The 144,179-nt window shown below is 43.0% G+C and overlaps 3 protein-coding genes and 2 long non-coding RNA genes across 7 annotated transcripts; 2 read left to right on the top strand and 3 right to left on the bottom strand.

The window, feature by feature from the left end:
• The first annotated feature begins 1,477 nt into the window (after positions 1–1,477).
• meox2b (mesenchyme homeobox 2b) lies at positions 1,478–13,530 on the top strand. The gene is made up of 3 exons (XM_014142507.3): positions 1,478–2,528; positions 7,171–7,343; positions 12,534–13,530. Exons 1-3 carry the CDS (start codon positions 1,994–1,996, stop codon positions 12,753–12,755), a joined length of 930 nt encoding a protein of 309 aa, XP_013997982.1. The 5' UTR covers positions 1,478–1,993; the 3' UTR covers positions 12,756–13,530.
• A 51,214-nt stretch (positions 13,531–64,744) lies between these two features.
• Positions 64,745–75,467, bottom strand: LOC106570317 (uncharacterized). Of its 2 annotated transcripts, none has more exons than XR_001320647.3 (3): positions 75,391–75,467; positions 67,666–67,755; positions 64,745–66,236 (listed from the first exon to the last, which is right to left on the bottom strand). It is a non-coding gene; the product is annotated as an uncharacterized LOC106570317 (long non-coding RNA). The 2 variants fall into 2 exon arrangements; XR_006758941.2 differs by lacking the exon at positions 75,391–75,467 and adding an exon at positions 69,621–70,991.
• On the top strand, positions 71,492–111,195 carry LOC106570316 (uncharacterized). The gene is made up of 6 exons (XR_006758939.2): positions 71,492–71,622; positions 90,136–90,214; positions 106,450–106,471; positions 106,643–106,695; positions 107,626–107,715; positions 110,686–111,195. It is a non-coding gene; the product is annotated as an uncharacterized LOC106570316 (long non-coding RNA).
• A 7,790-nt stretch (positions 111,196–118,985) lies between these two features.
• On the bottom strand, positions 118,986–122,230 carry arl4a (ADP-ribosylation factor-like 4a). Its single transcript, NM_001173771.1, is given in 2 exon segments — positions 118,986–121,330; positions 122,135–122,230. A coding segment is annotated over 1 exon segment (609 nt). The 5' UTR covers positions 121,222–121,330; positions 122,135–122,230; the 3' UTR covers positions 118,986–120,612.
• Positions 122,231–122,592: 362 nt separating this feature from the next.
• On the bottom strand, positions 122,593–140,207 carry LOC106570315 (scinderin). 2 transcript variants are annotated; one of them, XM_014142504.3, is made up of 16 exons: positions 139,893–140,207; positions 135,213–135,367; positions 134,381–134,542; positions 133,595–133,744; positions 133,303–133,395; positions 133,022–133,154; positions 132,806–132,894; positions 132,414–132,629; positions 132,036–132,157; positions 131,841–131,931; positions 128,791–128,961; positions 128,354–128,531; positions 127,896–128,014; positions 127,714–127,791; positions 127,558–127,618; positions 122,593–126,013 (listed from the first exon to the last, which is right to left on the bottom strand). In XM_014142504.3, exons 1-16 carry the CDS (start codon positions 140,083–140,085, stop codon positions 125,844–125,846), a joined length of 2,181 nt encoding a protein of 726 aa, XP_013997979.3. In that variant the 5' UTR covers positions 140,086–140,207; the 3' UTR covers positions 122,593–125,843. The 2 variants fall into 2 exon arrangements, with proteins under 2 accessions (XP_013997979.3, XP_082817356.1); XM_082961230.1 differs by lacking the exons at positions 127,558–127,618; positions 127,714–127,791.
• Between the last annotated feature and the right edge of the window lie 3,972 nt (positions 140,208–144,179).

Here is a 144,179-nt window from a genome sequence, read left to right as displayed (position 1 = left end):
CTAAGTCACTGTGTGTTAGATAGGCAATGACTTGAAAAGACTACAAGCATCAGATTTCCCACTTCCTGGTTGGATTTTTCTCAGGTTTTTGCCTGCCATATGAGTTCTGTTATACTCACAGACATCATTCAAACAGTTTTAGAAATGTCACAGTGTTTTCTATCCAAATCTACTAATAATATGCAAATATTTGTATTAGGCAGTTTACTCTGGGCATGCTTTTCATCCAAAATCCAAAATACTGCCCCCTATATCTTAAAAAGTTAATTGAAATGCATTGCAGGTGACTACCACATGAAGCTGGTTGAGAGAATGCCAAGAGAGTGTTTACGCTGTCACGAAGGCAAAGGGTGGCTACTTTGAACAATCTCAAATATAAAATATACTTGGATTTGCTTAACATTTTTGTTGGTTACTACATGATTCCATATGTGTTATTTCATAGTTTTGATGTCTTCACTATTATTCTACATTATAGAAAATAGTAAAAATAAAGAAAACCCTGGAATGAGTCGCTGTGTCCAAACTTTTGACTGTTACTGTAATTGTAAATGAAAGCTGGTAAAAACAACTGCCAAATGAATCACTTTGACAAACAATAACTCATTTCATTGCGCTAAATTAGTTTTTCTCACTCTATTGCGTTTATACAACCCCCCTATAATTTTCCATAATGAATTTTTGTTACTGTGTTGCAGTGCAATGAAAACATGTGAATGCGAGTCTTTTCTAATGGCTGAAAAAACTAAGGTCAAAGAGATACTTTGACAGTTAAAACACACAGTGAAAAAGGGAAAAACTTAATGAAGACTTGAAACATGAAAATACATTTAAAGAATGACAAAGTGATGTTGAAAGCTACTAGGGCTTAAATACTTAGGAGTGTGTGTGTGTGTGTGTGTGTGTGTGTGTGTGTGTGTGTGTGTGTGTGTGTGTGTGTGTGTGTGTGTGTGTGTGTGGTGTGTGTGTGTGTGTGTGTGTGCGGGTGAGGGGAGTAGAGTGGAGGGGTTAGGGGGTAATATTAACACACATACAATATTTGTAGATTTGGATAAAAAGTTGATCAAATCAATCAGATGCTGAATGGAGTCCAATATTGGGCCACATACATACAGTAAACATATTTTCAAACGACCTATACACCTAAATGCAACGCATCAGCATCTATATGCAGTAAACACACAAACAGCAGATAATGTTGGGGTGTTGAACCCCCAAACCCCCATATCCAACCCCCTAAAGTCTGACGCAACACTGCACTTCTCAGAAATCGTGTCGAGGGGGTTGGGTGGGTCCAAAATAAATTGCCCACTTTTCTGGAGGCCAGGCCATTGGAATGGTTTAGATTTATTGTGCGTTGCGTTTTGGAGGAAGATCGTATGCATGTGGTCAGAAGCCTAGCAGTGAGTCAGTGCACCAGTGACCCGGCCTCCCTCTCACGTTACATCCTATATATAACATCCCCGCTCCTGGCCTCCTCCCACCCTCCCTCCCTCTCACTCTCTCTCCCAACTTCCCTGGAACCACCTTCTCCCTGGAACCACTCTGGCCTCAGCCGTCTCTCCTCTCCTCCGTCTCTCTTCTCCGTCTACCGTCTCCCTGTGTCCTGACACCCGAGCTCCAGCTCAGCAGAGTCAGTGTTTACCCGCGCTGTGCCTGGCAACAGGCTGCATGCTCGGGATTACCGGAGGCCCTACCTTTCAACGCTGCGATCTCTGCCTTCCTTCAGCCTCCTCCGATCGCTTTCCCTGGGAACTAACGGGGAGCGCACGGAGGTGAGAGGTGAGAGAGCCGTGGAGGAGAGCCCTGATTTGAGGCTCTGCGTCCGCCCACCTCCCTCAACTGGCTTCAGTCTGCTCTACTCTCTGTCCTGCAACATCTCTGTCTTGTGGTCTCAATTAGTCACTCTGGTCGTTCCTGGAAGTTTTTGTGGTTGTGTGTGTGGTGGACTTAGGGGGGTTTGTCTTTTGGGTGGATCTTGTGGAGCACTGTGATGGATCACTCCCTGTTTGGGTGCCTCCGTAGCCCCCACGCCCCGGCCCAGGGTCTGCATCCCCACCCTGCCTTTAGCCAGTCCCCGCTGGCGCTGCATGGACGCTCTGACCACATATCCTACCCTGACCTGCCCGGCTCCTCACCCCCCTGCGGGGGGTACCCTGGACCTGGGGAGGAGGGCATGTACGGAGGGCAGCCACACCACCATCGTGGAGGACACCCGCATCAGCACCAGCAGCACCCCCACCACCCACAGCACCAGACCCACCAGACCCCTTGGCACGTCCCCCAGATGCCCTCAACCAACACTAGGCATGGCCTCTGCCTGCCTCCCCCAGACAGTCAAGTCTCAGAACGGTGTGGTGGGGGGACCCCAAATCTGTGTGGCTCCAACACCAACCCCAGTCTGGGAGGTAGTAGTGACCCCACAGGTGTATCCTGTGTCCCTGGGGACTTTGGACGACAGACGATGTCCCCGGACGAGACTGAACAGAGACGGAACAGTAAAGGGAAAGATGATTTGCAAAGCTCAGGTAAGATGAGGACAACGAGGACATTATTCTCTCCTCTATGCTTTTCTTAGCTTTGACTTCAGTCTCAAAGTTTTGGTTGTTTCTTTCTAAACTCACTGAGGAGTTTTCATCACATAACGATTTGAAGTTTTTGGTTTGTCTATTCTCATATTGGGGATTTCACCATCTGTGTGTAAGCAAACACAGTCCACAGATGTTGAAACAGGAGAGAACAGTTTGTGATACAGTAATAAAACACACAAATGAATGGTTTGCATTTGAACTAATTGGCTAATGTTTTCATGATCACTGAAAGCGCTGTAGTCTTCTGCGTCAATGCTCCTAAATTCGAGAACCTCATGAGAAGTTGTGCAATGACAAAATAGTTCAGTGCATACTTTTTAGTTTCAAAGTCAGTTAAAAGTTTGAACCCTACTGACTAGTAGATAGGCTTGTTGTTTTAGCATTTGGGCCTTGTTTTTACAGTGGTTGTCCAGATAAAATTGAGGGCCATATGTCATTTGCATTTTTATTCAGGTTTATTTGAAACTGACTTAGTTCTGATGATTGAAACTGATGTCATGGTTCAATGTTGGATATGATTTTGTTTTCTTAATTGTCTACTTGCAAATGTAATTCATTAATTTCAATTACTAGCTATTGCACTACAGTTAGCTGTAATTGAACATTTAACTGTACTAACAGCTCTTAATGGGAAGATATGCATACCCACATTTCAGTAAGACCTTGTTATAGGATCTTACTTGATCTTATTTGATCTTGATTATGTCTTATCTCTACTGTTTTCCATGCTGTATTGACATTCATTCATATCTGGAATTACTGTCTAGAATTTAACGAGGTAGGATTAGGCTAACTTTATTGATATTTAAAATAAATGCAGGCAAGTGCTTTTTAGAAACAGCACCTTAATGTGTGAAACACTAGGCGGCAAGGCCGCACACTTAAATATGATCTTGTACTTCATTTCACCTGAATTCAATTAATCAAATTATTCTCACACCATCATTTAGTTATCTTTTCAGTAAAACAAGAGATAATTAATGAATTCATGTTTTTATAAATATATCTATTATGGAAAAGTTTTTATGGAAACAAAATGATAATCACAATTCAATTAAACCATTTGACTTGATAAAAAAGGTTAAATTGTATTTCTAAATACTAAGGTCAATAGTCATACTATTCTATTGACAATCTTATATGAAGAAATGAGCAAGTGTGATACATTACAGATTTGCAGTCATCTTCTGTTATTTGAAGCATTAGATCCATTACCTTTCCGTCTACATTTGATTTAACAGATATTAAGATACTTTGGTTTCCTCTCTCAGTGTTAAGCAATAGGGAATTGATTTACTTCTGTCATTTACGGCAATATTGACATAGATTGAACCGGTAGAATGTAACTGAGACAATCTTCCATTTTCATTACAATCAAAGTTCTCTTTAACATTCCTCAATCTCAACCCCCTCAACCCCATTTTATAGGTTATAGCCTGGCACAGCCAAGGTTTTATTTGTCCCTCTCTTCAGGCTCCCAGGGATAATCAACAGTGACATTTTCCTCCAGGGTATTAATGGCCTACAGGTGTGATTTCTGTGAAGCCTCCTTTTAAACTGTTACAATGGGCACACCTGGGCTTTTTCATAGGCCTAAACCTACATAGTATTTATGGCTGTAGAACGTACGTACCTATAGCATTAGCCGCAACAGCTGTGTGAAAAAGCAGCCTCTTAATAATAATAATAATGTGGGTGGAGAATTAATCCATAACACTTCTGGAAATCACTGTTGGTCATCTACAGTATGGATGATAGAATGAAATGGAATGGAAGAAAATAGAATAGAATATAACTGTATTAGTCCATTAGCGACGGAACAAAAAGCTGTATATTTAGGTCCAATTTACACATTTGTTAAACAACTGTTTTCAGATGAGCACATTCAGTGGCACGTGGGAATGTGTACCTAATTCAGTGATATTATAGATAATTTTACACACTGTCCTCCCAACGACTATGTTGCCTTTGAGAGCACTGAGGTTGTAAGGACAAACTGATCTGTACCCCGGGTGGAGTCTCAAAATGGCCGATGGCTAAATGCGTTGGACACGTCATGCAGGGCACCGCACTAGACCTAATATGGCTGTATATAGCTGTAGCCCTCATTATCAGCAGTCACCATAATAATGCAAGCTCCATCCATATCAGGGCTGAGGACTAGACAAGTCAGGCCCTTAATAAGTTACTAGCACAGTGGCTGGACTTCCTGGCGGCTACACAAGGGCTGATTCAGGTCATCAGTGCAGTGTCACAACAAGAGCACTGCTCTCTGTATCCAGAAGCCATTTCACTGACACCAGCTTCCAGTGGTGTCGTGCACCAACACATTTTATTGGGGGCACTGATAGGATGGCCAAATTCTCGTTGCATTCATTCTGTAGCTTATACTGTATTGTGCCTTTTTTCATCCTAAAAATGTTTCAAATTGAAGGGGCCCCGTTTGAATGAGCAGGACGGCTCTGCCAGGTCCTGCTGTCTGTATCTCTATCGTTCTCCCTGCAGGGAAACCCACCAGGTAGAAGTGCTGTTGTGCCCAGTAGTTAACTTTCCACTTCCACTTGCCATCTTTCAGGTTAGTTTTACCCCAGGGTGCAATTGTAATTGACAGCCGGTAGAACTGTGAAGCACTACCCAGAAGCTGCACCTCTAACACCAATCACGTTTCCTAATTTTAACCTCCATTGCACGTTACAAAAGGCAACATGGGCTTTATTTTAGGTCCTATTTCTGATGAGGTAACGGTCTTATGAGGTAACATGCTGTGGCAATGGTGAAATAAATGGTAAAATAATGGTAAAATACACCTTCTTGATACATAACAAAGAATGCTAAATAAAAGTTAAAGATGTAATGTAGATTAATGTTGTAGGAATATTAAAGGAGAATTGCAAGACACTGTACGGTATAAACCATTAAACAATTGTTTCAAATAAAATAAAATACCTAAACCACGTGAAAGATCTTTTGTTTGAAGATTTTATTTCCAGAAATGTCTTAGTCCCATATTCAGTTTTTATAAATCGAGTGTCATGAAGATAGCGGACTGGATGTGCCTGTGTGATGTGGCAGAGAGAAAGACTCTTTCCTGGCACTATTTGATTTGTCAGCACATCCAACACGTCCAACAATTACCGTTGAACTAAGAGAATATTAGCTGGTTTTATTTGGCGTGGACTAGAGAACAACATGTAAATTACAGAGCAACTCTTTTGATGAAGTGTAGTGTTAAGAGATATTTGAATGAGGTTCACCCAATTTGAAGCCACATCTATATGAAAAAACATTTGAAAAGGATTTGATTAATGTACGCTTTTCACAATCCAATTGAGCAATCTGGATTAAATACAGACAATTAGACCAAAATGAATTACAATCTGGAAAGTCTTTCTGAAGTCTCCTTAACTTCAATCAAATATACGATGAATCGCACCACACACTCTTACCCGTGGTATCTGCTGAAACGCTTCAGCCTGAATGTAGAGTGGGCCGGTGTAAGATTTCCGATCATGCTCCATTTGATGTCTAGGCCCGTGGGTAGTGCTTAGCTGATCTATGTATCTATTGGTCTATTGTTCAGTCTGCCAGGTGATAGGTGGGAGGTTCACACCCTACATTACCGTCCCACATTACCACATCCCATTATCACGCTACCACACCCCACATAGCAGAGGCAGCATGCACCTCATTTTTGGGGCACGAGTAGGATGGCCAAATTCAATAGCTTTACTTACATTTTTCATAAAAGAAAGAATACCTTCCATCTCATCAGTGTATGGATAAAATGAGGGGGCTTATTTCCCCCTTAGTTACAAGGGTCATTAGCTACACATTATCACATGCATTATTACATCAGATATTACCACACGCATTACAGCTTCACATTACCCCACACCTGACTGACCTCAGCTTCACCTTCCCTCCGGTCCACCAGAGATGAACTCTTGGAATCACTTTTGTCTTAGAACAATAGAGCTACAGTGTTGAGTTGGCTAGCCTCAAATATTAGCCCTCTTTTTGGATGAAACTTCTATTTAGAACAGGTGATAAAGTACTGGAGAGAGGCAGAGACAATTCCACCAACTTTCCAGTTAAACAAATGATTTTTATAGGGCCTACAGTATTCTCTGTGTTGCCTAGGTTTAAGAGAAATGAGGATATAGAAAATGGATTTGTGGAATTTTCACATACGGTAAGAAAGTGTTACAACTTAATAATATTTGAGAGATATCAGTCTGTTTCTTTCTATTCTCCAAGGAGCGGGTGAAGATGAGTGAGTTTGTTTCAGAGAAAGAACACAGGGTAGTTGTCGGAGGGAGCTGGGCTCTGAGACTGTAGAGAACTCCTTGCCTGCCACCTCTCATGCAGCTTCCCCCTCCTCCAGTAAGACACTATAAAGTGTGCATGAACAATATCCCCATAATAAAAGGTGATTGGCACCCCTAATTGTTTTGCTTTCATTTTGCATTTCAGCCCTGCAGTTTATCACACAATCCCTTCTTTTTTTCACCCCTTTTTCCTCTTCTTTATTTTTTGGCAACTCAACAGTGTCTGGAAAAAGTTCTGTTTTTCATTTCAGATTCCCAGGACGGGAGCTATAAGTCTGACGTGAACAGCAAGCCCAGGAAGGAGAGGACAGCGTTCACCAAGGAACAGATCCGGGAACTGGAGTCAGAGTTTGCGCACCACAACTACCTGACGAGACTGAGGCGATACGAGATAGCAGTCAACCTCGACCTCACAGAAAGACAAGTACGTTACCTGTTGTTGTGTGGAAGCAATAAAGTCTATAAACATTTGCATATAAAAAAAAGTGAAAAGTGATAAAGAAAATAAAAAGTATATTACCTGTTGGGTGTTGATAAAACAAAACAAGTTAATTAGTCATAATATTGGCTTATCATCTAATGACAAAGCATTATGCAGTTAATTTCTCCCTTTGATGATCAGATAAATCAGAACATTTTGTTTGAACAAAATATCTGAAGAATTCACGGTTAGAGGACTGATTCTGTAATTACCCTAAGAACTCACAGACTCATGTATTCAAAGACTCACACGGAAATGTCAGCTAACAGCAGCTGCTAGGGATTCTATTAAAAACTGCACAGGCCTCAGGATGAAAACCCTGTATGTTTTGACATTACCAAACGCTTGTCATGCTAATGTTCTGAATCTAATCGCTTCCAAACCAAAACCACTGAGGCTTTTTGATATATCTGTGCTGCATGTGTGTGTGTGTGTGTGTGTGTGTGTGTGTGTGTGTGTGTGTGTGTGTGTGTGTGTGTGTGTGTGTGTGTGTGTGTGTGTGTGTGTGTGTGTGTGTGTGTGTGTGTGTGTGTGTGTGTGTGTGTGTTGCCAGCACCGCTGGTCTGTCTGTGTGTGTGCAGGGACTGTCTCATGGCATGTGTCAGACTCCAGATGTTTCTGTAATTCCCTTCAGACACTAATAGGAAGTACACTGACATTAAGGGATGGATTCCCGCACAGTATGCAGAAGGGAGAATCTCTATTGAAAGTGTTGTTTAGTCCAGTATGTAGGATTAAACTGGGGCCAGGATGAAAAGAACTTCATCTAAATATATATTTTTTATGTCTAATCTGCCTTGATCTAAAAAGTTGGCCTGCATAAATCTGTTGGTAGTGATGTGTTTAACCAAACCAACCTACACACTCACCACACCCATAAGTGCTTTTGGAAATCATAATCTGTTGTATAAGTCCAATCAGACTTTCAAGGCCAGGCCCAGGCAGCCAGGCAACAACCCACTGAGGACTTAGGCCTTCCAGCTAGGAGCCCTGTCCCTTACAATCACTCCCACTCACATTGGCTGCCTCTCCTCTCTTCCTCTCTCCTCTCCTGTCCTCTCTTCTCCACACATTCCCAATGCAAGGCCTATAAATCTGGATGTGCGTGGGGGTTGTGTGTCTGTGTCTGTCTCTGTGTGTGTGTGTGTGTGTGTGTGTGTGTGTCTGTGTGTGTACGTGTTGTGTGTGTGTGTGTGTGTGTGTGTGTGTGTGTGTGTGTGTGTGTGTGTGTGTGTGTGTGTGTGTGTGTGTGTGTGTGTGTGTGCGCGTGGGTGGGGGTTGATCTTGGATGTTAAACCCACTCTAACATCCTCCTGACAATTATCTTACAGTGCAGCTTCTACCTCCCTGATCTTGCTATTAACTACTATATAGCTTTACTAATAATGATTGTACATTCTGGCCTCAGCCCAAGGGCATATACAGTGGCAGAGGTTTATACAACTTGTGGACACCAATCCTCATCTCGTCTCGCCACTGAACCCTGTGTGTGTGTGTGTGTGTGTGTGTGTGTGTGTGTGTGTGTGTGTGTGTGTGTGTGTGTGTGTGTGTGTGTGTGTGTGTGTGTGTGTGTGTGTGTGTGTGTGTGTGTGTGTGTGTGTGTGTGTGTGTGTGTGTGTGTGGGTGTGTGTGTGTGTGTGTGTGTCTGTGTGTGTGCAACAACTTAGGTAGGACTTACTGATTGCCCAATTAGAGTTGCACCCAAGGCTGGCGGAAGATTTTGTACGGCTCGTAGATATGTGTGTCTGTGTGCATTTGTGTGTTTGTGTGTATGTAAAACAAAAACATACGAAGGACTTCGTTTTATGATGCAGTCGATGCTAAACATGTTTATTCGAAAATGAGCCACACATGCGTGTTTACTCTGTAAACTTAACTCCTGTCTTGGGCCTGTGAGTGGCAGGCCACAATGCCTAAAATAAATCCAGGAGAGCATTGGGCTCCTGTGAGAAAGCAGGTCGCTCAGGGGGGTGGATAAGAGAGGGGTGGGGATGAAGGGAGTATAGGAGGGGGGTGGAGTTTGTGGAGTTTGCGGCCAACAGGAGGGGTAGGGCTGTGAAGGGTCGTCAGTGGGGGATGGGGAAGGGAGCTTCGCTCGTTCCCGATCCGATCGGGCCGTTTTAGGCAGCAGCTTAATCATCACGAAGAAGAGACGCAAATACTGAAGGATCTGTGGAGTCAGGAACAGGATCCGAGGCAGGGCCCCCCGCCAGTGTGCGGACGTGACCCATGCATCAGCACATACCTGGCCATGTCGAAATAAGACGCCACAACAGCCAACACTAACCACGACAGCCAACACTAACCACGACAGCCATAACACTAACCACGACAGCCAACACTAACCACGACAGCCAACACTAACCACGACAGCCAACACTAACACTAACCACGACAGCCAACACTAACCACGACAGCCATAACACTAACCACGACAGCCATAACACTAACCACGACAGCCATAACACTAACCACGACAGCCATAACACTAACCACGACAGCCAACACTAACCACGACAGCCAACACTAACCACGACAGCCAACAATAACCACGACAGCCATAACACTAACCACGACAGCCATAACACTAACCACGACAGCCATAACACTAACCACGACAGCCATAACACTAACCACGACAGCCAACACTAACACTAACCACGACAGCCATAACACTAACCATGGCAGCCATAACACTAACCACGACAGCCAACACTAACCACGACAGCCATAACACTAACCACGACAGCCAACACTAACACTAACCACGACAGCCATAACACTAACCACGACAGCCAACACTAACACTAACCACAACAGCCAACACTAACCACGACAGCCAACACTAACCACGACAGCCAACACTAACCACGACAGCCAACACTAACCACGACAGCCATAACACTAACCACGACAGCCAACACTAACCACGACAGCCATAACACTAACCACGACAGCCAACACTAACACTAACCACGACAGCCATAACACTAACCACGACAGCCAACACTAACCACGACAGCCATAACACTAACCACGACAGCCAACACTAACACTAACCACGACAGCCAACACTAACCACAACAGCCAACACTAACCACGACAGCCAACACTAACCACGACAGCCAACACTAACCACGACAGCCAACACTAACCACGACAGCCAACAATAACTAGCCTCACTGTCATCGAGTGCTACCTAAACCCTACACCCAGGGTTCAGTGTCACCCTGTGCAACCTACATCGTACACAGCAGGGTCAAAACGACCCAAAGTACCCCGTCGTCTACAATGGGGGAACCAAGACTCAAGTGGCGTGCGACTGTAATAATCTTGTAGATAATGATTTAGCACTCGGCTGCCAGCTCTGGTAGACGAGGTGTCTCTCAGGGTTTACATAAGATCATACCGTGTGAAGAGGGAGGTGGGGGAGCTAGAGAGTGTGTGCAGGAGGGGATGGTGTGTCGGGAGGAGTGTGTGTGTGTGTTGGGTGTGTGTGTGTGTGTGTGTGTGTGTGTGTGTGTGTGTGTGTGTGTGGTGTGTGTGTGTGTGTGTGTGTGTTGGGTGTGTGTGTGTGTGTGTGTGTGTGTGTGTGTGTGTGTGTGTTTTTGTGTGTGTGTGTGTGTGTGTGTGTGTGTGTGTGTGTGTGTGTGTGTGTGTGTGTGCGCATGCTCTGCTCAGACAGAGGTCTGTTTCACTGAGGCTGTAAATCTCTGTCACACACACTGATAGAGAAGGGTTCACACCAACAGATTCAGGACATTGGGTTTCCTGACGCACAGGGGGACGCTAGGGTTTTACTGAGGGGGAACGGGAGGGAAGAGGTGGGGGGACGCTAGGGTTTTACTGAGGGGGAACGGGAGGGAAGAGGTGGGGGGGACGCTAGGGTTTTACTGAGGGGGAACGGGAGGGAAGAGGTGGGGGGACGCTAGGGTTTTACTGAGGGGGAACGGGAGGGAAGAGGTGGGGGGGACGCTAGGGTTTTACTGAGGGGGAACGGGAGGGAAGAGGTGGGGGGAAGCTAGGGTTTTACTGAGGGGGAACGGGAGGGAAGAGGTGGGGGGACGCTAGGGTTTTACTGAGGGGGAACGGGAGGGAAGAGGTGGGGGGAAGCTAGGGTTTTACTGAGGGGGAACGGGAGGGAAGAGGTGGGGGGACGCTAGGGTTTTACTGAGGGGGAACGGGAGGGAAGAGGTGGGGGGACGCCAGGGTTTTACTGAGGGGGAACGGGAGGGAAGAGGTGGGTGGACGCTAGGGTTTTACTGAGGGGGAACGGGAGGGAAGAGGTTGGGGGACGCTAGGGTTTTCTTGAGGGGGAAAGGGAGGGAAGAGGTGGGGGGACGCTAGGGTTTTACTGAGGGGGAACGGGAGGGAAGAGGTGGGGGGAAGCTAGGGTTTTACTGAGGGGGAACGGGAGGGAAGAGGTGGGGGGAAGCTAGGGTTTTACTGAGGGGGAACGGGAGGGAAGAGGTGGGGGGACGCTAGGGTTTTACTGAGGGGGAACGGGAGGGAAGAGGTGGGGGGAAGCTAGGGTTTTACTGAGGGGGAACGGGAGGGAAGAGGTGGGGGGACGCTAGGGTTTTACTGAGGGGGAACGGGAGGGAAGAGGTGGGGGGACGCTAGGGTTTTACTGAGGGGGAACGGGAGGGAAGCGATGGGGGGACGCTAGGGTTTTACTGATGGGTCTACATACCAAGAACTCAGTCTCCAGAACGCCACGAACCAACAATGGCATCGAGTTACCTCAGAACCTCACACACAATATACACCCCATCTCCACTCGCTCACAACAATGGCTGAACACTTTGTGCACTTCAAAGTTATTGAAATGTTCTTCATGTGGTTATTATTACACTAAATACAATTTCTAAAACCTTGGCTAATATTGCCCTTGTTACTGAGAAGGGCTATGATCCCCCAGCCCTCCTGAAAACAACCCAAGTGTCAAACTCCAGTTCTTGAGGGCCACAGCATCTGCAGGTTTTCATTCCTCCTAGGAGTGTCTAAATCAGACACCAAAGGAAATAGACGAAATTAGCAGTCACTGTCGCCCTCCAGGTATTGAGGTGGACCCCCCCGCCGTATAACTTTCACGCTATTTTCCTGTAAACTAATTGTTCTCTTCTCCTCCAGGTAAAGGTGTGGTTCCAGAACAGAAGGATGAAGTGGAAGCGTGTTAAAGGAGGTCAACAGGGGGCAGCGGCCCGAGAGAAAGAACTGGTCAACGTGAAGAAGGGAACTCTGTTACCCTCAGAGTACTCTGGCATGGTGGGAGGACTACACCACTCCACTGGTTCCCCTGGTAACGAGGACAGTCACGACAGTGACCAGAGCTCAGAGCACGCTCACTTATGACCCTGACCTGCCACATATGCCACGCAGAGGTCAAAGGTTAAGTTTGTGGCCATTTGAACAAACGTCTAAAAATGCAGTGAGTTGATGAGATCATGTTGCATTTCCAGGTACAGCATTACATACAGTATGTTGAGATTAGACTCAGAACTCAGAAAGAACACCTAGGCCTACGTACTCAATATGCTCTTAGGAGCGGAAAGAACACCTAGGCCTTTTCTCTCAGGAACCAACAACAAACAGGTTTTCTGACTGAAGGTGTTTGTTGATTGGCAAAGGAGTGAAGGAAGAAAGAAGTCAAGGTAAGCAAGAAGAAGAAGGAATGGAAGGAGCATGGAATTAACAACTGGATGTGTGAAATAAAACAACAAATGATATGCTTGTGAGCAAAGCCTCAAGCTCATGAGACTGTAAATTGGGAATAAAATTGTGTATTATTGTGAACATTCCACACGTGCCTTGATAGAATGGCTTGGATTTTTGAACTGTCAAAGATAAAATTCTACTGTATTTACTCAGTTTGGAATACAAAAATCATGCAATTAGCTTTAAGTAAAAATGTGGAATTGAATTGAATAGTAGGCTATTACCGTGAGTTCTACTATGCTGATTTACTTACAACATAACTGAATGATGCATATTAGTAAACATCTCCATTGGTTTTACATTTTGCTTCCACTAAGAGTCTTAAAAGTTAAATTTTTTTGTGAAAAATGTATACTTTTATTACATATAAATCTGGGACATAATGGTTTCTTAAGTGAATAAAACGGATCAATCAAAAACATTTTTGTCATTGTCCGGTTCTTGAACATTCTCACAATATTGCACAATTGGTATGTTACTAGATCTGTAAAACACAACATGTTGATGTAATTTAAAACCATATGTAGACCTAGTGTTTCTTTGCCTTCTGTATAAGTGTGCATTCTAATGTGTGTTTTAAAGTGCTGATTTGGCCGTGGCAGAGCCGTATCCTCCTAAACTACAGGACCAGCTGGTTTTGGCCATGGCAGAGCCGTATCCTCCTAAACTACAGGACCAGCTGGTTTTGGCCATGGCAGAGCCGTATCCTCCTAAACTACAGGACCAGCTGGTTTTGGCTGTGGCAGAGCCGTAGCCTCTTACAGTACAGGACCAGCTGGTTTTGGCCATGGCAGAGCCGTATCCTCCTAAAGTACAGGACCAGCTGGTTTTGGCCATGGCAGAGCCGTATCCTCCTAAAGTACAGGACCAGCTGGTTTTGGCTGTGGCAGAGCCGTAGCCTCTTACAGTACAGGACCAGCTGGTTTTGGCCGTGGCAGAGCCGTAGCCTCTTACAGTACAGGACCAGCTGATTTTGGCCGTGGCAGAACCGTATCCTCCTAAAGTACAGGACCAGCTGGTTTTGGCCATGGCAGAGCCGTAGCCTCCTAAAGTACAGGACCAGCTGGTTATGCAATAACTGCAAGTTTGGATTTAACTGATTTGTGGCTTTCCAGCTCCCTCAGAATCACAGACAAAGTGGATTTGTGTTCAGTTGTGGTCAGATTTCATCAGACTCCAGAACCCTGCTTTCTCTCTCTGTTTCTTTTATTAGCTGACTGTCTGATTTAGCTGTTTGTATATGACATCGCATGATCAAAGTAGAACACATTGACGGTTCTCATCAGGAATGTCGGTCAGAGCTGTTGGAGAATAAATTAGAATGAGGAATGTATTCATGAGGATTTATAGTGAAGCTTAGCCAAATGTCCAGCTGGAGTGATCAGAGACCTGTCTAAACAGTGTGATGGATTTGACCCTGCAGAGGCAACAATTACAAGACAAATGAATTCCTACATGAGTGAATAAACACACGAAGTACACGAAGGACATGAACATAGACAACCCAAGAACATGATCTAAAAGAAACTCACAATTAAAAAACAACATTTTTAAAGCTTTCTTTGACAGAGTAGATCACACACTTAACATGTATTACATTTTGTATACCCATTGATATGACATGTAATCAAATGTAGACAGCTAACGTAATCGTGTCTAATTCCATTTCAATGATGCTCCAGTGTTCTGCATTACAGTGTGAAGGGAAGGTACGGTAAAGGCAAAAACCTGTTGTTGTGGAATACCTCTGCACCGTGTAACTTCTGATCTTCAATGAACCTTCTACCTTGATCCCTTCGGGAGCAGCTTTCGTTCTGCAGGAAGGGTAATGTTGTCATTACAACCCTCCATGCCAAGAACAACACACGCCAACTAAAGTCTTTTCCACATTGAATCTGAGCATCTCCTTTGCTTTTCCAACTGAAAGGATTTAGTATTATTCTCAGTATAGCGTAGGTGTTGAAAGATGATGTACACTGTAGTTCGATACCCAAAACTATAGTGAATATTGTGATTTCTGTTTCTCTCTGGTAGCAGAATATGTTTAAACACACCGCGATCCAGACTCTGAGTGCCAGATTCCTTGTCTTGAATCTAGAATCGCTTTCCAGCAACACAATGTAAGCAGATACTGAAATTTTGGTGTTTACAAAGCGAGTTTGAACTTTTTTTACTTTTTCTCAGTGACTGAATTGCTTTGAGAATAACATTGACCATGAATATGCCTGTATTGAATTTCTCACCGTTTTTACAGACAGTTTGGGACATGTCCAAGACATGGTACATCTGGGATACATTAAAAAGGCCAACTGTGAAAAAATCTACAACTACATGTTTATTTAAATAATTAGGCATAACTCACAAATCAGGTCACATCACATGCTTCATGGCTGGTTAGCATTCCAGGGTGTTTAAGGCCAACAGTGTATCTTCTTTACCTGGGTTTTATATCATAATGATCTGAACCAAACAACACTCTGCCCAAAAAATGATCTAGGCCTACTCAAGGCTCAAACTGACCCACACCATGAAGTTCTTCAGCATCACAAAATTCCTCAGACATTGGCAAATTGGCAAATTTCTGGTTACGTCATTGTTTAATACAATAATGATGGAATTTGTGTAATAACATAATAACACGGTTAAGTCTAATATCATAATGTAGTTATAGTTGTGACAGTGCAGAGAGCAGAATATGAGACACTAAGGGATTGAACTCGTGCTCAGGAAATTGTTCCGAATCACAAGATTATGGCCGGATGATATTGGATGACGAAATGCAGGAAACCACAAGTCCTCCAATAAACTGGCAGGGGACCATGAGTGACAGCTGTTTTAGCCATTTAGAACCTTATTTATTGGCATAAGAGACACTTTTACAATAGCTGGTATGAAGAAATGGTTCTGGTCTGGGCCAGGAACTGAAGGTAAGGGTGCAGATAGTGACTTCACACCTGGAGCGATAAAGAACTCAGTCACGCATATTAATACTACAGCCAAACTAGATGCTATCATAAACAATACAGACATCACAGCAAAATATGTATGTATATTACAGTGCCCTCCTGAATTATTGACACCCTAGGTAAATATGAACAAAAAAAGGTTGTGGAAAAAATTACATTCTTGTTTATCAGCTTGATCTTACACTCAAAATATCACATGAATCTAACCATTAATTTAGTTAAAATTGTTCAAGGAAAAAAAATGATCAAGAAAAAAAAGTATTCAAAAACATGTGTCACAATTATTGACATCCCTAGAAATTCTTATGAACAAAATCAAATTGATGTATATTCTGATTAAGATTTAACTTTTTACCCCTTTTTCGTGATATCCAATTGGCAGTTACAGTCTTGTCCCATCGCTGCAACTCCCCTACGGACTCAGGACAGGCGAAGATTGAGAGACATGCGTCCTCCAAAACACGACCCTGCCAAGCCGCACTGCTTCTTGACACACTGCTCGCTTAACCAAGAAGCCAGCCACACCAATGTGTTGGAGGAAACACCGTCCAGCTGGCGACCGAAGTCAGCTTGCAGGCGCCCAGCCCACACAAGGAGTCGCTAGAGCACGATGGGACAAGGAAATCCCAGCCGGCCAAACCCTCCCCTAACCCAGGAGCGACGCTGGGACAATTGTGAGCGGCCTCATGGGTCTCCCGGTCACAACCTAGGACCGAACCAGGGTCTGTAGTGACGGCCTTAGATCGCTGCGCCACTTGGGAGGCCCAAGATTTTTTTAAGTTAATCTGAGTCTTTGGAAACTCTTAAGTGATAATCCATGACTTCCTGTTTCACTAGGGTATAAATGTGAGGTGACACACAGGCTAAACTCCATTAATCATCCATCAACATGGAAAGGCCAGAGAACACACAAATGAAATGCAACAAAAGGTTGTTGACCTTCACAAATCAAGCAATGGATATAAAAAGATAGCTACACGCCTGAAAATACTCATCTTCAATATTAGGGAAACCATTTTAAACAACTGGAGCTGTGATGAACCTGCCAAGAAGAGGATGCAAGTGTATTTTTCCCCCACGCACAGTGGCAAAAAAATCTCTAAGGATCACAGTTGGAGAATTGCAGAATTTGGTTACATTTTGAGGTCACCAAGTCTCCAAAACTACAATTAAACCCCACCTCCATGCCAACAAGTTATTTGGAATGGTTGCCAGAAGAAAGCCTGTGCTGTCACCAAACCACAAACCTACACTCCTCGAGTTTTCTAAATGTCATTGAAACTTTGATTGGAACCAGATTCTATGGTCTGATGATACTAAAATAGAGCTTTTTGGCAACAAACACCAGAGGTGGGTTTGGCGTAAAAAGAGCCATGGTCATGCAGAAAATGAAAATAACCTAATCCCCACTGTGAAGTATGGTGGTGGATCTGTGATGTTGTGAGGCTGTTTTACTTCCAAAGGCCCTGGGAACCTTGTTAGGATACATGGTATCATGGTCTCCATCAAGGACTGTACCAGGAGATTTTAGGCCAAAACCCGTCTGCCTCTGCCAGGAGGCTGAAACTGGGTCGTCGTTGGATCTTCCAGCAGGACAACGATCCAAAGCAAACCTCCAAATCCACATGAAAATGGTTCACTGACCTTAGAATAAAGCTTTGACAATGGCCATCCCAGTCCCCTGACCTATACCCCATTGAAAACCTGTGGGTTGAGCTGAAGAGGAGAGTCCACAAGCGAGGACCAAGGATTTGGAGAGTTTCCGTATGGAGAAATGGTCTCAAATCCCTTCCTATGTGTTCTCCCACCTCATCAAACATCCCTGTAGCTCAGTTGGTAGAGCATGGTGTTTGCAACACATGGTGTTTGCAACGCCAGGGTTTTGGGTTCGATTACCATGGGGGGCCAGCACAGAAAAAAATGTATGCATTCACTACTGTAAGTCGCTCTGGATAAGAGCGTCTGCTAAATGACTAAAATATAACTGTAAAATGTAATAGGAGACAACTCAGAGCTGTTATCTTGGCAGAGTAAGGGAAGACCCCCATGAAATGGACAATAATGAATGGCAACTTATTGGCATTGTGCGAACCATATACTCAATTGCAAATACCACTCAAATGGACGGCAGTTCATCAAAACCATATTGCAACCGAAACATTACAAATGCCAAGTGTAATAAACCAAAAATCCCATAGGGGGTGAGCGCACTCCACTGAAGATTTTCATATGGGAAATGGTCGCAAAGTCAGGTCAATTATACAAATGTAGTAAGTGTATGGACATACATTTATCTTATTTTATTGAGTTTGTCCATAAGGCCTATGTTTTGTCCATTTGCCATATATGATCATAGGAAGTTGGCTTCTGAACCCAAAAAGTCAGTGAACCATGTCCAAATGGCATAAGAAATGTCCAAATAAAATATATAAGTATTTAAAGTACCAAAGCAGGATGTTATGTCCATTTGCCATATATGATCATAGGAAGTCGGCTTCCGAACCAAAAAGTCAGTGAACCATGTCCAAATGGCATAGGAAATGTCCAAATGGCATATATACTGACCAAATGATATATATCACTATGTAAAGCCCTGAATCAACCTAGAAGGTCTATTTGTCATGTCTGATCATTGGAAGTCATAGGAAGTAAGAATTTCTCATTGATGTTGATTCAGCATGTCCATTTTGTAATGGGAAGTCCTTATGGACATACATTGGCAATGGACACTGTCAACTTGCAGAAGAGCATGTTCACACTGACAATATAGCACATGTGTAATGGACAATGTCCAATCTCTTGTTGGTGTTGATTTTAGCCTGTCCAGTTGGTGATGGAAAATCCCTCATTAAATACATTTGAATTGGACAAATGTAAACTGTCCATTTGCAACATCTTACAATGGGCATTTACCATCACGAATTGGACATGCTCTAATATACTGCAGAAATGCCCAATTGACTGGCTCGTTGAACTCAGGATGGCCGAGCAGTGATAGTTGTTAGTCTCTCCATCGCTCATTGGTGTTGATTTAAGCCTGTCCATTACGTGATGGTAAATCCCTTATTAAATACATTGGAAATGTACACTGTCCATTTGCAATATAAAATGTACAATATATTATACTGCCATCAAGTCAGCCATCAGTCAATAAGATATCATACTGACAACAACTTATACATACTGACACCATACTCACTTTGTCCAACTCTTTTAGAAGCCAACTCTCACATATTTCAGAGCCAGCCCACAATTCATAGCGCCTTCTGTTAACCTGTTAGGGCTAGGGGGCAGCATTTGCACGTCTGGATAAAAAAAATGTACCCGATTTAATCTGGTTACTAATCCTACCCAGTAACTAGAATATGCATATACTTATTATATATGGATAGAAAACACTCTAAAGTTTCTAAAACTGTTTGAATGGTGTCTGTGAGTATAACAGAACTCATTTGGCAGGCAAAACCCTGAGACATTTTCTGACAGGAAGTGGATACCTGATGTGTTGTATTGACTTTAAACCTATCCCATTGAAAAACACAGGGGCTGAGGAATATTTTGGCACTTCCTATTGCTTCCACTAGATGTCACCAGCCTTTACAAAGTGTTTTGAGTCTTCTGGAGGGAGATCTGACCGAACAAGAGCCATGGAACGATGATGTCCCATTAGACACCTGGCGCGCGAGTTCATGTTGGGTACCCTCGTTCCAATACGTTATAAAAGAGTATGCATTCGTCCACCTTGAATATTATTCATGTTCTGGTTAAAAAAGGCCCTAATGATTTATGCTATACAACGTTTGACATGTTTGAACGAACGTAAATATATTTTTTCCCCTCGTTCATGACGAGAAGTCCGGCTGGCTTAGATCATGTGCTAACAAGACGGAGATTTTTGGACATAAATGATGAGCTTTTTTGAACAAAACTACATTCGTTATAGACCTGTGATACCTGGAAGTGACATCTGATGAAGAGAATCAAAGGTAATGGATTATTTACATAGTATTTTCGATTTTAGATCTCCCCAACATGACGTCTAGTCTGTATCGCAACGCGTATTTTTCTGGGCGCAGTGCTCAGATTATTGCAAAGTGTGATTTCCCAGTAAGGTTATTTTTAAATCTGGCAAGTTGATTGCGTTCAAGAGATGTAAATCTATAATTCTTTAAATGACAATATAATATTTTACCAATGTTTTCTAATTTTAATTATTTAATTTGTGACGCTGACTTGACTGCCGGTTATTGGAGGGAAACGATTTCCTCAACATCAATGCCATAGTAAAACGCTGTTTTTGGATATAAATATGAACTTGATAGAACTAAAAATGCATGCATTGTCTAACATAATGTCCTAGGAGTGTCATCTGATGGAGATTGTAAAAGGTTAGTGCATCATTTTAGCTGGTTTTATGGTTTTGGTGACCCTGTCTTTGACTTGACAAAACATTACACACAACTCTTGTAAATGTACTGTCCTAACATACTCTAAATTTATGCTTTCGCCGTAAAACCTTTTTGAAATCGTAAAACGTGGTTAGATTAAGGAGATGTTTATCTTTCAAAGGGTGTAAAATAGTTGTATGTTTGAAAAATTTGAATTTTGACATTTATTTGGATTCAAATTTGCCGCTCTTGAAATGCACCTGCTGTTGATGGAGTGCACCACGGGTGGCACGCTAGCGTCCCACCTAGCCCATAGAGGTTAAAGCCATAAAAAAACCTTCAAAAACATTGTTACATTCGAGCTGCAGGTCCAGTTCTGACGTTATGTGTAGGCCTAGCTGAGGCGACCCCGAATCCCGAGTTTCGGGTCAATAGGTCATTCGGAGCCCAGCAGCGACCTTAATTAGTGCTGAAAATCCACTTATTCAGGGGTTGCTTCGGGGTCCCTGGACAAGCTATCGGCCAGAAACGTGTCGGGTCAGTCTCTATGAGCTGATGCAGTTTCAATGCACCTAGTCTTGTGATTCTGGGACTTTTCTAAATGTTGTCATTTTCGCGAAGTTAAAAATTAATTGAAGTTATTGCAAATGGACGTGGCTGTTTCTTGGCCTGAGAACATTCTAGAGCCACATAACTCACCGTGCACTACCGACTTAACTTGTTATGGGCGGTAGCGTCCCACCTGGCCAACATCCTGTGAAATTGCAGAGCGCGAAATTCAAACTACAGAATTATTAATATTTAACTTTCATAAAATCACAAGTGTAATACATCAAAATAAAGCTTAACTTAAAAAATGCCTTACCTTTGATGATCTTCTTCTGTTGGCACTCCAAAAGGTCCCAGTTACATCACAAATGGTCCTTTTGTTCGATAATGTCCTTCTTTATATCCATAAAAACTAAATTTAGCTGGTGCACTTCAGTCAATAATCCACCCAGTTTCCCTCCATCCAAAATGCATACAAAATTAATCCCAAACGTTACTAATAAACTTTTCCAAACAAGTCAAACAACGTTTATAATCAAACCTTAGGTACTGTAATACGTAAATAAACAATACAATTTAAGATGGAGAATCGTTATTGTCTTTACCGGAGAGAAATACCAAAGAACGCGCTCTCATTCACGCGCTTGGAAACACTACAGCCAAAATGGGTGCCACCTAGAAAAACGACAATTTCTGGCTCATTTTTCCAAAAACCAGCCTGAAACTCTTTCTAAAGACTGTTGACATCTAGTGGAAGGCCTAGGAACTGCAATCTGGGAGGACTTCGCCTTATAATAAAAGTGACAGCCATTGAAAATAGTGGTAGGCTGAATTTATTTGTTTTTGGGATGGTTTGTCCTCTGGGTTTCACCTGCCATATCAGTTCTGTTATACACACAGACATTATTTTAACAGCTTTAGAAACCTTAGAGTGTTTTCTATCCACATCCAATTATATGCATATCCTAGCTTCTGGGCCTGAGTAACAGGCAGTTTACTTTAGGCACGCTTTTCATCCGGATGTGAAAATACTGCCCCCTACCCAAGAGAGGTTAAGCTCTAGAACAAGTTTATAACGTTTTAGAGCTCTAGGTCTGACGTTTCTTTGATGGTGCGAACGCCGGTAACTATTGCAGGCTCTCTGTGTCTTTAAGCCCCACACTGTGTCACCCCATCCAGGCTGTGTGTGTCTGTGTGTTTTTTCTTGGACATCTGATGGCAGAAATTACTGATTTACAGTTCATGAGGTTTGCCTAATCACACATCCGAAATATTAGAACGATGTGACCTTTTTTAACCCTTCGAAACAGCCCATGTGACACCAATTTAAGGCACTTCCGGTTGCCACAGGAAGCTGAAAGTAAACGCATATCTTCAGTGGGGCAGGCTTTTACAGAATCCTGAGTTTAAAGTCTTTACGTTAAGAACTGATTGATTTACAGAGGGTTGAATCTCGTGTTTTTCACTAACTGTAGGTTGTGAAATCAAAACCACTTTTAGGGTTAATTTAACCCCTTCCGGTTGCTCCAGGAAGCTTAGAATCAACACAGGTAATCCTCATAGTGGCGTGACATATTGTAATTGAAGACAGTTTGATATGGCAATCATAACCCACATAGGCATCAGGTTGAAGTTAGGGCAGCAGGCAATGTATTCCTATGGGAAGAGATGTCAATGTAAACTGACCGGGAGGACCTTAGGAAGGTTCCTGTGGTTGAATTATGCTTCTAGCCTGAATGGGTCTGCCACTGTCACCCAAAAGCCCCACACATTTAGGTCAGGCTTTATTTTGGGCCTTGAGCTAAGACCTTTCCTTGATGTCAGTATTTTACCACAAAAACGTCAGAGACAGAATTAGCTCTTCACAAATGTGGCTCTTTGTATGCCCCCAACCATAATCTGGAAATATATTAAATTCAGACTTCACATGGATACATAGCACTACCTAGATGGAATTTGTAAGTCTTCCAAAAAGGGCAAAAAAAACAAACAGATAAAAACCTGGTTTTGTAATATGTACCAGTTCATGAGGTTTGCCTAATCACACATTTGACATTTTAGAAAGATGTGACCTTTTATGGTTAGAATGCAGGTAACTATTGCAGGCTCTGTGTGTCTGTAAGCCCCACACTGTGTCACTCCACATTGACTGTGTGTGTGTGTGAGTACAGAAAATCACAGAAAATCACAGAAATTACATAGAGCTCTAAAACCCGCCTTAACAGATTCGCCTTAACATGCCGCTGCTGGATCTATATTAACCATCATCAAACGGACGTTGTACGATTTCCCGTGAATTACGATAAATAAATGGCTGGTTCTATTTTTCCTTACACCGTAGGTTTATGTACTTTGACGTGAAGCTGTGAAATTAGCGCTGTATTACCGTTTTTGACCTTTAATCCAAGAAAATGGGCATTAACTCAAAGAGCGTTGAGGCCTCAACACCATCTTGTTTCTGGGCTAAAAGTACATTTGGCCAAACCTGTGCTCACCAAGTTTTGTCTTCAAAGTCTTTTCCATTTACGAGAAATGGCCATGTCCATTTGGTGATGTTTTGTACATTTGCAATATACAGCCAGTCGCCATCTGGTGGAATTGTCTGGTACAGCAGAAAAATTTCAAAAAATGTAACATTTTATTCCGTGGAAACCAAATGTCCGAGAGACTTTATTTGATGACATCCCGGGAAGACCGGGCCCTGGGGGACGACCTGAGGCCTATTTAATAACACCCGCGGACGTCTAGTAAGGGACCGTACACTTGCAATATGGAGATACTCATCAATCATATGGGAAATGCCACTCGCATCCCTTATGTAGGAAAGGGTGCACAAAGTCCTAAGGCATTTCTGTTTTTAACTTTTTATTAGCAAAAATGTCTAAAAGCCTGTTTTTGCTTTGTCATTATGGGGTATTATGTGTAGATTGATGAGGAAAATAATTAATTTAATCCATTTTAGAATAAGGCTGTAACGTAACAAAATGTGGAAAAAAGGAAGGGGTCTGAATACTTTCTGAATACACTGTATATAAATTATACAGTTAAAGATAATTAGCTAAAAAGGACTTAGCTATCACAATCATGTTCATCTATCATCAGAAAAATATACATTTTTCATATACAGAATTTTTAATTGAGAGTTGTGCAATTGATTATGGTAATAAACAAAAGTGAAATAGGAACACTAAGGTCTGGATTCAATCCGTAACACGTTATAGCTCGATTGAAATTTAAAGGCAATGTTTCTGCGTTCGTGGAGACTGCATTCACGGTAATCACATTTTACCGTTAGTCTTAAATGTAACCTAGTACAACTTACATACATAAATTATGTTACAGCCTGAATGCTTCTATCCAAGCATGTCATTGTTATTTTAAATAAAAGTGGCCATAAACAATACGAATTAAATGTTTTAATAAAAAGCAGGGCTATAAAGGAAAATATCTTCATTCCAAACTATTAAACAACATTTATTGTGTGTTTGTATTTTCATTCTTCTAAGAATTTATTTAATTTTTCTTCAGGACAGAAATATAAAGCTTTCAATGCATTACTGGACCTAACAAAATGAATATACTAATCGATTGAAGTTGATTGATTGAAGGCTAAAAGGAATGATTATTATTATTACATTTATTTCCTCACTGATTTTCTCACTGAAAACCACTCTTCACACACAGCACAGCAGCCATCCTTAGACCTGCCAGATCGTTCACTTTGAACACAACACAAACATCTGTTCAACAAATGCTGTCATTTTCTTTCCATGCAAGACCTGAGCCCAGAACTTGTTGACTTAATGTGAAACTGCATCAGTCTTAACATTTGGCTACTTCACATAAAGGCCAATATTTGAGGGTTGACTTACTTTGTTTTAAAGTATAATGTTTTCTTTTTCTGAGAGACAAATTACACCGCTTTTATCTTTGTATTATTTCAAGATTATATTGCATACATGTAGTTACATGCTTGACAGTCAGCTAAAAACACAATAAAATTATTCTTTGCACACCCTCTCCATATTCATGGGTAGTCCCTAAATGAGATCGGAAAATCAATCTAAAACTCAATTTATAAAGAGAGAAAAAGTAATATGGCTTCCAGAAGCTTCCATGGTTCTGCCACTGGTCTCAGCCCAGGATTAGCAAGTGGGACATTAGTTAGATCTTTCTGCCACACGCAGTCTGGTCCCATGTGACTGGGATTTCCCCAGGGACTGACACTGACGGACACACCTGCCAGCGCCCCCACACACACCCCACGTTATCTTAGAGTTATACAGGGCATTTCCAGGCCTTCTGTCTGCCTTAGGTAAAGTATATTTGAGTGTCCTGAAAAGCACACACTGTATGTATTATTGTATTAATATAAATAAAATGTATGTGTTATTATTAATCTCTCACTTTCTATAATGTGTCTTCTTTAGAATGAATATTTGTGGCTGTGTGAGTTTCCTGCACTGAGGACTTGATACATCTTCCCAGACAGTGAGTATTCATTCTAACCCCCTATTTGACTCCAAGGCATACAGCTGTGGCTACTGTGAACGTTACAGTAAATAATAAGTCACCATGCAATGAGAAACAGCAGCACGGTCAGCTCCCTCTTCTCAGCAGGCTAGGAGAAGAAAATACTACTGGTTATGGAAGATATGTCTCAATTGTTGCATGGTTGGCTGTAGAAAATCACTGTGAATGAGATTGAGAGTACATCTAAGAAATCATTTAGGTGGGCTTGCTGTCTTTTTCCATAATGGTTGGCCGTAGCCAAGGTGTTGAGGTGTGCTGTTGACTGTTTCATATCGGTCATTAGGTTTGGAACAATAGCGCTGTTCTAGGACTTTCGCATAATGGACGTTTGTTCCTAGAATGTTCTAATATTCTAGTGACAGATAATGTGCAGAACTAAGAGTGTTTGTGTATAGCTTTTGTGATAAAAAAACTTTGTAAAAAGATACACTTATGAAAAGCTCTCAATGTCACGCTCGTCTCAATGAATGGACCAAGGCGCAGCGTACTTAGAGTTCCACATGTTTAATAAATATGAAACTCTCCAAAAACAATACAGAAGAAAATGAAACGTGACGTTCTGGGCTGCTCACAGGCAGCTACACAAAAACAAGATCCCACAACTCAAGGAGGGAAAAAGGGCTGCCTAAATATGGTTCCCAATCAGAGACAACGATGGACAGCTGCCTCTGATTGGAAACCACACTCAGCCAAAACAAAAAAATAGAAAACTAGATTGCCCACCCCACATCACACCCTGACCTAACCAAACCAGAGGAAAATGAACGTCTCTAAGGTCAGGGCGTGACAGTACCCCCCCCCCCCCCAAAGATGCTGACTCCCGGCCGCAAACCTGAACCTATAGGGGAGGGTCCGGGTGGGCATCTATTCTTGGCGGCGGCTCTGGTTCAGGGCATAGCCCCCACTCCGCCTGCTGATCCCCCCTCTTCTGTGTCGCCGGAGGAACCAGACCGTGGATCATCGCCGGAGGCTCTGAACTGCCGACTGCCGCTGAAGACTCTGGACTGCAGGCCGCCGCTGAAGCCTCTGGACTGCAGGCCTCCGCTGAAGACTCTGGACTGCAGGCCGCCGCTGAAGACTCTGGACTGCAGGCCTCCACTGAAGACTCTGGACTGCAGGCCGCCGCTGAAGACTCTGGACTGCAGGCCGCCGCTGAAGACTCTGGACTGCAGGCCTCCGCTGAAGACTCTGGACTGCAGGCTGCCGCTGAAGACTCTGGACTGCAGGCCGCCGCTGAAGACTCTGGGCTGCAGACCACCTCAGGAGGTTCCGGACTGTAGGCCGTCTCATGAGGTTCCGGACTGGGGACCGTCGCTACAGGCTCCATGCCATGGATCATCACTACAGGCTCCGCGCCATGGATTATCACTGGAGGCTTCGTGCCATGGATCATCCCTACAGGCTCCGGGCCATGGATTATCATTGGAGGCCTCCTACGTGGAGTCGGAACAGGTCTCACCGGACTGGGGAGACGCACTAGAGACTGGGTGCGCAGAGCAGGCACAAGGTATACTGGGCCATGGAGGCGCACTGGAGGTCTGGAGCTTAGGGCTAGCACAACCCGTCCTGGCTGTACGCTTACTTTAGCCCGGCAAGGGCGGAGCGCTGGCACAGGACGAACTGGGCTGTGCAGGCGCACTGGCGACACAGTGCGTAGAAGTGCCGCAGGATATACTGGGCCGTGGAGGCGCACTGGAGGTCTGGAGAGTATGGCAGGCACAACCCGTCCTGGCCGGACGCTTACTTTAGCCCAGCAAGGGCGGAGCGCTGGCACAGGACGAACTGGGCTGTGCAGGCACACTGGCAACACCGTGCGAATCACCGCATAACACCTGACCAGTCCTACTTTCCCCACGGTAAGCACAGGGAGTTGGCTCAGGTCTGAACCCTGACTTAGCCAATCTCCCCGTGTGCCCCGCCCCCCGTGTGCCCCCCCCCCCCATTTTTTTTGGGGGGGGGGGATGCCTCTCGGGCTTCTGTCGTTGGGCTAGCTCCTCGTAATGTCGCCGTTCCACTTGCGCCGTCTCCACCTGCTTCCATGGCAGGGTCTTGTCCCCTGCCATTACCTCCTCCCAGGTCCAGGACGTCCTCCACTCTCTCTTCTCCCTAGCCCAGGATCCCTGCTCCTCCTGAGCACACTGCTTGGTCCGTTTTTGTGGTGGGATCTTCTGTCACGCTCGTCTGAATGAATGGACCAAGGCACAGCATACTTAGAGTTCCACATGTTTAATAAATATGAAACTCACCAAAACAATACAGAAGAAACGTCTCTAAGGTCAGGGCGTGACACTCCAAGTCTCCATTAAAGCTGAAAACATCTGCTCAATGATGACTGATTTCTGGGGAAGTATCATCTGAAAGGGCCGTCAGAACGTTTCTAACCCAGTTGGTCATTTGAGTGGACAGTAATATCTTCCATGCTGTTACACAACATCAGAGTAATGTTGAGACAACATTGCATACCGTATACAGATGTAGGATCTTCATTTGATCACCCTGTTGCAGGAGAACTTTCCTGGGTATTTCCAGTGTATTTAGGTTTAAAAAGGCTCTGAAACTTGTAATTTCCACTGACATTTTTGACTTGATTGTCCCTTTTCGAAAAATACATCAACTCCTACAAACATGTCCATTAATTATAATCCACATATAATTCACATTTCCTGTTGCTGCAGGATTATTTTCCTGCTGTAGCAAACTGCAAATTAAGATCCTACCTATGTAGACTGTTGTCAGATCTGACCCGTACTGTACCATGTGCTCTCTCCCTGTCTCCCTCTCCCTACCTCTCTCTCCTTCCCTCTTTCTCTCCTCCCTCCCTCCCTCCATGGCTCTCTCCCTGCCTCTGTCTCCCTCTCCCTACCTCTCTCTCCTTCCCTCTTTCTCTCCTCCCTCCCTCCATGGCTCTCTCCCTGCCTCTGTCTCCCTCTCCCTACCTCTCTCTCCTTCCCTCTTTCTCTCCTCCCTCCCTCCATGTGCTCTCTCCCTGCCTCTGTCTCCCTCTCCCTACCTCTCTCTCCTTCCCTCTTTCTCTCCTCCCTCCCTCCATGGGCTCTCTCCCTGCCTCTGTCTCCCTCTCCCTACCTCTCTCTCCTTCCCTCTTTCTCTCCTCCCTCCCTCCATGGGCTCTCTCCCTGCCTCTGTCTCCCTCTCCCTACCTCTCTCTCCTTCCCTCTTTCTCTCCTCCCTCCCTCCATGGGCTCTCTCCCTGCCTCTGTCTCCCTCTCCCTACCTCTCTCTCCTTCCCTCTTTCTCTCCTCCCTCCCTCCATGGGCTCTCTCTCTGTCTCCCTCTCCCTACCTCTCTCTCCTTCCCTCTTTCTCTCCTCCCTCCCTCCATGGGCTCTCTCCCTGCCTCTGTCTCCCTCTCCCTACCTCTCTCTCCTTCCCTCTTTCTCTCCTCCCTCCCTCCATGGCTCTCTCTCTGTCTCCCTCTCCCTACCTCTCTCTCCTTCCCTCTTTCTCTCCTCCCTCCCTCCATGTGCTCTCTCCCTGTCTCCCTCTCCCTACCTCTCTCTCGTTCCCTCTTTCTCTCCTCCCTCCCTCCATGTGCTCTCTCCTTGTCTCCCTCTCCCTACCTCTCTCTCCTACCCTCTTTCTCTCCTCCCTCCCTCCATGGGCTCTCTCCCTGCCTATGTCTCCCTCTCCCTACCTCTCTCTCCTTCCCTCTTTCTCTCCTCCCTCCCTCCATGGGCTCTCTCCCTGCCTATGTCTCCCTCTCCCTACCTCTCTCTCCTTCCCTCTTTCTCTCCTCCCTCCCTCCATGGGCTCTCTCCCTGTCTCCCTCTCCCTACCTCTCTCTCCTTCCCTCTTTCTCTCCTCCCTCCCTCCATGGGCTCTCTGCCAGAGATGTGCACCTGCATTAGATGCCTAGTCTATCCCGTGGACTCTGTTTAGTGAAAGTGTTTTTAATAAGGACTTTGTGTAAGTACTATCCCCCTCTTGTCTTCACACACATAGACTACAGCAGCTGGCTGCAACTCCTGGAGACACGTGGCGACAGTTTCCCTTTTTACTCTATTATTCTGAGTGTGGTTGTATCTGTTATGTACAGTACAGCTTGGTCTCATGCCCTGCAATGGATGATTCAGATTCAGTTCTGACCAATCAATCGCTCCGACAATCAACATGTAAGACATTCATAAAGTTATAAACAAAACAGAGTGCTAACATAATGTATTGCCATTGCATTCCAAAATGCTGAATGAATAATTAGGTTAGGTTGAATGGACACAGTTTAAGGATAAATTAGAGAAATATACTCAAATCCCTCTATCGTTTGTGGTAATGTCTGTAGTAAATGCCTCCTGCATTGACCCGATGCCAAAAGGAATGACTGAACAGCATGCTACCAAGTTTACATTTGCTCTCATCCATGGTGTTTCAGGAGATTATTGGCCAACAGAAACACAGAAATGACGGGTGTTTGTGTCTTGGGGTCGTAGATCTTGGTCCTGTAGACATATGCAGCTTAGCCATAACATTCTGGCAAAGCCATTTGGGATGGAAAGAAAAGCAAGAGGCTTGTAATTGCTATCATCAGTAGGATGATGAGTAAGGATTAATAGTAATGGTATGGAAGAGTGGAATTGCTTTTCTTGAGGGTGTTGACTTGTAAATCTACTGTAGTTCGGTCTTGCCTAAACAACTCCACTATATCATATGTAGTGTTCGTGAATATGAAATTTGTTGGTATTTCCAGATGTTTGTTATTGATGCGTGTGCTAGAAATATGCTGTGAAGAAATTAAGTTATAGAAACCTGTTCCAATCTTAAATCAGATCTTTCGAGGTGGCATTCTTTTTCATGGTCCTTCGAGACAGATAGGAACAATAGTCTTGGATCCTCACCAGAGACAGAGTGCAGTTCACCCTTCCTCCAGGGGTGCTCGCCTCAGTCCGGACCAGGGGCAGCTGGAGAGGGGATTTGCACAGCTCTTCTCCCCTTGCGGTTGTCAGAGAATTTTCAAATGCATGTTCTTGAAGATTGTGTTAGAAATCTAAATATCTTGTGAACAATTGAACTTGTATCTCTAGCTAAATGTATGGAATAGGCTGCTCAGATCTTAGAGATGCTGTGTTCTCCTGGATGTTCTTTCTGGTCAGATCTTGCATTGGTTATTTCTATTCCGCTCCCCTGTGGTTGTCTCTTCTCCTCTTGGTGGTTACACAAGCTAAAATAGGAGGCTGGTGACAAATTAGTGCATGGTCAGTGAAGCCAAGTCTAAAGGGGGAAACTCCTGAGATGAAAAAGACACACAAACGTTTTAGTGGATTTACAAAAGGAAGCTGTGATTTACTGCTGCTCTCCAGATGGTTTAGAACGTCCAGATGTTGAAGTGAGAGGGTTTTAAACCAGGCAGGTTGTCTGACCTGCACTTTCGCACAAAGACAACATAAATACATGTCGTTGAGATGTTAACGATGTCACGGTAGGGGGTGAGTCTGGAAGAATGCAGACTCAGTCCTTGGTTACTAGAAGCTCTCTGAAACCCAGATCAGAGCAGAAAGAGCAGAAAGGGTTTGGAATTTATGTTTGCAGAAGAAAGCAGATTTTCTGGGTAATCAAAAGGATGAGACAGATCTGTTGTCTCTCATTTATCTCGACAGCTGACAGCCAACAGTTTTTACATCACAGAATTCTTCAAAGACACTATTCCTTCCAGGGTTTGGTTTCCAAGAGGTAAAAGCGGTAGCTTGGTTCCAGATCTAATTGTCTTGTCTTGTCACGCCCTGACCTGAGAGAGAGGGTTTGTTTCTCTACGTGGTTAGGTCAGGGTGTGGGGTGGGCATTCTATGTTTTGTATTTCTTTGTGTTGGGCCGAGTATGGTTCCTAACCAGAGTCAGCTGTCTATCGTTGTCTCTGATTAGGAACCATACTTAGGCAGCCTGTTTTTCCTTTGGGTTTTGTAGGTAGTTGCTTTCTGTTTAGTTGTAAGTACCTGACAGAAATGTCCGCTGTCATTTTTGTTTCATTTGTAAAGTGTTCATTTTTGCATTAAACGACAAGATGAACATATTCCACGCTGCACCTTGGTCTACTCATTTTGACGCCTGTGACATGTCTTGTACAATTTGGTGTGACAATGACCATAGGAGCTGGCAAGACAGCACAAACAGATCTGGGTCTAGGCTTTTGCGGTGGCAGTTAGGACAGTGTCCAGGGCCGTAACCAGGGTCTGAGTTTTAGTGAGGCCCGGAGGAATTTTTAACAAAGTTGAAGCTCATTTACTACATTTCTATAAAATGTTAAAACTCTAAAAAGCTATTTGGAAAACAAACAAAAACAAGCAAAAATGACCCCAGCCATTATCACATTGGCTGCTGTAGCTTCATTCACCTCAGTCAATCTACAAACACATAGCCTATTAGCTATACAATTAGCCGCTACACAATAACTCACATTAACTCAGCACTGGGATTAAAAATAATTGTAATTTAATATGCACATAGGGAGATCATTGCAGACAGTCTGAGCACTGGTGGAGGGATTGTGCGTTCCTGGTGTAACTCGGGCAGTTGTTGTTGCCATTCTGTACCTGTCCCGCAGGTGTGATGTTCGGATGTACCGATCCGGTGCAGGTGTTGTTACACGTGGTCTGCCACTGCAAGGACGATCAGCTGTCCATCCTGTCTCCCTGTAGTGCTGTCTTAGGCAGTACAGTACGGACATTGCAATTTATTGCCCTGGCCACATCTGCAGTCCTCATGCCTCCTTGCAGCATGCCTGAGGCACGTTCACGCAGATGAATAGGGATCCTGGGCATCTTTCTTTTGGTGTTTTTCAGAGTCAGTAGAAAGGCCTCTTTAGTGTCCTAAGGTTTCATAACTGACCTTAATTGCCTACCGTCTGTAAGCTATTAGTGTCTTAATGACCGTTCCGCAGGTGCATGTTCAGTAATCGTTTATGGTTCATTGAACATGCATGGGAAACAGTGTTTAAACCCTCTACAATGAAGATCTGTGAAGTTATTTGGATTTTTACGAATTATCTTTGAAAGACAGGGTCCTGAAAAATTGACGTTTCTTTTTTTGCTAAGTTTACAAGTTTAGATAGATGGAAATACTAATTAGATTAATTTACCAATCTAAAATGTTTTAATTGACATGGGCTTATTAAGTGGCTGTCAGTGAGTAACATATAACTGCTGACGCACAACCAAAACTGCTGACACACAACCAAAACTGCTGACACACAACCAAGTTTCGAAATTGCACCTTGTGTATTCTATTGTCTAACTCTCAACAGTAAGTTGAGACCCGGACAGTTCCTAAATGTTATATTTTATTTTGTATTATTAACAGGGCTCAGACCTCAGTGTCCTCATATGTAGCTATGGCCCTGCCAGTGTCATCTCTAGTAATATATTTGTTATTTTATTCAATACCAAAAATGGTTTGCAGGTTGTTTTTATTCTCTTTAAGTGGAAACTCACCCAGTTTGGTATGACATAAGTATAATTTCCTTGACCCATGGCATAGTCGAAGACAGATATGTCACCCACATTGCACTTTTGATCTACAGTAAGTCAATGTTTTTTCTTCTTCTGGGGATTTCCAAGGTCTTCCCTAGCTCTTCCAAGGCTATTTTCTTGCTATTTCTCCACTATACTTCATTCAGCCCAGCAAGTATTTTCCCTGTCCCAGTCGCTGAGCAATTTTCCAACATTTTTTATTTTTCCCAGCAGTCATCAGGACATTTTAGTTCACCACCACCAATCTTCTCTTCTCTGCTGCCAAAGTGCTACATGCTGTTGCTGCCCCGCTGGCTTTTCCAACCGCTAGATCCCTGACTCCACACCAATACTGGGCAGACCTGGGCCCTGTTCATTAGGCACTAAACGGAAGAAAACAGACTGAATCAAGAAGGGACTATCCGCACTTGTCCAATAAGAACTACACATTTTTGTTTTCCATTGTAAAACATTTATTTTATTTTATTCTGTTGTATGGCCTAATGAATAGGACCCTGGCATGGTGCTAAGGCTTCTGGAGAAACTACTAAACATTCAGACTGCTGGGAAGTGACCGCTTCCTTTTCCTCTTGCAGCTGAGGAAACAGAGACGTCATGCCTATTGCAAATGTTCCCTCGTATCCATTTGTAGGATATAAATGTACAAGATGCAGTTTCCTTTACACATACTTAATTCACTGATATTGAATTTGACCGTCAATGCCCCTTCAAAATAGGAACACGCTTCTGTGAGGAACAGCGCTGATGGTTCGTTGTCATGCCACTAACTGTCCAGGTGTTTATTAAAAAGCCAGATCAAAAAAGAGAGGCACACGCAGGCAGAAGGAAGGAGGGAGAGAAAGAAAGAAAGGAAGAGAGTCTCCATGAAGGTGTTTTGCTCAGGTGGTATTGTGGCGAGGCAGTGGTTGGTCCTTGGGACTAAATAAAGCAGGAGACCAGAGCGAGGGGAGTGGAGGAGAAGTGAGGAAAAGAGAGGAAGACAACCCCTGTACTCTGTCTGGGCCTCTCCATCCTAGGAAGTCTGTCTGTTTCAGTCCTGTCTGAAATTCCTGTCTGAAAATGAATGAATGAATCTTGAAAAATCATCATAGATTATTTAAATTCAACAATTTAATTTCCTGAAATAAAACAACAGGAGGTGGCCAGGTTGAGGTTTTAACACCCCCCCCCCCCCCCCCCCCCCCCCACACACACACACACAGGTACAGTTTTAACACTGCTCCACTGCATGGTCTGAAGGCAGCCAGTTAAACAGTATGCTAGATTGAAAAGGACAGGGAAGAGAAGGGGAAGCATTCAGAAGGACTGGAGCCTGGACAGGTGGTTTGTTTGAAGACGATAAAGGTTGGAGTGAAGTAGAGAGCTGTAAAGAGAGGAAGAGAGGAGGACGGAGAGCTATAAACAAATGCCATGGGAGACATAATGTGAGTGACCAGCGCTTTCCTCTTTCCTTATGGCCACAGAGCTTAAAACACTTTATAGCCTGTGAGGGGATACAGCATAAACCAGATCCCTGGGGATTATTCACAGTCGAAGAGCAGGAGTGCTGATCTAGGATCAGTTTTTCCCTTTAAATCATAATGAATAAGAAAGGGACCTGATCCTAGATCAGCACTCCAATAGGACTCTGTTACGCTTTGTGAATACAGGCCCAGATCACTGGGGGTTATTTACAAAGTCTAAGAGTAGGAGTACTTATCTAGGATCATTTTAGCCTTTTAGGTCATAATGATTAAGACTAGAACAGCATTCCTAATCTGAGACACTTTTTGAATATGGGGCCCTAGAAGAGGGTTGGTGGGGAGTGTCTCAGTGCAACATAGCTCAGAAGTCCTCACAACCTTGGTGGATTATCAGGTAATTAGTATACGGAAATAAAACCATCAATACCATTTTGTACAACTTGTCACCCACTGGAAAAGGACATCATGTTTATATTCTTAAAACCACTTCAACATCTGTCTACTCTTATACTCTTACACTACTGTATTTATTCTGAGTTCTGAATATGTTTTTCTCATATGAACAATACTGTCTAATAACCCAAACCCCTCAGACTTGTACTTACTGTAGCACTTCCATAACCCAGTTAGGCTACTTTTACCTACAGTAGTTACCTTGCTGCTCTTTGGTTGAGAAGCAGATGCCCACATGTTGTTTCCCACATGTGCTCTGGCACAGGAAACAGGCTGTCAGTCAGACAGAGAGTGTGTGTGTGTGTGTGTGTGTGTGTGTGTGTGTGTGTGTGTGTGTGTGTGTGTGTGTGTGTGTGTGTGTGTGTGTGTGTGTGTGTGTGTGTGTGTGTGTGTGTGTGTGTGACTGAGTATAGTACAGTGCACCTAATTCCAGTCACCCAGTCTCCCGCCCTTAGCACCTCATCACGTCTCCTGAAGAACAACCTTTAACCCCGCGACCCAAAATGTCAGAGGTCATCAAAATAAATCATGTTCACTTCCGAATGACATAATCAGCCAAAGCTGTCCAAAATATCTCTGACTGTCCAGGGATCTACAGGTTGTGTGTGTGTGTCCAATAGAATACAGGGATCCTTATGCTACATCTGCTTGACTCTTTCTCAGCGATGGTTGCCTTCTATCCATAGCAATTATTGGTCATTAAATAATAAACCATGGCTTTTCCTTTCAAACTGGAATAATGAAAAGGCCAAATGTGAAATATGAAATGTATGAAAGAAGCATATGTGCTAATGGCAGACTTTTGCACATGTTATGACCAATCTTTCATCACTTCCACTACCCCCACACACATTTCTGCATGGACTGGAGATGTCTGGCATGTGTTAAACTGTCCGGAACAGGAGAGAGAAAGTGGGAGAGGGAGAAAGTGAGAGAGAGAAAGTGGGAGAGAGAGCGAGAGAGAGAGAGACACAGAGAGAGAGAGCGAAAGAGAGAGAGCGAGAGAGATGGGGGGCAAGGGAGTGAAAAGCTGAGAGAAAGAGGGAGTAGTTGGAAGGTAGATTGTAGAAAGCACTTGAACAAAATTAAATTAAACAAACTGTGTGGTACTTCTCAAAATCCTTTGTCAGCAATATTACTCAGAACATCAGAATATTACTCAGAACATCGGAATATTACTCAGAACATCAGAATATTACTCAGAACATCAGAATATTACTCAGAACATCAAAATATTACTCAGAACATCAGAATATTACTCAGAACATCAGAATATTACTCAGAACATCAGAATATTACTCAGAACATCAGAATAATACTCAGAACATCAGAATAATATTACTCAGAACATCAGAATATTACTCAGAACATCAGAATATTACTCAGAACATCAGAATATTACTCAGAACATCAGAATATTTCTCAGAACATCACACGGTTGCGCGCTCTAAAGCCATGGACCACAGTAGATCTAAACTAGAGACCGTCTGTACGTTGTTGCCTGGTCACGGTCAATAGGAGTGGTCACAATGTGACGTCCCCTATGTGGTGTCTTTATGGTCATGATGCTGTGTAACAACATGCTAATACAATATTATTACAAGAGAGATAACAGTGTTATTACAAGAGAGATAACGGTGTTATTACAAGAGAGATAACGGTGTTATTACAAGAGAGATAAGTGTTATTACAAGAGAGATAACAGTGTTATTACAAGAGAGATAACGGTGTTATTACAAGAGAGATAACAGTGTTATTACAAGAGAGATAACAGTGTTATTACAAGAGAGATAACAGTGTTATTACAAGAGAGATAACGGTGTTATTACAAGAGAGATAACGGTGTTATTACAAGAGAGATAACAGTGATATTACAAGAGAGATAACAGTGTTATTACAAGAGAGATAACAGTGTTATTACAAGAGAGATAACGGTGTTATTACAAGAGAGATAACAGTGTTATTACAAGAGAGATAACGGTGTTATTACAAGAGAGATAACAGTGTTATTACAAGAGAGATAACAGTGTTATTACAAGAGAGATAACGGTGTTATTACAAGAGAGATAACAGTGATATTACAAGAGAGATAACAGTGTTATTACAAGAGAGATACAAGTGTTATTACAAGAGAGATAACAGTGTTATTACAAGAGAGATAACAGTGGTATTACAAGAGAGATAACAGTGGTATTACAAGAGAGACAACAGCGTTATTACAAAGACAACTGAATGTAATACAACTGGTTCTGACCATTTCCCTAGAATCCGACATAGAACCCTTGAAGTAAAGAGTCATTAGAAGGTACATTTTGTCCGGCCAAGCCAAGCCTGGCCCCAGCTCTGCTCTGCCGTCTCAGAGAGTTACAGTCTATGGCCCATAGAGTTCCATCTCGTCTCTCCTCCGTGGTGGTGTGGTTGGATGTTATTGTTTAAAGAACAAACCCCTCTGCCCTCTGTAGAGAGCCTGAGCCCCCGACGGTGAGGGCCTTCATAACTCTACACTGTGACTGGAAGTTACTGGCTGAGGCAGGGCAGCTTGGAGGCCTTGTCTGTGCATATGTGTGTATATGTGTATTTCTGTGTGTGTGCGTGTGTTTTGTGTGAGAAAGAGATAGTTGAAAGGTGGACAAAAGCACCAAACCAAGCCGCTGGGCTCAGCTCCTCTCAGGATGTGTAGAAGCTGCACCGTCGTGCTATGTGGTACCCAAGGGGCCGTGACATAACATCAACAGTGGCCCGGGCATGGTGCGCCACCGGTGATCATGTGACGTGTGTGTGTGTGGAGACTGTGTGCCAATGTGACAAGAGGTGTGTGTGTGTGTACAGTATGTGTGTGTGTGTGGACAAAAAATGTGAGAAAAGTAAGGAGCGTTCTGTTTGTGGAAACCAGGTGTGTGTATGTGTGTTTGTTTGTGTGTATGTGTCTGTGTGTGTGCGTGGGTGTGTGTGTGTGTTTGTGCTGCTGTTTCAACACACGTCCTGTGGGGGCAGTATACCCACTGCTGCCACTTCCATAGGCTAGACTGCCCTCATGTGCTTTCCCACCAGTGTGTTTCCTGTCTGCAATATAGCATCGACAACCTAGACCAGGGATCAACTAGATTCAGCAGTAGGACGATCTTTTCTTGAGCGCATGGTCTGGGGGACGAAACATAATTACAAATCATTTGTGGACTACAAATTGACAGCAAGAAGCCCAAACAGATATAATATTTGACTAAAAGATAATAATTTCAATCCTTTCTTATGTTTGTATATGATCACATATAGACAGCATCCCTCTATTATGCATGGGAATAGTTTGGAACAGATTTCATAAATTAAAATGATTTCCTGATGTTTTTACATGATTTTACAGTATTTTATGTCCAACAATAAAAATAAATCATATTTTTTGTTTGCTCAGAAAACTTGGGGTGACAAATACAATCCCCCACGGGCCAACTCCAGTTGGGGAACCCTGAACTAGAGGAAGTGAATTGAAATTAAATTCATGAATTCAAAGTTGCATATTATTTTCCTATGATGATTATTTCGATTTCTGCAATTAATTTCCATGAAATTCCTGAATTGAAAACGTAATGAACCTCAACCCAATGCTGCATCCCAGAGTGAAAAATAATGGAAGACATAATATCTGCATATTTCTATTAGGGAACACCTACTCTGTGAAGTGAGCGTGTGCAATAACTCAATTCACCTTTACACTCCTTCTAAACAGCGCGATTGTTGCAAAGTGTAAAGTCTACACAACTTAGTCCACTCTGCTCATAACAGATTCTAGTTTTGGGAACAGAAAACTGTTTGAGGTCAAATGTTTAATCGATGAGAACATTTGCAGAATGTCGGCCAAAATCTATCTTATTCCATCTTCTCCCACAGCCCGCCAGTAGGCTTCCTCTCCTCACCATATTTGGTAGTGAGGGGAAAGGCCAACCGGATGCTTCACATTTATACATCCAGTGAAATATCTGGCTCATTGTTATATCTGTGCTATGGCCCTAAAGGATAAATATGATTATTTTCCTTCAATTAAAGAACAAGGTTGAGAACATCAGTAGACAGTATACGGGCCTACAGTATATTATGGTGATTTAAAGCAAAAGTTATGGTAAGTAATTTTTTTTAACTATTTGAACAGTTCATATACAGGCATTGAACTGGGAGAATTTCAGAAATAACCATTCTTATTAGTACTGTTCTCTCCTTCCAACTTCCAACTTCCACCTTCTACCATACGTCCGCTTATTTTTCTTCCTCCTGTTATGAGAGTTGTCAATGGACTATTATACAGATGAATAATATAACAAATCCATTCCCTGTCTCTGTAGGTCTCAAGCTGAGGTCCAACCAGTGGTTTTCTGGCTTAGTGACAGAGAGAGACTGAGAGAACAGAGAGAAGACAGATAGAGAATGAGAGAACAGAGAGAAGACAGATAGAGAATGAGAGAACAGAGAGAAAGACAGATAGAGAATGAGAGAACAGAGAGAAGACAGATAGAGAATGAGAGAACAGAGAGAAGACAGATAGAGAATGAGAGAACAGAGAGAAGACAGAGTGAATGAGAGAACAGAGAGAAGACAGATAGAGAATGAGAGAACAGAGAGAAGACAGATAGAGAATGAGAGAACAGAGAGAAGACAGAGAGAATGAGAGAACAGAGAGAAGACAGATAGAGAATGAGAGAACAGAGAGAAGACAGAGTGAATGAGAGAACAGAGAGAAGACAGATAGAGAATGAGAGAACAGAGAGAAAGACAGATAGAGAATGAGAGAACAGAGAGAAAGACAGATAGAGAATGAGAGAACAGAGAGAAAGACAGAGAGAGAGAAAAAGATAGAAAGAAAAAGAGAGCGCTCTCCTTCGTTCTCCTTCTCTTCCTGCTCTGACTTCCACATCCACAGGATAAGCACCATGTATTTTTGGCTGGGCGGTGGTGGAGACAGCGTGAAGTATTGCGATGACAGAGAACGGTTTGTCCAGTGTCTTGGGGCTTAAGCCTCTGTTTGGTTTGGCACCCTGTGTAGGGGATCTCTGGTGCCAAATACCAACAGCCTTCCTCTCTCTCCTCTCACACCCCATTGATAACGTGAATGACGGGGCGTCCAGTTAGTCATCGGATCGCAAATCAATGCCTCATTGGAGGCCATATACCATCAGAGGCCATTATAGAGGCTGGTGCTGTATGTCTATGTTATTACTGTGTGTGTGTGTGTGTGTGTGTGTGTGTGTGTGTGTGTGTGTGTGTGTACGGGTGGACTAGAATACTTCAAACAAATATTTCACATAGTGTAAATGTGAGTGTATGTGTGTGTGTGTGTGTGTGTGTGTGTGTGTGTGTGTGTGTGTGTGTGTGTGTGTGTGTGTGTGTGTGTGTGTGTGTGTGTGTGTGTGTGTGTGTGTGTGTGTGTGTGTGTGTGTGTGTGTGTGTGGAGAGGGAGTGTGTGTGTGTGTGAACCGACAGGGTGCTGGCACCAGGGACTTCCAGTCCTCCTGTCCTCTTCTCCTCTCTTCCCATCCAGTCCTCCTGTCCTCTTCTCCTCTCTTCCCATCCAGTCCTCCTGTCCTCTTCTCCTCTCTTCCCATCCAGTCCTCCTGTCCTCTTCTCCTCTCTTCCCATCCAGTCCTCCTGTCCTCTTCTCCTCTCTTCCCATCCAGTCCTCATGTCCTCTTCTCCTCTCTTCCCATCCAGTCTACCTGTCCCCTTCTCCTCTCCTCTCATCCAGTCCTCCTGTCCTCTTCTCCTCTCCTCTCTTCCCATCCAGTCCTCCTGTCCTCTTCTTCTCTCTTCCCATCCAGTCCTCCTGTCCTCTTCTCCTCTCTTCCCATCCAGTCCTCCTGTCCTCTTCTCCTCTCTTCCCCATCCAGTCCTCCTGTCCTCTTCTCCTCTCTTCCCATCCAGTCCTCCTGTCCCTCTTCTCCTCTCCTCCCATCCAGTCCTCCTGTCCTCTTCTCCTCTCCTCCCATCCAGTCCTCCTGTCCTCTTCTCCTCTCCTCCCCTCCTCAGTTTCTCTTGCCAGACTCCACAGCATCCCGCTGTGCAGATAGATGAGGACATGCACTACAGAGAAGCCTGGCCCTTTATAACTGTGTGTGTGTGTGTGTGTGTGTGTGTGTGTGTGTGTGTGAGACACCCTACATCAATGTTCCACTAGAAAGCATCCAGAGAAAGATGGGAAGAACAGAGGAGGAGAATCAACAATGGGCTCAGGTTTTTATTGTAGATGAAGGAGTGTTTATGTGCAGAGACACAGATGGTTAACTGGAGGGGCTGTTTGAAAAGACATGTGAACACCGGAGTGTGTACACCTAAGTGTATGTGTGTGTGTGCGTTTTTCTGCGTGCGCGTGTGCATGTGTGAGTGAGTGTGTGTTTGCGTGTTTGTGTGTGTATGTGTGTGTGCATGCGTACTAAATACAAGCAATAACACAACATCAATAAAAAGAAAACTCTAAAAACAAACCGAAAGATTATAATTGGTCAGCCATTTCCAATTGTCCTGCTCCATGAGAATGTAAAGGTTTAGCCAAGCTATGCAACACACTGTATACACGTTTCAAAGTTCTGTTCAACAATGATATGCAGTTCTGTTTGGTTGGCTTTGGCGTTGGCAAGAGTTTTCTGTGTATTTCGCTTGGCAATGAAAACCTCATCCAGTTCCAAGGCTGAAAATGGAGCTATCAGTGTATATATGATATACCACGGCTTTCAGCCAATCAACATTCAGGGCTCCAAACACCCAGTTTATAAAAGGTGGTATAATGACAACAACAATGACATAAAAACTCACTCTACCTTCGTGAATGCATCTACCCTTTAGCGTGTTTGAACAGTTTGTGTGGTATCCCTCTCAGAGAGATAACCTCCTTGGTGTGTGTGTGTGTGTGTGTGTGTGTGTGTGTGTGTGTGTGTGTGTGTGTGTGTGTGTGTGTGTGTGTGTGTGTGTGTGTGTGTGTGTGTGTGTGTGTGTGTGTGTGTGTGTGTGTGTGTGTGTGTGTGTGTGTGTGTGTGTGTTGAAAAGAAAGTTAGTGCTGCCTCCGTGGCCTAGGCGTCTACTTTGCCAAATCTCCAATGGCGTATGGATCCAAGGTGGTCTGACTGGAACTACTTTCTCTGGAGCCCACTGAAACTCAACAGCCATGTTACAATCCCAGCGATAGATCAGATACAGCATTCAAATTTAAATAACTTTATTGTTCCTGGAGGGAAGGTCTATGCCAAGGTAACCTAGCGTAGCAGGCGTAAAAATAAATGTCTGAAACTAGATCCCCTAAATACTGTCGGGGGAGGTCATCTCCTGCACTGTTGAACCAATCCAGTCAATATGGAGGAGGAGTTAAATGTCCCCTTGTTAACGTCCAAAAGCGGAAGTCACGTCACAGGCTCTCTTTCCATTTCCCCTGAAAACCACAACATCTGGTTGTTGGGGACTTGGCAGAAGCGAATGACAAGTTGATGCAGCTATTATCACAACACAGTGGAAGATGTAGCTAGGTCTTATTCAGTGTTACGACGGTCTGCTAGCCAGCTGTAGGTAAAACAGTCTCTTTACAAGAAGCCCATCATGGCTCTCCATAATACAGTCTCACGCTGAGCCACAATGAGAGGTAGGTAGTCTGTAAAAACTCAGGCTTCACTAAATATACATCCAGCCAGAGGCTAGGTTCTAACATCCCATTACTCTAGCTGTCTAGCAGCGCTCATCAAAAGCTTTAGTAAGTTCAAAAGGACGAGTTGAAGCATACAGTGAGGGGTTGAATGTTATACAAGAACTCCGACTACCATGCCTTTGTTAATCTGATAGAAATACATGATATAATACATTTGAGCCCAACACGGTGTATGTGCGTTATGAATTAGATCTTCCAAACTTGATGTCATCAGTTTAGCAGCTTTTATTCCACCGTGACAGCCAACATTGTTTAGGGTGTGATTGACTGACCAATGAGAGACAGTATTCTTGGGGTGTCACTTAGCAATGACCAATGACCATTTCTTGGAAGAGAGAAGACTGAGATTGATTTGTTGTGGAGAGTCAAATCCAATCGGCCCCTCAGAAGAGATATCGCCCGAATATGACTCCTGAATAGATGAATACTTCTATGGCAATATCATCACACCTGTTGGTGCCCTTTGATTAGGTTAAGAATCCTCCTAAAGCCCAGAGGTAGAGTTGTATATCCAACAGATAGCTCCTGTGAGCCTGCAGGATACTGGAGGATACTGGAGGATACTGGAGGATACTGGAGGAGACTGGAGGAGACTGAAACGTTGGCGAGAGGAGTAGTGATCGTCCGGAAGGCTTCTGGTGGGAGTCCTAATGGCCTCTGAGCTACACAGACCCCTGTGGCTCTGGTAACACGGACAACAATACGCCTTCTATTGTTGCACAGAGAAGCACTCTCTCCTCTAGTCTACTCTTTCATTTGAGTGGGTGTGTGTATCTGTTTTTGCAGTTTGTTGGTGAGCCAGGGGAACAGAGTTAGAATTTACAGCTTTGGGATTACCTTGCAGGATACTTTTTATAAAAATGAATCATCACTGTTATAGTTAACCCACAATTTATTATTTCCTGTCTGTTTGGTAGGCGAAGCCATTTAGGATGTAATGTTATCATTGAAAACAAAACTCTTGCTGCTGCTTTTTATGACTTAACCCCTTATACAAAATATTGCTCTTAGCATTCCTGTGTGATTTACTTGTATTTTGACTGAATTGATGGACATCCAGTCACACAGGATTGTAAAAGACAAGAATAGAACTAGTGTTCTGGAAACAAGACTTACAGTATGTATTGTAGATCACTTCAATGGCCTGAAATGGCTAAGCTTAGGCCTACAGTAAGCTGTAGCCCTCTCCTGCAGTCAAAGACAAACCGTTTCCCTATATTTCAGGCTTCTGTGATGCATATAAAGTGTAATATTGGGATGTAAACTCAAAATGTAATACATTTCAACTCTATATCTGACATGGTAGAGGTGTCTTCTTTTTTTAAGCTCATAACCATGTGTGTGAGGTGGATACTTCTGAGTGACCCTGATTTAGCCCACTGCAGTAAAAGGTTAAGCAGCCTAGCTACTCCCTCTCTGTGTTGAAGAGGGCCTACCAGGGTCACCTACCAGGGTCACCTACCAGGGTCACCTACCAGGGTCAACTACCAGGGTCACCTACCAGGGTCACCTACCAGGGTCACCTAGGGGTTACCCTGACCACACTACTCGGTCTCAAGGGCGACAGGTAGTCTAGTGGTTAGAGCGATGGACTTGTAATTGAAAGGTTGCAAGACTGAATCCCAGAGCTGACAAGGTAAAAATCTGTCATCCTCCCCCTGAACAAGGCAGTTAACCCACTGTTCCTAGGCCGTCATTGAAAATAAGAATTTGTTCTTAACTGGCTTGCCTAGTTAAATAAACATGCCTTTAACTCTGCGTAAGTACCGGTCCTTTTACAGTAATAAAGGTTGGTTTTATGCCTGTTCACTAACTACCTTTCCTCAGGAGAACCATACATACATACCATCCTCTCCTTCCTTCCTGCCTCCATTAGTTCCCCAACAACCACAGGGGACTGAGAGCCCTGGTGGTCCGCGAGGAAGATGAAAATATCTGTGTGGTAAAGCTCGGCCATTTCCTGTCCAAATGATCTCCAAGACACATCAATCATGGGCCTCTCAAGGCAAAATGGCTGAAGTGGAGCATTCTAGCCTCAGCCACACAGCTAGCTAGTGCACACACACACACACACACACACACACACACACACACACACACACACACACACACACACACACACACACACACACACACACACACACACACACACACACACACACACACACACACACACACACACACACACACACACACACTATTCTATTTCATATGTCTATTTCTTTTTGGTCGTCTAGGATCTAGGTTGAATTATATGTTCCTAAAGGATAATGCCATCATCCACCACACTGTAAAAAATAAATACGCTAACTAATCCATGTAACGTTTACATTACATCATTGAGGCTGCGTCGCAGCATATAGCCCTGTCACTGTGAAATAAAGTGAAATAGATATAAAATCACAGTGTTAGAAGTTGCAGCTCACATTTTCCTTTGCAATCATTGGTTTTCTCTTAAATGGTCTAATTTGATAGACGTGGGGATTGCATTAGCCCAACTGGATTGGAGTGGATCAGTGTAAATCATTGCATCAACTTCTCTTATGACAGCTACTGAGAGGCAGGGTACATAATATGATTCCATGTCACATAAAGACAGTAGGGAGTCAGTAGGGAGTTCTCCCCTCCCTCCTTCCATACCACATCACCTCTCCTGGACCTGACTGGTCCAGCAGCAGATGTGCTGGAATGCAATAACAGAAAGATGCAAATCAGACACCCCAGGTGTGAATCTGTCTCTCTCTCTCTCTCTCTCTCTCTCTCTCTCTCTCTCTCTCTCGTTATGGCTAGGCATGTCTAATTGATTCCAGATGTGGGATGGATGGCAGGGGAGGAAGCCGAGTAATGAGAGGTCGACTCTACAGCTTGATGTCTGTTGGTATCACGGCTACAGAAGAAGAACAAGAAACTGTTATGGTCAATTGGCCCCTTCATCTAAGGAGATGGATGGGACAGTAGGAATCTGGAACCTGTGCCCAAACTCACACTCACATACGCTCATGCATACATACCATACGCAAGTGCACACAGTGGACTGGAAAGATGAATGTGTTCTTTCCTAACATGAGACACTGTTGGTAGTAACAGTTTACATTTTGATATTGTGAACTGGATTTGAGGATTTTCTTTTGGCCTAACAGAAAGGAGTGGGAATGTCACCTCAACAGTAGAGCGAATAGCAACTTATAAAGTATGAATGCTTTTCATCTAACAGAACCTGGTTCTATCCTCTATCCAATGTTTTCCCAACACTAGAATAATATGTTAACAATATAATACCCTGTCGGCTCCTGATTTAAACGACCAGGGCTTTGTCCAAAATTGCACCCTATCCCCTACATAGTAGTGCACAACTTTTGACCAGGGCTCATAGGGTGCAATTTGGGACTCAAACCAGGGCTTGGGCTTCAACGGGAAGGCGTTTTGATGTCGTGCCAGTCCATTAACTGTGGCTGCCTGGGACCAAGGACTTGTGGAAAACAAATTTAATTGCATTCGTTATTCTTTCAGAAAGTGAATGGCAGTGTGTGTGTGTGTGTGTGTGTGTGTGTGTGTGTGTGTGTGTGTGTGTGTGTGTGTGTGTGTGTGTGTGTGTGTGTGTGTGTGTGTGTGTGTGTGTGTGTGTGTGTGTGTGTGTGTGTGTGTGTTGTACTGATCCCTTCAGAAGTACACTGTTACTTACGGTACAGCAGAGGTTTTCCCCACTAAAGTTCTCGGTCTGGACTGTAAACCTGCATACGTAACACACATCTGGTCCATCATTGTGTGAGTGGCAGCACACAACACAAGGTGTGTGTGTGAGTGTGTGTGTGTGAGCGCATGCTTGGTGTCTGGCCTGGTCCCACCAGTGACGTCATAGCCACCAATAAAAAGCCACCTGCCTGGCCATGCCGAAAAGCCCCGCCTCTCATAGTGACATAGAACTATGCAAATCAATTCCAATGAAATTATCCGTCACCCCACTTCATCCCCAGGATGTCACGCTCTGTGGTTCATCCCTGGGAGACTGAGGTTGCTGGAAGTTTAGTGCTTCCAGGTCAGAGGTCACTGAGAAGGGTGGAATGAGGGAATATGGGTCCTGCTGCCCAGCTCAAAGCTCTGGAGACTCATTCATCACAGCTCTCTGTGTGTCACCTCTCTGTCCTGCTGGGTTCACCCGGCCCTACACACTCTTCAGGAACACCAAAGTCCTGTGGCTGTCTTACCTCATTTCTCACCATCAATGGATACAACTTATCATATATATATATATATATATATACCCGTCAAAAATTTACATTTACATTTTTACATTTTAGTCATTTAGCAGACGCTCTTATCCAGAGCGACTTACAGTAGTGAATGCATACATTTCATACATTTTTTTCCATACTGGTCCCCCGTGGGAATCGAACCCACACCCCTGGCGCTGCAAACACCATGCTCTACCAACTGAGCCACACGGGACACACCTTCTCATTCAAGGGTTTTTCTTTATTTTTACTATTTTCTACATTGTAGAATAATAGTGAAGACATCAAAACTATGTAATAACACATATGGAATCATGGATTAACCAAAAAAGGGTTAAACAAATCATAATATATTTTAGATTTTAGATTCTTCAAAGTAGCCACCCTTTGCCTTGATGACAGCTTTGCACACTCTTGGCATTCTCTCAACCAGATTCACCTGGAATGCTTTTCCAACAGTCTTGAAGGAGTTCCCACATATGCTGAGCACTTGTTGGCTGCTTTTCATTCACTCAGCGGTCCAACTCCTCTCAAACATCTCAATTGGGTTGAGGTCGGGTGATTGTGGAGGCCAGGCCATCTGATGCCGCAATCCATTACTCTCCTTCTTGGTCAAATAGCCCTTATACAGCCTGGAGGTGTGTTGGGTTATTGTCCTGTTGAAAATCAAATGATAGTCCTACTAAGCGCAAACCAGATGGGATGGCGTATCACTGCAGAATGCTGTGGCAGCCATGCTGGTTAAGTGTGCCTTGAAATCTAAATAAATCACTTACAGTGTCACCCCCACACCATCACACCCCCTCCTCCATGCTTCACGGTGGGAACCACAAATGTAGAGATCACCCCTTCATGTCCTCTGCATCTCACAAAGACACGGCGGTTGGAACCAAAAATCGCAAATTTGGACTCATCAGACCAAAGGACAGATTTCCACCGGTCTATTGTCCATTGCTCGTGTTTCTTGGCCCAAGCAAGTCTCTTCTTATTATTGGTGTCCTTTCGTAGTGGATTCTTTGCAGCAATTCGACCATGAAGGCCTAATTCACGCAGTCTCCTCTGAACAGTTGATGTTGAGATGTGTCTGTTACTTGAACTGTGTGAAGCATTTATTTGGGCTGCAATCTGAGGTGCATTTAACTTTAATGAACTTATCCCTGCAGCAAAGATAACTCTGGGTCTTCCTTGCCTGTGACAGTAAGTTTCGTCATAGCGCTTCATGGTTTTGCGACTGCACTTTTGGTATTTGGTATTTTATTAGGAGCCCCATTAGCTGTTGCAAAAGCTCAAGTACGTGTGTCCAAACGTTTGATTGGTGCTGTATATAATAGTGTGGCTTTATGTACTACTCATGTACACCAATATTATTACTAAAATAGTAGTATTTATAGTATTGCTAAAATCAGGGGATTGAATCAATCCGTTACGCTGAAGATCCGTGGTATAGCGAAACTAAAATGTAAAGATCATTTCCAATGGAGCCAACATATACATATACCGTGGATGCAGTCTCCTCAAACACGGAGCGCTATAGCGCTGAACTTTGGTGGTATGGACTGAAGCGAACCCCAGGTCTTTAAGTTTGAAGTTAGGTCTTTTTGAACAGACAGGGAAGTAGGACCACCTTGTTTGTTTACTATACCAACTGCTTTCTCAACAATTCCTGTGGGGACGCCTGTAGAGGTGAGATCCTTGGGGTCCTAGATGCTTTGAAGACCCTTTTAGTTGAAACAGGAAGTGGTCAATGACAGCTGGGTGTGTAGGTGCTGATTTAATAATTTATGTTTCATTTATCCCCACCCCCAGTACCAACAATGTTTTTTAGGTGCGTCCACACACACACTCACACACACACGCACGTACGCACACACACACAGGTGTATTGGTACTCTGAGTGTGTGTATGTATGTATGTATTTTCTTTCTTTCTTTTTCTTTAACTAGGCTAGTCAGTTAAGAACAAATTCTTATTTACAATGACGGCCTACTTGTAAAACCCCCCGGCCAAACCCTCCCTAACCCGGACAACGCTGGGCCAATTGTGCTCCGCCCCATGGGACTCCCGAACTCAGATGTTTTTGATACAGACAGGGATTGAAACCGGGTCTGTAGTGACGCCTCTATGCTTTGCCTTAGACCGCTGCGCCACTCGGGAGGCCCCGAGTATATGTGTGTGTGTGTGTGTGTGTGTGTGAGTACTGTGTGTGTGTGTGCGTGTGTGTACTGTATGCATCTGTGTGTTTGTCAGATGAGGGAAAATATGCAGATGATGGAAAAGGTTTGTTGACCTGTGACTTGATTGTACCATATTATGCAGTAAATGTGCAGTGATTGGTTGAAATTAGAAGCCCTCTTTTTGTACTGAGCTGATGGGACAGTTTTGTGTGATAATATTGCGATGTTTTGACTATTAAATACATGGTAATAGTGATTGGTCAAATTTTCAAGCCCTCACATAATACGCAGGGAATTGTTGATTTTAGAGGGACTGGTTTGTGTATTCTGTCAGCATCCGTGACTGTGTGTATGTGTATGTGTGTGAGTGTGTGTCTTCCAGATGTGCAGCAGTGAGAGTCCCCAGCTCTGTAGGCGATGGGTGTTGCTGAAGGTGTCGGCAGTCATATGGAAGGAGGGCTTTGGAAACATCCCATTACAAGTTATACATCAGAGGCCTGACACACACACACACACACACACACACACACACACACACACACACACACACACACACACACTCATGCACACATGCAAGAATGCGCACACTACAAGTCGTACATCAGAGGGTTGACAGGCCTCATTCTGGCCTGTTTTCATTTCAGTCAGGAGTACAGCTGCTCCTCCAGAGTCCCAGACCAAGCCCTGTTAACCCCTCAGCTTCTGGACCTGGACTCCACCTCTCTGTAATGTTCAGTAGGTAGTCTATTGTCTAAGCAGTTGGTCTATTGTGAAGAAGAAGAAGCTAAATCCTAAACTTTTAAATGTGTGGAGTGTCTGAAAAGAGGACCACCAAATGTCCACAGTCTATTCCAGGTCGGGGATTTTCAGATCAGGTCCTGTCAGTTCTGAGATTTCCCCTTTTCCATTTCCATTTTCCCAAATCCACTTCTGAAAGGTCTGGCCAGGTGAGCGTTTTACAGTAACCATGGGACACTTGGTCAGAATATACACCAGGATATGCACCGTGGGCCATTACGCTATCTCTGTGTGTGTGTGTGTGTGTGCTAAGCAGCTCTCTGATTGTTTATTTTCTATAAAGGGGGCTAAATGTGCTAAATGAAATACGATGGTAGTTCTAGCCGTGAGTGAAAATGTGTGGGAACAATACAGTCCCTCTCTGGCCCTGAGGAGGAGGAGGATGGGATAGGATCCTGCTGCGAACACCCCCACCCCACCCCCCCAACACAAATTATCCCCTGAAGATGACTCCATCAGTTCCCGTTCACGTCCAGTGAACAGGACGGCAGAACGAATCAGGACAGAGTTCAGAACTGCAGCACGGCACATAGAAGATGTCAGATTAGACCTTTCTCTGGATGTACCAAACCATCCTTATCTCCCTCAGGGGACTCTCTCAGTCCAAACTGAATAGGATTTCTGTTTTTCCTCCCAGAAATATGAAGATGTTGAAAACTCCAGGCTAGCGGAGCTTATCTAAACCAACTGTTCTTTATGTTATTTTCTGAACTCCGTGTCTCCTGTTCTGTGATCTGTTCAAATAGCACAGCTATCCCGCCTACAGGCCTTGCTTTTCATACCTACGCCACACCTTAGTCCTCCTCTAGTAAGAAAGACTTGATGGTCTTGGTAAATTCCTTTCTATGTACTGTATTTGGGTGTGACACACACACACACTTATTCATACGGTCACACACTTACACTCATGCGCACACACACACGCGCACACCCTTTGTTGAGGTCTGGATCCCAGACTACACCTGGCAGCTAGTGGGGAATAGAGATAGAGAAACATAGTGAGAAAACCCAGAGAGGTCTGGATCCCAGACTACACCTGGCAGCTAGTGGGGAATAGAGCTAGAGAAACACAGTGAGAAAACCCAGAGAGGTCTGGATCCCAGACTACACCTGGCAGCTAGTGGGGAATAGAGATAGAGAAACACAGTGAGAAAACCCAGAGAGGTCTGGATCCCAGACTACACCTGGCAGCTAGTGGGGAATAGAGCTAGAGAAACACAGTGAGAAAACCCAGAGAGGTCTGGATCCCAGACTACACCTGGCAGCTAGTGGGGAATAGAGATAGAGAAACACAGTGAGAAAACCCAGAGAGGTCTGGATCCCAGACTACACCTGGCAGCTAGTGGGGAATAGAGCTAGAGAAACACAGTGAGAAAACCCAGAGAGGTCTGGATCCCAGACTACACCTGGCAGCTAGTGGGGAATAGAGATAGAGAAACACAGTGAGAAAACCCAGAGAGGTCTGGATCCCAGACTACACCTGGCAGCTAGTGGGGAATAGAGATAGAGAAACACAGTGAGAAAACCCAGAGAGGTCTGGATCCCAGACTACACCTGGCAGCTAGTGGGGAATAGAGATAGAGAAACACAGTGAGAAAACCCAGAGAGGTCTGGATCCCAGACTACACCTGGCAGCTAGTGGGGAATAGAGATAGAGAAACACAGTGAGAAAACCCAGAGAGGTCTGGATCCCAGACTATACCTGGCAGCTAGTGGGGAATAGAGCTAGAGAAACACAGTGAGAAAACCCAGAGAGGTCTGGATCCCAGACTACACCTGGCAGCTAGTGGGGAATAGAGCTAGAGAAACACAGTGAGAAAACCCAGAGCGCACCACTGTTCTTCATCTGAGAAAATATGACACCACTCCTGGCTCACTGTGTGTGTGTGTGTGTGTGTGTGTGTGTGTGTGTGCGTGTGCGTGTGTGTGTGCGTGTGTGTGTGTGTGTGTGTGTGTGTGTGTCCATACGCTGGGTGGGCTATTTAGGGGTTTTCTTCTGCGCTTTAATGTCTGTGGAGTTTTGATGTGCTTGGTAGGAAAACTGTCAGGACAGAAGTGAACTGTGAGAACAGAATCTTAATATAATAACATACACGTAGGTTCACCTTCAATAAAATTACATGATCTTTTCTTTATATCTTTTTTTTATAGATATATTTTGATTGGACGTATAAAGAAATACAAATTGATCAGATACATCTCCCTATACTTATTGAAACACCTCCCTCCCCTTTTAACAACAAAAGCAGCATACATACATTAATAAAATAAATTCAAACATAGAATTAGAAATAATAATATATAAATAGACATACATATACACATACAGTGCATTCGTAAAGTATTCAGACCCCTTTACTTTTTCCACATTTTGTTACGTTACAGCCTTATTCGAAAATTGATTCAATCGTTTTTTCCCCCCTTCATCAATCTACACACAATACCCCATAATGACAAAGTAGAAACAGGTTTAATTAAAAATAACAAACTGAAATATCACATTTCCATTAGTATTCAGACCCTTTACTCAGTACTTTGTTTGAAGCACCTTTGGCAGCGACTACAGCCTCGGGTCTTTTTGGGTATGACGCTACAAGCTTGGCACACCTGTATTTGGGGAGTTTCTCCCATTCTTCTTTGCAGATCCACTCAAGCTCTGTCAGGTTGGATGGGGAGCATTACTGCACAGCTATTTTCAGGTCTCTCCAGAGATGTTCGATCGGGTTCAAGTCCGGGCTCTGGCTGGGCCACTCAAGGACATTCAGAGACTTGTCCCAAAGCCACTCCTGTGTTGTCTTGGCTGTGTGCTTACGGCCGTTGTCCTGTTGGAAGTTGAACCTTCGCCCCAGTCTGAGGTCAGAGCGCTCTGGAGCAGGTTTTCATCAAGAATCTCTCTGTACTTTGCACCGTTCATCTTTCCTTCGATCCTGACTAGTCTCCCAGTCCTTGCTGCTGAAAAACATCCGCACAGCATGATGATGCCACCACCATGCTTCACCGTAGGGATGGTGCCAGGCATGACGCTTGGCATTCAGGCCAAAGAGTTCAATCTTGGTTTCATCAGACCAGAGAATCTTGTTTCTCATGGTCTGAGAGTCCTTTAGGTGCCTTTTGGCAAACTCCAAGTGGGCTGTCGTGCCTTTTACTGAAGAGTGGCTTCCTTCTGGCCACTCTACCATAAAGGCCTGATTGGTGGAGTGCTACAGAGATGGAAGAACCTTCCAGAAGGTCAACCATCTCCACAGAGATACTCTGGAGCTCTGTCAGAGTGACCATTGGGTTCTTGGTCACCTCCCTGACCAAGGCCCTTCTCCTCCAATTGCTCAATTTGGCTGTAGCATAACAAAATGTGGAAAAAGGGAAGGGGTTGGAATACTTTCCGAATGCACTGTACATATGTAGCAGTGTGATGTTGTTCCCCTAGATTATGCACCAAGTTGCACACAAGGACCAATTCAAACAGGCCAGGTCAAGAGGGGATGTTAATAATTTGATAATAATAATAATAATTCAGTGTGTTTAATTTTTTTTAATTACAGCTGCATAGCTAATGTTATTTTTTGGTGTACAAACACTTTTTCATATCAATATTGTATATACACGTGATTGTAAAAGTTTAGTATATTTTGGTTTGGCCCATCGCGGGTTATCTGTTTTTCCGTACCCCCTTCTTGTTCTCTCTTGCCTGACCTTCGGCTTAGTGAGGTATGTTGTCCTTGGCTCCGAAATTGTTCAATATAAAATCATGGTAATGTTACACAATGTACTGTTATGCAACCAGAAGTTTGTTACAATGTGGACAATATAAGGATTTATGGTAACAAGTTTCACCGAGCTCTAACTAGGGTACCTATGTTAACTTGTGAGTACTTGGGACAGTGTTTGAGTGAGTGTCCATGTGCTTGCGCAGGTGCCTGAGAGCTGTGACTGCGCCAAGGGCTAAAGTATTGTGTGTTGTCTCTTCGTGTGCAGGGCCAATAAAAAGAATCCAACCAGCAGACCTCCAGTTGTGGCAGTGTCCCAATTAAAAGTACACAACGCAGAACGAACCACGCTACACATACATACACACATATACATACACACATATACATACACACATGTACATACACACAAATAAATAAAAAATATCACCAGCCCCTCTCTTCTCCCCTGTTGGGCTGCTAGGCTGCTATCTCAAAAATAAGTTATCAGTAGAACCTCTCAAAGTGTATTTCATTTTCTCTAAATGTATAAAATACATTAGATCTTTCAACCAGGCTGATACAGTGGGAGGTGTGGAGGATTTCCAATTAAGCAAGATCTGCCGGCGGGCTATGATGGAAGTTACAACATCTGTTTTACTTTAGTGAGACTAGGCTACAAAGATGGAACTCCAAATATAGCTTTCAAAGGACAAGGCTGCGGGTCAATATCTAGAGTTGTATTATTAAACAAGCATGACCAACACTCAGACAGCTTAGAACATGAATCAAACATTTGGGTGTGGTCTGCCGGAGTGATTGAACATCTATCACGTGTCATTTCTGTCTGGGAGGAGTTTCAGTTTTTCTTTGGTGAAGTGAATTCTGTGCAAGACCTTGAACTGAATGAAACTTAACTGAGCACATGACGATGTGGAGTTAACCCTAAGGAGGGCCTCCTCCCACTAAGTTCACTACCCCAGTCTGTCTTGATTGTGTTTATTGGAGAGGAAAGCATAGAAATTAGACTATCTTAAGAAAAATCATGTTTATTTTCTTCTGTGACAAAAACAAATCAGTCCGCACTGTACCATAACAACTAGTTCATCTGTGTCACTATTCATTAAGAATTCATCATTGATCCTACTGAAACATTCAACAATATTACACTGATTAATAGACATCACCCCCATCCCAGAAACTTTGGAACAGAATATGTCTGTACTGCTACTTTGCAGATAAACAATCTTACTTTTCCCCACTAGATGGCAGCACAGTCTTTGCACTAAAACAGATGTCCACTTTCCTATAGCTCCCTCAAATGTAAATGTCCCACAGCTTTTTAAAATTCTTCCCATCTAATCAGGGACTGATTTAGGTCTGGGACACCAGGTGGGTGCAATTCATTATCAGGTAGAAGAGAAAACCAGCAGTAATCTGGACCTCGTATACCCCTGGTTTAGCTGGCTCTGACCATATTATTTTGAGAGGATGAAGAATCTATCTTTATGCTGTAGTTTTAATGATCTCCCACTTAAAGCTCCAGGGAGCAAAGCTGTTTTCAAAACTGTATGACTGTGTTGATATCCTCATTTGAAGCTTTCTCTCTGTCCTTCCTCTCAGATAGCTGGCGACCCTCTCTGAGAGCTGCTCCTAGCACCTACTGCTGAGATAACTCAATCAGTCATGTCCTCTCCTTTGACATCTATATAAAAGTTCCTCGTTGTGAATGTCCACCAACGAGAATAAAAAGCCATAATTTTTGTATAATCACTGTATTCACCATTAAAGTTGAGCCAAGGGCTTTCAAACGGGTGGTGGTGGGACAAACACAAGAGTATTTTTGGCCCTAAGGCTCTAGTGTAGTTAGAGGATGGCTCGTATGGGCCTTTAGCTTGGTTCACTTGGCCCACTCCGTTCTGCAATTCTTTTATCCACTCTTATGAAAGGGGACATCCATTTTCATTAAAGAGGACATTATGTTTCGTTTTATAATAAGCGTCCTGCGACAAAAGAAAACAATTTCCTGAGACAAAACGAAGGGATCATCCCCATCCTCGTTTGTCTGTCTGGGTGTTTGTCTGTCTGGGTGTTTGACCTCAGGGGGAAATTCCTGACTTCTGAGCAGCAGATGGAGGAAATGTCAGAGGAAGACTGGAACATTTTCAAACAGATTTAAAGGAAGTCCTGCACAATGCACTAGCAAAGTATCAGTAGTTTGGCCTCATGACTTTTGTAAGCCATTTTTAATTACATTTTGGTAATTTAGCAGATGGTCTCATCCAGAGCAATTTACAGTCAGTGCATTCAACTAAGGTTCATAAAACAATCACATTTCACAGACATGGATGTAAAATCATTCCACAATAAAAAGCCAGGCTTTTAACTGTACTTTTACCTACCTACAAAGGCCCTTCTAGATGTGTAAGTAGGATGTAAAGGGTATAAATGTGTATGTGAGTATGAATATGGAAGACATTAATCGTTGCCCTCTTGTGATGAGAGTTCACCTGACCTTTTGAGATTTACACTGATTCAGAGAATATATAGGAGGGTTCCTTATCCTTTATTATAATATATAAGATAATACAGTATATCAATACAGTATATCAATACAGTATATCAAAGCAGAGCATCACCAACATCTGAGAGATAAGCTGTCCTAATTTATAGGTTGTTTTCCAGTAGATGTGGCTGTTCTACACCAGTTTTCTGGCACTCTGAGTCAGGGCCAAACCTGCCATAAAAAAGTGATTATGATTATATGATCTCATTGTAAACTCCTCTCCTCCCTATCTTCTCCTTAAGCTGTCTGTGCCAGGACCCAAGCCGTGCTTTTCAACCTGAGCACTTCAGATTTATTTACAACGTGTGAAATGTTGTGGTAGGATACCAGGAGAGAGAGCGAGAGAAAGAGAGAGAGAGAGTACTGTAGAGAGAGAGAGTACTGTAGAGAGAGAGTACTGTAGAGAGAGAGAGTACTGTAGAGAGAGAGAGAGTACTGTAGAAAGAGAGTACTGTAGAGAGAGAGTACTGTAGAGATAGAGTACTGTAGAGAGAGAGAGTACTGTAGAGAGAGAGTACTGTAGAGAGAGAGAGAGAGACAGTACAGTAGAGAGAGAGAGAGAAAGTACTTTAGGGATAGAGTACTGTAGAGAGAGAGTACTGTAGAGAGAGAGTACTGTAGAGAGAGAGTACTGTAGGGAGAGAGTACTGTAGAGAGAGCGAGAGTACTGTAGAGAGAGAGAGAGAGTACTGTAGAGAGAGAGTACTGTAGAGTGAGAGAGAGAGTACAGTAGAGTGAGAAAGAGAGTACTGTAGAGAGAGAGTACTGTAGAGTGAGAGAGAGTACAGTAGAGAGAGAGAGAGAGTACTGTAGAGAGAGAGAGTACTGTAGAGAGAGAGTACTGTAGAGAGAAAGAGTACTGAGAGAGAGAGAGTACTGTAGAGAGAAAGAGTACTGTAGAGAGAAAGAGTACTGTAGAGAGAGAGTACTGTAGAGAGAGAGAGAGTGATATATATATATATATAGAGAGAGTGATATATATATATATATATATATATATATATATATATTATATATATAGAGATAGAGAGAGAGAGAGTACTGTAGAGAGAAAGAGTACTGAGAGAGAGAGTACTGAGAGAGAGAGTGATATATATATATATATATATATATATATAGAGAGAGAGTGATATATATATATATAGAGAGAGTACTGTAGAGAGAAAGAGTACTGAGAGAGAGAGTACTGAGAGAGAGTGATATATATATATATATATATATATATATATATATTATATATATATATAGAGAGAGAGAGAGTGATATATATATATAGAGAGAGAGAGTGATATATATATATAGAGAGAGTACTGTAGAGAGAGAGAGTACTGAAGAGAGAGAGAGAGTGATATATATATATATAGAGAGAGAGTGATAGTGATATATATATATATAGAGAGAGAGAGTGGTCTGTGCATGGAATGTATCGCATGCTCCTGTGAAGGGGAGGTGTAAAATGAGGTCTCAGATGAGCGAATGGTGAAAGCTCCAGAGGTGGAGGTTTGAAGTAAATGTTTGAGGTTGAGCTGAAGGCCTTTTTAAGTGTGTGGGAGAAAAGCACACTAGCTACTGGTAAATGGGTTTACTCTCTCTCAACTTTCACTTCTAAGTGAAGGAACTAACAGGAGGGTTAATCTAGGTTATTCACATCTTTGACTTTGTGGTAAAGTGGTGACTACCTGGAGAGACTGCGGTTAGCGAGGGCTTGCTTGTTTTGGCTTGGGAGGTGCTTTCACAGCTGTAAAGTCCAGTCCTACCTGAGTGGGAAGTCAACAGAGTGGGTAGGAAGTGTAATGTTGCGTGAGAAAAGGGCAGCGTGGTAAGATGGGGTTGTGATGGAAGACTCAGTTAATGGTGGAGGAAAGATATGAACCATAAACTACAGCATACTGTTATCCACATCACATCCACATCTACACAACATCCCGTAATGCAGGGTTGTAGTATTGAAGAGGAGTAGGTAAAAATAAGTATAGTACCTTTGGGGGGGTTGAAGGATAATGTATAAGTGGGTTGAAGGATAATGTATAAGTGGGTTGAAGGATAAGCAATGTTAGAGTAATGTGAGAAGTGGATCTAAAAAGGGAAGGTTACACATCGTGGATCATCATCATCATCATCGATTAACATACACTCTTCACGCATCCTCTCCTCTCCTCTCCTCTCCTCTCCTCTCCTCTCCTCTCCTCTCCTCTCCTCTCCTCTCCTCTCCTCTCCTCTCCTCTCCTCTCCTCTCCTCTCCTCTCCTCTCCTCTCCTCTCCTCTCCCTCCTCCCTCTCCTCCCCTCTCCTCTCCTCTCCTCTCCTCTCATACAGTTGCCCTGTCGTTGATGTGTGCTACTCTATCAAGCTGGGCCCATGATTTATTTTGGAAAGGGAAGGTGTTTATATTTCAGCGCTAAAGATGGAGTGGTGTCGGTTCGATTGAGTGTGTGTGTCTGTGTGTCTGTGTGTGTGTCTGTGGTGTGTCGTGTGGGCTGTGATGGCGAGCTTCGGGAAGGCAATCACAGAAAACAAATTTGGAGCATGTCGAGAGGGGCTAGGTAGGAACCCACCCTGGAGCCCTTCCCAGAATGCACTGTGGTGTGTACAATGTATATTGATCACCCCCTGAATCCTGATTCATCTCCCCGAGGTTGATGCACTGAGAGTGGGGCTCTGATAGACAGAGGTCCCCCTGGATGTGTAACCCACATCCACTCTCCCCATTGATACAGCACACTCCTTTAATCTCTCTCTATCTCGCCTCAGAGGGAGGAAGAGCTACTCCATCCGAGCTGTTTACATTCCTCTCTCTAATCCCACTGTACCCAGTCAGTATTACCCAGTCTGGCAATCAAAGCAGTTCTCCTCTCCTCTCCTCTCCTCTCCCTCTCCCTCTCCTCTCCTCTCCTCTCCTCTCCTCTCCTCTCCTCTCCTCTCCTCTCCTCTCCTCTCCTCTCCTCTCCTCTCCTCTCCCTCTCCTCTCCTCTCCTCTCCTCTCCTCTCCTCTCCTCACTACTTTGCTCTGCTAATCTCCTCTCTGCTCCAACCATCATTTGACATGAATTGATTTCCAAGGCCCTCTGCTATAGCTCCTCCACTGAGAGACAGAGAGATGTCTATCTATGTAACGTTACACTGGTAAAATTGACACAAACAAATGGACAGTACAGCAACAATATGAAAACAATAATGTACCAACAACATTGAGCCAGTGTATGCAGGTGGAAACCAACCAACCAACCAACCAACATGGAGAGAGAATTCCTTGGAGATTCCATTGAGTATGAATCAAGAGGCTGCTTCTCTGATCTTATCTCAGTTACAGCTGGTTATCATATGGTATGGGTGACATGCTGGAGCGATAACACTCCATCATGGGATTCACTCCATACCTCTCCTCACTTCTATTCTTCTTTCATGCCTTCCCTCCTGAGCGCGCTCTCTCTCCGTCTCTCTGTGTGTGTGTGTATAACTATCCTAAAGGACATTTCACCAGTCCCACAAGGGAAAAAAGCTATTTTAAGGTTAGGTTGAGGGTTAGGAAAAATAGGATTTTTAATGGGAATCAAGTGTTAGGTCCCGCTGACCAAGCTGTTACAGTAGGCCACTGACCAAGCTGTTAGGACTACTAGTAGTCTGTCTCATGATCAAAAACCATAAACGAAATCCCTGAGGACTTCTTCTCAAGGACGATGATGTCATATTATATCTAAACAGAAACATGTTGTGAAATCAAAGGCCACCATATCTCCATCTAGTTTTAGTCTCAGGGGGAGAACTAACCTCAGCGTCAGATGGACCAAGAGGATGTACTGTACTGTATGCCACTTGGCAAGCTGCCGCCACCTCTGCGTCAATACTTTTCTTTCGCTGACTAACTTCCTGTTCGGCACCGGCACTTAGCTTTTCACTGGACACACGCTCAGTCACGACCCCACTTAGGCAGCCTGACGTGGTGCCTCGTTAAAACTCTGACTCAGCTGTGACCCTTGACCCAGGGAGGATGCACGCTGCGGCCGCCGTCGGAACAGTGTAAACAACCGACATGTTGTTTATGTCTCGGTCGCCATCCGTCTGTCCGTCTGTCCTAAGGGCTGTTTGTTTCCTCTGAGGAACTCACTCTTAAAGACACAGTTAATGATATAACAAGTCTGCCACCTTAAAATATCTCAGCACAAGTAGTTTGACTTTGCATTGACATCTATGCATAAACACTCACTTCCTCAGAGCACTAGACTTGGGTGCTAAAATTCCATCACAAAAACTTTTGGAGTCATCCGCATTTCTTTTCCATGACTTATTTGTCACTTACAGTACAATTGGTTTCTTGCCTTCTCTTCTGTGAGCATCCTGCATTCCACACTCTCAGGTATGATGAGAGAGAATCTATGACAACTTTGAAGTTCTCTCTCTGTCATCTACTGCCTCTGGGATTGGAGAGGATCTGTGGAAGGAATAGAGATGGAGAGGGTGCAAGGGACACAATGAGGGAGGGAAAACAAGATCGTATAGAGAAAGGAGAGAGAGAGAACGGCTCAAACTGATCTCCAAACCATGTAGCTACATCAAAGCTAAACTTCTGGCATCAACATGAGTCCTACTGTCCTACTTCCTGGCGTTATTGAAAAACTTCTGTCATGGCTCCATGGCTCCAGGCCATGTCTGATCCTCACCCAAGTCTGTTTTTGTTTTCATGGTTCTACACGGCCCATTCCTAGTGAATCTTTTCACATAGTTTCCAATCTAACTGTCTGTTTGTGTGGTGGAGGAAGGTACACAGGGTGGAATTGGCAGTTGCTGAGGCAGTAGAAGCTGAGAGATACAGTATCTTCACCATTACATGAAATGGGGCTCCAGTAAAGCGGCTGGTGGCTGGCAGACTGTTCACCCTCTCTCCTTCAGATGTTTGGAGAGTGTTTACGTACACAGTGTTCCCGGCAGAGGTGATGAGGCTGGGTTCTCTTGGCTCTGTTGTTAATCTGATATAAGTGTGCTGTTAGAAGTGTTATGTAGAGAGACATGCTGGATATAAACAACAACTCCCAGTAGCTTCAATATCCTCTCCTTCTCTCTATCTCTCCTCCAACGAGTGATTCTAGAGGTTATAGGGGTTTAAGGCTGTTTGGCTGTCTGACACGGGCTAAAGGTGCAGTGACATAAACAGGTCAGGGACCCCCACAGTGGACATGTGCCATGAGGTCAGAGTTCAGTGTGCTAATCGTTCGGGTCAAACCATCTTGGAGTTGGCTGACCTTTGACCCTTACAACTGGCGGCCTTCAGAACCAAGGTGGCAGAAGTCTGGTTAGACTTTAACTGCTGTAGAGAGAGCGAGAGCGAGAGACGGAATATTCTCCTTTTTTAAATGTCCTATTTCCTATTTATTCAGTGTAATTCAAGCTGCCCTCAGACTCAGTAGGCTAGGTTATAATATAGCCGATGGCCATGACATCATGTGAAATTATACAGAATGTATTCAGTTCCGTAAGCGGAGCACTTTGGTCCACTTTCACAACGTAACACAGAAGGTGTGTTGCGTAGCTTGGCAGGCAGTGGGATCAAACTGTATTTTCTCACTTCTGATTAACTTTAAACTCTAGTACTCCCTATCGCGACATAGATGTTGTAATTATCACAGATTAAGCCTTTAATATGTTGAAGGAAATCATTTCAGAGACCTTTCAGCTTTCCCAATCATGATTGAATAGAGCGGTCTATGGCTATACAGTTATCCAACTTGACCCCCCTAATCATTTTAATCTGATTATGGTAAGGCTGTAAATTTGTCAGTGGTGCTGTACTATATTGGTACAGTTGAAGTCGGAAGTTTACATACATTTAGGTTGGAGTCATTAAAACTTGTTTTTCAACCACTCCACACATTTCTTGTTAACAAACTATAGTTTGGGCAAGTCGGTGAGGACATCTACTGTGTGCATGACACAAGTAATTTTTCCAACAATTGTTTACAGACAGATTATTTCACTTAATCACAATTCCAGTGGGTCAGAAGTTTACATACACTAAGTTGACTGTGCTTTTAAACAGCTTGGAAAATTCCAGAAAATTATGTCATGGCTTTAGAAGCTTCTGATAGGCTAATTGACATCATTTGAGTCAGCCGCATCATGTTGTGGGGGTGCTTTGCTGCAGGAGGGACTGGTGCACTTCACAAAATAGATGGCATCATGAGGCAGGAAAATTATGTCTTCCAAATGGACAATGACCCCAAGCATGCTTCCACAGCTGTGGCAAAATGGCTTAAGGACAACAAAGTCAAGGTATTGGAGTGGCCATCACAAAGCCCTGACCTCAATCCTATAGAAAATGTTTGGGCAGAACTGAAAAAGCGTGTGCGAGCAAGGAGGCCTACAAACCTGACTCAGTTACACCAGCTTTGTCAGGAGGAATGGGACAAAATTCACCCAACTTATTGTGGGAAGCTTGTGGAAGGCTACCCGAAACGTTTGACCCAAGTTAAACAATTTAAAGGCAATGCTACCAAATACGAATTGAGTGTATGTAAACTTCTGACCCACTGGGAATGTGAAATAAAAGCTGAAATAAATCATTCTCTCTACTATTATTCTGACGTTTCACATTCTTAAAATATGGAGATCATAATTGACCTAAGACAGGGAATTCTTACTAGGATTAAAAATAGTTTTTCACAATTCCTGATATTTAATCCTAGTAAGATTAATTATCAGGAATTGTGAAAAACTATTTTTAAATGTATTTGGCTAAGGTGTATGTAAACTTCAGACTTTAACTGTATATACTAGTATGGTGTGTGTGTGTGTGGGGGGGGGGGGGGGGGGGGGGGGTGTTTGTGTGTGTGTATGGGGGAGTGTTTGTGTGTGTGTGTGTGTGTGTGTGTGTGTGTGTGTGTGTGTATGGGGGGGGGGGGTGCCTGTGTGCGTATGTGCGTATGTGCGTGAGTGCGTGCGTCCGGTTGCAAGTGTGTGTGTGAGTGTCTGACAACTAAAGACCAATTCTCCTCCATTACTACATGGGGCCTTTTAGCCTCTTATAGATCTATGCACCATAGAGAGATCACAGAACATTACTGCTGTTGCCTAAAGCCTGTGTGAATGGGAATGAGGCCAGGTCAAAGGTTAGGATGGGGATCTGTCGTTTCAGATGGTAGTAAAAGGATGTTTAGCATTGTTGCTATCTCAGGACTCACTGAAATATACTAACTAGCTACTAGACAGTCTAATGACCATTGTAGTTATATTTCAGCTGATATATTAGTTACTATAGCTATGTTATTAGGTTGCATAATGTGAGCCCAGGTGATATATAATAATACAACAGGCTAATATAATGCATATGCCACTTAGCAGACGCTTTTAGCCTAAGTAGTTACCTTACTACCTTCAATCCTGATCTGATTATCAGAAATGCTCATCACTCACCTCAAACTGAATTAGATTAAAATGTGCTTAAAATTTCCTTTGATCAACTGAATTTGCAGGAGGCTTTAGAGAACAGAGTACATGGTTGCAAATGTCCTGGGAATCTTGCTGGGGTATGTGTGTGTGTTTGTGTTAAATTGTAGATGTGTTTTTTGATGCCAAATGGTTGTGCTCCACTTCTAGTCTAATCTGTGATTACATATATATACATGTTTCACTGCTCCACCAGAGTCCTTAGCTTAGTGAGGAGCTTGCATGGCACTATGGTGTTGAACGCTGAGCTGTAGTCAATGAACAGCATTCTCACATAGGCACTCCTTTTGTCCAAGTAGGAAAGGACAGTGTGGAGTGCAATAGACATTGCCTCATCTGTGGATCTGTTGGGGCGGTATGTGAATTGGAGTGGGTCCAGGGTTTCTGGGATGATTGTGTTGATGTGAGACATGACCAGCCTTGTGTCTGACTTACTGAGAATTTCCTCCAAAGCCTCTTACTTGGTATGTAGTCCTATGTTGGCTACATAGGACTTCATAGGACTCCTATGTTGGCTAGTATGCTTGGTTTTGGCTATCTTTTACATCCCTGAGAAGCCATTTTTATGCCAAAAATACTATACTGCGTTCTGAGTGCTTTCTCTCGAAATTCCATAGCAATGGTTCACATTATGCAAAGGAACTACTCAGTCCTATACAGTACCCCGCAGGTCATCTGCATATGACTGCCCTTACAAAAGACGATTGCAGTCAAAGTGCAGTATAACTGCGGTATGCTACAAATACTGCGTCCAAAATAACACAGCTTTTTTTTACTGCAGTAATTTTACAGTGTAACTGTAGTGCAGTTACTGCACTTTCACTGCAGTTTCAAAACGGCAGTCTTTTTTATGAGGGCGGAAAGGTTATTTTATTGGCTACATGACTGTCCATCTTTCATTTTACCCGCTTCCCAGTCTAAGGCTTCACAAAAGGTTGAATGATAAAAACAACACTTTTCGTGCACAAAACTCTAGTCGGCAAACATACAGAGAACATTGACAACAGGCTACTTTTGTTCGTGACAACCTAACGAGTCATTTGACATGTGCCGCCATGTAGCTCTAGCTCAAACAAAGTATAAAATGTACTCCTTGACTCTCCGGGCTGTGAATCAATAATGGTAGGTCACAGGCCAACAAATAACATATCCTTATCATGTGTGGAGTCTATGCTTTCACCACCTACCTACGTTGTTCTTGATGTACACTACCGGTCAAAGGTTTTAGAACACCTACTCATTCAAGGGTTTTTCTTAATTTTTACTATTTTCTACATTGTAGAATAATAATGAAGACATCAAAACTATGAAATAACACATATGGAATCATGTGGTAAGCAAAAAAGTGTTAAACAAATCTAAATATATTTTATATTTGAGACTCTTCAAAGTAGCCACCCTTTGCCTTGATGACAGCTTTGCACACTCTTGGCATTCTCTCCTCCTGGTAACCTGCCAGTCAACATCCACACTGAGCTAAAGGCTAGATCAGCCGCTTTCAAGGAGTGGGGCACTATTCCGGATGCTTATAAGAAATCCCGCTATGCCCTCAGACGAACCATCAAACAAGCAAAGCGGCAACACATAGACTGTTCTCTCTGCTGCCACATGGCAAGCAGTACCGGAGCACCAAGTCTAGGTCCAAAAGGCTCCTTAACAGCTTCTACCCCCAAGCCGTAAGACTGCTGAACAATTAATCAAATGGCCACCCGGACTATTTGCCAATGACACCCCCCCTTTGTTTTTACACTGCTGCTGCTCGCTGTTTATCATCTATGCATAGTCACTTTACCCCTACCTACATGTACAAATTACCTCGACTAACCTGTACCCGCACATTGACTCTGTACCGGTACTTCCTGTATATAGCCTTGTTATTGTAACTTTTTTCAAAACTTTTGTTTATTTAGTAAATATTTTCCTAACTCTATTTTCTTTGTTGTAAGTAAGCATGTCACGGTTTTCAGAGTATATGACACATTTGATTTGATTTGAATTTCTTTCTAAACCAAACAGACTTCATTTCAAATAACATTTTAATTTACACATGCTTCCTAAACAGCTGTAGACTAACAGTGAAATGCTTACTTACAGGCCCTTCCCAACAATAATAATAATATTTGTAAAAACATTTAGACAGTGCTTACTGTTACTTTCACGTGTCTTACTCTTTGTGCTAAACTTTGACGCTGAGCATCACACAGCCATATCAGCTTGGTCCTCCACATCCATCTTCAGTGTACATTTTGAATCAAATCAAATCAAATCAAATTTATTTATATAGCCCTTCGTACATCAGCTGATATCTCAAAGTGCTGTACAGAAACCCAGCCTAAAACCCCAAACAGCAAGCAATGCATGTGAAAGAAGCACGGTGGCTAGGAAAAACTCCCTAGGAAAAACTCCCTAGAAAGGCCAAAAACCTAGGAAGAAACCTAGAGAGGAACCAGGCTATGAGGGGTGGCCAGTCCTCTTCTGGCTGTGCAGGGTGGATATTATAACAGAACATGGTCAAGATGTTAAAATGTTCATAAATGACCAGCATGGTCAAATAATAATAATCATAGTAGTTGTCGAGGGTGCAACAAGCACGTCCGGTGAACAGGTCAGGGTTCCATAGCCGCAGGCAGACAGTTGAAACTGGAGCAGCAGCACGGCCAGGTGGACTGGGGACAGCAAGGAGTCATCATACCAGGTAGTCCTGAGGCATGGTCCTAGGGCTCAGGTCCTCCGAGAGAAAGACAGAAAGAGAGAATTAGAGAGAGCATATTTAAATTCACACAGGACACCGGATAAGACAAGAGAAATACTCCAGATGTAACAGACTGACCCTAGCCCCCCGACACATAAACTACTGCAGCATAAATACTGGAGGCTGAGACAGGAGGGATCAGAAGACACTGTGGCCCCATCCGATGATGGGGCCACATATATCACTGATGTCCATGTGCACAAACATACATAGCCTTGTCCTACCAACATATTTTTCTGCATAACATCCTATTCTCTTCCCAACAGCAGAAATATGACAAACATACTGTATATAAGAATATATAACAATTATCTTGCCATGTAAATTCCTACACAGCCTACACAGAAATTACACATTACATTAAAAAAACAGACGCACACGCTTGAGAGTAGCACAATCACCAGTGTTACAGACTTTGGTTTTCCATATTATATTTAGAGGTCGGACGTTAGCATGTGGGGCGCACAGATTGGTGCCACCTCGTTAGTCAGTCTGTATTACACCTGTGCTTGTTGGTCATCTCATTAGAGGGAAGGTGTTTCACCTTGCTTGCTGTCTTTTTTGGTGTGTGGGTTTTTCTTTTGTTTGCCTCTTCTTTTGCAAATTTAGTGGGTCTCATGGTGGGTGTCTTTTAGGTCCCAGTTGTTGTTGCTAGTCAACTTTCAGTGGACGTCCCCATGAGTGTCCTTCCGAACCCCTCCTAAAACCCCACCTGTTTCTTTTACGTTGTCAGCGACTATTTGTTAATTCCCCTTTCTATTTGAGCAACAATGTTTGGTTCTTGCTGGGGAACGTAACACCAGATGGTGTGTCAAAGTATTGGCAAAGTAGTATGGATTGTACCGCCATCACTCAGTCACGTCATTACCATTGTTATCAACGTTTTACCACAGACTCCGCAGCCACATTGATGTCCAGAAGTAGAACAGGGGCTAATGACTGTTTTGACAAGTGTTGTAGTCGAGTCACTAAATCTTGAGTCCGAATCAAGTCCCAAGTCCCCTGTTCTCGAGCCAGAGTCCAAGTCACCAATGGTCGAGTCATGAGTTGGGTTACGAGTCCCTATGGCTGAAGACCCCGTGCTCGAGTCCTGGTCCAAGTGTTCAAGTCTGAGTCACTGGGTCCACCTTAACTCAAAATGAACATATAGTGTAGTGGCAAGAGGGATTTAGTCATTAAATAGTTTATCCATCTTCCTTTCTTTCTGTGCCACAAAAGGTTTGCATATATGCTGCTGGTAATGTTCCCAAGGCCAAAATGTTGCAGATAGGCCTGTCTGATAACTCTCCTCGCTTGCTCCCCACAGATCACCAGTGATGTAGGCTAGGCTACATGTGCCAGGTGTGACCAAGGCCTGCACAGTGGCCTGTACCATTGAGAACACTATAAATATAGTTGTTTTTACCCAGTGTCCTCTGCAGGCTTGAGACTGAAGCTCAGCTCGTTCTCAACAGGCTGCTTGCCAGGTCACTAAGCTCTCTGTGTCCACTGAGATCTGAGAGAGGAAGAGAGAGACAGACAGACAGACAGACAGACAGACAGACCGACAGAGAGAGTGAGGGAGAGAAAGAGAGAAGAGGAAATACAGGGTTTTGAGTGAAACACGTGGACCGCAACTAAAGAATACCGGTAGTGGTCGTGCAAATAAGTTATGACCTTAACTCTGTCCTTTGGGGCACTCTTTTTACAACATTGACATTAAACAACAATTAAACCTGGACGGCGCAGGAGGGAATAGCCGCCGTTTTACGGGCTCCTGACTAATTGTGCTAATTTGTCAATTTTCTTTGCATTGATTTGAACTATTTTTGTACATAATGTTTCCAACATCGTTTCCTATGACCGAAAATAACTTCTGGACATTAGAACAGCAAGTACTCACTTTGATCTGGTTAAGGATTTTTTTTCAATGAGTCGGTAGCAAAAGACATTCTGCTCTTCCGGGACCATGCCCAAATCCCCGTCATTCGTAAGAAGAGGCCGGTTAATGGGATACCTGATGAGTGGATAATCCGCCTGTACCTACTGTTCTGCTGGCAAACATGCAATCACTGGAGAATAATCTGGTTGAGCTCCATTCAAGACTATCCTATTAACGGGACATTAAAAACTGTAATATCCTATGTTTCACAGAGTTGTGGCTGACAAGAACATTAATAATATATAGTTAGCTGGGTTTTCTGTGCATCGACAGGACAGGACTGAACAACAGATCAGCGGGGGTGGGGTGTGTGCCTTTGTCAACAGTAGCTGGTCCGCGATCTCTAATATTAAGGAAGTCTCGAGGTTTTGCTCACCTGAGATAAGTGGTCAGATGAAGTGGATGCTAAGCTACAGGACTGTTTCGCGAGCACAGACTGGAACACACAGGCACACAGAGACATATGCATATGTTCCGGGATTCATCCGATGGCATTGAGGAGTTCATAGGCTTCATTAATAAGAGCATCGACAACATCATCCCCACAGTGACCGTAGGTACTGTAATATATCCAAACTCAACTGCACAGGAAACATCTGCACTGAGCTGGAGCTGCTGCTTTCAAGGAGCGGGACACTAATCTGGACACTTATAAGAAATCCCGCTACACCCCCGACGAACCATCAAACAGTCAAAGCTTCAATACAGGACTAAGATAAATCCTACTATATCAGCTCTGACGCTTGTCAGATGTGGCATGGCTTGCAAACTATCACGGATTACAAACCCAGTCGCGAGCTGCCCAGTGACGCGAGCCGCCCAGTGACGCGAGCCAACCGAATAAGCTAAATGCCTTCTATGCTCGCTTCAAGGCAAGTAACACAGTACCAGCTGTTCTGGACGACTGTGTGATCACGCTCTCCGTAGCTGATGTGAGTAAGACAGGTTATCATTCACAAGACTGCAGGACCAGACGGATTACCAGGACGCGTACTCAGAGCATGCGCTGACCAGATGGCAAGTGTCCTCACTGACATTTTCAACCTCTCCCTGACCCAGTCTGTAAAACCTACATGTTTCAAGCAGACCACCATTGTCCCCATGCTCAATAACGCCAAGGCATCCTGCCTAAATGCCTACCGTCCCGTAGCACTCACATGAAATGCTTTGTAAGGCTGGTAATGGCTCTCATTAACACCATCATCCCAGAAACCCTGGACCACTCCTATTCATATACCGCCCCAACAGATCCACAGATGATCTCACATACACAAATCTACAACAGAGTACACCCACTGCCCCCTCACCTGGCTACACTACCACTTAGAGAGAGATGGGGTGAGGGATGGAGGAAGAAGGAGAGAGACAGGGAGAGAAGAAAGGAGGAGAAAGAGACCCACAGATTATGATGTTTTTGTTCCAGCCCTGCACTAATACACCTTTCAACTTGTCCGTCACATAGTCCAGGCTGACAGAGGCCTTCCCCGCTGGAGGCAGACTACCTACACGTCTGGAACATGTCTGGACTCTGATTTGTCTCCTCCAATAGGAAGGCCTGCTGGCCAGAGCTCAACACATCATCATACTGCTCCCGCACCTGAGAGGGGACAGAGGAACACCGGTACTCATCAGACACAACTTAGTACAGAGGCATTCATCCAGGGGAGGGTGTTGTCTGACTGACACTCTAGTCAGGTCAATTTGGTTCACTGGGCTTTCGACAACGCAGTGGGTGGGGAACAGAGGAGGCTGATAGGAGGAGCTATGGAAGAACGGGCTAATTGTAATGCCTGGAATGGAATCAATCTCCTTGCCAAAATCCTCAAAATTAATTACAGATTTCTGGAGTTATCTTCAATTAATTCGGACTATTTTGAGACTGGCTACGTCGTCTCAAGATGCCTGACTGGTCCTATCTGGCTGGCCGGACCTATCTGGCTGGCCTCTCTCTCTCTCTCTCTCTCTCTCTCTCTCTCGCTCCTCTCTCGCTCTCTCGTGGTTTTCTCACTCCATCACTCTCCATATCTCTCTCTCTTCTTGTCCTGCTCTCTCTCACTATCCCTGTGTCTCCTTCTCCTTCTCTTTTATCTCTGTCCTTTATTTTTCTCTCTCTCCTTTCTCTTTGTCTCTTTCTCTCTCTCTCTCTCTCTCTTTCTCCCTGTCTCTCTTGCTCCTCTTTCTCACACTTCTCTCTCTCCCCTCTCTCACACTCCTCTCTCTCCCTTACCCTCTCTCTCCCTGTCTCTCTCTCGCTCTCCCTATCTCTCTCTCTCACACTCTTTCTCTCTCTCTCTCTCTCTGCTCTCTCTCTCTCATCTTTCTCTTTCTCTCTCTCTCTCTCTAGTTCTCGCTCTCCCTTACCCTTTGTCTCGCTCTCCCTATCTCTCTCCCTGTCTCTCTCTCGCTCTTGCTCTTGCACTCGCTCTCGCTCTCCCTAATGCTCTCCCATTCCCTCTCTCATTTCTTTTTCGCTCTCTCTCTCTAGCTCCTCTCTCTCCCTTAGCCTATCTCCCTCCCTGTCTCTCTTTCGCTCTTGCTCTCGTTCTCCCTAACGCTCTCTATCCCATCCCCTCTCTCATTTCTATTTCGTTCTCTCTCTAGCTCCTCTCTCTCCCTTACCCTTTCTCACTCCCTGTCTCTCTCGCTGTCTCTCTCGCTCTTCCTAACTCTCTCCCTATCCCTCTCCCTGCTTCTCTCTCTCCCTGTCTCTCTCGCTGTCTCTCTCACTCTCGTTCTTCCTATCTCTCTCCCTATCTCTCCCTGCCTCTCTCTTTTCTCTCTTAGCTCTCTCTCTCTTTTCTTTCTCTTTCTCTCTCTTGTTCTCGCTTTCGTTTAGCCTGTCTCTCGCTCTCCCTGTCTCTCCCTGTCTCTCTCTCGCTCTTGCTCTCACACTTGCTCTTGTTCTCCCCATCTCTCTCTCTCTGCCTCTCTCTCGCTCTCTCTTTCTCTCTCTCGCTCTTCCTCTTTTTTTCTCTTTCTCTCATTCTCGCGCTCCCTTACCCTTTCTCTCGCCCTCCCTATCTCTCCCTGTTTTTCTCTCTCACTCCTCTCGCACTAGCTCTCGCTCTCCCTATCTCTCTCCCTGTCTCTCTCTTTCTCTCTTTCTTTCTCTTTTTCTCAGTGTAAACACATTCTGGCCAGGCCACAGCTCCCCTCATGCTCTCACATCACACTCCCCCTACAAGTCTCTGTTAACATTCTCACTTTGTGATTAGAGAGATACCCTTCCAGGGCCACCCACGCCCAACTAACACCACACGCCATCCCCTACATAGAGTGTGATGTGTGTGTGTCCCACATTCAGCTTAAAATCATACTTCACAAAACCACATTTAATTCCACACAGTGTGCTCTCAGGCTTTAAATGAATGTGTAATCACGTAGCTAGCTGTCGAGTCCAACTGGGAAACAAGACTGGGTTACGCTGATCCAGGATGTAGGGTACGTTTTGTGTTTTTTATTCCCTTCAGTCTGTGCATGGCTCTCATCACTACGATCATACAGACTGTGCTAAATTGACGGTGGGTAGATCATGTTTCTGACCAAACAGATTTGGGGTTTGGTTTGCTATAGCTTGTCTTGAAATCTAAACTGTGTCAGAGTTAGAGACACATGTGAACTGACCTCAGTTCAGTTAAGTTGCGTAACATGTAATTAACATACTGTTACATGTATAATTATATATGGTCCATTTTGTTTCCATTGGCGTGAATGAAAGACAAAAATACATTAAATAAACATGTGATGACGCAGACTATGATCAATAAATAAATAATGTGAAATGTTTGATAAGCAGTTGAACCTTGTAGGCCCTGGACCCAGATTAAGTCCCCAACTGAAGTTATATCTAGAGCAGAGTACTGTGTCGCAGTTGCAATGTCTTTATCATGTCTGCACAGTATGGCTAAACAAGGGGAGTGTCACAATTATGGGAAGTATGCTCCCTCTATGATTATCTCTCTCCCTCCCTCCTGCCAGGGCTGCTGAATACGTTAGCAACTGACTGTCAGCGGTGTAAAGTAACTAAGTAAAAATACTTCTACACTTTGTAGTATCCGTTGATCATGTAATGCTTCCCTTGAATGTTGTAGTATACTGTGTAAAATATTACACTACACACTGTAGAATCCCTTGATCACGTAGTACTTACTTTAGAACGTTTTGCTCAATTGGACTGCTAGCTAGTTACTGCTAGCTTCGTCGATGACGTTTTGATTTTAACTTGCTCATGCAGGGGACTTCCTCTGAGTTTTCCCCTCGATCATGTCGTGCTTACTATAGAATTTTGTAGTATACTTTAGAATACTATACTTCACACTGTATCCCTTGATTGATTTAAAAAAAAAAATATATATATATATATATATATATATATATTTAACCTTTATTTAACTAGGCAAGTCGGTTAAGAACAAATTCTTATTTACAATGAAGGCCTACCCCAGCCAAAACCTCCCCTAACCCGGACGACGCTTGGCCAATTGTGCGCCACAGTATGGGAATCCCGATCACGTCCGGTTGTGATACAGTCCGGGATCGAACTAGGTTCTGTAGTGACGCCTCTCGCACTGAGATGCAGTGCCTTAGACTGCTGTGCCACTCGGGAGGCATTTCTTTTTTTTAAGTTTAACATTTATGTCCATTGTTGTCTTAATTCAAATATCGTTACACATTTACAGCTAACCAACATGAACAAATACTATGGTCTAAATACTTTACTATTACTATATTTATATACTATAGTAATCACTGTAGTATTTTTTCAGACTTTACTGTAGTATTCACTGTAGTGTTTTTGTGGACATGACTAGTATACTATAGTATTCACTGTAGTGTTTTGCGAACATGACTGTAGTATAGTGTAGTATTCACAGTAGTGTTTTTGCAGACTTTACTGTAGTATACTATAGTATTCACTGTAGGGTTGTTGGGACATGACTGCAGTATACTATGGTATTCACTGTAATGTTTTTGTGGACATGACTGCAGTATACTATAGTATGTTGAAAGCAGAACGAGGGAGAGCTCAGTTTGTTGCTTTGGAAAGTTTGTTGTTTTGAAAGTGTATTGAAAAGTTTCTTTAGTAGCTAGCTAAATTTTGAGTTTGGATCAAACATGTAATGTTTGGTGTACCACAGGGCAGCTCTCTAGGCCCTCTACTCTTTTCTATGTTTACCAATTACCTACCACTGGCATAAAACAAAGCATATGTGTCCATGTATGCTGATGATTCAACCACATACGCATTGGCAACCACAGCTAATGAACCCTTAACAAAGAGTTTTAGTCCATTTTAGAATGGGTGGCCAGAAATAAAACTAAGACCATTCTATTTGGTACAAATCATTTCCTAAGTTCTAGACCTCCGCTGAATCTGGTAATGAAGGTGTGGCTGTTGAACAAGTTGAGGAGACTAAATTACTTGGTGTTACCTTAGATTGTAAACTGTCATGGTCAAACATATAGATTCAATGGTTGTAAAGATGGTGAGAGGTCTGTCCGTAATAAAGAGATGCTCTGCTTTTTTGACACCATACTCCAAAAAGCAAGTCCTGCAGGCTCTAGTTTTGTCTTATCTTGATTATTATCCAGTCGTGTGGCTGAGTGCTGCAAGGAAAGACATAGTTAATCTGCAGCTGGCCAAGAACAGAGCGGCACGTCTTGCTCTTCATTGGGCTGATATAAATACTATGCATGCCAGTCTCTTTTGGCTGTTGAGGTAAGACTGACTGCATCCCTTCTTATTTTTATAAGAAACATTAATGTGTTGAAAATCCCAAATTGTTTGCATAGTCAACTTACACACAGCTCTGACATACACACTTACCCAGCAGACATGTCACCAGGGGTCTTTTCACAGTCCCCAAATCCAGAACAAAATCAAGAAAGTGTACAGTATTAAATATATCCATTATTGCACAGAACTCCATTCCATCTCATATTGCTCAAATGAACAGCAAACCTGGTTTCAAAAAACAGAAACACCTCACGGCACAACGCCTCTCCCCTATTTGACCTAGATAGTTTGTGTGTATGCATTGATATGTAGGCTACGTGTGCCTTTTTTTATTGATGTAGTTCTGTCCTTGAGCTGTTCTTGTCTATTAATGTTCTGTATTATGTCATGTTTCATGTTTTGTGTGGACCCTAGGAAGAATAGCTGCTGCTTTTGCAACAGCTAATGGGGATACTAATAAAATACCAAATAGTGTTCACTGTAGTGTTTTTGTGGATTTTACTGTAGTATTTTGTAGTAACACTTGCCGACTAGGGTTAGCTAAAATGTCACAGCTACCAGACTATGACAGTTAATGTTTAATGAGGGGAACACCTCAAACATAACATTAGACACACAGGTTCATGACAGGCCACCTATTGGGCAAGCCAACTGTTCAGAGCAACGCAATGGACTAGACAACACCGTAGCAAAAATATACCATTTCTATTACAATTCTAACTTGTAAATGTTACAGCTTCTAGGCCCGTTAAATGGAAACAATACAGAGGTAGATAAAGAAAAAGCAACGTTTATTGAAGCTTAGACGATTAGGTTTGCTTGTGACACATAACACATTAACACCAAAATCACTTCTTAGATATATTACTTCCACTAGGTAGCGTTCTGAAATACAACAGTATTTTAACTGAGATTCAGCTGACCAAGTTCACAAGATGACCAAAAACAGTGCCAAACAACACTTCCGATGATAGAAAATAACAGTTAACCACCGCATGTACATAAAGAGATATTTTAGAAGTACAAAGGACTTTACTTAAAGACAGTCACCTTATTGGAGGGCACTGCCAATAAACTGCCTGGAACTCAAACCAGCAAACCCTCAAAATGTAACAAGTACTTTTGGTTATTAGGGAAAATGTATGGAGTAAAAAATTACATTATTTTCTTTAGGAATGTAGTGAAGTAAAAGTAAGTAATGTTGTGAAGTAAAAGTAAGTATATAAATAGTAAAGTAAAGTACAGATACCCCCAAAAAGTACTTAAGTACTTTACACCACTGCTGGTCAGTAATCATTCAGTTCAATTACTTTCACTTTCTTCGGCACTGGGATGAATAAACTCACTGATGGTCAAACTCAACTCAAACCATTCAGAACAATCGACCACAACTTGTTCACAGAAATAAACCAACAGCTACGATGCCATACAACCTATACCCACAAAGGACATTCCAAGTACAAAGCTCTCACCTGAACATGACCAAGGATTGCTTGTATACATTTCCTGCATGTCCTCCCCTAATAAAGGTGCACAGGGAAACACTGACGAAAACATTGGTTCCTAGCCTGTCGCACAATATTCTTCAGTCACCGCATTGTAATTTATTGAGGTTTAGGTGAGGGTTATGGTTATGGTACTGCCCATCTGCTGTGGGACTCTAGTTAAAGAGAAGGAGGAGGCAGAGATGCAGTTCAGTTTAAGAGTCTATATAGATTCAGGTCATGCAGATGATACATGGTTGACAGTTGACATGAGATTCGTCTTGACTTGAGACTTGGTTGGCTTTGTATGGAGTATGCTTTATCTAAAAGGAGACACAGAAAGGTGCAAATAACGGGCAATAACATATATAATGAATTGGCTGTTAATGGCAATAATCAATGACAATATGCAAATGCAATAAGCATATAAAGGGTAAAGCTATGTATAAATATAGCAGCACTTAACAATGAATGGCCAGAAATTGGGTGCAATAGCAGGCTAGTTTATCAATGGCTACATAGCATATCACAGCATGGTAAGCAATCAAACAATATAAAACTAACAGAAGTAGAAAGCATAGCAATGAAGCAGGCCTAATAAGCATAATAAAGGAAATGCACAAAAAGTGCAACAATTATTAACGTGTGACCATTGACACTACAAGTACCAAAGAGAACAACTAAGCTACCAGTCAGGTGAAGTATGGTGTCCAATAGAGGTCACTGTTTGAAAGCAGCTAGGAATCAAAGAAAGCACTGGAACCACAGCAAAATCGGTGGAATCAAATGAAGCTTTGGACGTCATTGATAACGTACTTCTGATAACGTTAGCTGCTTAGCGATTTTGACGCATACCTCAGATCTCTGGTATCAAACGTAGCATCACTAGTTTGAGTACGACAAACAACTCTTACAAACAACAACCAGTATGTTTCATTGAAATGTAAGTACAAACCTTTTACCTTATAGAAAAGGATAAGAAGAGGACTTCTTCACCATTGTTTGTTTTGTGTAGTTGATATCAGCCTCTAATAGCTGTGAAATGCTAATGGCACAGTCAAACAGCCATTTTGAGTATATTGCTTAGCATGTAGAGTAGGGAACTATGGAACATTCAGGGACTTCAGGGTATGAAGGCAAATCCTGTTGAAGGCACACTATTTAGAAAATAGTTTTATGTGAAACCACGCTTTCTGCATTGTTGTTCAAATAATTTGTTTTATTTAGTATAGTAAACTCAGCAAAAAAATAAACGTCCCTTTTTCAGGACCCTGTCTTTCAAAGATAATTAGTAAAAATCCAAATAACTTTACAGATCTTCATTCTAAAGGGTTTAAACACTGTTTCCCATGCTTGTTCAATGAACCATAAACAATGAACATGCATCTGTGGAATGGTCGTTAAGACACTAACAGCTTACAGACGGTATGCAATTAAAGTCACAGTTATAGAAACTTAGGACACTAAAGAGGCCTTTCTATTGACTCTGAAAAACACCAAAAGAAAGATGCCCAGGATCCCTGCTCATCTGCGTGAACGTGACATACTGCAAGGAGGCATGAGGACTGCAGATGTGGCCAGGGCAATAAATTGCAATGTCTGTACTGTGAGACGCCTAAGACAGCGCTACAGGGAGACAGGATGGACAGCTGATCATCCTCGCAGGGGCAGACCACGTGTAACAACACCTGCACCGGATCGGTACATCCGAACATCACACCTGCGGGACAGGTACAGGATGGCAACAACAACTGCCCGAGTTACACCAGGAACGCACAATCCCTCCACCAGTGCTCAGACTGTCCGCAATAGTCTGAGAGAGGCTGGACTGAGGGCTTGTAGGCCTGTTGTAAGGCAGGTCCTCACCAGACATCACTGGCAACAACGTCGGCTATGGGCACAAACTCACCGTCGCTGGACCAGACTGGACTGGCAAAAAGTGCTTTTCACTGATGAGTCTCGGTTTTGTCTCATCAGGGGTGATGGTTGGATTCGCATTTATCGTCGAAGGAATGAGCGTTACACACGAGGCCTGTACTCTGGAGCGGGATCGATTTGGAGGTGGAGGGTCCATCATGGTCTGGGGCAGTGTGTCACAGCATCATCGGACTGAGCTTGTTGTCATTGCAGGCAATCTCAACGCTGTGCGTTACAGGGAAGATATCCTCCTCCCTCATGTGGTATCCTTCCAGCAGGCTCATCCTGACATGACCCTCCCTCCAGCATGACAATGCCACCAGCCATACTGCTCATTCTGTGTGTGTTTTCCTGCAAGACAGGAATGTCAGTGTTCTGCCATGGCCAGCGAAGAGCCCGGATCTCAATCTCATTGAGCACATCTGGGACCTGATGGATCGGAGGGTGAGGGCTAGGGCCATTCCCTCAGAAATGTTCGTGAACTTGCAGGTTCCTTGGTGGAAGAGTGGGGTAACATCTCACAGCAAGAACTGGCAAATCTGGTGCAGTCCATGAGGAGGAGATGCACTGCAGTACTTAATGCAGCTGGTGTCCAAACCAGATACTGACTGTTACTTTTGATTATGACCCCCCCTTTGTTCAGGGACACAATATTTCATTTCTGTTAGTCACATGTCTGTGGAACTTGTTCAGTTTATGTCTCAGTTGTTGAATCTTGTTATATTCATACATATATTTACACATGTTAAGTTTGCTGAAAATAAACGCAGTTGACAGTGAGAGGACGTTTCATTTTTTGCTGAGTTTATAAGCTTCTGTCTTAAGCATCCTAAATAATGCCATATATTAAGTTTTTGAAAAATTGTAAACTTGAAGGATAGAAAGGGAAGCATGATGTAAAACTGGCATTCCAACTGATTATAAGCTACTAAAGCTAACGACTTACCGCTGCACCACAGTTTTGATGTAAGCAGTGGAGGAAAGAAATGTCTATCTGATGATCACACGCTGCTATTTATTGCTGACCAGCAGATATCACTAATGTGCATTGTGAACAGATAATGAAGCTCCGAGTAATGACGCGTTTTTCGGCACAGAAAGCCATGGTTTCCCATCACTAGCTCAAATGTTCAGCTCTGTCTGGGTGAAGGACCCGGATTGAAAGGAGGCACCCTCAAAACTGCCCATATAAATATCTTGCCAAAGAGTTATGTAGTGCCCTCTGTCCCCACATCAGCATAGAGATGGGTAGAGGGCACACCTGCCTGAATGCCCTCCCCCGCATCCACGTCACCGAGCAGGAAATTCTGTACAAAGATTAAAAACCAACTGACAGTTCATTTTGGCTTTAACAGTATAAATCATTTTCATTCATCAGACAAAATGGTATGATATGGTATGTGACTTGAAGTCCTAAGCATTATGATTGTCTGAATAGAGCAAGCCACTATCTCGGTATGTATTATCAGTTCTCTGATCTGATCTGGTGGACCCACTAAACACAAATACTTTGTTTGAAAATTATGTTTTAGTGTTGTAGTGTGCCTCTGGCTATCTGTAAGTACAATGTTAATAAATAATCAACAACATAGTCATGCCATGTGGTTTGCTTAATATACGGAATTTGAAATAATTGAAGAATATTTTAAACCACATACTTTTAGACTTTAACTCAAGTATTATTTTGCTGGGTGACTTTCACTTTTACTTGGGTCATATCTTTACTTTTAAGCAAGTTTGACAATTGGGTACTTTTCCACCACTGCTGACTATACAAATCACATCATCTGCTTCATCCTATGTTCATCTCCCTCTGTCTCTCTGTCTCTCTGTCTCTCTGTCTCTGTGTCTCTGTCTCTCTGTCTGTGTCTCTGTCTATCTCTCTCTCTCTCTCTCTCTCTCTCATCCTCTAATCTTCTCTTCTCCCCTATGTTTGAAGAAGAAGCAGGGGAGAGTCTGTCTTGTTTGCTCAGTCTGATTGCATGGGTGCCCATTATTTCTATATTTTTCCATATCTTTGTGGATGTTTGGCTTTTCCCAGAACAACAGAACCTCCTATATGTTTTGATATGGTTTTGGTATCCATTACTGGTCAGGAGAAGAACCCTTTACATCCCAGTGGATCAGTCATGAGAGAACCGCGGATATAGTACATGTTTGTGCTGTATCAGTATGTACTGTATTACTCTTCGACCTAGTTCCTCTGCCTCTGCCCAAACGTCTCTGGAAGAAATAGAGAGAGAGAGAGAGAGAGAGAGAGAGAGAGAGAGAGAGAGAGAGAGAGAGAGAGAGAGAGAGAGAGAGAGAGAAAATAGAGATTTTCCTTCACTTTGGCCCTCCTGCTGAGAAACAGCTGATGAGATGGAAACACAGGGGGAGGAGAGGGGGAGGAGAGGAGGAGAGGGGGAGGAGAGGAGGAGAGGATGAGGAATACACACAACCAGGTGGAGGAGAATTCATGTTGCACACAGACCTCTGGCAGAAGGTCATAGAGAGGTAAAATACTAAAATAAATGTTTTGAATAAATCAAAACATTATATACAAGACTTCAGACCTTAGGTACCTTTTCTTTACCGCTACTGATCTTCCAGTGCCCAACCAGGGTTTTCCCTTACTTCAGAAGGCCATATAGAGTCATAGATAGCTACTGTATGTGGGCCATGTGGGTACAGTAGATGATAGATCTGCATTTCAAGTGATCTCATGTCTGTTACCAGGCTGTTTTTGGCAGGCAGGCAGGTGGACAGGCAGGCAGGCTTACAGACGGGCGGATCGACGTGAATAAAGTTCCATGGAGAATCAGATTACAGTACGTATCTACTGTATGTAGATCTCGTCTTGATTTCACTCTCACATGCCACCCGCAGAAGAGCTACTTTAACACCCCCCATGCACAAACACATACACACACATGCACACACATGCACACACATGCATACTGCACCCACCACCACACCGCCGTGCATGCATGCACAAACTCTGAGTTGTTGATCCAAATAGGATCATCAACAGTAAGTCGTATAAATACCACTGGTTTTCCCATCCTTTGGAACTTTCCCTTCCATCAGCCAGCATCAGAGAATGTATGTTTACCTGCATTAGTAGCTAAAAGAGAAAAATCAATATTAAGATACGCTCTTAAATATGCACTTAAATCTTTTTGTGGACATAAAGATGTGTTGGAAATAAAACATGCTGTGATTTTCTAACAACAAATGTAGTTGAACCATTGCCAGACACATATGCCCGTTGGTATATTATTGCAGGCTTTGACACGTTCCAGATATTTCCCTGCAGAAACTGTATTGAGTTTATTGGTTGCTGTGTTGTGCTCCAGGGGTCATCCTATACTTGTTGTCATCATTGCTATTAATATCTGGAGTGTGACTTGTCTGTGAGGTCTGCGAGGTGGCGTCAGCGCTCGTGACCTGTCAGACAGTCAGCTAGCTGCTGTCACTCAAACAGTGATTACCAGATCTCCAGACCTGGGGCAAATACACAGCTCAAACACTTTCAAGCACTAGAGCTGCACGTGGAACCATTGGAATAGTCCTAAATGTGCAAACTAAGCTTAATCAATCACATACTGTACGTCAAAATATTTTCAACATATTTGATTACATTAAAGTACTTCAAACTTTCCAGCCTTGGTGCATCGGTACCGCCTGCCGTGCGGTGGCAGAAAGAAAAGGCCATGACTAGGGTGGCTGGAGTCGTCGACAATTTTTAGGACCTTCCTCTGACACCACCTGGTATAGAGGTTCGGGATGGCAGGGAGCTCGGCCCCAGTGATGTACCCTACGTACCTTTTAAGTAAATACCTGCTCATATCTGCACCATAGAATTAACCCTGTTGCTACCCTCATGTCTTTATGATACTGGTCCTTTTATTGTTTAGAAATGTGAATAATACTTCTAGTAGCTACACATGATCCCTCTGACCACAGGACCTACTGTGAATTCAGACCGGAGGATTTGACCTCATTTCAACTCTGGTACTGTTTGCTGTAAAGCTCTGCCAATGATAAATCCCCGTGTGTGTATGTGTGTGTGTGTTTGTGTGTGTGTGTGTCAGTGAAACTCCTGCATATCTGCCATCCTCACAGTCTGGGTGATGTGTGCGACATGTCGACGCGCCAGGCAGTCGCTGCCCCACACACACACACACACACACACACACACACACACACACACACACACACACACACACACACACACACACACACACACACACACACACACACACACGTGTCAGGTGCCACGGCAGAAAACGTTTGTTTCAAAGATTTTTGTTTGACAACAAAAGGTTTTTCCTTCTTTGAAGGGCCTAACCTTCACGCTCAGAAACACACACAGACATGCATACGCAAGCCTGCACAGACACATATGTACACACACAGAGACGCACGCAGGCACACACACACAAACAAACAGCCGTCTGGTATTTCAGTGAGGACCCAGGTATAGACTCAGACAGACAGAGCCATCCAGTGTCAACAGCATCCACCGCCAGCTACCACCGCCAGCTACCACCGCTCTCTCTCTCTCTCTCTGCATGTGTGTGTGTGTGTGTGTGGATAGTAAATGAAGGAAAACATTTGGACAAGTGGGGACATTTCGACAGTCCCCACAAGGAAAAAGGCTATTTTAGGCTTAGGGGGTCAGGTTTAGGGTTAGGAGTTAGGGTTAGGTTTAATGTTAGGGTTAAGGTTAGGGTTAGGTTTAATGGTTAGGGGTTAGGGGTTAGGGAAAATAGGTTTTTGAATGGAAATCAATTGTTTGATCCCCACAAGGACAGTAAAACAAGTGTGCGTGCGTGTGTGTGTGTGTGTATGTTGAGAGATGGAGAATCATATCATCTCAGATTCAGCTTTTTTCACATTAAATATTCCCTGAATCATTGAAAAGGTCAATAGTTCAGAGCTCTAGAGCAGGTCTGAATGATTACATTTTCAAACAGCATCATTACATCCACATGTAACATTTAGTAACCAGGTCAACAGAATTCCAGACATCAGGAAGGTGAGAAGGACAGTAGAGGCTTGGCTAAGCTCAGATGTGTGAAAAGGTTACTATAGTCCAGAACCAGTGTTTGCCACTGGAAGCCTCTGGCTGTGTCCGAATGGCATCCCATTCCCTGTATAGTGCACTACTTTTGATCAGAGCCCTATGGGCCCTGGTCAAATGTAATGCACTACATAGGGAATAGGATGCCATTCGGGGCACAGCCTCTGTGTGTGTCAGGAGTGAGAAGAACTCTGCAGCACATTTCCTCTGGTCTGATTGACTTCCTGTCTCCGTGCCACTCTCCTTCCTCCCATTCAACTAAGTTCTTTATTTTCAGGCCAGGTCATTGTGTTCCAGAGACCAGTCTGACCACCGTTTTCAGACACTCTGCAGAGTAGTGGACAGGATAGTGGACAGTGTAAATCCAATACAATTTTATTTGTCATATGCTTCGTAAGCAACAGGTGTAGACTAAGAGGTAAATGCTTACTTACGGGCCCTTCCCAACAATGCAGAGAAAAATAACAACAGGAGGAATAAATACACAATGAGTAATGATAACTTGGTTATATACACGGGGTACCAGTACCCAGTCGATGTGCAGGGGTACGAGGTAATTGAGGTAGATATTACTAGGCAACAGGATAGATAATAAATGGTAGCAGCAGCATATGTGATGAGTCTAAAGAGTTAGTTCAAAGAGGGTTAATGCAGATAGTCTAGGTAGTTATTTGGTTACTATTTATCAGTCTTATGGCTTGGGGGTAGAAGCTGTTCAGGGTCCTGTTGGTTCCAGACATGGTGCATCGGTACAGCATGCAGTGCGGTAGCAGGGAGAACAGTCTATGACTGGGGTGGCTGGAGTCTTTGACAATTTAGGGCCTTCCTCTGACACCGGCTGGTATAAAGGTCCTGGATGGCAGGGAGCTCGGCTCCAGTGATGTACCCTCTGTGGTGCCTTGCGGTCGGATGCCAAGCAGTTGCCATACCAAGCACTGATGCAGCCAGTGGTGCAGCTGTAGAACCTTTTAAGGATCTGAGGGCCCATGCCAAATCTTGTCAGCCTCCTGAGGGGGTCGAGGTGTTGTCATACCTTCTTTACGACTGTGTTGGTGTGTGTGGACCATGTTAATTCCTTAGTGATGTGGAACTTGAAGTTCTCGACCCGTTCCACTACAGCCCTGTCTATGTGTATTTGTATTTGTATTTATTAAGGATCGATTTGTATTTGTATTTATTAAGGATCCCCATTAGCTGCTACGAAGGCAGCGGCTACTCTTCCTGGGGTCCAACAACATTAAGGCAGTTATACACAACAAAAATATTACAAGACATTACACTTTTCACAACACATTAAGTGTGTTCCCTCAGGCCACTACATTTTAGTCATTTAGCAGACGCTCTTATCCAGTGAATGCATACATTTCTTTTTTTTTTGTACTGGCCCCCCCGTGGGAATCGAACCCACAACCTTGGCATTGCACACACCATGCTGGCATTGCAAACACCATGCTCTACCAACTGAGCCACAGGGAACAGCTCTACTACCACATATCTCCAATACAAAATCCAATACAAAATCCATGTGTACGTGTGTGTAGAGCACGTGTGTTAGCATGTGAGTGTCTGTGCCTGTGTCTGTGTCTCTTCACAGTCCCCGCTGTTCCATAAGGGGTATTTTTTTATCTGTTTTTTAATCTGATTCTACTGCTTACATCAGTTACTTGATGTGGAATAGAGTTCCATGTAGTCATGGCTCTATGTAGTACTGTACTCCCATAGTCTGTTCTGGACTTTGGGACTGTGAAGAGACCTCTGGTTGCATGTCTTGTGGCGTAGTCATGGATGTCTGAGCTGTGTGCTAGTAGTTTAAACAGACAGCTCAGTGCATTCAGCATGTCAATACTTTTTAGAAAAACAAGTAGTGATGAAGTCAAACTCTCCTCTACTTTGAGCCATGAGAGATTGACATACATATTATTAATGTTAGCTCTCCGTGTACAATTTTTTCTATGTCCCTCTTTGTGGCACCTGACCACACAACTTGACAGTAGTCTAGGTGCGACAAAACTAGGGCCTGTAGGACATGCCTTGTTGATAGTGTTGTTAAGAAAGAAGAACAACATTTTATTATGAACAGACTTCTCCCTATCTTAGCTACTGTTGCTTCAACAAGTTGAGTCACCTCAACTTGCTCAATTTTCACAGATTTAGTTGAGGTCCAGGGTTTAGTGAATGATTTGTCCCAAATACAATGCTTTTGAAATATTTAGGACTAACTTATTGCTTGACACCCATTCTGAAACTGACTGCAGCTCGTTGTTAAGTGTTGCAGAAATTTAACTCGCTGTACTAGCTGACGTGTATAGTGTTGAGTCATCCGCATACATACATGGCTTTACTCAAAGCCAGTGGCATGTCATTCGTAAAGATTGAAAAAGTAAGGGGCCTAGACAGCTACCCTGGGGAATTCCTGATTCTACTTGGATTTTGTTGGAGAGGCTTCCATTAAAGAACACCCCCTGTGTTCTGTTAGACAGGTAACTCTTTATCCATAACATAGCAGGGGGTGTAAAGCCATAACACATACATTTTTCCACTAGCAGACATTGATTGATAATGTCAAAAGGCTCACTGAAGTCTAACAAAACAACTCCCACAATATTTTTCTCATCAATTTCTCTCAGCCAATAATTTATGTAAGTGCCGTGCATGTTGAATGTCCTTCCCTATAAGCGTGCTGAAAGTCTATTGTCAATTTGTTTACTGTAAAATAGCATTGTATCTGGTCAAACACAATTTTTTCCAAAATTTTACGAAGGGTTGGTAACAGGCTGACTGGTAAGCTATTTGAGCCAGTAAAGGGGGCTTTAGTATTCTTGGGTAGCGGAATTACTTTTGCTTCCTTCCAGGCCTGAGGGTACACACTTTCTTGTAGGCTTAGATTGAATATATGACAAATAGGAGTGGCAATATCGTCCGCTATTATCCTCAGTCATTTTCCATCTAAGTTGGATGGGGGAGTTTCCTGTAGTCCACGATCAGCTCCATTGTCTTGCTGACTTTGAGGGAGAGGTTGTTGTCCTGCCACCACACTGCCATGTCACTGACCTCCTTGCTATAGGCAGTGTCATTGTTGTCGGTGATCAGGCCAACCACGTCAGCAAACTTAATGTTGGTTTTGGAGTTGGTCGTTGGTGAACAAGTATGTGTAGTGGGCAGGTCAGTGGGTTGGAGCAGAGGCCCATATTGTGACAAAGGTCCTTGAAGGGCCGGGTTTTTTTTTATGGAGCAGTATTGTGGAGTAGAGGTCCAGGCCATGGTTCACCAGTTGAAATGGTAGGAGGGAAAAGTGTAAAGTCAGAGTAACAGGGGAGTGGTCAGATCAACATTGTGGCATAGTTGGCAGGGCAGTGGATTGGTGCTAAGGACTCATTGTGGGGCAAAAGTCAGTACAGTTGAGTAGAGGCCTATATTGTAAAGTTGAAGTCCCTGAAGAGCTGGGAATTGGAGCAGCATAGCGTACAAGAGGTCAAGGCAGAGGTTGGTTCACCTGGGGGCCGATGCCGGAACTAAATCCCTTTTCATGCACTTTCGTCTCTACACTCTTAGAAAAAAGTGTTCGAAAAGGGGTTCTTCAGCTGTTCCCATAGGACAGCACTTTTTGGTTCCAAGTAGAACTCTTTTTGGTTTCATGTAGAACCCTCTCATGAAAGGGTTCTACCTGGAACCCAATAGGGTACTACCTGGAACCAAAAAAGTTCTACCTGGAACCAAAAAGGGTTCTTCAAAGGGTTCTCCTATGGAGACAGCTGATGAACCCAATTAGGTTCTAGATAGCACCTTTTTTTCTAAGAGTGTATGCATATTCTGACGTTGAATTTAAGCATGAGAATAGCATGCTATTCATCCACTGTTCGTTTGGGGTGGAGATCTAAGAAATGAAGGTGTGGCGGAGGTGTGTCTACAGATACGTCATATTCTGACCTTGACTTAATTCCCTCCTAATTCCACCACCTTTACGGAAACCACAAATAAGGTCAAGCGAACGTGCCGGTTCCAGGTGAAAAAGCACCTACCTTATTTTATCCTATAGAAAAAACAGCATTCTCCATACACTCTAATTTATAAATTGATAAGAGCTATTGATAAGAGCTAGATAAATGAGTAATCCATTTGGAGGGGATTGTAAATACACATAGCAATTGTTTTTCCTTATGATCCCCAATTGTAACACCTTTTCCACAGTAAAGTAGGCTATAAATAGCTGAGCTGTTGTTCAGAATTTAAATTGTATGCCCTCATAATTAATTTGGATGAAATTCGGAGACCCAAGCTATAGGCTTCTGTAGGTCTGAACCTGCAGAGTTGATGTATGTGCTGTAGAATGTTTTAATTATATCCCCGGGCTCTTCTCCATTTTATTTTACAATTTGCATCATGTTAAATATTAGCCACTAACGGTATCCACCTGTCACCTTAGTGTTTAGTTTTCTTCAATTTGTAGCTTACATTTGGCATCATTCCATTAACCTTTCTTTCCTCTGTCACGTCTAGCATTAGAGGATCATATTAGGCTAACGTTGTGCAATAATTTGGGACATGTAGCCTATTTGAGTCATGATGGAATTTGTATCAGGTTAAACCTGAAGCCTGGTGCAGGTTCATGACGACTGGACCATTGTCATACAGTTTCATGATTAGTGAGGATTAGGGGACTATTGTTCAACCCCTACTTCACACTTTTTTCCACCTTCCAATATTTCATGGATTGAACTTGAATATGACAACTTTTAAGATGAATAAAACCACTGTATTTTTGATTCATCAGTACATTTAGTGTGTAAAGGCCCTCCAAACCAGTAATTTTATGATACATACATATTTTCCTAACCCTAAAATGTGCCTAAATAATAGTATTTTTTAATCTACCAGCTGTTGCTGAAACGGAGACGAATGTGCATACATTTAGATGGCTTTCTTTCATTGATCCCTATATTCTGTACACCGGTACACCATATTTAAAGGGATGGCTTAAGATATACAGTACCAGTCAAAAGTTTGGACACACCTTCTCATTCAAGAGTTTTTCCTTTATTTTTTAAAAATGTTCTAGATTGTAGAACAATAGTGAAGACATCAAAACTATAAAATAACACATATGGAATCATGGAGCAATCAAAAAAGTGTTAAAAATATAAAAATGTATTTTAGATTTTAGATTCTTCAAAGTAGCCACCCTTTGCCTTGATGACAGCTTTGCACACTCTTGACATTCTCTCAACCATATTCACCTGGAATGCTTTTCCAACAGTCTTGAAGGAGTTCCCACATATGCTGAGCACTTGTTGGCTGCTTTTCCTTCACTCTGGGGTCAAACTCATCCCAAAATATCTCAATTGGGTTGAGGTCAGGTGATTGTGGAGGCCAGGTGATATGATGCAGCACTCTCCTTCTTGGTCAAATAGCCCTTACACAGCCTGGAGGTGTGTTGGGTCATTGTCCTGTTAAAAACAAATGATAGTCCCACTAAGTGCAAACCAGATGGGATGGCGTATCGCTGCAGAATTCTGTGGTAGTCATGCTGGTTAAGTGTGCCTTAAATTCTAAATAAATAATGACAGTGTCACCAGCAAAGTACCCCCACACCATCACACCACCTCCTCCATGCTTCATGGTGGGAATTACACATGCAGAGATCATCCGTTCACATACTCTGCGTCTCACAAAGACATGGCAGTTGGAACCAAAAATCTCAAATTTGGACTCATCAGACCAAAGGACAGATTTCCACTGGTCTAATGTCCATTGCTCGTGTTTCTTGGCCCAAGCAAGTCTCTTCTTCTTATTGGAGTCCTTTAGTAGTGGTTTCTTTGCAGCAATTTGACCATGAAGGCCTGATTCAAGCAGTCTCCACTGAACAGTTGATGTTGAGATGTGTCTGTTACTTGAACTCTGTGAAGCATTTATTTGGGCTGTAATCTGAAGTGCAGTTAACTCTAATGGAATTATCCTCTGCAGCAGAAATAACTCTGGGTCTTCCTTTCCTGTGGTGGTCCTCATGAGAGCCAGTTTCATCATAGCGCTTGATGGTTGCCGCGACTGCACTTGAAGAAACTTTCAAAGTTCTTGAAATGTCCCGCATTGACTGACCTTCATGTCTTAAAGTAATGATGGATTGTCGTTACTCTTTGCTTATTTGAGCTGTTCTTGCCATAATATGGACTTGGTCTTTTACCAAATAGGGCTATCTTCTGTATACCACCCCTACCTTGTCACAACATAACTGATTGCCTCAAACGCATTAAGAAGGAAAGAAATTCCAAAAATGAACTTTGAACAAGGCACACCTGTTAATTGAAATGCATTCCAGGTGACTACATCATGAAGCTGGTTGAGAGAATGCCAAGAGTGTGCAAAGCTGTCATCAAGGCAAAGCGTGGCTACTTTGAAGAATCTCAAATATAAAATATATTTTGATTTGTTTAACACTTTTTTTGGTTTCTACATGATTCCATATGTGTTATTTCATATTTTTGATATCTTCACTATTATTCTTCAATATAGAAAATAATAAAATAAAGAAAAACCCTTGAATGAGTAAGTGTGTCCAAACTTTTGACTGGTACTGTATGCACTGAAAAACCTATTGAATGAAAACTCCAAGAGAAAATTTGTTAGCCAGAAAGTGGGAGGGTTTTTAGCAGTTTAATTAAAAGTATTCAGCACGTGCAAGGGAAGCTGCAAAGCCTGTTATGCACCTGCATAAGGTAAGTTGGAATACCAACTACTGAGAAGTGCGTAGGAAAGGCGTGCGAAAGAAAGGCGTACATTTCCTAAGTCTGAATTGGGTCCCCGGAGAATATCTCTAAAGGAAAGACTGCTTTGTGGTATTTGCAAAGACATAAACATGCTGTGTGGCGTGTGAGCATGGCGTGTATGTGCGTGGGAACTGCCTTGTTTTTGGAAGCCAGTTGTCTGACTGGAGATATTAATGTATCTTAGTTCCACCTGGAGAAATTGATCCTCAAACAGACAAGCTTGAATCCAAGGTGAAGGCCTGTAGGTGAAAGGTCAGTGTGTAGAGATAGTTGATCTATTTATCTACAGTTTACCTCGTTTTTGTTTTGCTTTATCTCTATTGCTCAGTGTGTGTTTGATGACTCCAAATGATCTTTACTGTGATCTTTTAATTTAATAGCCTCATAAAAATTCAAAAATAAACAACAAACAAACAGTTTACTTTATTCTGACTTCGGTTCCCTTGATCTGACATCCAAACTTGACATCCAAACATCAAAGTGCCTTGTTGTTCTCTCAAACACAAGGCCCCAGATTGGGCTAATGAGCTTGGTGGGGTATGATATCAGACGAAACACTTGCCTTTGAGTATCTGATGACTTAAAACAGGATTCGTCCCAATCCAAAATGTTTCCCTCCTCTCCTCTCTCCTCTTTCCTCTCACAGGACAAGGACAGCTCAGATGTACCATCGTATTTCATCTATAAATGGGTGACACAGTTAATGCAACACTGATCACAGATAACGGGGAAAAGCCTAATTTCCTTAATTAGTTTATTATCTGTATTATTATCTCTGCCTCACACAGAGAAAGTGCTGATTAACAATGATCGCACTTAGGCTTCACATGATCTACAGTAGTATATGTTGAGAGAAGTCATAAAACTCTAGTGTGTGAGGTGTTCGTAATAAGAAGATTAAAACACATTCAGCTTTCCTTTGAGCCTCTCTGTCATCACCTGTGATTAAACGAGCACATTCCTCCCTCTCTCTATCCTTTCTTTCAGGGATACCCTATCAGGTTTCCTGACCTGATTCTGGTAGTAGAGCGAAGAACTCCTTTCTATTTCACTTGCTATTATCCAGGTAAGTCTCACTGGGATAAAATCTCTTCTTTGAGAGAGACCTGATTTAGGGCTGGATTCAATCCGTGTCGCCTAAGTATCGCGTATTCTTATCTTTTATTATTTCTTATTGTTGTTGCATTGTCGAGAAGGAACCTGCAAGTAAGCCCTTTGTTGGACAATGTACAGTGGGGGAAAAAGTATTTGATCCCCTGCTGATTTTGTACGTTTGCCCACTTACAAAGAAATGATCAGTCTATAATTGTAATAGTAGGTTTATTTGAACAGTGAGAGCCAGAATAACAACAAAAATTTCCAGAAAAATGCATGTCAAAAATGTTATAAAATGATTTGCATTTTAATGAGGGAAATAAGTATTTGACCCCACTGCAAAACATGACTTAGTACTTGGTGGCAAAACCCTTGTTGGCAATCACAGAGGTCAGATGTTTCTTGTAGTTGGCCACCAGGTTTACACACATCTCAGGAGAGATTTTGTCCCACTCCTCTTTGCAGATCTTCTCCAAGTCATTAAGGTTTCGAGGCTGACTTTTGGCAACTCGAACCTTCAGCTCCCTCCACAGATTTTCTATGGGATTAAGGTCTGGAGACTGGCTAGGCCACTCCAGGACCTTAATGTGCTTCTTCTTGAGCCACTCCTTTGTTGCCTTGGCTGTGTGTTTTGGGTCATTGTCATGCTGGAATACCCATCCACGACCCATTTTCAATGCCCTGGCTGAGGGAAGGAGGTTCTCACCCAAGATTTGACGGTACATGGCCCCGTCCATTGTCCCTTTGATGCGGTGAAGTTGCCCTGTCCCCTTAGCAGAAAAACACCCCCAAAGCATAATGTTTCCACCTCCATGTTTGACGGTGGAGATGGTGTTCTTGGGGTCATAGGCAACATTCCTCCTCCTCCAAACACGGCAAGTTGAGTTGATGTCAAAGAGCTCCATTTTGGTCTCATCTGACCATAACACTTTCACCAGTTGTCCTCTGAGTCATGTATTCTTGAGCAGGGGGACCTTGTGGGCGCTGCAGGATTTCAGTCCTTCACGGCTTAGTGTGTTACCAATTGTTTTCTTGGTGACTATGGTCCCAGCTGCCTTGAGATCATTGACAAGATCCTCCTGTGTAGTTCTGGGCTGATTCCTCACCATTCTCATGATCATTGCTTCTCCACGAGGTGAGATCTTGCATGGAACCCCAGGCCGAGGGATATTGAGAGTTCTTTTGTGTTTCTTCCATTTGCTTATAATCGCACCAAATGTTGTCACCTTCTCACCAAGCTGCTTGGTCTTGTAGCCATTCCAGCCTTGTGTAGGTCTACAATCTTGTCCCTGACATCCTTGGAGAGCTCTTTGGTCTTGGCCATGGTGGAGAGTTTGGAATCTGATTGATTGACTGCTTCTGTGGACAGGTGTCTTTTTTTACAGGTAACAAGCTGCGGTTAGGAGCACTCCCTTTAAGAGTGTGCTCCTAATCTCAGCTCGTTACCTGTATAAAAGACACCTGGGACCCCAAAATTTTTCTGATTGAGAGGGGGTCAAATACTTATTTCCCTCATAAAAATGCAAATCAATTTATAACATTTTTGACATGCATTTTTCTGGAAATTTTTGTTGTTATTCTGTCTCTCACTGTTCAAATAAACCTACCATTAAAATTATAGACTGATCATTTCTTTGTAAGTGGGCAAACGTACAAAATCAGCAGGGGATCAAATACTTTCCCCCCCCACTGTATATACAGTGGCAAGAATAAGTATGTGAACCCTTTGGAATTACCTGGATTTCTGGATAAATTGGTCATAAAATTGTGATCTGACCTTCATCTTAGTCACAACAAAAGACAAACACAGTGTGCTTAAACTAATAACACACAAATTATGGTATTTTTATTGTCTATATTGAGTACATTATTTAAACATTCACAGTGTAGATTGGAAAAACTATGTGAACCCCTAGGATAATGACTTCTCCAAAAGCTAATTGTAGTCAGGAGTCAGCTAACCTAGAGTCCAATCAATGAGACGCGATTGGAGACATTGGTTAGAGCTGCCCTGCCCTATAATAAACACTCACAAAATGTGAGTTTGCTATTCACATGTAGCATTGCCTGATGTGAACCATGCCTCCAACAAAAGAGATCTCAGAAGACCTAAGATTAAGAATGGTTGACTTGCATAAAGCTGGAAAGGGTTACAAAGTATATCTAAAATCCTTGATGTTCATCAGTCCACGGTAAGACTAATTGTCTATAAATGGAGAAAGTTCAGCACTGTTGCTACTCTTCCTTGGAGTGGCCGTCCTGCAAAGATGACTGCAAGAGCACAACGCAGAATGCTCAATGAGGTTAAGAAGAATCCTAGAGTGTCAGCTAAAGACTTACAGAAATCTCTGGAATATGGTAACATCTCTGTTGACGAGTCTACGATACGTAAAACACTAAACAAGAATGGTGTTCATGGGAGGACACCACGGAAGAAGCCACTGCTGTCCAAAAAAAACATTGCTGCATGTCTGAAGATCGCAAAAGAGCACCTGGATGTTCCACAGCGCTACTGGCAAAATATTCTGTGTACAGATGAAACTAAAGTTGAGTTGTTTGGAAGGAACACACAACACTATGTGTGGAGAAAAAAGGCACAGCACACCAACATCAAAACCTCATCCCAACTGTAAAGTATGGTGGGCCTGGGCCTGGACAGCTTGCTATCATCAACGGAAAAATAAATTCCCAAGTTTATCAAGACATTTTGCAGGAGAATGTTAGGCTATCTCTCCACCAATTTAAACTCAACAGAAGTTTGGTGATGCAACAGGAGAACGACCCAAAACACAGAAGTAAATCAACAACAGGATGGCTTCAACAGAAGAAAATACGCCTTCTGGAGTGGCCCAGTCAGGGTCCTGACCTCAACCTGATTGAGATGCTGTGGCATGACAGGTTTACACCAGACATCCCAAGAATATTGCTGAACTGAAACAGTTTGTAAAGAGGAATGGTCTGATCCGCAACTACAGAAAACGTTTGATTGAGGCAAATGTGGGTCAACCAGTTATTAAATCCAAGGGTTCACATACTTTTCCACCCTGCACTGTGAATGTTTACATGATGTGTTCAGTAAAGACATGAAAACGTATAATTGTTTCGTGTGTTATTAGTTTAAGCAGACTGTGTTTGTCTATTGTTGTGACTTAGACGAAGATCGGATCAAATTTTATGACCAATTTATGCAGAAATCCAGGTAATTCCAAAGGGTTCACATACTTTTTCTTGCCACTGTATACCATGTGTATCCCATAATAAAACTTGAAACGTATAGCGCGATTGCAATTCAAAGCAACGTTCACGGAGACTGCTGCATTCACAGTAAATGCTGCACATGTCGTCTCAATCGGAAATTACCTTTAGGTTCGCGGATGTTCCGCAATACTTCCGCGATATGGATTGAATCCGGACCTTAGACTCCACTAAAGAGGTGGGGATGATATAAAACATAAACAAAAGTCCAAATGGAGCAGAGTGAAATGACATTTGGAATTCAGAATTGAAAGTTAAAGAGAAGAACATATTGTAAAGTGACAGACTTGCTAAGTGAGAAATTGAACTTTCCCACATATTCCTACATTATGTTTGTGGGATGGTATTTTATTAGTATATTCCTAAATAACTGACTTGGGGAGAAGCAGTAAAAGATGTGTAAAGGGGGATATATTAATCAGGTTGGATTAACGATCTGGTGATATGCTAACAGGGGCCTGGACATGAACTGAACGGAGGAATGGTGTTACCATGAATAGATAAACAGATGAAGACGTTTCCTTGGTGTATTCATGGAGGACTAGTTCTGGACACCGTGCTTCCAGCTCCTACTTAATCCCATTGCTCCCTTCTTGTGTGTGTGTGTGTGTGTGTGTGTGTGTGTGTGTGTGTGTGTGTGTGTGTGTGTGTGTGTGTGTGTGTGTGTGTGTGTGTGTGTGTGTGTGTGTGTGTGTGTGTGTGTGTGTGTGTGTGTGTGTGTGTGTGTGTGTGTATGTGCGTACATGCGTGGTTTGAATGATTGACCTGCTCCATAACATTGTCTTTGTAATCAACTTTGGCAAGCAAGACAATACTCACGTAGACTGTACATTCGTTTTCTATGTTTAGTTTCTGTGGCATCACTGTGACTGACAAATGTGTTAGGAAGATCAATAGAACCCCACAAAGAGAACAGGGACAAGTTGTTTAAATCAGTTAGCTGGGGCTTGATGTGAGAGAGCGGATTGTTGGTTCAATAGATTCCAGAGCTGAATGGAAAGTTGGTTTGGGATGTAGGCCACTGGCCTCACTCTATGTGTCGGTTGGCTGGGTGGTGGTTGATGCGCCACAGATGGGCACAGATAGGGTTTATTCTGCCCAGTCACTGAAGGTTTTCTTGTCTATTCAGTGTCATGCCTTAGAACAAGCCTCTCCTACTCCACGGCTGCATTGCAGTGCTTCTTGGTGGCAGTGCATGGGTGTGTGTTGAATAATGAATAAAAGCCCAGGGATTTGGAGTGTTGAAGTAATTAGAGATGGATCTTTACCAAGGAAGAGCAGCCAGAGGAGAGCAGAGCAGACACAGGTCCAAACACACACACACACACACACACACACACACACACACACACACACACACACACACACACACACACACACACACACACACACACACACACACACACACACACACACACACACACACAGAGGCCATGCTTGTTACACACCAGGGAATATGACTTCACACACGCACACACACACACACACACACACACACAGGCCATGCTTGTTACACACCAGGGAATATGACTTCACACACACACGCACACACGCACACACACACACACACACACACACACACACACACACACACACACACACACACACACACACACACACACACACACACACACACACACACACACACACACACACACACAGAGTGCTAAGGGCTAGAGAGTAAAAATAACTTGATGTTTTTGCATCTGTGAACATATGTTTGTGAGGTATTTTGGTGCATAGCCACAGGAAGTAGGGTTGCAGAGGGTGCTACATCTCCCCCTGATAAATAACAAATATAAATGTATAATAATAATAATAAAAATAATTTGGGGACAAATTTAGTGAACTAGGCCTTTATTACTCCAGCAGACAGCACTGTATGAGCAATAACACTTTTTTTCCTCAAAGTGATTATTTAGGGGTGATTATTTAGGGGTGATATTTAGGGGTGATATTTAGGGGTGATTATTTTATGGGTGACTTTTTGTGGGTGGTTATTTGGGGGTGATTATTTGGGGGTGATTATTTAGGGGTGATTATTTAGGGGTGATTATTTAGGGGTGATTATTTGGGGTGATTATTTAGGGTGATTATTTTGGGGGGATTATTTCGGGGGGATTATTTCGTGGTGATTATTTAGGGGTGATTATTTTATGGGTGATTATTTGTGGGTGATTATTTTGGGGTGATTATTTCGGGGTGATTATTTTGGGGGCTTGCCTGCATTTTTTGAATAACCTATAAGAGTATCTAGATTTACCCTGTGAAGTTTGAGATTTTCTTCACGCTGCGATGTGTGTTCATTACACATAACTCCAGGCTGTTAGAGAAATTACTATTTTCTCTCTTGGTTCAGTCAGATTGCTACCCTCTGTAGATAACACATGGTGGTAATCCGAGTATTACAGTTACCAAGCACATTGTGAAGACGTGGGCTCAGCAGCCTCGGAGACATCTGTAAGGACGTGGTACAGAATTATTCAACGGGAAGAAAGCAGAGAAACGGAAACCCTTTTTATGGGTGGGGAGGGGAGGGAGGGGGAATGATGGGGAGACGGCGAGAGGAAGAGAACACACTACTCTACATACTCCAGTTCACCTACAGGCCTTCATGAGAAAAAAAGAGAGATGAGAGGGAAGGTGGAGTGGGATCTGTTTTCTCTTGTGATCCGAGCTAAACAACCCTCCTTAGGCAAACTAACCTTTGACCCTTGAGCTCTCAACTCTCTCCCTGTGAGGTCATCCCTATAGGCTCTCTCCACCTCATCACACTGTTTATATCATCTCTTCCCTGTCCTGCATCTCTCTAATCTAACAGATATCCAGTTCAAGATATTGATAATATGGGCCATGCCTGGCTCTCCTCACTACATCACACCACTATGTCACTCAATAGTTAATCTCTTAAGGAGGAAACGCATTGCACTGAACGATGGTCTGCCTTTTGTTTGACGTTCATTTGCTGTTCATTTGGTGCAGTGTGTTTCAGGGAGCACCCGCCAGTAGCCGTCTGACTGCTGACATTTTCGACCATTTCTACATGTAGAATTGGTTTGCATTAGGTTTACAAATTATGGCCGGCACTGTTCAGAGGTGCTGAGTTTTCCTCGAGTCGGCAAATGCTAGCGCAGTGTCTGTGCCTTCATGGGTTTCAAGATGACTTTATGGTTAATTAAGGGTTGGACCAAGTACCGCAGGGATCAGCAACTGCAGAGCTCATCTAGAAAACTGGACGAAGAATCTTGAACGGAGCAATTAGGTTTGATCAAATCAGACGTGGTGAGTCATGAAGAAAAGACACGCACAGTATTACATGTATGCTCCTGAACCAGGACACCATATCCAAGTCAAAGAAGTTGGAATAAACAAAACAAACTCTCTAAGGTAATACCTTGCAGTGCTTTGGATGACTAACGAGACCTTTTAATAGTGTTGTTTACCATTGTGTTGCTGTAATCTACCAGGGATGTCTTCCACTCTCCCTGAGTTTGACAACTCAATGACTCACAGATATGCTGTGGTGCCACTGCGGGGATCAACACATCCAGATACAGACACACTTTCTGTTTTTGTGAACAGGCCTCATTTCTCCCCAGTGCTCCCTCCACTGAGACAACACACTCCAGCCCAGTGTTTCCCAAACCTTTTCAGTTACTGTACCACCAAATTCCTTTTTTCCCCCTGAAGTACCGCATGTGTTTTTTACCAGTAGGCCTATGGTATCATTTTTAAGTACCCCCTGTGGATAAGCCAAGTATCCCCAGGGGTCCTAGTACCACCTGTTGAGAACTACTACTCTAAGTTACATAACAGGAGAGATGTTATCATAAAGCCGGTATTCACTCATTAAACTCTGCATCATTCATATCACTTAACTCTCAGCACGGTTTTAGATCTCAAGTCGGCTGAAATACAAACACGCAAGCAGACAGACAGACAGACAGACAGACAGACAGACAGACAGACAGACAGACACGGCCCCTGTGTGAACCCAGGGCAGATGTGATGTCAGTGAGGGATGAGGTTCTGGTCTTATCACCTTCCCAGAACGCACTGGTGCTTTATCTACTTCCTCCTGAGAGAAGCAGGCCGCTCTGACGCACCAAGCCCACGCCTCTACTGTAAGAGATATGAGGGTTCAAATCAAAGAGATGACATCTCTCTCTCTCTCCCATTCCCTTCCTGTCCCCTTCTCCCTCTGTCTCAGCTGTTTCAGTTACCCAACAGCCCCAGAGCCCTGCAGGCAGGATTAGTTCCACACACTCTAAAATAAGATGAAATGTTTTCTAACTCTGAAAATAAAAAGGAACATATTAGGACCTACTAATTGTGTACAGGTACCCTGATGAACCAGATCGATTTCAGAAGCACCTCTGTGAGCCAGTACCAGTACTACATCATCTAGGAACATCACATGAACCACGGTTAAGCTCCTGTAAAATTCAAATCAAATCTAATTTTATTAGTTACATGCGCCGAATACAACAGGTGTAGACCTTACAAGGAAACGCTTACTTACGAGCCTCTAACCAACAGTGCAGTTAAAAAAAATATGGATAAGAATAAGAGATAAAAGTAACAAGTAATTAAAGAGCAGCAGTAAAAAATAACAATAAACACAGGGGGGTGCCGATACAGAGTCAATGTGCGGGGGCACCGGTTAGTTGAGGTAGTATGTACATGTAGGTAGAGTTATTAAAGTGACTATGCATAGATGACAACAGAGAGTGTCAGTGGTGTGGACAGGGGGGGAAGGGGGGGGGGGGGGGGATGCAAATATGGCTTGGGGGCAGAAGCTGTTAAGAAGCCTCTTGGACCTAGACTTGGCACTCCGGTACCTCTTGCCATGCGGTAGCAGAGAGAACAGTCTATGACTAGGGTGGCTGGGGTCTTTGACAATTTTTAGGGCCTTCCTCTGACACCGCTTGCTAAAGAGGTCCTGGATGGCAGGAAGCTTGGCCCCAGCGTTTTTACTGGGCCGTACACACTACCCTCTTTAGTGCCTTGTGGTCTGAGGTCGAGCAGTTGCCATACCAGGCAGTGATGCAACCAGTCAGGATGCTCTCGATGGTGCAGCTATAGAACCTTTTGAGGATCTGAGGACCCATGCCAAATCTTTTCAGTCTCCTGAGGGGGAATAGGTTTTGTCGTGCCCACTTCACATTTTTCTTGGGGTGCTTGGACCATGTTAGTTTGTTGGTGATGTGGACACTAAGGAACTTGAAGCTCTCAACCTGCTCCACTGCAGCCCCATTGATGAGAAGGGGGGCATGCTCGGTACTCTTTTTCCTGTAGTCCACAATCATCTCCTTTAACTTGATCAGGAAGAGGGTGAGTTTGTCCTCGCACCACACGGTCTTGTTGTTGTCGGTGATCAGGCCTACCACTGTTGTGTCATTGGCAAATTTAATGACGGTGTTGGAGTCGTGCCTGGCCGGCAGTCATGAGTAAACAGGGAGTACAGGAGGGGGCTGAGCACGCACCCCTGAGGGGCCCCTGTGTTGAGGATCAGCATGGCGGATGTGTTGTTACCTCTCCTTACCCCTTGGGGGCGGCCCGTCAGGAAGTCCAGGGTCCAGTTGCAGAGGGAGGTGTTTAGTCTCAGGGTCCTTAGCTTATAGATGAGATTTTAGGACACTATGGTGTTGAACGCTGAGCTGTAGTCAATGAATAGCATTCTCACATAGGTGTTCCTTTTGTCCAGGTGGGAAAGGGCAGTTTTGAGGGCAATAGGGATTGCATCATCTGTGGATCTGTTGGGGCGGTATGCAAATTGAAGTGGGTCTAGGATTTCTGGGATGATGTTGTTGATTTCATAGCACCTCATGGCTACAGACGTGAGGGCTACGGGTCGGTAGTCATTTAGGGAGTTTAACTTAGTGTTCTTGGGCACAGGCACTATGGTGGTCTGCTTAAAATATGTGGGGACGATGTCATCGATAGACTTATTGATGAAGCCAATGACAGATGTGGTGTACTCCTCAATGCCATTGGAGGAATCTCGGAACATATTCCAGTCTGTACTAGTAAAACAGTCCTGTAGCTTAGCATTTGCTTCATCTGACCATTTTTTTATTGATCTAGTCACTGGTGCTTCCTGCTTTAATTTTTGCTTGTAAACAGGAATCAGTAGGTCAGTATGGTCAGATTTGTCAAATGGAGGGTGAGGGAGAGCTTTGTACATGTCTCTGTGTGTGGAGTATAGGTGGTCCAGAGTTCTTTTCCCTCTGGTTGAACATTTAACATGCTGATAGAAATTTGGTAAAACTGATTTAAGTTTCCCTGCATTAAAGTCCCCGGCTACTAGGAGCGCCGCCTCTGGGTGAGCATTTTCTTGTTTGCTTATGGTGGGATACAGCTCATTCAATGCTATCTTACTGCCAACCTCTGACTGAGGTGGTATGTAAACAGCCACGAAGAATACAGATGAGAACTCTCTCGGTAGGTAGTGTGGTCTACAGCTTATCATAATATACTCTACCTCAGGCAATAGCTCGAGACTTCCTTAGATATAGTGCACCAGCTGTTATTAAAAAAATACATAGTCCGCCGACCCTTGTCTTACCAGACACCACTGTTCTATCTTGTCGGTACATCGTATAACCAGCCAGCTGTATGTTGATAATGTCGTCGTTCAGCCGTGAAGCATAAGATGTTACAGTTTTTAATGTCACGTTGGTAGTTTAATCTTCCACGTAACTCGTTGATTTTATTGTCCAAAGATTGTACGTTTTCTAGCAGAATTGAGGGAAGTGGGGGTTTATTCTATCGCCTTCAAATTCTCAGAAGGCAGCCCGCTCTCCGGCCCCTCTTTCTCCGCCTCCTCTTCACGCAGATCACTGTGGTCGGGGCCTGTTCCTGGGGGAGCCGTATATCCTCTGCCTTGGGCTCATCAGAGTCGTGAAAGAAGAAAAATGATTCTGCTAGACCGTGATGAGTAATCGCAGTCCTGATGTCCAGAAGTTATTTTCGGTCGTAAGAGACGGTAGCGGCAACATTATGTACAAAATAAGTACAAAAATAAGTTACAAACAACGCAGATAAACAAACAAAAAACACAATCGGTTGGGGGAACGTAAAACATCTGCCTTCTGCTCCGGCGCCATCTTATCAGTCAGGGAGAGGGATCAGTTGTGTTGTGCTCTACAGTACTGTGAATTGTTATTTTACACTAAGGCTTGACTGTGAGAACTTAGTGAGAGAAGGTATTGACAGTAAAGATTCAAGGTGATGAAACATGATGCAACCAACCCTGGAGGGGGATCAGGGGCCAACCCTCAAATTGCAATCCCTTTGTGTGTGTAAGCCAGCCCCAGCCCCAGCTCCTGCCCTGGCCAATACAGTCTCTGTCCCAGCCCAGATTACTTTAACACGGGGGGGACATGCTTGGGCCCACGACTGTGTCCCTGACTCGCTGGTTCCATGGCAACATCCCAGTCTTGCTGCTCACCTCTTTACAGAGTCTTTACAGAGGAAAACACTTCCCTCCCCTTCCCCCAGTCCCCTGCCATTGTTCTCTGAGCTCTGACGTGATTAACATTAATATCAACATGCTGGGCTGACGGGGACGGGGGGACGGGGGACGGGGACGGGGGGTAAGCTGAGAGAGGGGGAGTGAGGGACAAGGGAGGGAGGAGGAAAGTGGGAAAAAGGTTTTATAAAAGTCGGCTTTAGGGCGGTTCAACCATTCAGTTTTGTTTGTAAACATTTACCGTGGATGTGGTTACTTTAAATTGTAGTGTAGTGTTGATTGTAGTGTAGTGTTGATGAAATACTTTTGAAGATATTTGTGGCCGTTTTTTATGATGGATTTACAACTCAGTTGTCCCATTGTAAAAGAATAGGGGTCTGATGCCTAGCAAACACTGTACAAATATATGCAGGGATTACTTGCCTATCATATTTAAAGCAGATTTTTTTGTAAATGAAACTGATTTCATACTTACTCTATGTGTGTTTTCAGCATAACAAATGATCAGATAATTCTTATGAGTAATAACAATCTGAAGTGACAGAGGGGACTGTCAGTACAAACTAAAGAACAGACAGTACAAACTAAAGTCCATAAACATGGCATGAGAATCAGCCATTACTTAATTTAGGCCTTCCAAAATAGCATTCCTCTGAGCCAGACAGTGTGCTTAAAGCTCAGTCTGCACACACACACACGCACGCATGCACGCACGCATGCACACACAAACACATACACTTACTGTACAATAACAGGTGTCTCCTGCTGCAGCACGTTCCAGAGCCTCATTTGGACATACCACAGCAGACACTGTGGAGGGAAATGACACAGTAAATGGCCCTGGAACAGATAACACTGTATTCTGTTCTTCTGTGTCATTTTAGGGCCTTCTGATCTAATCTGTGTACACTATCATAGTTCTACTCTGTTTCATGTCCTCAAACACACACACACACACACACACACACACCACACACACACACACACACACACACACACACACACACACACACACACACACACACACACACACACACACAGTATTGGATAAGACATAGAATGGACAAGCATTTCCTTTTGAGGAGATGTGATGAGGAACTGAATGTTCTTAAGCTGCTGTGGGATGTAATCCTTTCCAGGTGTGATTTGTTTGTGTCAAATACTTGGCAAGATGAAGTTGGATATCTGAGTGTATTTAAACATGTGCTGCTATTTGAAGGATACCTCAGTGTCTTTGCTTAAACACAGGGTCTATTTGAGGATTATGTGTGCCTGTTTGAAGGTGTGTAAGCTGTTCCTCCTATCGGTGTGTCACTCAGAGGTGATAATGGGGTGTCAGTCAGTAGCTCTCTGCATTGCCCACCCTGGATCTACATCTGTTACAGTAAACACAAAGTGTGTGTGTGTGGTGGTGGTGGGGGGGGTATTTTATTAGGACCCCATTAGCTGTTGCGAAAGCAGCAGCTACTCTTCCTGGGGTCCACAAAAAACATGAAACATGACATAATACAGAACATTAATAGACAGAACCACAAGGACAGAACCACATCAATTTAAAAATGGCACTCGTAGCCTACTTAACCTCTCTGGGCTAGGCGGGACGAAATCGTCCCACCTACGCAACAGCCAGTGTAATCCCGTGGCGCGATTTTCAAATACCTTAGAAATGCTATTACTTCAATTTCTCAAACATATGACTATTTTACACCATTTTAAAGACAAGACTCTCGTTAATCTAACCACACTGTCCGATTTCAAAAAGGCTTTACAACGAAAGCAAAACATTAGATTATGTCAGCAGAGTACCCAGCCAGAAATAATCAGACACCCATTTTTCAAGCTAGCATATAATGTCACAAAAACCCAGAAGACAGCTAAATGCAGCACTAACCTTTGATGATCTTCATCAGATGACAACCCTAGGACATTATGTTATACAATACATGCATGTTTTGTTCAATCAAGTTCATATTTATATCAAAAACCAGCTTTTTACATTAGCATGTGACGTTCAGAACTAGCATACCCCCCGCAAACCTCCGGTGAATTTACTAAATTACTCACGATAAACGTTCACAAAAAACATAACAATTATTTTAAGAATTATAGATACAGAACTCCTTTGTGCAATCGAGGTGTCCGATTTTAAAATAGCTTTTTGGTGAAAGCACAGTTTGCAATATTCTGAGTACCTAGCCCAGCCATCACGGCTAGCTATTTAGACACCCACCAAGTTTAGCACTGACCAAACTCCGATTTACTATTACAAAAGTTTGATTACCTTTGATGTTCTTCGTCAGAATGCACTCCCAGGACTGCTACTTCAATAACACATGTTGGTTTGGTCCAAAATAATCCATCGTTATATCCAAATAGCGGCGTTTTGTTCGTGCGTTCAAGACACTATCCGAAGTGTAAATAAGGGTCACGAGCATGGCGCAATTCGTGACAAAAAATGTCTAAATATTCCATTACCGTACTTTGAAGCATGTCAACCGCTGTTTAAAATCCATTTTTATGCAATTTTTCTCGTAAAAATGCGATAATATTCTGACCGGGAATCTGCGTTTAGGTAAACAGAGGAAAGAAAACAAAGCATTCGGTCGAGGCGGGCACGCGCCTGAGTCTCACAGTACTGTAACCAGCCACTACCCAAACGCGCTACTTTTTTTCAACCAGAGCCTGCAAAGCCATGATTCAGCTTTTTGCTGCCTTCTGAGAGCCCATGGGAGCCGTAGGAAGTGTCACGTAACAGCAGAGATCTTCTGTAATGGATAAAGATAATCAAGAAGGGCAAGAAATTGTCAGACGGGCCACTTCCTGCATGGAATCTTCTCAGGTTTTGGCCTGCCATATGAGTTCTGTTATACTCACAGACACCATTCAAACAGTTTTAGAAACTTTAGGGTGTTTTCTATCCAACGCCAATAATTATATGCATATTCTAGTTACTGGGCAGGAGTAGTATCCAGCCGTGTCAATACTGCCCCCTAGCCCTAACAGGATATCAATGCATACACACAAACTATCTAGGTCAAATAGGGGAGAGGCGTTGTGCCGTGAGGTGTTGCTTTATCTGTTTTTTTAAAACCAGGTTTGCTGTTCATTTGAGTAATATGAGATGGAAGATAATTCCATGCAATATAGCTCTATATAATACTGTACGCTTTCTTGATTTTGTTCTGGATTTGGGGACTGTGAAAAGACCCCTGGTGACATGTCTGGTGGGGTAAGTGTGTATGTCAGAGCTGTGTGTAAGTTGACTATGCAAACAATTTGGGATTTTCAACACATTAATGTTTCTTATAAAAAGAAGTGATGCAGTCAGTCTCTCCTCAGCACTTGGGTGTGTGTTTCCAGAGAAAACATGGCTCTCTGAGCAGCACGTCCATCACCCTCCAGCAGGCCTAGCTGGGGTGTCTCTGTTTTGGGTGTACAAATAGGTACAGTATATACACTCTGTGTGTCTACTGTGTCTGTTGGGAGGCTTAACTCTAGACTGCGTGTTTTCACAGTGATCTGCCTGCCTGGGGTTTGCCTGATCATCATGCCAACAAGTGTTGCATAACCCAAGCCTAGCCATTTCCCCTCGCTCTCCAATATGCATAAACCTCACACTCTCTCTATGTGGTATAGAATGGTACCAATCGGTGTAAAGGAAATGCATCTTTGGTAGTCTCTAAATACTCTAAAAATCATTCTGCCTTTATCATTGTGAGTTTGAATCATTGTTGCTTTTAAGGGCTGAGCTAGCAGACGTTTTGAGTCACACCATCACGCCAGGGGGAATGTGGAGGGTGTGAGATGTATCCATGGTTGTGAAGGGAGAAGAAGGACCATTAAAAAGCAGTTTGGTACAATGCCTTTTACAACCTGTGACTTTTTACTGTTTGTTTAAGTGGCTGAAAGTTCAGTAGAGGGCTGACAGGGCACACAATACTGTACACACCTTGAACACACACAGGCCTTGAACAATTCTTACCAGCAAGCACAGGGAATGATGAACATGACATTATATAAGGTTCGCACTGGGCACACACTGGTTGAATCAACATTGTTTCCACGTCATTTCAATGTGGAATAGACGTTTAATTGACGTCTGTGCCCAGTGGGTTTGGTGGAGAGACATTTTACATTTACATTTTAGTCATTTAGCAGACGCTCTTATCCAGAGCGACTTACAGTAGTGAATGCGGAGGAAGGTGGAGAGAGGTGGAGGAAGGTACGGCAAGACAAGTCAGAGCATGTAGGCTTCATCACACCTTCAACTAGATTTCAGATCAGTATCATCAGTCCGTTTGGCTACTCGAGGTTTAGGGATAACCTATACTGTAGATAGAAAGATGTTGGGCTCAGTATAAAGATAGGGCACAGTATCGATGGATAGAAGTATATAACAACATGCCATTGAGGCTCTTCCTCAGAATTGAACAGAGTTGCAGTTGTAGTGGTGGGACATCCAGAGGAAATCTTAAATCCTGTCTCCTCTCGGTGGGCTACCATCTGTCTGAGGAACACGTCAAAGACGTCACCTCCTAACCCCGGTGTTACCCAGTGGGCTGTGGGTCGAGGCCGGGGTCGGGACAAAGAGCAGGAAGCTCAGGACATCCCCACACTGTATAGGAATGATTCTGATTCTGCAAGCTCCTGTTATACTGACCTCCTCTCTACCTCCATACTGCTCTACCTCCCTCCCTCCCTCCATCACCTCTCCCTTCCCCTCTAGTTCTTCTCACCCCTCCTCACCTATCTTTCTACCACTCCCTTCCTCCAGTTCCTCCCCACCCCTCTTAGTTCTCATCACCCCTCCTCATCCCTCCCTCCATCCCATCCTCATCCACCCCTTTTCAGCTATTGCTTCCGCCAGCATGCGGGGGCGCAGGTTGGATCCTGTCCAGACCAGAGTTTCCTCTAATAAAGCTCAGAAATACTCTGACCCTAAGAGTCTGGAGCCATTAAAGACAAACAGAGAATCAACGTCCTGTCTGCCTCGCCCTATTAAGTCATAGAAATATATATTGTATATTATTATTGCATGCATTATGCTTCTGGGATTCAGGTTGGATCCTGAACATGGTGATAAACAATTCGTTTTTTTCCCCCAACAAAACATAACTTTATTAATTTGTCCATATTACAGTCAATGTTAAAAAAAACAAATTTAACCAGAAAGTCCAATTGAGATCAGATTACCTCTTTCCCGTGTGGCTCAGTTGGTAGAGCATGGTGTTTGCAATGCCAGGGTTGTGGGTTTGATTCCCATGGGGGACCAGTATGGAGAAAAAAATGTATGAAATGTATGCATTCACTACTGTAAGTTGCTCTGGATAAGAGCGTCTGCTAAATGACTAAAATGTAAAAATGGGTTGCCGTGGGCACGTCTTGATATCTTAAGTTTTGGATGTTCCCCCACTAAAAGCAGAGTTGAAAGGGCCCAATGTACTGTACACATTATAGCACATGCTCTTTTATCACAGGAACAGGGAACAGAACAAGCTGGTGAGTGACCTTACTTCCTGTCTGGTGTGACTCTTCAGAACTCCTGCTCCCAGACCCACCAAAGTGCCAACTGCCAACTCACACAGTCCCTCCAGCTTTAATGTTTGTTTTATTTAACCCTAAAATTACTAAGGTAAGTTGACTGAGAAGAGAATACATTCTGATTCACAGCACAGAAGAGGAGGAGAAATAAGAGGAGAGGGGTTGGATGAGCCAATTGGAAGGTGAGAATAATTAGGTGATGGTCATGATAGTATGAGGGCCAGGTTGAGAATTTAGCCTGGAAACCAAGGTTAACACCCATACTGCTACATGTTATTTATTTAGCCTGGACACCAGGGTTAACACCCATACTACTACATGTTGTTTAGCCTGGACACCAGGGTTATCACCCATACTACTACATGTTGTTTATTTAGCCAGGACACCAGGGTTAACACCCATACTACTACATGTTGTTTATTTAGCCTGGACACCAGGGTTAACACCCATACTACTACATGTTGTTTATTTAGCCAGGACACCAGGGTTAACACCAATACGACTACATGTTGTTTATTTAGCCTGGACACCAGGGTTATCACCCATACTACTACATGTTGTTTATTTAGCCAGGACACCAGGGTTAACACCCATACTACACATGTTGTTTAGCCTGGACACCAGGGTTATCACCCATACTACTACATGTTGTTTATTTAGCCTGGACACCAGGGTTATCACCCATACTACTACATGTTGTTTATTTAGCCAGGACACCAGGGTTATCACCCATACTACTACATGTTGTTTATTTAGCCTGGACACCAGGGTTATCACCCATACTACTACATGTTGTTTATTTAGCCTGGACACCAGGGTTATCACCCATACTACTACATGTTGTTTATTTAGCCTGGACACCAGGGTTAACACCCATACTACACATGTTGTTTAGCCTGGACACCAGGGTTATCACCCATACTACTACATGTTGTTTATTTAGCCTGGATACCAGGGTTAACACCCATACTTACTGTGACTCGGTTTGACATCTTATTCTTAGGGCAACACCGTTTGAAGGGTGTAAGTCCATGACTATCCAGCCACCACCCTCTAACCTCCCCCACCGTTCCCTCCTTCTTTCCCTCCCTTTCTCTTCCCATTGTCTCAAGGAGAAAGTGAGGCCTGCCTTGTTTCAGAAACAGTCAGACAAGTGTCAACGTCTCCTGTGGATCACATTGCATGTGGAGCGCAGCCATGTGGTGAGAAACAGACCAAAATAGTATTCAGTAAAATAAACAACGGCAGCACCCTCTTAATGCTTTAAGATTGCCTGTAATTGAAGTTAAATAGAGAGACGATTGCTATTGGTGAACTATCATCTAAAGAGGTAAAAAGAATAATACTGGGACATCCAAATGCAGGCTATAGTTATGTAACGGAGTAAAGTAAGACTGTTTTGGTCTGAGGTGTTCCTCCTTTTGCTCCACCACCCTTAGACACACACACACACACACACACACACACACACACACACACACACACACACACACACACACACACACACACACACACACACACACACACACACACACACACACACACACACACACACACACACACACACACACACACACACACACACTGCATTAGTTGAGTCAGTCTGTTTACTTGAAAGATAACATTCTGCATGCTGTGTTGACATGAGTCAGATGTTGCACTGCTGTTCAACTCAAAATCTAATAAATATATGAGAAAATATCTGAGTTCGGTTTCAATCCCTCAGGGCATTTTGAAGGTTCACCTTGCAGAAAACAGGGCACAGATTCCAGAGCTTATTGCTCCCTGATAATATCTACTCAACAATGAGCTTCATTTCCTGCTATTATGAAAAAGAAATTAAAACGCTTCATTGAGCCTTATTATGCAATTTACACAGCAGTTAGTTGTTATTAAGGAGTATTTAAGCACAGAAATCATTTTGAATCTGATATTTGTTCACCTTAAAACAAATGAGAGGGGATAATTAATGTTTCACAACATTACACTGTGCTTTTCCAAAAATTACCATGGACCAAAATGTCTTAAATTGTTATTATTGATGCCAGTAAAAAATTGCTGCTGCATAAGAAAACTGAGGGGAAAGGTAAGACAATAGGCCACATTTGTAAAGAAGGAAAAACATTTCCCTATACTTTGCAAAGTGTGAAAAGCTCTACTGTAATGTCCTGAGTGTTAGCAAGGGCGAGGCGATGAAGGCCTCCTCTCAGGAAAGCCATGCTACAGGGAGTGGTTACTCTGGTTCCTCTCTTATCAATGAGTCCCTTCCTCTGCCCGACGGCCTCACCAGCCACACCCTGGCTGCCCCTAGCACACACAAACTAGAGGTGAGGGAACATCTGAGCTTCACACACACACCCATCCAACAGGAATGGTTCCACTCCAACATTCACAGCTCTGGAGTATTCACTGTGCTAGACCTGTGAGACAGACAGGCTTCACATGACTGGTAATAGTGATAGAAATACCATAATACAGAGATTGCTCTGGTAATATCTCCTCAACCACAGAAAGCCATCAGATCAGACTAGTCTGTTGGTGGAGTACACAAAAAGCCTATCTGTTACCTTAACATAAAAGTGCTAATTGTGAGTGAGTGGACTATCCTAGTTAAATAAATACAAATGGCATGAAATGAAATGAGGAAGTAAAGGGTGGACATGGTGACTGGGACTTCATGGGGGTGTGAGTTTGTCTCTCGTCATTTAGAACATAGCAGACAGAGAGGAAGGTACAGTAAACCATCTGGTGCAGATGAAAGCATTTACAGTCCAGATCTGGCTCGCCATTACATTCCTCCACGGAAACACTTAATGACCATGTGCAGAGTGTTTTTTATGGCTTCGAGCTGCTCTTTTATGACCATAGTGTAGGCCTTGTTCAGTGTCACGCAGGAGGAGTGGAGGGTGTGGGGGGAGTGGGTCAGGGAGGGGGTGTGACTGGAACAGGGTTGGAGTGGAACAGGGTGTGGTTTGACATATAGCTTCTGAATCAGCTAGTTCTGAGGGCAGGAAGAAAGCCCATGACGCAGGGACCTGGTCAGCAGATGTGCTTGATTTATCTCAGAGTCTGCACTTTTGGGGCTAATCCATTGGTTCCATTGTACAGGACAAATTAAGCATCCTGACTGGTTGCATCACTGCCTGGTATTGCAACTGCCCGGGCTCCGACCGCAAGGCACTACAAAGGGTAGTGTATACGGCCCAGTACATCACTGGGGCCAAGCTTCCTGCCATCCACAACCTCTATATCAGGCGGTGTCAGAGGAAGGCCCTAAAAATGGTCAAAGACTCCAGCCACCCTGTCATAGACTGTTCTCTCTGCTACCACACGACAAGCGATACCCGAGCGCCAAGTCGAGGTCCAGGGCTTCTTAGCAGCTTCTACCCCCACCCCTCTTTTATACAGCTGCTACTCTCTGTTTATTATCTATGCATAGTCACTTTACCAACATGTACATATTACTTCAATTACCTCAACTATACGGTGCCTCAGCACATTGACTCTGTACCGGTACCCCCTGTATAAAGCCTCGCTTGTTATTTTACTGCTGCTGTTTAAATATTTCTTACTTTTATTTTCTATTTTTTACTTATCTATTTTTTACTTAATGCTTATTTTTATTAACTTCTTAAAGCATTGTCGGTTAAGGGCTTGTAAGTAAGTTGTATTCGGCGCATGTGACAAATACAATTTGATTTGATTTGATTTCAAGCGCAGCTCAAGTTGAACGGGCTTGGAGACCATGCTTTTTATTTAGCCTACTAATACCATATGACTTACATCAAAAGATTAGAGGGCAAGGGCCCAGGCAGGTGTTGCAGTGGAGATTGATAGGATGGTATGGGAACGACTGAACCCTACACCCCAATGTGATAAATAAACTGTGTGTGTGTGTGTGTGTGTGTGTGTGTGTGTGTGTGTGTGTGTGTGTTAGGGCTTGGGAGTAACGGATTACATGTTTGGGCTTAGTGGGACTATCATTTGTTTTTCAACAGAACAATGACCCTGTCACACCCTGATCTGTTGCACCTGTCCTTGTGATTATCTCCACCCCCCTCTAAGTGTCACCCATCTTCCCCATTATCCCCTGTGTATTTATACCTGTGTTCTTTGTTTGTCTGTTGCCAGTTAGTCTTGTTTGTCAAGTCAACCCGTGTTTTTGTCCTCAGCTCCTGCTTTTTCCAGTCTCTCCTCTTTCTCGCCCTCCTGGTTTTGACCCTTGCCTGTCCTGACTCTGAGCCCGCCTGCCTGACCACTCTGCCTGCCTGCCGACCTGTAACGTTGCCCCACCTCTGGATTTGTCACGCCCTGATCTGTTTCACCTGTCCCTGTGATTGTCTCCACCTTGTCCAGGTGTCGCTTATTTTCCCCAGTGTATTTATCCCTGTGTTTCCTGTCTCTCTGTGCCAGTTTGTCTTGTATGTTTAGTCAAGTCAACCAGCGTGTTTTTTCCCCGTACTCCTTTTTCTATAGTCTTTTGCTAGTCTTCTTGGTTTTGACCACTGCCTGACTCTGGACTACTTTCCTTCCTGCCTGCCTGATCATCCTGCCTGTCCTGACCTTGAATCTGCCTGCCCTTCGGTACCTATTGGACTCTGAACTGGTTTTGACCTTTTGCCTGTCCACAACCATTCTCTTGCCTACCCCTTTTTGGATGAATAAACATTGTAAAACTCCAACCATCTGCCTCCTGTGTCTGCATCTGGGTCTCGCCTTGTGCCTTGATAGGATTGTTGATCTCTGCGTATCCTGAGCCTGCCTGCAGTCCGGTACCGTTGCCCCACCTCTGGTTTACTGACCACTGCCTGCCTTGACCTGTCTATTGCCTGCCACTGTTGGAATATTAAATCCTTGTTAATTCGACGTGCCTGCATCTGGGTCTTACCTTGATTCCTGATAGACCCAATACACCGCCCGGCTGTGTAAGGGCTATTTTACCAAGAAGGAGAGTGATGGAAAGCAGTATCGGATGACCTGGCCTCCACAATCACCCCACCTCAACCAAATTAAGATGGTTTGTGATGAGTCGAACCGCAGGGTGAAGGGAAAGCAGACAACAAGTGCTCAGCATATGTGGGAATTCCTCCAAGACTGTTAGAAAAGCATTCCAGATGAAGCTGGTTGAGAGAATGACAGGAGTGTACAAAGCTGTCATCAAGGCAAAAGGTGGATATTTGAATAATCTTAAATAGAAAATATACTTAGATTTGTTTAACACATTTTTGATTACTACATGATTCCATATGTGTTATTTCATGGTTTTGATGTCTTCAATATCATTCTACAATGTAGAAAATAGTAAAAATAAAGAAAAACCCTTGAATGAGTAGGTGGTCTAAAACTTTTGACCGGTCGTGTAAGGGATTACAAAAAACGATAACTGTAATCTGTTATGTTACCAGCAAAAATATTGTAATCAGATTACAGATATTTTTGAAAAACTAGATGATTACTTCAGATAGCATGTTTGCGAAAAGAATCTTTGACACTTTGCTGTTTTCTCAATGACATTAAAATCAGCATTGAAAAAAGGCGCGAGTTTAAGTTTGTTCCACCTGACCACAAGTCAGAGACCGCTAAGATGACACACCAAATGTGTTTGATCGATCGAGGAAAAAACGCAGGAAGAAACTTTTGTAGGCTACAGTCCAATGTATGTCTTCCAATGGTGCGACTGCTGTCGGCATCCAAAGATTATCCAACTTGAATAAACGCTTGGAGGTAAGGATGTGGGTAAGCAGTGGGGTAGTCAACGGCGATACGGATATCACTTATTGATATCTACATGGCGCATTGATGTGAATCACACTGCTGCTCTATCATTTGGCTATTTGCGATTTACGGATTGTAGTTGTTGTGGGTGGCTGTTCACACATCTAAATGTGTATTTGAACCCAATAATGATTGAATTCAATAAGTTTTTATGCTGCCTATCTAACATTGTTTTTGAAACCAGTGAACAGGCAGTGAAAAATGTGCTCTTGCAACAGCTGCATACTGCGGATCCCAGTCTATGGAATTCAAGTTGGGCTTTTATTTCACAATCTAATTCATGCTGATAAAAAAATAAAAGCCGTGGGCCTAATGGACAGATGCTCAAACTCGCACACTTTTGATAAACTTAAAGGGGCAATCTGTAGTTGCTACATCTATTATTTTACTTAAAAATTATATATATATATATACACTACCGTTCAAAAGTTTGGGGTCACTTAGAAATGTCCTTGTTTTTGAAAGAAAAGCACATATTTTGTCCACTAAAATAACATCAAATTGATCGGAAATACAGTGTAGACATTGTTAATATTGTAAATGACTATTGTAGCAGGAAACGGCTGATTTTTAATGGAATGTCTACACAGGCGTACAGAGGCCCATTATCAGCAATCATCACTCCTGTGTTCCAATGACATGTTTTGTTAGCTAATCCAAGTTTATCATTTTAAAAGGCTAATTGATTATTAGAAACATTGTTGAAATGATGTTAGTACTACTGAAAACTGATACTCAACTAGTGTAAAGAAGGCCAGTTTTATTGCTTCTTTAATCAGAACAACTTAGATATTCCATAAAAAATCTGCCGTTTCCAGCTACAATAGTCATTACAACATTAACAATGTCTACACTGTATTTCTGATACATTTGATGTTATTTTAATGGAAAAAAATGTGTTTTCCTTTCAAAAGCAAGGACATTTCTAAGTGACCCCAAACTTTTGAACGGTAGTGTATATACATTTGAAGTCGGAAGTTTACATACACTTGCAATAGGTGGAGTTGGAGTCATTAAAACTAGTTTTTCAACCACTCCACAAATTTCTTGTTGACAAACTATAGTTTTGGCAAGTCGGTTAGGACATCTACTTTGTGCATGACACAAGTCATTCTTCCAACAATTGTTTACAGACAGATTATTTGACTTATAATTCACTGTATCACAATTCCAGTGGGTCAGAAGTTTACATACAGTAAGTTGACTGTGCCTTTAAACAGCTTGGAAAATTCCAGAAAATGATGTCATGGCTTTAGAAGCTTCTGATAGGCTAATTGACATCATTTGAGTCAATTGGAGGTGTACCTGTGGATGTATTTCAAGCCTACCTTCAAACTCAGTTCCTCTTTGCTTGACATCATGGGAAAATCAAAAGAAAGCAGCAAAGACCGCAGAAAGAAAATTGGAGACCTCCGCAAGTCTGGCTCATCCTTGGGAGCAATTTCCAAATGCCTGACGCTACCACGTTCATCTGTACAAACAATAGTACGCAAGTATAAACACCATGGGACCATGCAGCCGTCATACCGCTCTGGAAGTAGATGCATTCTGTCTCCTGGAGGTGAATGTACTTTGGTGTGAAAGGTGCAAATCAATCCCAGAACAACAGCAAAGGACCTTGTGAAGATGCAGGAGGAAACAGGTACAAAAGTATCTATATCCACAGTAAAACGAGTCCTATATCGACATAACCTGAAAGGACGCTCAGCAAGGAAGAAGACACTGCTCCAAAACCGCCATAAAAAGGCCAGATTACGGTTTGCAACTGCACATGGGGACAAAGATCGTACTTTTTGGAGAATTGTCCTCTGGTCTGATGAAACAAAAACAGAACTGTTTGGCCATAATGACCATCATTATGTTTGGAGGAAAAAGGGGGAGGCTTGCAAGCCGAAGAACACCATCCCAACCGTAAAGCATGGGGGTGGCAGCATCATGTTGTGGGGGTGCTTTGCTGCAGGAGGGACTGCAGGAGGCACTTCACAAAATAGATTGCATCGTGAGTATGGAAAATTATGTGGACATATTGAAGCAACATCTCAAGACATCAGTCAGGAAGTTAAAGCTTGGTCGCAAATGGGTCTTCCAAAGGGACAATGACCCCAAGGATACTTCCAAAGTAGTGGCAAAATGGCTTAAGGACAACACAAAGCCTTGACCTCAACCTTAGAAATTTGCGGGCAGAACTGAAAAAGCGTGTGCGAGCAAGGAGGCCTACAAACCTGACTCAGTTACACCAGCTCTGTCAGGAGGAATTTGCCAAAATACACCCAACTTATTGTGGGAAGCTTGTGGAAGGCTACCCGAAATGTTTGACCCAAGTTAAACAATTTAAAGGCAATGCTACCAAATACTAATTGACTGTATGTAAACTTCTGACCCACTGGGAATGTGATGAAAGAAATAAAATGAAAATAAATCATTCTCTCTACTATTATTCTGGCATTTCACATTCTTAAAATAAAGTGGTGATCCTAACTGACCTAAGACAGGGAATTTTTACTCTGATTAAATGTCAGGAATTGTAAAAAACTGAGTTTAAATGTAGTTGGCTAAGGTGTATGTAAACTTCCGACTTCAACTGTATACATATTCATTGATTTTTGAAGAATATAACTTATAAATGTTCAACTGTCACACTCCATGAGAACCCAAAATATAAGCTTGTTTTTCTCCAATGTTTGTAAACATTGTAAGTTTAAACAAACACTGTATAGCCTCATAACATGGTTAAAACAATACTTTTGATATCATGGATGGTCAGTCCTTGCATCCATAGCTCTGTCTATTAATCTGAGAGTGCTTACATTTCTCCAGGCCCATCCCTCAGCTTATTACCAAAACAGAGGCGGGTGACCGTTTTGTTATTGTTTCATCTGTGGATTTGCCCTTTAAGCAGCTTCATATTATCAAGATATCTAAATGTCACCAACAAAAAGGTGAACAATAGGCTTACAGCAAATGCAGCATATGGCATTCATTTTTCACACGTAAATAGCACTTTTCAGTAGTGCTCAAAGCCATTCCATGAGCTTAGCATTTCTTTTTCAAATCGAATAAATGAGCCCAATCAGTCCTCCATGACAACAAAATCATAAACAATAGATTAAGACGCTACAGAGGATAGTGTGTACTGCCCAGTACATCACTGGGGCCAAGCTTCCTGACATCCAGGACCTATACAAGCAGTTTGACACATACAACAACACAGAGTTACACATGGAGTAAAACAAACATACAGTCAATAATATAGTAGAAAAATAAGTCTATATACAAAGTGAGCAAATGAGGTGAGATAAGGGAGGTAAAGGCAAAAAAGGCCATGGTGGCGAAGTAAATACAATATAGCAAGTAAAACACTGGAATGGTAGATTTGCAGTGGAAGAAAGTGCAAAGTAGAAATAGAAATAATGGGGTGCAGAGGAGCAAAATAAATAAATAAATACAGTAGGGGAGAGGTAGTTGTTTGGGCTAAATTATAGATGGGCTATGTACAGGTGCAGTAATCTGTGAGCTGCTCTGGCAGCTGGTGCTTAAAGCTAGTGAGGGAGATAAGTGTTTCCAGTTTTAGAGATTTTTGTAGTTCGTTCCAATCATTGGCAGCAGAGAACTATATACTAGGTGGCATCAGAGGAATGCCCCCCAAAATTGTCAAAGACTCCAGTCACTCAAGTAATAGACTGTTCTCTCTGCTACCGCATGGCAAGCGGTACCGGAGCTCCAAGTCTAGGACGAAAAGGCTCCTTAACAGCTTCTATCCCCAAGCCATAAGAATTAATCAAGTGGCCACCCGTACTATTTACATTGACCCCCCCCCCCACACACACACTGCTGCTACTTACTTTTGTTTATTTAGCAAATATTTTCTTAACTCTTTCTTGAACTGCATTGTTGGTTAAGGGCTTGTAAGTAAGCATTTCAAGGTAAGGTCTACACCTGTTGTATTCGGAGCATGTGACTAATAAAATGTGATTTGTTTTGCTTTGAGTAGGGCGGCTAACAGTGGTGGAAAAAGTAATCAATTGTCATACTTGAGTAAAAGTAAAGATACCTTAATAGAAAATTACTCAAGTAAAGGTGAAAGTCACCCAGTAAAGTACTACTTGAGTAAAAGTATATTTGTTTTATATACTTTAGTATCAAAAGTAAATGTAATTGCTAAATTATACTTAAGTATCGAAAGTAAAAGTATTTCCTATATTAAACAAACCAGACGGCACCCTTTTCTAGTTTTTATCTATATACGGATAGCCAGGGGCACACTCCAACACATCATTTACAAACTAACCATTTGTGTTTAGTGAGTCTGCCAGATCAGAGGCAGTAGAGATGACCAGGGGTGTTCTCTTGATAAGTGCGTGAATTGGACCATTTTCCTGTCCTGCTTGCAATGCAAAATGTACTTTTGGGTGTCAGGGAAAATATATGGAGTAAAAAGTACATTATGTTCTTTAGGAAAGTAGTGAAGTACAAGTAAAAGTTGTCAAATATATAAATAGTAAAGTAAAGTACAGATACCCCAAAAAATGACTTAAGTTGTACTTTAAAGTATACTTTACACCACAGCTGGCTATTAAGTCCTATGTTTTGGGTTATGTTCAGGTAAAACAATTTGGTTAATCTATTCTTCCATATTTCCAAGTCCTATTCTTGAAGATCAAGGGGTAAAACATTTATTGGAATGACTGGAATTCTGATAGACTTTGGTTTTTAATATAAAGATATAATTTAATCATATTATTATATGTAGTAGAAAGTGATTGGTTAGAAGAAGCCTACATAACCAACCCATAAAGTCAAATTTAACATCCATATATGGCCAGCTATGTAAACTTTAACATTCATTTATCCTGCAATAGATGTTGTTCAATTGGTAACATACATGTTTGTCTTCTTCTAATGCCTCTTAAGGGGAAAGTAATCTAAAAGTAACTGAATGTAATCAGATTATTTTACTGAGTTTGGGTAATCCAAAAGATACATTACTGATTACAATTCTGGACAGGTAACTAGTAACTGTAACAGATTACATAAAGTAACCTTCCCAACCCTGTGTGTGTGTGTGTGTATGTGTATGTGTGTACCCCTGGCCATGGGAACAGAGAGGCCTTAACCTCTGGTGCCACACAGACCTGTCTGACGTCACTATGATGGAAACATTGACATGGGCACTGGGCAAACGGCCATTTCGCCTGGACAAGGGATGTCACAGAAAGTGTGTGCCACCGTTGACATGGCAAGGCCGATCGTTCAGTCATTTACACATGTAATAGGAAGTAAAACTTGGTTAGGTGTTGTATTGAAATGTTTCATCCAAATGTTTACAGCAGAGCCAAGGGGAGTTTGAAAGAGTAGTATGAAGCTTTACAAAGTCAAATCAATATTATTTATGTTTCCTGCTGCTTATTTAGTTGCAAAAATGTTCATGTTGCTCCTACATTAAATTAATGCTAAATTCTTAAAAACGTTGGTGCAGGACCAGGTTTTCTGTAGACAAACATGCAGTGAGAGAACATGCATACAGAGAGAATTTGTTTGGATATTTCAATTTAGGGCGGAGCACAATTGGCCCAGCGTTGTCCGGTTTTGGCCGTGTAGGCCGTCATTGTAAATAAGAATTTGTTCTTAACTGACTTGCCTAGTTAAATAAAAGTTACTTTTTTATCTCTGAAACAATTAACTGTGAGCCATTTTCAGTTTCACCTCCATTATCCATACCTGTCAGATAGATACCTGGGTGACCTGGAGCCGCTGTGTGTGTGTATGTGTGTGTGTGTACCTGTGGGCGTGCCTGCGCATGTGTGTTGCCCTCCCCTCACGTGACTGTGCCCTCACCTCCATCCATCCAATAACCAGGAAAGGGCTTAACAGGGGAAACACTTAGAGAGAGATCACTCCTTACTGGGTCATCTCTTACCAATGCCCACTCTCCTCCCTCCCTCTATTAGTCTGTTATTGTTCTGAGGAGGGCGGGTTCTCTTGGGCTAGAACTGACGATGTCCGCTTGTCTCTTCTCCAAACACAGTCACCAACACCATTGAAACCAGCCCCAGATAAGATAAGACATTTCAACAGCTGGTAATGTGAACGTGTTTTACTGTTTCTTCTGTTCTGTAAGTAGCCACGATCCCAAGACCACCTGATCCAGAGTTCTAGTTCTGTTCCCAGCTTAAAATCCCACCACTAGGACCCTGCCCATTATGCATATCATGCTTTTCCCTGTGTTTCTCAGGAATATTCATGAGCCTTAGAACACCAGCCTCAATTCTATCTAACAGTGAGTGGCTGTTAAACCTGAATTACTTTCACCACTGAGTTCAGGGCGTAGGCAGTGAGATCAGGTTGGTGAAAAGTGAAATAATGTGTGTGTGCGAGAACAGTAAAGTAGACGGTGTAATGAATGCACTTGATTCTGATTGCAGTGCAGTCGCTCTAGTTTGTTATTCTCTGTTTCTACACTGAACATGAGGGCAGGAACCTATTGCATGAGGAAATATCAGTGAGTCTACATTTTATTTGCCCCCAACATCTGATGCAGTGTAAATGCCATACAACTGCTGATGAGCTAGGACAGAAGCACAACTTAAATATTTCTGAAAATAGTATTCACAAACCTGTTACCCAATGTCTAATGCCATCTAGGAAATTAATTTACCACTTTTGATGAGGGAAAAAAAAAAAACTGTTCAATATCATGTTAGTGTTTAATTGTTGCTTTATTCAAGGTGAACACATTTATACAAACAAATACATAAATATGAGCACCCCTTCCCCTCACACACAGACAGAGTAAACAGGGGGACAACTGACATTCCAATGTGATAACAGCATAACACATTATTTTTAAACGCTTCCTTCGAAGCAATATCAACATTTCACTTCTTTAAGTATCATAATAAACCTCATACAAAAATCTGATGCAAGTTCTAAGGTCAGAAAACAGACCAATAAAGTGCCTTTATTTGACTGTCTATCAACATGGAAGTCCATGGGTGCGTTCCAGGTACACAAACTCTGCACAAGTCTGAGATCTGATCAGATCTTTACATCTGCGGAACTATTTAATGTATTAGGAACCACATCAACATGATATAACAATCCTATAAACTGAAAGGACCTAAGTAGAATGAGTATCTGGAACACACCCAAAGCTTTAGGTAGATAGTGAAGAAGGGCTAAATCTACAGATCCAGCCCTACTTCGCCATCTACCTAAAACTTTGGGTGTGTTCCAGATACACTCATTCTACTTCGGTCCTTGCACCCAAAGTCTTAGGCAGGTACTAGGACTGGATCTGACAGAAGCCTGACACTTGGAGTACAGGGTCCAGATCAGACAGCTAGCCAAGCCAGGAAGGAATATTCAGGGTATGTTGAGCCAACAGCATGTCAAATCAACAGAATTACACAAGACAACCACCCTGCCTGACAGCTGTTTTTACCCCTACCTCCAACCTAACCCAAATGATAGTCACATTAAAATAGCCTAACTGCTATAGATTCTGATCATTTATCACTGATGAAACAATAAGGTTGTTACATATCGTTTGAAAACATCCATCTCTGTATTCTCTTCTCAGTGAATCATCAAGCTTATGCTAAACCCGTCTATCTAGACCCTCTCAACTTCCATTGAGCAACATGGAGACAGAATACTGACTGATTGTAACACTAACTTTGAGGTCACACTAACAAGTGACTGACTGCAACTTGATTGTCCTTTGTTTTCCACATGTAATCTCATTGTCAAAAAAGGCTTTGGTAAACCAATCATTTCAATGTGTTTTCATGCTTCAAACTGATTGAAAAGTGGGCTACATACATTTGTAACACTTGAGAGTATAGACAGAATACAATCAAGTGTATATATTTGACTTCTGACACTTCAACAGTGTTTTGATTGTTTTGTCTCTGAGAACCCCTGTGTGCCTCATGGTATAGAATAACACTTCCTTTAAACATACATTAGTGTCCACTGTCCTGTGATGCTGTGCCAGCCAGGATAGTTGCCATCCAAAGTCCATGAAAATCTATTCCATCAGTTCCAGTCAGGACAGAGTGACAACAGCCGTGAACAGACTTAGTCCCAGTCCATATGACTAATACAACTCAGCCAACGACAGGCAGGCAAGCAGCTGAGCCATCACTGAGAGCTCCACGAGACACTGAGCATTATGGGTACTGTAGTACATCATGCTACAGTCAACACCACGTGCCCTGCTCATGATTAACACCACAACAGGTGAGTCCCCATTCACCACCATTGTTAGTTTAAGTCCTTGTGTAGCGCCAACAAGATGGCGGTTGTGTGTGCGACTATTCAAATCATCTCTTCTTCTGTTGAGCTTTCTGTGTCTTCTTCCGTTTGTTGATCATGGCGTGGAGCTTCTCCAGACCTTCCTGTAGCCCCTCCCCTATGATAGCGCAGGCGGGCTGCAGGTGCCAGGGCGTTCCGTTACCCAGCTCCCCTAGCGCCAGAGAGCGCTCCATCTCGTGAAGCGGCAGAGAGTTCCTCAGGTCCTGCTTGTTGGCCACCACTAGAACAGGCACCCCCTGGTTCTCGGCTAACCTCGTGATCTTATGGAGCTCCGTCTTGGCTTCCTCTAGGCGCTCGGTGTCGACGGAATCCACCACGAACACAATGCCGTCAGCACACCGCGTGTACGAGCGCCACAGGGGGCGGAGCTTCTCCTGACCGCCCACGTCCCAGAAGTGGAACGCCGCTTTCCGCCAGGACTTTCCGCCCGCGCTCAGGGATACTTTGATCTTCTCTGTGTTGAATCCCTTAGTGGGGACCGTGTTCACAAACTCATTGAAGCGAAGGCGGTAGAGGACAGTGGTCTTCCCAGCGCAGTCCAGACCCAGGATGACAATATGGAGGGCCTGGAAGGACGGAAGGCTGGGGAAGATCTGGTCTGATAATCCATTCCCCATCTTGTTATTCACGTCTTGAGGGAGACGGGAGTGTCGTGCTGGTGCTGCGTCAACAAATAATCACAAGGCTTCTCATTCCCTTCAGAGGGGGATGTGCTGCAGCATTCACCTGGAAAGAAAGGAGAGAGGATACAATGTAAGCAGCTGTGAAAAGCACTCAACAACCAACAAGAACAGCAGTCTACTGCTTTATAATTGGAGGGGCTTTAAACTGTAAGTGAATATAGCCTAGGCCTATACAGTCTCTTTATTCTCTTTCTCATTGTAAGTGAATATACTCACTCTCTCTTACGCCTTTACAGCTTTAATATTTCGGGACATAGGAGAAGAATGAGAGGAGACTATTTGCACATGTAGCGTATTGATTAGCGCTCGGAGCTCGGTGGATTTCATACACTAATTCTCATTCATAGGCAGTAGGCTATCGACATTGACTGACAAGTACGCCGGCGCGCTCCCAACCAAAATTATATTTTAACTGTCTTCGGGTTGATGATCATTGCTGTTAGGACAAGAGCGTGGAATGGCATTATTCTGCCAAATCCAAAATTGAGAGAATTATCTAGGCTACACAAGACTGATTTGCTGGACATCAAGAAGCTGTTACACGGCAACATCAGCCTTCTACCACTAATGGTAAAACAAATGGCTTGACAAGCAGACAGGTGTTATGCCAACAAGTGCTATGAAAAAAAACTATGAATCGAATGCTCTGATATATTAGTAAGCTATTGCTAGTATGCTACTTAATCATCTTGCACTCAATAACAGGCAGTCTAGGTAGACACCAATACAAGCTGTCATGAAAAACTGCCGACGACGGGTTGGGTATAGGCTAATTTATTCAACATATTGTACTGTGCATAATCTCTATGCATGGAAAATGTATATCATTTGTAGACTGCACACCTACCTTTGTGATGTAGGCATATGGACTTTCCAAAACATGAAAGCGAAATCGTTGCAGGGTTTCCTGTACGATGTCCTTCCTCTCTCTTGCTCACTATCACGACCACACGACTACTGAAAGATAGAAGTAGACTGACTCCCTCTCTATTCCATTCCCGCACCCCGGGTTCAACCCAGAATGTTTCTAGCGCGAGCTCTGGTTGGTTGACGTCCCAGCGCGCTCCGTTTTCTCCTTGTCTGATTGGCGGAACGTTTTCTCCTTGTCCGATTGGTGGAGAGCCGTGGAGAGCCTGTCTCTTATCTGGAACTCATCTATAGGCTGGTGATAGATTTTGCTCATTTTTCACTTTCAACTTTCTATGATTGCAGCAAACGTTACGAATATGAAGATGTAGATATATATATTTTTAAAGATGTGTCCTGCTTAATTTTATATTTTTAAATAAAGATAGGGCCAATGTATGACGATTTAAAAAAAGTATTTTATAATTAGATCCGAATATCTGTGCAATGTGCGACAAAGTAGTCACGCAAGATCATATTGCAGGGTCATTTCCTTTAATTAAGGAGGCGAGGACCATCAATAACACATGTACTGTGGTTTTGGTGGTCTCTCAGATATGGTCTGATCTCTTAGCGGTTTCAATAGTTCTATCTGAAATTAGGCTCCTCAGACGCCTGACATCGGAATGGCGGGAAATGTACATTTGAAATGAGAATGCAGTGAAATCCCACAGGTCACACACTGGTTGAATCAACATTGTTTCCACGTAATTTGACATTGAACCAACGTGGAATAGAAGTTGAATTGACGTATGTGCCCAGTAGGATGGTACACTCAATTTACTAGTGAAACTGATATCCCCCATTGGAAAGCCCATGTCCCTCTTTCAATATCGTAAAGTGATCAAAAGGGACGTTTTCAAGTTCTAGAATATTGTCAGATATGAATTACGAGTTAATTTGACAGGCTATCCACACTAGGGGTCGCCTGATATGAAAATGTGGTCATAGGAGAATTTTACAAATCTGGAGAAAAAAAACCCATATATTATAATATCATCCTTGTATCTCAAAATCATTGTAATGCGGTTAACCTTAAAAATCTTAATTAAAATGTAAAAGATAAATACATTTCATTTCATGCATTTAATTTTTTTTTTTAATAATAATTTACACCATAATGTCAAAGCAAAAACTTTTTTTTTTTATTCTTGCAAATTAAAATAAATAAACTGTAATATCATATTTACATAAGTATTCAGACCCTTTACACATTACTTTGTTGAAGCACCTTTGGCAGCGACTACAGCCTTGGGTCTTTTTGGGTATGACGCTACAAGCTTGGCACACCTGTATTTGGGGAGTTTCTCCCGTTCTTCTCTGCAGATCCTAACAAGCGCTGTCAAGTTGGATGGGGAGCGTCACTGCACAGCTATTTCCAGGTCTCTTCAGAGATGTTAGATCAGGTTCAAGTCCGGGCTCTGGTTGGCCCACTCAAGGACATTCAGAGACTTGTCCCGAAGCCACTCTTGCGTTGTCTTGGCTTTGTGCTTAGGGTTGTTGTCCTGTTGGAAGGTGAACCTTTGCCCCAGTCTGAGGTCCAGAGCACTCTGGAGCAGGTTTTCATCAAGGATCTCTCTGTACTTTGCTCCGTTCATCTTTGCCTCGATCCTGACTAGTCTCCCAGTCCTTGCTGCTGAAAATCATCCCCACAGCATGATGCTGCCACCACCATGCTTCACCGTAGGGATGGTGACAGGTTTCCTCCAGACATGATGCTTGGCATTCAGGCCAAAGAGTTCAAATAATGCCCAATCAATTGAATTTACCACAAGTGGACTCCAATCCAGTTATAGAAACATCTCAAGGATGATCAATGGAAACAGGATGCACCTGAGCTCAATTTAGAGGTTCATAGCATAGCGTCTGAATACTCACGTAAATATGGTTTTTCTGTTTTCTGTTTTTCATACATTTCCAAACATTTCTAAAAACCTGTTTTCACTTATGTCATTATGGGGTATTGTGTGTAGATTTCTGAGGAAATTGTTTTATTGAGTCAATTTTAGAATAAGGCTGAAACATAACACAACGTGGAAAAAGTCAAGGGGTCTGAATACTTTCCGAAGGCACTGCAGCAGGTAACTTCGATTGGAAACTACATCAAACCACATCCATTGCGATCCCGCCTGTTCACAAAACTATGTGGAGATATGGGATCAGAGCATGACAATGTTTTATTTCACACAGAGGCTTGGTGGTTATCGAGGGGTTTTTTCGCATTGAGAGAGGAACTGTTGTCATTCACAATGGATTTAATGTGTCTCCTTGCCTATGTAAGAGACATTTTGGTAAACTGAATGCAAGCATGCAGGGGAAATAGAAAAAACTTCTAAAGATGAGTGACCAAATCAGTGAATTCTGAGGAAACAACTCTTTAGAGCAACGAACCGGAGAAACTCCTTTCTAGGGAGTTTTTCCTAGCCACAGTGCGTCTACACCTGCATTGCTTGCTGTTTGGGGTTTTAGGCTGGGTTTCTGTACAGCACTTTGTGACATCAACTGATGTAAGAAGGGCTTAATAAATACATTTGATTGATTGATTTAGAGTCTTTCAAAAGCAAACCATGCTCTCATCTGCATTAAAACCAAATATCGATCCAGGTTGGATGTGACAGCAGGGATGAGCACTGTCTGAGCTTGACCACTGTTGACCAAGCCTCCTGACTATGAGAAGCTCCGACGCGACATTCATCAAGCACACCCATCTCATTAGTGGTGGTGAGGTTAGAGACATTATATGTCAGACTAATTTGCAATTGACTGTCATAGCCTCCCATTAAAAGTATGTTATGGTGAGTTGAGAAGACAATCAGAAATACTGTTAGAATGTTTTTCAATTGTCTGCCACAGAGCCAAATAAGAAAAGTTAACATTGGCTGTTCATTACATAATTTTTTTCACACGGTTAGGGTCACAAGAATTTTCAGATATCAAAATGGTGTTGTGGGCCAAAAAAATGTTGGGAACCCCTGGGTTAGACTTTAAGCCTCGTAATTACCAGACTGATTGTCAAATCCTTCATGTAAGCTCACGAGGCTAAGCTAGACTTGAGAACAACTTCAGAAATGTGAAATTAAAAGAAAAACTCCCAGCAGGCTTTACGCATCCAGACATTTATAGAAGTCCAAATGTAAAGATCTGCGTTCAAATTAACATAATATATAATATATTTTCGTTTTTCATCTTTGTAACGAGAAAAAAACGAAACAATAAACTAAACAACAAAGATGTCCAAGCAGTGCACATCAGATGATGTCCTGTATGGCTCAGTTGGTAGAGCATGGTGCTTGCAATGCCACGGTTGTGGGTTCGATTCCCACGGGGACCAGTAAGAAAAAAAAATGAAAAAAATGTATGTACTCACTACTGTATGCTGCTCTGGATAAGAGCATCTGCTAAATGACTCAAATGTAAAAAAAAAGAAAAGAAAAAAAAGACACATAGCAGGCCTAAAAGTAAAGCAAAAAAATACAAATAAAAGTAAAGTGCTTTTCACTTTGCACTTTCTTAGCCCAACACTAGTCCATGAATGGCTAGTTAACCCTCATTTCACACTAGTATTTGTAAACCCTTGGCTGAATACAGAGTGAATGTTATAAATGTCTAAACTGTTATTACAGTGTTATAAGTGTTGGGATTCATTTATGCTAAATCTGCAGTGTCTTCATGGTCCTGGCCACGGTGTGTGAGTCCCAGCGTGCCGTGTCCCACCCCAGGAACCACCCTGTGAAGGTGGGGGGTTCATGACCCTGCTTCACCATCACTATGGAGGTCCTCTTATCCCGAACCCCCGGATCCGTCTCTATGTATGTCTTGGCTGTAAGGAAGGGAGCACATAGACACTATTAATCAATGGGATAAACCACAGTGTATTTGAGGTGGGAACACACTCTTTTCTGATTGTACAACACAGACAGGAACACCTTCCTAATATTGAGTTGCCCCCCCCCTTTTGCCCTCAGAACAGCCTCAATTCATAGGGGCATGGACTGTACAAGGAGTCAAAAGCGTTCCACAGGGATGCTGACCCTTGTTGACTTCAATGCTTCCCACAGTTGTGTCAAGTTGGCTGGATGTCCTTTGGGTGGTGGACCATTCTTGATACACACAGGAAACTGTTGAGCATGAAAAACCCAGCAGCGCTGCAGTTCTCGACACAAACCATTGCGCCTGTCGCCTACTACTACATTAAGTTCAAAGGCACTTAAATCTTATGTCTTGCCGCTCTGAATGGCACATATACACAATCCATGTCTCAATGCTCATCTACACTGATTGAAGTGGATTTAACAAGTGATATCAATAAGGGATCACAGCTTTCACCTGGATTCACCTGATCAGTCTTTGTCATGGAAAGAGCAGGTGATCCTAATGTTTTGTACACTCAGTGTATATTAAAAGGGAAATACTTAGTATATATGCACTACCGTTCAAAAGTTTGGGGTCACTTAGAAATATCCTTGCTTTTGAAAGAAAAACATTTTTTTTTGTCCAATAAAATAACAGTAAATGTATCAGAAATACAGTGTAGACATTGTTAATGTTGTAAATGACTATTGTAGCTGGAAACGGCTGATTTTTAATGGAATATCTACATAGGCAAACAGAGGCCCATTATCAGCAACATCACTCCTGTGTTCCAATGACACGTTGTGTTAGCTAATCCAAATTTATCATTTTAAAAGGCTAATTTATCATTAGAAAACCCTTTTGCAATTATGTTAGCACAGCTGAAAACTGTTGTTCTGATTAAAGAAGCAATAAAACTGTCCTTCTTTAGACTAGTTGAGTATCTGGAGTATCAGTATTTGTGGGTTCGATTGCAGGCTCAAAATGGCCAGAAACAAAGCACTTTCTTCTGAAACTCGTCAGTCTATTCTTGTTCTGAGAAATGAAGGCTATTCCATGTGAGAAATTGCCAAGAAACTGAAGATCTCATACAACGCTTGTACTACTCCCTTCATAGAACAGCACAAACTGGCTCTAACCAGAATAGAGAGAAGTGGGAGGCCCCGGTGCACAACTGAGCAAGAGGACAATTACATTAGAGCGCCTAGCTTGAGAAACAGATGCCTCACAAGTCCTCAACTGGCAGCTTTATTAAATAGTACCCGCAAAACACCAGTCTCAACATCAGCAGTGAAGAGGTGACTCCGGGATGCTGGCCTTCTAGGCAGAGTTCCTCTGGTCAGTGTCTGTGTTCTTTTTCCCATCTTAATCTTTTCTTTTTATTTGCCAGTCTGAGATATGGCTTTTTCTTTGCAACTCTGCCTAGAAGGCCAGCATCCCGGAGTCACATTAAACTTACTATACGAAAAATGAACCACCCTACACACACATCAGAGAAACACCAAAACTCACCAGATTTTACAGATTCAGTTTTCTCAACTTCATTTGCATCTTTGCCAATCCAGATAAACACCTATCACAAAATATTGACATCAATATAATCCAACCTCCATAGAGGTAAAAATGGGCTGAACATTTTAATTTGGGGAAGGGTAACAAGCTCAATACCTGATCCCAGACGTCCAACAGCATCACGTCATCCTCTGCCAGGTCCTCCTGACTGAACTCTCCTGGAACCTCCTCAATCTGTAGATAGCATTTATAATCTATCTATCTATTTGTGTGTTTGTGTGTGAGCGCGTGTGTATGTGGGTGAGCATGGTGGGTGAGCATGTGTGTGTGGTACTCACTAAGAACCTGCCAGTCTTGTTGGAGCAGGCGAACAGGCGAGGTTGTTGAGTGCGGCTACTCTCCAGTCTCTCTGATGTCTGGTACTCCTTCTTCCCCCCTAACGCTGCCCAGAGATCCGCTACAACCAAACATAACACATCTGCTTGAGTTTCTGTGCATCTTGAACTTGTGATATACATTTTAGGACTAAAATCCTCAATCTGCCTCAAAACTTTCCTTGTCTCAGTGTACCCCCTGGTGACTCTCCTGAGTACTACATCACACATCATTATCATGGTGCCATATCAGGGCCCATATTCATAAAGCTTCTCAGAGCAGCAGTTCTGATCCAATAGCAGGACCATGTCCATATACTCTTACTTATTATGAGTTAAAAGGAAAACTGGTACTGGATTAGTACTCATCCCCTGAGACGCTTTCTGAATATGGACCCAGGCCAAGGAATCTGTATTCTCACCTGGTTCCTGTCCCTCTACGATGCGTTGTGTCTGACACTTCAGCACCTGACTCAGGTACAGGGCTCCCCGCTCCTCGTCCTCGATGGCGCCCTTACCCACCCACAGGTAGCTCTGCCCCGCGGGCATCTTCAGCAGGTAGGCATCGTTAGAGTTCAGGCTGCCAGCCTCCGCCTCCACCTACCACAACACACAACAGACAAGGCAACTGGGATCTAGTGGTGAGAATAAAAGCTGAGGAAACGCTGACCTCCATCTAGATGACAGGAAACGACAAACGAGCATCATAAATGCCAATGCAAAAAACTGTAATTTAGCATGATCGGTGCATAAACCCTTTTCAGAAAAATGTGTGTAAACTGCATTTATGTGTGTTTACCTTCCATCACTGCCAATGAAACAACCATAGGTGTGTGTCTGTGTGGGAGAACATTCTAACCTCTGCGATGCGTGTGATGGTGCCCAGGTTCCGTCGGACCTGGAACAGGCGTGTGGGGGCCGTAGATGCCTGGCCTCCGATGCGTGAGGTACCCCTCTTGTACACAATGAGGGGCTTGTCTTTGAATAGACTCAGGAGATGGGCAGGCTCTTTTCCTTGGCACACTCTCACCTAGGAAACAAAAATGGATTATTAACACATATCCAATTTGGTACAGGAGGTCATGGCTAGTGAAGCCATAGCTGGAGGGCCAGGTAGAGACCTATGCTGTATAAACAGTCATTAGGGGGCACTATAACACATATACAGTGTGAGATTCTCATTTGGCCAAAAAGACCGTCCTCTCCTGGACTCCTCCGTCCTCTCTCCTCCGTGACCCAGAAACCGATAAGTGGTTGAGGGGATTGTCAATTCGTTAGTAGGCAAACGAAGGCGTCTGCTCCACTCCTCAATTACCTACTTTGACAGATGATGCAAAACAGCATCCTCGCGGCGTCTAGCACAGTGATTTACAATATGCCACACCCCTTTGAATCAGCTGTTGTTTTCTTGAAAGAGAAAAGCATGGACACATTTAAAAACGATACTTTACTTAATGTTTATCTATAAAATGTCTGCCACAACTAACTACATTTCTTTTATCACTTTACACATTTATTTTGGGACCCACCCCTGTAAACATAATTTTGAGAGTTTGGGACTAAAAGGATCCATCTGCATTTTTGTCCAAATTCAGCTATTGACATAGCCTTGTTCTGTTCAATGTTCTCTACCTACAGAATATACAGTTGAAGTCAACCACTCCACACATTTCTTGTTAACAAACTATAGTTTTGGCAAATCTACTTTGTGCATGACACAAGTCATTTTTCCGACAATTGTTTACAGACAGATTATTTCACCTATAATTCACTGTATCACAATTCCAGTGGGTCAGAAGTTTACATACACTAAGTTGCCTGTGCCTTTAAACAGCTTGGAAAATTACAGAATATGATGTCATGGCTCTAGAAGCTTCTGATTGGAGGTGTACCTGTGGATGTATTTCAAGGCCTACCTTCAAGCTCAGTGCCTCTTTGCTTGACATCATGGGAAAATCTAAAGATATCAGCCAAGATCTCAGAAAAAGAATTGTAGACCTCTGCAAGTCTGGTTTATCCTTGGGAGCAATTTCCAAACGCCTGAAGGTACCACGTTCATCTGTACAAACAATAGTACACAAGTATAAACACCATGGGACCACGCAGCTGTCATACCGCTCAGGAAGGAGACGTGTTCTGTCTCCTGGAGGTGAACGTACTTTGGTGTGAAAAGTGCAAATCATTCCCAGAACAACAGCAAAGGACCTTGTGAAGATGCTGGAGGAAACAGGTACAAAAGTATATACACAGTAAAACGAGTCCTATATCGACATAACCTGAAAGGCCGCTCAGCAAGGATGAAGCCACTGCTCCAAAACCGCCATAAAAAAAGCCAGACTACAGTTTGCAACTGCACATGGGGACAAAGATCGTACTTTTTGGAGAAATGTCCTCTGGTCTGATGAAATTGAATTAGAACTGTTTGGCCATAATGACCATCGTTATGTTTGGAGGAAAAAGGGGGAGCCTTGCAAGCTGAAGAACACCATCCCAACCGTGAAGCATGGGGGTGGCAGCATCATGTTGTGGGGGTGCTTTGCTGCAGGAGGGACTGCAGGAGGCACTTCACAAAATAGGTGGCATCATGAGGGAGGAAAATTATGTGGCTATATTGAAGCAACATCTTAAGACATCAGTCAGGAAGTTAAAGCAAATGGGTCTTCCAAATGGACAATGACACCAAGCATACTTGCAAGTAAAGTTGTGGCAAAATGGCTTAAGGACAACAAAGTCAAGGTATTGGAGTTGCCATCACAAAGCCCTGACCTCAATCCTATAGAACATTTGTGGGCAGAACTGAAAAAGCGTGTGCGAGCAAGGAGGCCTACAAACCTGACTCAGTTACACCAGCTCTGTCAGGAGGAATGGGCCAAAATTCACCCAACTTATTGGGGAAGGCTACCCGAAACATTTGACCCAAGTTAAACAATTTAAAGGCAATGCTACTAAATACTAATTGAGTGTACGTAAACTTCCGACCCACTGGGAATGTGATGAAAGATATAAAAGCTGAAATAAATCATTCTCTCTACTATTATTCTGGCATTTCACATTCTTAAAATAAAGTGGTGATCTTAACTGACCTAAGATGGAATCTTTACTCGGATTAAATGTCAGGAATTGTGAAAAACTGAGTTTAAATGTAGTTGGCTAAGGTTTATGTAAACTTCCGACTTCAACAGTAGCACTGTAAATTCCCCAATTCATGTTATTAAGTTAAAAATAATACAAGATAAAAATTGCTGAAACCATTCAAACCAATGAGTGGTTGGAACTTTAAAACCAATCATCTCAGAATCATCTTTTTGCAGATAGAACCTTACCGTCCTACTCACTCAATTTGCTTGATGATGCACGAGTGGAGAAGGAGAGTCTCATTTCATACAAGTGAATTTGTTTCCACGTTTCCTTTCCTCCCCTCCTCCTGATTACCTTTCAACTTTTTCAAAAAATGGAGGGGACGGGGGAGTTAGTAAAACCAATTGAGAATCTCCCAGTGTCTCTCTACAAGCAGCACCCTGTGCTACCTGTTGGTCATAAATCATTGAATCAGATTAAGGGATGCCAGTTTCACATACAAAGAAAAGATTCCGTCCTGCCCCGAAGGCATGGAAAGTAAACCCTGATACGGCAGTCAAATGAGGGGATTTTATACACAGTAGACTGGAGAGAATAACATCCTCTAGTATCACACTTTACTACTGTGATATATATAAAAAAAATGGATTTACAAACTTTATACAGTTTTTACACATTTCCACTGGGGTGATCTGCTCCAACCTCTTCAGCCTCAGAGTGTGTGTGGGTGTCTTGCAGAAGGGTTGGGATAAAGCAGAACACACATTTCCATTGGACATTCATGGACATTGGACAATAAGAGATCCTCATCTTAATTTGGGTTAGTCCTACCTGAACTGCGTTCCCTCCCAGAGAGCGATCCAGCTCCACAGTTAGGAAGGCTGAAGCTGTGAGCTCATCTAGAGTGCTGCTAGCCCCCTGCCTGCCACAGGAAGTATAGGGATCAATCCATCCACCCACCCATCCAACCAATCAACCAACCAATCAATCTAATTGAAAATATGAGTACAGGTCTACCAGACTGACCAGGTGTAGATGATCTGTCCTCTCTTATATGTATAGAGGATGATGTAACAGTCTCCTCCATAGAACTGGCCATACGTCTTTGGGTCAACTGGTACTCGTCCACTGCTCTCCACTCTGAAGATCTGGAACATGAAACATGCATCTGGCTGGCTATTCCACTATCATTTGTTAACAATCTATGTGATTGGGATTGTCAGTGGAATAAAACACCTGACTCATTTGTACATTAGCATGTATTAGCATATATGCTTATTCACTCCTTGTAACACTTGCGTAATGAGGAAGCTTGCCTGATACCTGAAGGCCTGTGTTAGTGTTGCTTAGACTTTAGCTCAGTGGGCTAACCATGTCTTCTGGTGGTAACACTTGGTCCTGTACCTGTGTGTCCCCTGTGCCGTCGTCCACCATGTTATGCTGGGCTGCCATGCTCTGGGACTCATGGAGCTTGGAGGCATCGAACTCCACCTGATGTATCTTAGCGATCCTCTCGGTCACAAAGACCTTCCCGAACCCTTCGCTCTGGTTCTTATCCCTCCACCCCTGGAAGAACTGCTTGAAGATGGGAGTCTCCCCACCCTCTGGAAGTACCTGGATCTGGAGATAAAGAGTTGTTCCTATGAACGTCAGTGTTGGGGATCAACTCCCCTTCAGTCCCGATCAGTTTAGCAGGACGTGAACTGACATGATATTTGAGTCACAAGTTGATTCAACCAAATGATCGAAACATAGCAATTATGACTGATGCTAGATGGATGATAACGAGCATGAACCTGTGTGTTAGGTGGGTAGCCCATCTGCTTGATGAAGCCCTCAGCAGTCTTCATGGCAGTCTTCCTCTCGCTGGGGTTGGCGTTACGGCCTTTATGGGTGATGTTGGATGATTCATGCAGATGCAGAGGTACAAAAAAGGTGGGAGGTATAAAAGGATGAGGGATGAATTTAGATGATTTGTCAAGATAAAGATGTTCAGCAGTTTAAATACGTACCTTTCCAGATGAAGATCATCCTGCTCTTCCCGTGGTCCAGGATGAAGCACTCGTCAGACAGCAGATGGCTCTGAGAGAACGGGTTCTCCTCTGAGACCAGGGTCACCTGCATCGCTCCGGATGCATCAGAGACCTGGAAGGAACAACAACGAGATGAGATTGAATGTGTGTGTGTGTGTGTGTGTGTGTGTGTGTGTGTGTGTGTGTGTGTGTGTGTGTGTGTGTGTGTGTGTGTGTGTGTGTGTGTGTGTGTGTGTGTCTGTGTAAGAGTGTGACCATACCATGTAGAGTTTGGCCATCTTCCTGTTGGAAATATCTGCCACCATATCGTCATTGTCATCACCTTCTGGTAGATTTGGCTTGTTGCCGAGTACCTGTTAGGGTTGACAGGTAAAAACTCAAAGACAAAAACCACGAAGATAACATTGACAATGGAGATGGCGAAATGATGGCGCACAAAAGTAGATTACTTAATTAACTGTCATACAGTTTTGCAACTAATTTCAATTCAAGAGTGCAAACACTAGACTAGGGAATGAAAGTTAAATGTTGTGTTGAATGAACATCTGTCACCTCAGTTAACTTAGACGGCTCTCTCCCTTCCTCCACGACAACCAGTTTTGCTCTGCCATTCCTCTCGTTGTCACGGATACCAGCAGCCACCTGTGCTGCCTTCAGGAGCTCAAACTTGTTGCACTGTGAACCGCACCACTGGTAGATAACCTAGAGACAGGTAACAGATATGGTTCAGTTGAAAACAGGGCTGTTGCACACTTTTTGAAATTCCAGGTGCATAAAGGCTTTAGCTTCGAGGGCTAACTAACACAATCTTGTGGCAAGCAGACAACCCCGGTTCAAAACCAGTGGGTCACTGTTGTGTGGCAATACATCCTGATTTCTGGCAATATTCAAACAGGAGTGAAGAGAATAGCTCTCAAATTTAATTAGGAAAACATTAGAATACCTTGTATATCTTGATACCCACCTTAAGTCAACATACCATAGGCCTTCATATGTTTTGGATTTAATAAGAACTCAAGCCGAATGGATAATGTTTGTGTTTCAGCAGAATTTGAAGTTTGTTTACAGAGTGAAGTGTAGACAATGAGTCAGGTTTCTCAGGAATGTGACAGTCAAACAGATGAACTGTTGTTACAGGGCCACTGAGGGCACTACCATATGTGCCATGAAAGTCTGGACCTCTTAGCAGAGGCAGTGTTACCACCATAGACACTATATCATTGATACATGTTCTATATCTATATGGTAAACTCTCACATAGAGGGAGGCCAAAGAACAATCTACCGATCCATCGATGACTTAATCAGTCAATTGGTAGATCAATCAATCAAAACATACTGCTCCCAGGTCCACGATAAAGCAGTCCCCTCTGTTGAAGCTGGACCAGTTGAGGGTGACCTCGGTTGCCCTGACGACACGGCGACCTTTGATGTGGAATAGTCTCAGAGCTGACAGGTCGTTGGTGACCACGTGATGAAACCCAGAGGCTACGCCTCCGGCCTAGAATAGAACAGGATAGAATAGAATAGAATAAAATAGAGTAGAATAGAAAAGAGTAGATTACAATATTTTATTGCCCTCGAGAGGGAATTTGTCTTGCTCAGTTTAAAAGCAATTCAAGATGCAGATGTACATACATATTATACATCACATACAAAACAAGGTACACAGTTACATAGTACCCAACACAAACATCCCTGAAACAACATATAAAAGGCAATGTCAGGGCCTATAAGTACCCTATGAGGTTGAACAAGGGTAGCGTGTCAAGTTGTTCCTTCTAGCAATTAGGCAATATTACGGAAAACCAAGAAATGTTCAGGACCAAGAAAACAAACAACGTGTGGAACACATAACTGTTTTCCTTTTCCCTCTACGCCAAGCTCCTTTTCCACCCCATGAGTCACTGTTGCTGCCCATGGTCAGGGCCAAACAAAACGTTGCAACAAGTGATTATTTAATAGCACACCTTCAGCATATGATGCCCAGGGTCTGAAATGTAAAATGTGGCAAATGGAATGAATGTTCACTGCTAAAAAATAAGGGTGAATTCTGGTTCAATATAACACCATATATTCTAGTAGTAAATAGCAGTAACACAGATAAAGAAACAAATCTAATATTAGTGAAATAAACTGAAATAAAATGCATCAGTAAGACAATACCGTACTTTGTATGTGATGCCTCCCTTGAAGTATCGTGTAAAGGCAGTGGACTCGAACCCCTGCAGTTCTCGGTACTGGACAGGCTTCCCTCCAAGGAAATCATCCAGCTGAACAGTAAAGATGGCCGCCGCCGTGCTCTCATCCTGGCTGCACTCCTTACCTGAGGAGAGAGCATGAGTGGTACAGTACTTCAATACAATATGATAAATGTTAGTATAAAATGAGAGAGTATTCAAGTTTAGACAGAGGAACTTCAGCACACATTCAGCACAAATTGCCTGGTTGATGTTATGACTCTAATGCTCATAGTATGCTTTATTTTAATACTTTAATACATTTTCACTCTGAAACAGAGTCTACCAGCTTTGCATGTTGCCATTGTAAATGTATGGGTGGCTGCACACCACCCATACATTACACCAACATAGCTCAGGCAGTAGGATGCTCCCTCATCCATTTATATGTAGATGATACAGTCTTATACTCAGCTGGCCCCTCCCTGGATTTTGTGTTAAACACTCTACAACAAAGCTTTCTCAGTGTCCAAAAAACTTTCTCTGCCCATAACCTTGTTCTGAACACCTCCAAAACAAAGGTCATGTGGTTTGGTAAGAAGAATTCCCTTCTCCCCACAGGTGTGATTACTACCTCTGAGGGTTTAGAGCATGAGGTAGTCACCTCATACAAGTACTTGGGAGTATGGCTAGACAGTACACTGTCCTTCTCTCAGCACATATCAAAGCTATAGGCTAAGGTTAAATCTTGACTTGGTTTCCTTTATCATAATCACTCCTCTTTCACCCCAGCTGCCAAACTAACCCTGATTCAGATGACCATCCTGCCCATGCTCGATTACGGAGATGTAATTTATAGATCGCAGGTAGGGGTGCTCTATAGCGGCTAGATGTTCTTTACCATTCATCCATCAGATTTGCCATCAATGCTCCTTATAGGACACATCACTGCACTCTATACTCCTCTGTAAACTGGTCATCTCTGTATACCCGTCGCAAAACCCACTGGTTGATGCTTATTTAAAAAACCCTCTTAGGCCTCACTCCCCCCTATCTGAGATATCTACTGCAGCCCTCATCCTCCACATACAGCACCCGTTCTGCTATCACATTCTGTTAAAGGTCCCCAAAGCACACACATTCCTGGGTCGCTCCTCTTTTCAGTTCGCTGCAGCTAGTGACTAGAACGAGCTGCAACAAACACTTTCTTTATTCAAAGACTCAATCATGGACACTCTTACTGACAGTTGTATCTGCTTCGCATGATGTATTATTATCTCTACCTTCTTGCCTTTGTGCTGTTGCCTGTGCCCAATAATGTTTGTACCATATTTTTTTATTTTATTTTACCTTTATTTAACCAGGTAGGCAAGTTGAGAACAAGTTCTCATTTACAATTGCGACCTGGCCAAGATAAAGCAAAGCAGTTCGACACATACAACAACACAGAGTTACACATGGAGTAAAACAAACATACAGTCAATAATACAGTAGAAAAATAAGTCTATATACAACGTGAGCAAATGAGGTGAGATAAGGGAGGTAAAGGCAAAAAAGGCCATGCTGGCAAAGTAAATACAATATAGCAAGTAAAACACTGGAATGGTAGATTTGTAGTGGAAGAAAGTGCAAAGTAGAAATATAAATAATTTTGTGCTGCTACTGTACCATGTTGTGCTGCTGCCATGTTGTGTTGCTACCAAGTTGTTGTCATGTGGTGTTGCTACTGTACCATGTTGTGTTGTCATGTGTTGCATGTGTTGTCAGGTCTCTCTTTATGTAGTGTTGCGGTGTCTCTCTTGTCGTGATGTGTGTTTTGTCCTATATTTTAATTTTGAATCCCAGCCCCCGTCCTTGCAGGAGGCCTTTTGCCATTTGGTAGGCCGTCATTGTAAATAAGAATTTGTTCTTAACTGACTAGTTAAATAAAGGTTAAATACAAAATAAACACCACTACAGAGATTTAATCCCAGGATCTGGCATCCTGTGACTAACCTACAGTAGTTTATTAGAGCTAGGCGTCCCACTAGCGGGACAACTTCCGGTGAAGCTGGAGGGTGCGCAATTCAAATAAATAATCATCAAAATGATGGATATTAAACATTTAGGTACATATGTGTCTTATATTGGCTGAAAGCTTAAATTCTTGTTAATCTAACTGCATTGTCCGATTTACAATAGCTATTACAGCGAAAACATGCTATGCAATTGTTTGAGGATGGCACCCCACATCAAAATATTTTTCCACCAGCACAGGTTTCATACATTCACAAATAACAATTACATATTCACTTACTATTTGAAAATCTTTCTCTGATTTGTCATCCAAAGGGTCCCAGCTATAACATGTAATGTCGTTTCGTTAGATAAAATCCTTCTTTATATCCCAAAAAGTCAGTTTAGTTGTCGCCATCAATTTGAGTAATCCACTCATTCAACATGCAGAGAAAGGAAACAGAAAATCTACCCCTAAACTTTGTTTCAACAAGTCAAAATTAAAGAAGTATGTTCAATAGGAAACACATTTTAGCAGGTGCGTCCTGTCTTCATGGCGTTCGCAAACACGAATTTCCAAGACTGTGTCCCTGTACTAAAACTCATATTTCTTATTCGTTTTTGAAGTTACACACCTGAAACCTTGAACATAGACTGCTGACACACTGCATCCAGGGAGCTAATTTCAATATGACCTTATACTTGCCATTCTAAGAGGATGGTCTCCCCCCCCAAAAAATGTGGGGGTTTTCTCCTACCACATCTGTTGTGTTATATTCGCCTACATTATTTTAATATTTCTACAAAATACTAAGTGTTTTCTTTCCAATGGTACCAATTATATGCATATCCTGGCTTCAGAGCCTGAGCAACAGGCAGTTTAATTTGGGCACTTCATTCAGGCGGAAATGGAGAAATAAGGGGCCTAGCCCTAAGAAGTTTTAAACATTAGTCTATAGCATTTGGCCATTCTAATTTAATGGGTGACTGATTGGCAGAACTGAGGAATAAATTAAAGCCCATAGCAGCAAGCAAAATGGCAAGGAAACCTATTGGAGGCCCATTAGTGTCTTTACTGGTTAATGATTCATGATGATGATGATGGGGGGATGCGGGAGGAGAGGAAGGACAACCTAACATCTTAGTGGTGCTATTGATGTTTGTATTCAGATGGGAGTTGGTGAGTGGGGAGAGAGAGAGGAGGAAAGAGAGAGCGTGAGAGAGAGAGAGAGAGAGAGAGAGAGAGAGAGAGAGAGAGAGAGAGAGTGAGAGTGAGAGTGAGAGACAGAGACAGAGAGATGTGTCAAGGAAGGAAGCTAGTGTTACAGATCAGTAGTCTTGACTTGCATGGTTCCATAGCTCCACCACAACACCATGTTTCTACAATAATCTACCTTAATCTGACAGTACTTTCAGGTAGTGTGTACTCTGAGACAGCTGAACAGAGTAGTTACTCAAAGGTTCATGAAAAGTCTTGATTGTTTTCCAGAGTGGCTATAGTCCTGATAGGAAGAGAAAACATCACCATCCCATGATGTGTGCAACAATGACTGATATAGTTTACGACCTCTGCCTGGAATGTCCTTATCTCAGAATCTTAAAATCAGAGAATTGTCCAGGAAGTGTCAGGTTATTGCAACTCGCCTGGCCTTTAACCAGATAATCACTTTTGTTTCCTACTTCAGGCAAAACATTTATTTTCAGCTCAGCTGATGACAAGATTGGTTGACTTTCTTCTGACTACAGTAACAGACAACAGCACCTCGAGACCTCACACAGTTGTGAAATGACAGCGACACTACTATGGGGGACAATAACACATACAACACATACACTGAGTGTACAAAACATTAGGAACACCTCTTCTTTCCTTGACATAGACTGGCCAGGTGAATCCAGGTGAAAGCTATGATCCCTTATTGATGTCACTTGTTAAATCTACTTCAATTAGTGTCGATGAAGGGGAGGATCTTTAAGCCTTGAGACAATTGAGACATGGATTATGTATGTGTGCCATTCAGAGTGGGAATGGGCTCGGAATATTAACTGAAACATTTAACTGAAAACCACATAATAGTGATTATTGTATCCATTTCTCAACCATCTTTCTCAACATCGTCAGCATCCTATATCTGAATTTGTGGTGTCACCATTCCTTCTCCAATACAAGCCAAACCATCTCTCTTGTTCTGTCTTGTATGTACAACCTGTTCTTCTCCTATATGAATACATCTACTCAGATGTGATCCTATGACGAAGTGAATGTGTAATAACAACGTTAGTACTGTATGCCCTTTGATGCTAAGTTGTTTTATCTTTTGCCAATGTATTTATTAATGTTAATGAGAATATTATGATAAAATGATGTCGTTGATTTCAGCCTTTTGGTATAAAACTTTAACATCTATGAGGCACTCCCTAAATATGTTCACATTAATCTTCAATGTTTGATAAGCCTCCGTCAGTAAACAAATCATCCAGCATGTGACATCCTGCTGAACAGCCTGAGGAAACACGCACTAAAGCACACATGCGCACGCGCACACACACACACACACACACACACACACACACACACACACACACACACACACACACACACACACACACACACACACACACACACACACACACACACACACACACACACACACACACACACACACACAAACTCACCCAGCCAGTAGTGGAGGTCGTAGAAGCAGCTATCCCGCTGTTTGACAGTGTGGAGGACCACATATGCGTCCCCAACATAGAAGTTCCCGTGCAGGTTCTCAGGCACAGGGACCAGCTCCATCTTCTCTATCCTCCATATCTGGAGACCGGCTGCCCTGCCTGCCTTGTCAAACTCCCTGTGGTAGAGCACCATGGTTCCTCTGGTTGTCTGGTAGCAGAAGAGGGATGGCTGGATGTGGATCCCAGGTATGGTGAGAGGAGCGTAGGGTGAGAGAGAAGCTCAGACTGCTGCTCTGTTCTCTATCTGGTCATGGGGAGGAGTGAGTCAATAGCAGCAGTGTGCAGGGCTATAAGTTGGAGGCTGAGAAGGGATGGGTGTGTCTTAGATGCTGCCAAAGTACACACACACACACACACACACACACACACACACACACACACACACACACACACACACACACACACACACACACACACACACACACACACACACACACACACAGTCTGTGTGTGGTTTTTACACTTGTTTTCACTACACATGCATATTACTGTCTACTATTCATACTCAGTATTCCAGTTAAGGTGCTGCTCTAATAAATGTACAGCATCATAATATTAGGCTTTAAATAACTTGCATTCAGATCAGGTCGATAGAGATGTGTATCTTCTAGTTTCAACAGAGCTCAGCAGTGTGTGGTTATTTGTCTCTGCACTTGTAAATATAGAGAACCAGAAAAAAAATCCCACAATTGGATCAGTTGTTTAATATTAGACTGGTCTCTGAAGGTTATGGCTTAGGGGAGTTCAAGGTCTTTGCAATGGTATTCGAAACGTATAGATTTACCAGCCATACCTGCTCCATTCCAACACATTTCACAAGCCTTTTCCTCAAAAGTCTTGAAATACTATGATAGTGTGTAGTATAACTACTCACTACTAACTACTAGGTAAGTGTTCGATTACAAGACCGATCTGGTAATGTTGTGTAACTAATCTGTTTTGAGTATTGTAGAGTTTTTTTCCCCTAAAAGTATTTTTATTTTCAAGTCGGTGAAGCTTGTGGCCAGTTTCCACTTAGTGTCTGTTAATTTGAGCGATAGAAGAGGAGGAGACAGACAAGAGATGGATCCTTTATCATGGATTTATTTAGATTTTTTTTATTTTATTTAACCTTTTTTTTTTTCAATAAATTACCAAAACAAACTAGCAAAAGGCAAAAAGCCTCCTGCGGGGACGGGGACTGGGATTAAAAACAAAAAAATATATAAATATAGGACAAAACACACATCACGACAAGAGAGACAGCACAACACTACATAAAGAGAGACCTAAGACAACAACATAGCAAGGTAGCAACACATGGTAGTAACACAACATGGTAGCAGCACAAAACATGGTACAAACATTATTGGGCATAGACAACAGCACGAAGGGCAAGAAGCTAGAGACAACAATACATCACACAAAGCAGATACAACTGTCAGTAAGAGTGTCCATGACTGAGTCTTTGAATGAAGAGATTGAGATAAAACTGTCCCGTTTGAGTGTTTGTTGCAGCTCGTTCCAGTTGCTAGCTGCAGGGAACTGAAAAGAGGAGCAACCCAGGGATGTGTGTGCTTTGGGGACCTTTAACAGAATGTGACTGGCAGAACGGGTGTTGTATGTGGAGGATGAGGGCTGCAGTAGATATCTCAGATAGGAGGGAGTGAGGTCTAAGAGGGATTTATATATGTGCATGAACCAGTGGGTCTTGCGACGGGTATACAGAGATGACCAGTTTACAGAGGAGTATAGAGTGCAGTGATGTGTCCTATAAGGAGCATTGGTGGAAAATCTGATGGACGAATGGTAAAGAACATCTAGCCACTAGAGAGCACCCATACCTGCAATCTATAAATTACGTAATCTAGCATGGGTAGGATGGTCATCTGAATCAGGGTTAGTTTGGCAGCTGGGGTGAAAGAGGAGTGATTATGATAAAGGAAACCAAGTCTAGATTTTACTTTAGCCTGCAGCTTTGATATGTGCTGAGAGAAGGACAGTGTACTGTCTAGCCATACTCCCAAATACTTGTATGATACAAATACAAATACTCATGCTCTAAACCCTCAAAGGTAGTAATCACACCTGTGGGGAGAAGGGCATTCTTCTTACCAAACCACATGACCTTTGTTTTGGAGGTGTTCAGAACAAGGTTAAGGGTCGAGAAAGCTTTTTGGACACTAAGAAAGCTTTGTTGTAGAGCATTTAACACAAAATCCGGGGAGGGGCCAGCTGAGTACAAGACTGTATCATCTACATATAAATGGATGAGAGAGCTTCCTACTGTCTGAGCTATGTTGTTGATGTAAATTGAGAGGAGCGTGGGGCCTAGGTTCGAGCCTTGGGGTACTCCCTTGGTGATTGGCAGTGGCTGAGACAGCATATTTTCTTACATTGCACTCTTTGAAAGAGGTAGTTAGCAAACCAGGCCAAAGACCCCTCAGAGACACCAATACTCCTTAGCCGGCCCACAAGAATTGAATGGTCTACCGTATCAAAAGCTTTGGCCAAGACAATAAAAATAGCAGCACAACATTGCTTAGAATCAAAGACAATGGTGACATCATTGAGGACCTTTAAGGTTGCAGTGACACGTCCAAAACCTGAGCGGAAACCAGATTGCATACCAGCGAGAATACTATAGACATCAAGAAAGCTAATCATTTGATTTGTGACAAGTTCTTCCAACACTTTTGATAAACAGAGCAAAACAGAAATAGGCCTATAACAGTTAGTATCAGCTTGAAATATTGGACGGGCAAGGAGACATGGCTGAGTCAAATAGGAATCCTGACTTAATGAAGTGGTGATTAAAGAGCTCAGCCATGTGCTTTTTGTCAGTAACAACCACATCATCAACTTTAAGGGACATGGGCAGCTGTGAGGGTGGATGCAGTAGCTTGATTGCTCACAAAACCAGGATAAAAGAAATCACTTAATAAATACATTATATATACAAAAGTACGTGGACACCCCTTCAAATGAGTGGATTTGGCTATTTCAGCCACACCCGTTGCTGACAGGTTTATAAAATCGAGCACACAGACATATAATCTCCATAGACAAACATTGGCAGTAGAGTGGCCTTACTGAAGAGCTCAGTGACTTTCAACGTGGCACCGTCATAGGATTCCACCTTTCCAACAAGGCAGTTTGTCAACTTCTTGCTGAGTGCTGAAGCGCTTCAAAATCGTCTGTCCTCAGTTGCAACACTCACTACTGAGTTCCAAACGGCCTCTGGAAGCAACATCAGCACAAGAACTGTTTGTTGGGAGCTTTATGAAATGGGTTTCCATGGCCAAGCAGCCGCACACAAGCCCAAGATCACCATGCGCAATGCCAAGCGTCAGCTGAGGTGGTGTAAAGCTTGGCACCATTGGACTCTGGAGCAGTGGAAATGCATTCTCTGGAGTGATGAATCATGCTTCACTATCTGGCAGTCCGAAGGACAAATCTGGATTTGGACGATGACAGGAAACCGCTACCTGCCCGAATCGATTGAGCCAACTATAAAGTTTGGTGGAGGAGGAATAATGGTCTGGGGCTGTTTTTCATGGTTTGGGCTAGGCCCTTGAAGGGAAATCTTAACGCTACAGTATACAATGACATTCTAGACGATTCCGTGCTTCCAACTTTGTGGCAACAGTTTGGGGAACGCCCTTTCCTGTTTTAGCATGACAATGCCCCCGTGCACAAAGCGAGGTCCATACATAAATGAGTGCCCGACCTGCTCTTGTGGCTGAATGGAAGCAAGTGCCTGCAGTAATGTTCCAACATCTAGTGGAAAGCCTTCCCAGAAACATGGAGGCTGTTTCAACAGCAAAGGGGGGGACCAATGCCCCTTATTTTGGAATGAGATGTTCGACGAGCAGTTGTCCACATACTTTTGGTCATGTGTAGAATGGTCCTTTGGAGGAAGGATTGTTGACATATAGTTGATATTTGTATCTAAAAGCACAGTTGAGAAATAATCAAAGTTGGCATATTTATGACATTTTGGCCTCCTTTAAGTCTCCATAATATTTGATAAGTAAGTGCTACAAATCAAAATTTGGTGTCATATGAACATTTACCGCTTGCTCTAAGAGTAGCATTTTGGTTTCAATAACAATGTTCATACATGAATTTATTAATATTGAAAAATATAAACATAAATATATGTTATTTGGGCAATTTGTCTATGTATTGTTGTACATAATATTCTCTACGGGCATATCATAGATGGACAGGGAAAATATACTACCT

Source organism: Salmo salar, chromosome 14 (genome assembly GCF_965601325.2).
Source record: "Salmo salar chromosome 14, fSalSal1, whole genome shotgun sequence".
NCBI lineage: Eukaryota > Metazoa > Chordata > Actinopteri > Salmoniformes > Salmonidae > Salmo > Salmo salar.
This window is presented reverse-complemented; position numbering and strand designations above follow the sequence as displayed.

Bases quoted from the DNA above. Each gene is read 5' to 3' on its own strand.
- LOC106570315 (XM_014142504.3), bottom strand. From the start codon at position 140,085: ATGGTGCTCTACCACAGGGAGTTTGACAAGGCAGGCAGGGCAGCCGGT. The intron at 133,745-134,380 runs GTATGTTTTGAT...ACCTGTCTCTAG, and splicing joins TTATCGTGGACCTGGGAGCA to GTTATCTACCAGTGGTGCGG. The intron at 132,630-132,805 runs GTTCATGCTCGT...CTTTATCTCCAG, and splicing joins GCTACCCACCTAACACACAG to ATCCAGGTACTTCCAGAGGG.
- meox2b (XM_014142507.3), top strand. From the start codon at position 1,994: ATGGATCACTCCCTGTTTGGGTGCCTCCGTAGCCCCCACGCCCCGGCC. The intron at 2,529-7,170 runs GTAAGATGAGGA...TTTTCATTTCAG, and splicing joins AGATGATTTGCAAAGCTCAG to ATTCCCAGGACGGGAGCTAT. The intron at 7,344-12,533 runs GTACGTTACCTG...CTTCTCCTCCAG, and splicing joins TCGACCTCACAGAAAGACAA to GTAAAGGTGTGGTTCCAGAA.